The sequence below is a fragment of the Bubalus bubalis genome, chromosome 16, assembly GCF_019923935.1.
Source record: "Bubalus bubalis isolate 160015118507 breed Murrah chromosome 16, NDDB_SH_1, whole genome shotgun sequence".
NCBI classification, from domain to species: Eukaryota; Metazoa; Chordata; class Mammalia; order Artiodactyla; family Bovidae; genus Bubalus; species Bubalus bubalis.
The window spans coordinates 68,063,765-68,207,943 of record NC_059172.1 but is presented as its reverse complement, the minus strand read 5'-3'; the positions used below and the strand labels follow the sequence as shown (position 1 = coordinate 68,207,943).

The window sequence follows — 144,179 nt, the reverse complement described above, 5'->3', positions numbered from 1 at the left end:
CAATGGTGAAAAACTGAAAGCATTTCCTCTAAAATTAGGAACAAGACAAGGGTGCCCACTCTCACCACTATTATTCAACATAGTTTTGGAAGTGCTAGCCACAGTAATCAGAGAAGAAAAAGAAATAAAAGGAATCAAGATTGGAAAAGAAGAAATAAAACTTACACTATTTGGAGATGACATGATATGTCACGTGTATGTATGTGTGTTAGTTGCTCAGGCGTGTCTGACTCTTTACCACCCCAAGGACTATAGCCCACCAGACTACTCTGTCTATGGGATTCTCCAGGCAAGAATACTGGAATGGGTTGACATTCTCTTCTCCAGGGGATCTTTCAAACCCAGGTTCAAACCCAGGTCTCCTGCATTGTAGGCAGACTCTTTACCATCTGAGCCACCAGGGAAGCCCCTTGATACTATACATAGAAAACTCTAAAGATGCCACCAGAAAATTACTAGAGCTAATCAATGAATTTAGTAAACTTGCAGGATACAAAATGAATTTTATTTCTGTTTTTTTTTTTCGGGGGGGGGATACAAAATTAATACACAGAAATCCCTTGCATTTCTATATGTTCACAACAAAAAAATCAAAAAAGAGAAATTAAAGAAATAGTCCTATTCACCATTGCAGCAATAAATAAATAAATAAATAAAATGTCTAGGAAAAGACCTACTTGAGGATGCAAAAGACCTGTATACAGAAAACTATAAGACTAGTGAAAAAATCAAGGACAACACAAACAGATGGAGAGATATACCTTATTCTTGGGTTGAAAAAACTGATATTGTGAAAATGACTATACTTCCCAAAGCAAACTACCGATTCAGTGCATCCCTACCAAATTTCCAATGGCATTTTTCACAGAACTAGAACAAAAATTTTCACAATTCGTATACCTGGGTTCAATCCCTGGATTGGGAAGATTCCCTGGAGGAGTGCAGGGCAACCCACTCCAGTATTCTTGCATGGAGAATCTTGATGGACAGAGGAGCCTGGCGGGCTACCGTCCATGGTGTCACAACGAGTCAGACATGACTGAGTGACTAAGCACAGCACAGCATGGAAACACAAAAGTCCCCAAATAGCCAAAGCAATCTTGAGAAAGAAAAATGGAGTTGGAGGAATCAATTTTGCTGACTTAAGACTATACTACAAAGTTAGAGTCATCAAGACAGTATCATACTGACACAAAAAGAAATATAGACCAATGGAACAAGATAGAAAGCCCAGACATAAACCCACATAACTCTGGTCACCTAATTTATGACAAAAGATGCAAGACTATATAATGGATTAAAGACAACCTCTTCAATAAGTGATGCTGGGTAAACTGGACATGTAAGCTACATGTAAAAGAATGAAACACCATACACAAAAATTAACTCAAAATATATTAAAGACCTGAATCTAAGGCCAGATACTATAAAACTTTTACAGGTAAAAGTAATCAGAACACTTTTTGACATAAATTGCAGCAAGATTTTTTTGACCCACCTTCTACAGTAATGAAAATAAAAATAAATAAATGGGACCTAATTAAATTTAAAAGCTTTTGCACAGCAAAGTAAACTATAAACCAGATGAAAAGACAATCTTCAGAATGAGAGAAAAAAATTGCAAACAAAGCAACTGACAAAAGATTAATGTCCAACATATAAAAATACTTAAAGCAGCTCAGTATCAAAAAACAGACAACCCAATCAAAACATGGGAAGAAGACCTAGACATCTCTCCAAAGTCATACAGACGGCCAATAAGCACATGAAAAGATGTTCAACATCACTAATCATTAGAGAAATACAAATCAAAACTACAGTGAAGTCTCATTTATATCATACATCAGAATGGACATTTAAAAATTTACAAGGAATAAATGCTGGAGAGGTTGTGGAGAAAAGGGAAACTTCTTGCACAGTTGGTGGGAATGTTAATGGATACAACCACTATGGAAAACAGTATTATTGTTTATGCATTAAGTTGTGTCTGATTATTTTGTGACACTATAGATTGTAGCCCACAAAACTCCTCTGTCCATGGGATTTCCCAGGCAAGAATACTTCAGTGGGTTGCCATTTCCTTTCCAAGGGATCTTCCCAAACCAGGGATCAAACCTGCATCTCCTGCTTTGCAGGAGGATGCTTTCACCATTGAGCCACCTGGGAAACCCATGAAGAACAGTGAGAACTAAGACCCAGAATTTCCACTGCTAAGCATATACCCAGAGAAAATAATAATTCAGAAAGTCACATGGGGAACTTTTCCTGGTGGTCCAGTGGGTAAGAGTCTGCTTGCAATGCAGGGGATGGGGTTCATTCCCTGGTTGGGGAGCTAAGATCCCACATGCTACAGAGCAACTAAAGCGCACATGCAGCACATATGGAGCTGCTACGTGCTAGAGTTTGTGCACCATAACTAGAGAGTCTGTGCAAAACAGAAGATCCTTCATGGCACAGTGAAGATCTGACATGATGCAACTAAGACCTGATGTAGCCAAATAAACATATAAATAAATAAACACCAAAACACACACACACACACTAATGCTCATTGAGGCACTATATATAATAGCTAGGACAAGCAAGCAACCTAGATATCTATTCACAAAGGAATGTATAAAGAATATGTGGTACATATATACAATAGATTACTGCACAGCCATAAAAAGCAAAAAATTGGGTCTTTAGTAGAGACATGGATGGACATAGAGACTGTCAATCAGCTAAGTCAGAAAGAGCAAAACAAATAGCCAAAGCAATCTTGAGAAAGAAGAATGGAACTGGGGAAATCAATCTGCCTGACTTCAGGCTCTACTACAAAACTACAGTCATTAAGACAGTATGGCACTAGCACAAAGACAGAAATATAGATCAATGGAACAAAATAGAAAGCCCAGAGATAAATCCACACACCTATGGACACCTTATCTTTGACAAAGGAGACAAGAATATACAATGGAGAAAAGACAATCTCTTTAACAAGTGGTGCTGAGAAAACTGGTCAACCACTTGTAAAAGCATGAAACTAGAACACTTTCTAATACCATACACAAAAAATAAACTCAAAATGGATGAAAGATCTAAATGTAAGACCAAAATCTATAAAACTCCTAGAGGAAAACAGGCAAAACACATTCTGATGTAAATCATAGCAGGATCCTCTATGACCCACCTCCCAGAGTAATGGAAATAAAAGCAAAAATAAACAAATGGGACCTAAATAAACTTAAAAGCTTTTGAATAATTAAGGAAACTATAAGCAAGGTGAAAAGACAGCCTTCAGAATGGGAGAAAATAATAGCAAATAAAGCAACGGACAAAGAATTAACCTCAAAAATATACAAGCAACTCCTGCAGCTCAATTCCAGAAAAAAAAGCGACCCAATCAAAAAATGGACCAAAGGACTAAACAGACATTTCTCCAAGGAAGACATACAAGTGGCTAACAAACACATGAAAAGATGCTCAACATCACTCATTATCAGAGAAATGCAAATCAAAACCACAATGAGGTACCATCTCACGCCGGTCAGAATGGCTGCTATCAAAAAAGTTTATAAACAATAAATGCTAGAGAGGGTGTGGAGAAAAAGGAACCCTCTTACACTGTTGGTGGGAATACAAACTAGTACAGCCACTATGGAGAACAGTGTGGAGATTTCTTAACAAACTAGAACTAGAACTGCCATACAACCCAGCAATCCCACTGCTGGGCATACACACCGAGGAAACCAGAATTGAAAGAGACATGTGTCCCCAATGTTCATCACAGCACCGTTTACAATAGCTAGGACATGGAAGCAACCTAGATGTCCATCAGCAGATGAATGGATAGGAAAACTGTGGTACATATACACAATGGACTATTCAGTTCAGTTTAGTTCAGTCGCTCAGTTGTGTCCGACTCTTTGTGACCCCATGAAGAGCCGCACACCAGGCTTCCCTGTCCATTACCAGCTCCCAGAGTTCACTTAGACTCACGTCCATCGAGTCAGTGATGCCATCCAGCCATCTCATCCTCTGTCGTCCCCTTCTCCTCCTGCCCCCATCCCTCCCAGCATTAGAGTCTTTTCCATTGAGTCAACTTTTCGCATGAGGTGGCCAAAGTACTGGAGTTTCAGCTTCAGCATCATTCCTTCCAAAGAAATCCCAGGGCTGATCTCCTTCAGAATGGACTGGTTGGATCTCCTTGCAGTCCAAGGGACTCTCAAGAGTCTTCTCCAACACCACAGCTCAAAAGCATCAATTCTTCAGTGCTCAGCTTTCTTCACAGTCCAACTCTCACATCCATACATGACCACTGGAAAAACCACAGCCTTGACTAGATGGACCTTTGTTGTCAAAGTAATGTCTCTGCTTTTGAATATGCTATCATAACTTTTCTTCCAAGGAGTAAGCGTCTTTTAATTTCATGGCTGCAGTCACCATCTGCAGTGATTTTCGAGCCCCCAAAAATAAAGTCTGACACTGTTTCCACTGTTTCCCCATCTATTTCCCATGAAGTGATGGGACCAGATGCCATGATCTTCATTTTCTTAATGTTGAGTTTTAAGTCAAAAGTTTTAAGAGTTTTTCACTCTCCTCTTTCACCTTCATCAAGAGGCTTTTTAGTTCCTCTTAACTTTCTGCCATAAGGGTGGTGTCATCTGAATATCTGAGGTTGTTGATATTTCTCCCGGCAATCTTGATTCCAGCTTGTGTTTCTTCCAGTCCAGCGTTTCTCATGATGTACTCTGCATATAAGTTAAATAATCACGGTGACAATATACAGCCTTGACGTACTCTTTTCCTATTTGGAACCAGTCTATTCCATGTCCAGTTCTAACTGTTGCTTCCTGACCTGCATATAGTCTTCTCAAGAGGCAGGTCAGGTGGTCTGGTATTCCCATCTCTTTTAGAATTTTCCACAGTTTATTGCGATCCACACAGTCAAAGGCTTTGGCATAGTCAATAAAGCAGAAATATATGTTTTTTCTGGAACTCTCTTGATTTTTCAATGATCCAGAAGATGTTGGCAATTTGGTCTCTGGTTCCTCTGCCTTTTCTAAAACCAGCTTGAACAGCTGGAAGTTCACGGTTCACATATTGCTGAAGCCTGGCTTGGAGAATTTTGAGCATTACTTTTCTAGCATATGAGATGACTGTAATTGTGCGGTAGTTTGAGCATTCTTTGGCATTGGCTTTCTTTGGGATTAAAATAAAAACTGATCTTTTCCAGTCCTGTGGCCACTGCTGAGTTTTCCAATTTTGCTGGCATATTGAGTACAGCACTTTCACAGCATCATCTTTCAGGATTTGAAATAGCTCAACTGGAATTCCATCACCTCCATGAGCTTTGTTCATAGTGATGCTTTCTAAGGCCCACCTGACTTCACATACCAGGATGTCTGGCTCTAGGTGAGTGATCACACCATCGTGATTATCTGGGTCATGAAGATCTTTTTTGTACAGTTCTTCTGTGTATTCTTGCCACCCTTTCTTAATAGCTTCTGCTTCTGTTAGGTCCATACCATTTTCGTCCTTTATCGAGCCCATACTCAGCTATTAAAAAGAATGCATTTGAATCAGTTCTAATGAGGTGGTTGAAACTGGAGTCTATTACACAGAATGAATTAAGTCAGAAAAAAAAATACCAATACAGTATATTAATGCATATATATGGAATTTAGAAAGATGGTAACGATGACCCTGTATGAGAGACAGCATAAGAGACACAGATGTAAAGAACAGACTTTTGGACTCTGTGGAAGAAGGTGAGGGTAGGATGATTTGAGAGAATAGCATTGAAACATGTATGTTATCATATGTGAAATATATCACCAGTCCAGGTTTGATATATGAGACAGGATGCTCAGAGCTAGTGTACTGGGATGACCCTATGGGATGGGATGGGTGGTGGAGGTGGGAGGGGGTTCAGGATGGGGAACACATGTACTCCCATGGCTGATTTATGTGAATGTATGGCAAAAACCACCACAATAATGTAAAGTAATTAGCCTCTAATTAAAATAAATAAATTTTTAAAAAGAAAGAGAAAACCAAATATCATATATTAACACATATGTGTGGAATCTAGAAAAATGGTATAGGTGATCTCCTTCCAAAGCAGAAATAGAGACACAGACATAGAGAACAAATATGCTGTCACCAAAATGGAAAAGTAGGGATGGGATGATTTGGGAGATTGATATTGACATATATACACTGTTGATACTATGTACAACACAGGTAACTAATGAGAACCTACTGTATATCTTGGGGAACTCTACTCAATGTTCTGTGGTGATATAAATGAGAAGGAAATGCAAAAAAGGGGGATTATATGTATACATATCCAAAAAAGAGAGGATATACGTATACATATAGCAGCAAGATGTATTGTATGGACCGCAACCTGCCAGGCTCCTCTGTCCATGGAATTCACCAGGCAAGAATACTGGAGTGGGTTACCATTTCCTTCTCCAGCATGGCTGATTCACTTTGCTGTACAGTAGAAACCAACAGAACATTGTAAAGCAACTATACTCCAACAAAAATCATTTTTGGGAAAATGAAGAACAAAGAAATAAGTACAGAGCCCAGAGTTTGCTTGGCATTTGGGGATTTGCTAGACTGAGAGACAACTACTTTCAATTGACTAGATATACTGAGTTTCTCAACAAGTGGAACATTTACAAGGATGTGAAAGTTACCTACGTTTCAGTGTGTTGATATGCACCTTCCACCTTGAGTAGAAGTGACTCTATTTTGGGCCCAGAAATTTATCTCAACCAAATACTCCTGGATTTGATACAAACTAGAGTAGACCCAGAGCCTTAACACTATGCTTCTAGGAGAATTTCTTGAGCTGACATCCCAGATCAGTAATTATTGTCTGTATTCCTTCTGCCTAATGCCATGTCTTAAAGAGATGGGGATACCAGATCCCTTTACCTGCCTCTTGAGAAATCTGCATGCAGGTCAAGAAGCAACAGTTAGAACTGGACATGAAACAATGGAGTGGTTCCAAATTGGGAAAGAAGTACATCAAGGCTGTATATTGTCACTCTGCTTATTAACTTATATGCAGAATCAGTCAGTCAGTCAGTCAGTCAATCAGTTCAGTCGCTCAGTCGTGTCCGACTCTTTGCGACCCCATGAATCGCAGCACGCCAGGCCTCCCTGTCCATCACCAACTCCTGGAGTTTACTCAAACTCATGTCCATTGAATCAGTGATGCCATCCAGCCATTTCATCCTCTGTTGTCCCTTCTCCTCCTGCCCCCAATCCCTCCCAGCATCAGGGTCTTTTCCAATGAGTCAACTCTTTGCATGAGGTGGCCAAAGTATTGGAGTTTCAGCTTTAGCATCAGTCCTTCCAAAGAACACCCAGGACTGATCTCCTTTAGGATGGACTGGTTGGACCTCCTTGCAGTCCAAGAGACTCTCAAGAGTCTTCTCCAACACCATAGTTCAAAAGCAGCAATTCTTCAGCCCTCAGCTTTATTCACAGTCCATCTCTCACATTCATACATGACCACTGGAAAAACCACAGCCTTGACTAGATGGACCTTTGTTGGCAAAGTAACGTCTCTGCTTTTGAATATGCTATCTAGATTAGTCATAACTTTCCTTCCAAGGAGTAAGCGTCTTTTAATTTCATGGCTGCAATCAACATCTGTGGTGATTTTGGAGCCCCCCAAAATAAAGTCAGCCACTGTTTACACTGTTTCCCCATCTATTTCCCATGAAGTGATGGGACCAGATGCCATGATCTGCATTTTCTGAATGTTGAGCTTTAAGCCAACTTTTTCACTATGCAGAGTACATCATGTGAAATACCAGGCTGGATTAAGCACAAGCTGGAATAAAGATTGTCCAGAGAAATATAAATAACCTCAGATATGCAGATGACACCACCCTAATGGCAGAAAGAAAAGATGAACTAAAGAGCCTCTTGATGAAAGTGAAAGAGGAGAGTGAAAAAGCTGTCCTAAAACTCAACATTCAAAAAACAAAGATCATGGCATCTGGTCCCATCACCTCATGGCAAATAGATGGGGAAACAGTGACAAACTTTATTTTTCTTGGCTCCAAAATCTCTGCAGATGGTGAGTGCAGCCATGGAATTAAAAATTGCATGCTCCTTGGAATAAAAGCTATGACCAACCTAGACAGCATATTAAAAGCAGAGACATTACTTTGCCGACAAAGGTCCCTATATTCAAAGCTATTGTTTTTTCAGTAGTCATGTATGGATATGAGAGTTGGACCATAAAGAAAGCTGAGTGTTGAAGAATTGATGCCTTTGAACTGTGGTGTTGGAGAAGACTCCTGAGAGTCCCTTGGACAGCAAGGAGATCAAACCAGTCAATCCTAAAGGAAATCAGTCCTGAATATTCACTGGAAGGACTGGTGCTGAAGCTGAAGTTCCAATACTCTGGCCACCTGATGTAAAGAACTGACTCACTGGAAAAGACCCTGATGCTGGGAAAAGATTGAAAGCAGGAGAAGGGGATGACAAAGGATGAGATGGTTGGATGGCATCACCAACTTGATGAACCTGAGTTTGAGCAAGCTCCAGGAGTTGGTGATGGACAGGGAAGCCTGGCATGCTACAGTCCATGGGATTGCAAAGAGTTGGTCATGACTGAGTGACTAAACTGAACTGAACTTCATGTCTATTGAATCCAATTTTCAACTATTATATTTTTATACTCAATATTAAAAGGTAAAATTCAACTGAGTAAATTTGAAGATATAATTAAGTGATTCATGAAATTAGGCAGCTTCCTATCTAGCAACTAGAAGGGCACTAATATCTATAAGTGGTTGTACAAATGAAAGGTTTCATAGGAAGAAGGGTGGGGCAGGGGAGCTATTAGCAAAAGGAAAAAAAGGATTACTTTTAGGCCAGAACATTTCTTTTTGTCAGGAAGGAATTTGGCGATGGTTTTACCCTGCAGATGCCTCTTCTTCCTCTGAGGGATGGAAAGGACCCATGTAGTGGATTACTTCATTGATGCTGACCAAAAAAGCCCAAACAGGTTGGTTAACATTACATTCTGGTGCAGGTCGAAACTGCAAGTAGGCCAGGTATTAAATCTTGATTTAGTATGATGGGTTTTAGCACAAGATGTGCCATTTAGGGCTTGTGGTTTTTCTATTTAGCACTGGGATATCTACTTGGGTCTTCTTGGCTGTGTTCTGTCCCTGTTCCATATTGCCAATGTCATCTCCTATTTTTTGAGAATATTTATTAAGCTGATTTTAAAGCCTTACTCCAGGTGGGGGCAGTCCCAAGATGGCACAGGAATAGGACAGGGAGACCACTTTCTCCCCACAAATTCATCAAAAGATCATTTGAATGTGGAGCAACTTCCACAAAACAACTTCTGGATGCTGGCAGAGGACATCAGACACCCAGAAAGGCAGCTCAATCTCTTCAAAAGAAGGTAGGACAAAATATAAAAGATGAAAACAGAGACAAAGGAATTAGGGACAGAGATCCATCCTGGGAGGGAGTAGTGATAACGGAGGTGTTTCCACACAATAGGAAACCCCCTCACAGGAGTGTCTATGGGGAGCCTTGAAATCTCAGACGGCAACATAGCCAGAAGAAAAAAAAAAAAAAAAAAACACCCACCCAGAATATGTGCCTAACCACAACTACCAATGGAGAAGCAACTCAGATGCCCACATCTGCCAGCAGCAAGTGGGGGCTGGGCAGGGAGGTATGGACTGCTTCATCAGTCTTTTGGGTAAGGAACAGGCTTGAATGCCCTGAGGACAGTCTGAGGGGGCTAATCTGGCTGCCATTTAGGGCCCTCTATCCCTGGAAGCAGGGAGGCAGGTGTGCCACAGCCAGAGCTGGAAGTCAAAGGGCCACTGCAATCTCAGCCCCAGAGACTGCATTTCCCACCAAACTGTGAGCAGGCTGCCAGTTGTTAATTACATCTTCCTGGGATCCTGGTGGTTCCCATCAGACAAGAGTGTCACAGCCTGAGATCAGCTCTCCAGAGGAGACATATAGCACACCTGGGACGGTGCTCATGGTGCACCCGAGAAACCAAGAGGCTGGGACTGGGGAGGTGAATAAGATGCATAGCCCACCTGGGACAGTCCACTCGCCAAGCACCCAGTTGCCTCAGTGGCTTGGACCTGTGAAGGGCTCAAAACACACAGCCAATCTGGGTCTGTGCCCTCATGGAACACCCAAGAACCTGTGCAGTTTAGGCCTGGAAAGTGCTCAAAATGCAGGGCTCACTTGGGATAGTGTCTTCATGGAACACCCTGGAGCCTGAGCAGTGTGGACCCAGGAAGTACATGCAACCTTGAGCTGTGGCAAACCCAGTGTGGTCCATCCAATATAAGCACTCCCCACACATGCCAGTGGTATTTGTTTGCAGTGTCCCTCCCTTTCCACAAACAGCTGAACACATGACCATGGATAAATGGTCCCTTTCGCCCCATCATGTCAGGGTGGAAATTAGACACTGAAGAGACTTGCAAACAGAGGATGCCAAAATAAACAAAGAAGAGGGAACTGCCATGGAAGTGACAGGTGCAACAGTTTAAACCCTGCAGTAAATGCTGAGACTGTGCATTGACTTGCAACTATAGACTTTGAGAACAAGTACAAGCTAGAAAAATGGATAATCTGACACTGAACTGACCCCACATTGCCCACAAGAGCTCCAGAGAAATTCCTAGGTGTATATTTACTGTTATCACTTTTTAGTTTTTTAAAATTTTAGTTCTTTATTACTCCTTTATCTTTCATTTTTATAGCCTACTGTTAACTAAGGAAAAAAAACCTATATTTTAAAACAAATTCCATATATATTTTTAAATTTTTGTGATCAATTTTGTTTTATACTTTTTATATTGAATTTTTGAGCATCTAACCTGTATTCTAGGCTTTTAATCTTTGCTTTTTAATATTTGTTAGAAATTTTATACCTTCAGTATCCATCTAATCTTCAGTATCCACTTTCACTTAGGGATTTGATTATCGACTTGATTCATCTTTCCCATTTTGACTCTCTGTTTTTTCCCCCTGGTCACCTCTATCTTCCTCCTCCCTCTTCTCATCTCAATATAACTCTGTGAATCTCTCTGAGTGTTCCTGGTTGTGGAGAGTTGTTTCACCATTAACCTAGGGGTTTTATCTTCTGTGATGTATGGTTGGAGAAGTCTTGAAGCTACTGTAAGAGGGGGACTGAAACACAGATGCAGGAGGCTTAACTCCAGAACTTCAGAACATCAGAGACTTCTGACTCCAGGGAACATTAATAGACAAGAGCCTACCCAAAAGTATCCATACCTATACTGAAACCAAGCTCTACCCAAGAGACAGCTAGTTCCAGTGCAAGATACACCATGCTAATTCTCCAGAAAAATAAGAAGACAACACTGAATATTGAAAGATGGGCTGCCCACGGCCATACCAAGCCCAGCAGAAACCCCAAAACAACCTACTGGACACTTCATTGCACTCCAGAGAGAAGAGATACAGCTCCACCCACCAGAACACAGACACAAGTTCCCCCAACCAAGAAACATTGACAAGCCACGGGTCCAGCCCCACCCACAGGGAGAAGAATCCACAAATAAAAGGAATCACAACCTTCCAGCTTGAAGAAAAGGCACCCCAAACACAGCAAGCTGAACAAAATGAAAAGACAGAAATATCCAGCAGGTGAAGGAACATGATAAAAATCCACCAAACCAAACAAAACAGGAGGAGATAGGAAGTTTACCTGAAAAAGAATTCAAAATAATGATAGTAAAGATGATCCAAAACCTAGAAAACAAGATGTGCTGCTAAGTTGCTTCAGTCATGTCCAACTCTGTGTGACCCCAGATGGCAGCCCACCAGGCTCCCCCGTCCCTGGGATTCTCCAGGCAAGAACACAGGAGTGGGTTGCCAGTTCCTTCTCCAATGCATGAAAGTGAAAAGTGAAAGTGAAGTCGCTCAGTCTTGTCCAACTTTTCGTGACCCCATGGACTGCAGCCTACCAGGCTCCTCCATCCATGGGATTTTCTAGGCAAGAGTACTGGAGTGGGTTGCCATTGCCAAGATGTAGTTATAAATAAATAGATTAGAAACAAGGATTGAGAAGAGTAAGAACTGTTTAACAAGGACCTAGAATAAATAAAGAAGAGTCAATCAATAATGAACAATGCAATAACTAAGATTAAAAACACTCTGGAGAGAACCAACAGTAGAATAACTGAGACAGAAAAGAGGATAAGTGAGGTGGGAGATGGGATGGTGGAAATAAATGAAGCAAAGAGAAAAAATAAAAAAGATTAAAAAGAAATGAGGACAACCTCAGGGAATTCTGGGATAATATTAAATGCCCCAGCATTTGAATCATAGTTGTCCCAGAAGAAGAAGACAAAAAAAGAAAGAGTATAAGAAAGTACTTGAGGAGATAACAGTCAAAAACTTCCCTAAAATGGGGAAGGAAATACCCAACCAAGTCCAAGAAACCCAGAGAGTTCCAAACAGGATAAACCCAAGGCAAAACATCCCAAGACACATATTAATCAAACTAACAAAAATTAAACACAAGGAGAAAATATTAAAAGCAGCAAGAGAAAAGCAACAAATAACACACAAGGGGATCCCCATAAGGGTAACAGCTCATTTTTCACTAGAAACTCTTCAGGCCAGAAGGGAATGGCAGAATATACTTAAAGTGATGAAAGAGAAAAACCTACAACCAAGATTGCTCTACCCAGCAAGGATCTAATTCAGATATGAAGGAGAAATCAAAAGCTTTACAGAAAAGCAAGAGCTGAGAGAATTCAGCATCACCAAACCAGTTCTTCAACAAATGCTACAGGATCTTCTCTAGACAGGAAACAGAGAAAAGGTTTATAAAAACTAATCCAAAACAACAAAGTAAAAGGTAATGGGATTGTACTTATCAATAACTACCTTAAATGTAAATGGGTTAAATGCTCCAACCAAAGGACAAAGACTGGCCAATTGTATACATAACAAAACCCCTATATATGCTATCTACAAGAGACTTACCTCAAATCTAGGGACACATATAGACTGAAAGTGAGGGGCTGGAAAAAGATATTTCATGCAAACGAAGACCAGAAGAAACAGGAGTAGCAATAATCATATCAGATAAAATAGAATGAAATAAACACCATAATAAGAGACAAAGAGGGACACTACATAATGATCAAGGGATCAATCCAAGAAGATATAGTATTATAAATATATATGCACCCAACATAGGAGTGCCTCAATACATAAGGCATACTAACAAGTATGGAAGGGGAAATAAACAGTAACACAATAATAGAGGGGGACATTAATACACTACTCATGCCTATGGATGGAGAAGGCAATGGCACCCCACTCCAGTACTCTTGCCTGGCAAATCCCATGGATGGAGGGGCCTGGAAGGCTGCAGTCCATGGGGTCGTGAAGAGTCGGACATGACTGAGTGACTTCCCTTTCACTTTTCACTTTCATGCATTGGAGAAGGAAATGGCAACCCACTGCAGCGTTCTTGCTTGGAGAATCCCAGGGATGGGGGAGCCTGGTGGGCTGCCATCTATGGGGTCACACAGAGTCGGACACGACTGAAGTGACTTAGCAGCAGCAGCAGCATGCCTATGGATAGATCAACCAAAGAGAAAATTAGCAAGGAAACACAAGCTTTAAATGATACAATGGGCCAGTTAGACCTAGTTGATTTCTAAAGGGCATTTAACCCCAAAACAATGGATTTCACCTTTTCCTCAAGGGCACATTTCAAGCATCTTTTCTGATCACAATGCAGTAAGATTAGATATCAACTCTTGGAAAAAATCTATAAAAAACACAAACATCTGGAGATTAAACAACACACTTCTGAATAACCAATAGATCATGAAAGAAATCAAAAAAGAAATAAAAATATGCATAGAAACAAATGATAATGAAAACATGACAACCCAAAACCTATGGGATTCAGTAAAAGCAGTTCTAAGAGGGAGGTTCATAGCACAAGCCTACCTCAAGAAACAAGAGAAACATCAAATAGCCAACCTAATTTTACACTTAAAGCAACTAGAAAAAAGAGAACAAAACAACCCCCAAAGTTAGTAGAAGAAAATAAATGAAAAAGAAATGAAGGAAACTATAGAAAGATCAACAAAGCTAAAAGTTAGTTATTTGAGAAGATAGACAAAATAGACAAACCATTAGCCAGACCCATCAGTTTAAAAAAGCTAGAAGAATCAAATCAATAATTAGAAATGAAAATGGAGAAATCACAACAGACAACACAGAAATATACAAGATCATAAGAGACTACTATGAGCAATTATATGCCTATAGAAAGGACAACTTGAAAGAAATGGACAAATTCTTAGAAAAATGTAACCTTCCAAAAATGAACCAGGGAGAAATAGAAAATCTGAACAGATCAATCACAAGCACAGAAATCAAAGCCATAATAAAAAATCTTCCAACAAACAAAATTCCAGGACCAGATGGCTTCACATGTGAATTCTACAGAAATATTAGAGAAGAGCTAACACCTGTCCTACTCAAACTCTTCCAAAAAATTGCAGAGGAAGGAATACTCCCAGACTCATTCTATGAGGCCACCATCACCCTGATACCAAAACCAAACAAAGATGCCACACACAGAAAAAAAAAAAACTACAGACCAATATCACTGATGAACATAGATGCAAAAACCCTTAACAAAATTCTAGAAAACAGAATCCAACAACATATTAAAAAGACCATACATAATGACCAAGTGGGCTTTATTCCAGGGATGCAAGTTTTCTTCAATATTTGCAAATCAATCGATTTTATCAACCATATTAACAAATTGAAGATAAAAACCACAAGATTATCCCACAAGATGCAAAGAAAGCCTTTGACAGAATTCAACACCCACTTATGATAAAAATTCTCCAGAAAGCAGGCATAGAAGGAACATACTTCAACATAATAAAAGCCATATATGACAAACCCACAGCAAACATTATCCTCAATGGCAAAAAAATTGAAAGCATTTCCTCTAAAATCAGGAAAAAGGCAAGGATGTCCACTCTCACCACTACTATTCAACATAGTTTTGGAAGTCCTAGCCACAACAGTCAGAGAAGAAAAGAAATAAAAGGTATCCAGATTGGAAAAGAAGTAAAATTCTCACTGTTTGCAGATGACATGATTCTCTACATAGAAAACCCTAAATTAGATACCACCAGAAAATTACTAGAGCAAATCAATGACTATAATAAAGTTGCAAGATATAAAATTAATACACAGAAATCCCTTACATTCCTATACACTAACAATGAAAAAACAGAAAGAGAAATTAAGGAAAAAAATCCCATTCACCATTTCAATGAAAATAATAAAATACTTAGGAATAAATTTACCTAAAAAAAACAAAAGACCTATATATAGAAAACTATAAAACACTGATGAAAGAAATCAAAGATGATGCAAATAGATGGGGAAATATACCATGTTCGTGGATTGGAAGAATCAATATAGTGAAAATGAGTATACTACCTTAAGCAATCTATAAATTCAATGCAGTACCTAGCAAGCTACCCATGATATTTTTCACAAAACTAGAACAAATAATTTCACAATTTATATGGAAACACAAAAAAACCTTGAATAGCCAAAGCAATCTTGAGAAAGAAGAATGGAACTGGAGGAATCAACCTTCCTGACTTCAGACTATACTACAAAGCTACAGTCATCAAGGTACTGGCACAAAGTGTCAAGATACTGGCACATCAGGGTACTGGCACAAAGACAGAAGTATAGATTAGTGGAACAAAATATAAAGCCCAGAGATAAACCCACACACTATGGACACCTTATCTTTGACAAAGGAGGCAAAAATATACAATGGAGAAAAGGCAATCTCTTTAATAAGTAGTGCTGGGAAAACTGGTCAACCACATCTAAAAGAGTTAAACTAAAACACTTTCTAACACCATAAACAAAAATAAACTCAAAATGGATTAAAGAGCTAAGTGTAGACCATAAACTATAAAACTCTTAGAGGAAAACATAGGCAGAACACTCTCTAACAGAAATCACAGCAAGATCCTCTATGACTCACCTCCCAGAGTAATGGAAATAAAAACAAAATAAACAAATGGGACAAAATTAAACTTAAAAGCTTTTACACAATGAAGGAAACTATAAGCAAGGTGAAAAGGCAGCCTTCAGAATGGGAGAAAATAATAACAAACAAAACAACTGACAAAGAATAAATCTCCAAAATATACAAGCAGTTCATACAGCTCAATACCAGAGAAACAAACAACCCAATCAAAAAGGGGGCCAAAGAACTAAACAGACATTTCTCCAAAGAAGACATACAGATGGCTAATAAAAACATGAAAAGATGCTCAACATTATTCATTATTAGAGAAATGCAAATCAAAATCACAATGAAGTATCATCTCATGCCAGTCAGAATCACCACCACCAAAAGTCTACAGACAATAAATGCTGGAGAGGGTGTAGAAAAAGGGAACCCTCTTACACTGTTGGTGGGAATTCAAACTGATACAGCCACTATGGAGAACAGTGTGGAGATTCCTTAAAAAACTGGAAATAGAACTGCCATAAAACCCAGCAATCCCACTGCTGGGCATACACACTGAGGAAACCAGAAATGAAAGAGACACATGTACCCCAATGTTCATTGCAGCACTGTTTACAATAGCTAAGACATGAAAGCAACCCAGGTGTCCACTGGCAGATGAATGGATAAGGAAGTTGTGGTACATATACACAATGGAATATTATTCGGCTATAAAAGGGAATGCATTTGAGTTAGTTCTAATGAGGTGGATGAAACTGGAATCTATTATACAAAGTGAAGTAAGTCAGAAAGAGAAACACAAATACAATATATTAATGCATGTATATGGAATTTAGAAAGATGGTAATGATGACACTATATGCAAGACAGCAAAAGAGACACAGATGTAAAGACCAGACTTTTGGACTAAGTGGGAGAAGGTGAAGGTGGGATGACTTGAGAGAATAGCATTGAAACATGTATATTACTATATGTAAAATTGATGACCAGTACAAATTCAATGCATGAAGCAGGGCATTCAAAGCTGGTGCTCTGCAACAACCCAGAGGGATGGGGTGGGCTAAGTGTAAGGCCATAAACTATAAAACTCTTAGAGGAAAACATAGGCAGAACACTCTCTAACAGAAATCTCAGCAAGATCCCTGGGTAGGGGGGTCAGGATGCGGGACACATGTGCACCCATGGCTGATTCACATCAATGTATGGCAAAAATCATCACCATATTGTAAAGTAATTATCCTCCAATTTAAAAAATTAATTAATTTTTTTTGAAAAAAGCATACTCCATTTTCCTGGCTGTCCAGTGGTTACGACTCTGCACTTTTCATTTCTGTGGCCTGGGTTCAATCCCTTATCAGGGAACTAAGATCCCACAAACTGCATGGTACTACCAAAATTAAATAAATAAAGCCGTAGTCCATGTTTTACATCAATTCTGTTTCCTCTAGCAAAGGTCATTTTTTGGTCAGTGAATTTTAAGGTTCTTACTTCATTGTGAAAAAATTTGAAGATGAAGCGATAAGTAAGAAGTAGATTTATTTCAAGAGAAACACACTCCATAGACAGCATCTGGGCCATCTCAGAAGGCAAAAGAGAGGTTTGAGATATGCCATAGTTAAATTTTATGGACTGGGTAATTCCATAAGCTAATGAGTGGGAAGATTATTCCAATTATTTTGGGGAAAGGGCAAGGATTTCCAGGAACTGGGCCACCACCCACTTTTTGACCTTGCATGGTTGACCTCAGAACTGTCAAGCTAATGTATTACACTAAGCAAACAAAGAGGCTCAAGGTCTATTGGAAGTTGAGTTTTCTGCCATTTTGGAACCAGTTGGTTCTAACCAGGTTTTTTTCATGTCCTATGGCTCTGACATTCTTTTAAAGGTTATACAAGCTCTCTTCCCTTCTGTTTCAATTTCAGTGGTGTTCTTTCAAATGGACTGGACTCCCATTATCTAGATATTTTTACTTCTGAGTTCATTTTCCCTTGGTGATGTACCCAAAGTGAGGAGCTGTGGCTTGCTAGTACTATTCCTGGGGAGGTGGTGGAAGGAGCTAATTCACTCTTTGTACCTTCACCAGGTGACCCTGACATAATCTCTAGGTTGTTAGAGATGCTAATAAACTCCTCAAAAATCTCCCCTGGAAGATCTTTTTCTCTCTGCGTTGTAATTGTTCAGTCCTAAAGATGTGATATTGTGATATATAATAAGAAATACATATTCAGTCTTCATCCTTCTTTGCACAAGCTCTTAAAATTCTTGGAATTTCCTGAATGACAAGACTGATAAAAGAGAAAGGAATGTCTTCTGTTATTCATAACAAACCCCTTTATAGCCACACCTGAGTTTATCTTAATGACATGACTCTTGGAAGTTGGGAACTGGTTGTCTGAAGAACCAACCAGTGATCAGAAGGCTAGAACATTCAGCCCCATTCTTTGACCTATGGGAGAAGGGGGAGGGTATGGAAATTGAGTTCACTCACCAATTGCAAATGATTTAGTCACTCATTCCTACATAATGAAGCCTCCCCACATACTGTAACCAAAGTTCAGAGAGCTTTTGGGTTGGAGAACATGTGGAAGTGCTGAGGCCACCTTGAGTAGGCAATGAAATCACCATGCCTCTTCCTACAAAACCTTGCCTTATGCATCTCTTACATCTGACTGTTCCTGAGTTGTATCCTTGTATAATAAATCAGTAATCTAGAATGCAATCTGTTTTCCTGAGTTTTGTGAGCCATTCAAACAAATTATTGAACCTGAGTAGGCTGTTGCTGTTAAGGGAACCCTTGTTTCATAGCTGGTCATTCAAATGCACAAGTGACAATCTGGGGTTTATGACTGACATCTGGAGGAGCATGAGGGAAGTCTTGTGGGAAGTGAGCCCTTTAGCTTGTAGGATCTAATGCTAGTTCTAGGGTAGATAGGCTCATAAGTAAAGCATGAGTATAAATTAATAGAGTGGTATAGAAAAACTGTGGGGTTTTTTTTTTGTTTGTTTGTTCTTTTAGAAGGAGAGAGAGTAGGGAGAGAATAGGGAACACAGAGACTCAATACTCCGTCTGCATCATTGTTACCTGCTCCTCACCACAGCCAGTCACCCTGCTGACCCTTGAAGTCCTGAACTAGAGCTGCTACATGTCTGTTTTACATTATAAAAGAGCCTTCAATGATCCACTGCGCAATGGATCAAAATTTCTCTCCCTTGTCCTACTGGAGCATGCTCTTTTATCCCATGCTGAGCTTTCCTTCCCATTGTTGTTGTTGTTCAGTCTCTAAGTCATGTCCAACTCTTTGTGACCCCAGGGACTGTGGCACACCAGGCTTCCCTGTCCTTCACTATCTCCCAGAGTTTGCTCAAACTCCTGTCCATTGAGTCAGTGATGCCATCCAACAACCTCATCCATTGTCACGCCCTTCTCCTCTTGCCCTCAATATTTCCCAGGATCAGGGTCTTTTCCAAAGAGTCAACTCTTTGCATCAGGTGGCCAAAGTACTAGAACTTCAGCTTCAGCATCACTCCTTCCAGTGAATATTCAAAGTTGATTTCCTTTAGAATTGACTGGTTTGATCTCCTTGGTGTCTAAGGGTCTTCTTCAACACCTGGTATGGGAAGAAGTCTTTCTTCCCATACCAGATTGTAATCACCTTATATTTCCCCAAGGATTTTCTATGGGCTTCTCATGGATTTTGCTCCAGTCCTTCGAATTCTAGTGCTTTTCTCTCAGTTCTGTGATATGACTATGATTCAGTTATAAAAAGAGCCAACTGTCCTGTTAATCCACTATTATGTCTAAAGCCAAAAGTAGCTTCTGCTCCTTATTAGCACTAAAATCTCATTTGACCTTTTATTTTTGAAACTTTATATACAATAATTCTGTTTCTTCCATCTACTAGCCATTTGATAATGAGCAAGTTAAGTTCCTATAATCTCTGATTTTTTTGTCCCATCTCATGCAAGATAACATGCAAAATTTTCTGTGAAATGTCTTGTACAAAGTAAATAGAGAGTAATTTAAAAGCAGCATAGTATTAGCCCTTTTTGCTTAATGAACTATCCCAAATCTTGGGGGCTGAGGACAATCTGTTTTTAAAAAATCAACTGAATAAATTTTAAAGATCTCATTGGCCTTATTCAATGATTCATGATCAGGCAGCATCCACTTTAGCAGATGGAAAAGAACTGAGGAACTGTGCAAAATGAAAGACTTCTCTATTCAGAAGGAAGCAGGAACAAGGTAGGTATAGTAGGCAAAAATCATATTGGTTATGGTGATATCACTGCAGGGTTTTATCAGGCAGATTACCCAACTAGTGCTGATCAGGCAACTCCTGATTAAGATTCCATTTCTGGAAGAGTTGAAACTAAAAGTGAAGTCTCTGTTGGTGACACAGAGCTTAATATAAGTGATTCCACTTGGGGCCTGTTTGCTTGTTTTCAACAAACCATAATCTATTTAGCTCATGATTTTGTCGGTTGGTAATCTGGGCTGGACTCAGCTGAGTTCTTGGAATTGGCTACTGTCAGCTAGACCAAACGTGTATTGGGAATTAAAGTGCTAGGAATTAAAAAGATACTGCCAGATCCAACAGCTCTGCAGAACAGCACAAGCCTACCCTAGAAAACAGAGAGGCACATTTTTCTGGGCCAGCAAGTGGGAGAAAGAGAGAAAGAACAGAACACTGGGCTACATGTTTCTCATTGACCAACAGGCTACCTCCAGCGTATTCACTTGGCAGCAAGAAAGTCTCTACAGTGAGAGCAGAAGTATGTGTGGTCTAGACTTGGAACTGGCACAGTGTTTCTTCGGTTGCATGTGACCGACCAAAGCAAGTTATAAAATCAGTCCAAACTCAAGGGCTGGAAAAGTACACTCCACTTCTTGATGGGAAGAACCACAAAGTCACATCCAAGGCCTTGGACACAGAGAGAAAAGCAATCTGCATCCGTTTTTGCAATCCCCCACCATTGGTTCACACAATCTCTGGAGATTAATTGCCTGAGTTTGAAAGCTGGTTTTCACTTAATGGTTGTGTGGTCTTGGACATTACTTGACCTTTCAGTGCCTCAGTTTCCTCATTTATTAAATGAGGATAATTATAGCACATCGTTTTGCTAACAAAGGTCCATGTAATCAAAGCTATGGTTTTTCCAGTAGTTATGTACAGAAGTGAGAGTTGGACCATAAAGAAGACTGAACACCAAAGAATTGATGCTTTTGAATTGAGGTGCTGGAAAAGACTCTTAAGAGACCCTTAAACTGGAAGGAGATCAAGCCAGTCAATCCTAAAGTAAATCAACCCTGATTATTCATTGGATATTGGACAATCCTGAATATTCATTGATGCTGAAGCTGAAGCTCCAATACTTTGGCCACCCAATGCAAAAAAAGCCAACTCATTGCAAAAGACTCTGGTGCTGGGAAAGATTGAGGGCAGGAGGAGAAGGGGCAACAGAGGATGAGATTGTTGGATGGCATCACTTACTCAATGGACATGAGTTTGAGCAAACTCTGGGAAATGGTGAAGGATAGGGAAGCCTGGTGTGCTGCAGTCCATGGGTTGCAAAGAGTCAGACACAATTCAGTGACTGAACAAGAACAATAGCATATATCTCATAGGGATATTGTGAATTAAATTAGTTGATGCTTTTAAAGCAGAGCCTGCCACAGGCCTATACGTACTTTTCTTTTGTTTTGAAGTTGGTCTTCCCTTTGTCTCTCTCTACTGCCTTGCCTGTGCTCATCATGTTTCCTCTTGGACAAGAGATCAATCTCTATCATCCTGCTTCCCCTCGTCAAAATTTCACCCATCCCTCAGAAACTCTGCTAAAAAACATCACCCTCCCTTTTTCCTTTTAGGTGGCTTTACTTTTTGCCCCTTTATTCCAACATCGCTCTTTAATAGCGGTTGTCACATTCTGCCTTCTAGGGATTATATTTTTATTCATCCCCAAACAGTAATGAACTCCTCCAAGTTCCAGGCCCAGAATGAAGGGTGATGAACAAGATTTGAAAAGTCCCTGGGCTTATTGTACTACAGAAGAGGAGAGAATTGTATATATATTTATCTATTCTAGATTGTACCTCCTGAAGGTGGGAATGAAGTCACATTCATTTCTTCATCTTTCACAAACAGTGGTTACTCAAAAGCTGTTAATTGAATCAAAATATATTGAATTGAATTAAATTGAATCTAATGTTACCAAACTGACATTGTTTAGGTCACTAGTTAGCTCTCTTTTTTATTGCTTATGCCCAGGAAAAGAGCTAGATTGCCTTTAATCCTTCAATAATGTCCTTTTCCAAAACATCTCCACAAGCTTTCCCTATTCAGTCACTGAAATTAAGACAGACATTCTCTTCAAAAGGGTTAGCTGCCAGAGAAAAGGTCATGTATCTCTCCATAGAGTCTGTGTGAACAAGGACACTTATCTTCCCCTTGTGCTACTTCCCGTAAGATGACACTTGTGTCCACAAATCAGTATTATGATAGACCATGAAGTTAGGCAGAACTCTTACTCTGAAAATACCCCTGTGCCCTGAATCACAGAGTATTGTTATGGTACTAAGCTTGTATGAGTGGCTTGAGAAGTCACTGTGGTGGAAGATAAAAACAAAGTAAATCACAAAATATTATATAAATAAATCCATAATATTCTGATTTTTCCTATGACAGCTACTTTTTTAAATTAATATATTTATTTTGTTTGGAGGCTAATTACTTTACAATATTGTAGTGGTTTTTGCCAAACATCAACATGAATCTTAAAAATAGAAATTATCAAATTCTTTCAGAATATTTTTTCTCATTTTTCATGGGTTGGGCTGGGAGGGCCTTAAGCACACATATGGTTATGAATTTAATACCCCAAAATGGAGCCAGGTGTTGTTATTACTCATATTTTACAAAACAAAGCAAAAGAAACCCAAGGAAGGCTGGGATTCTGAAGGTGTGGGTTGATCTGTTACCTCCTCGCGGACAAAGCTGCTATGGGGAATAAAAATTCCTGGGAGAGTATGATCAAGGTCTCCAGTAGTTGGAATCTCAAACTAAAGCATCACCAAGACGCCCTGGGCTAGAGTGTTAGTTTTTGTCTAACTGCCATGGAGCAAGAATTAAGCTGGTTTCGGGGGTTGGGAAGGAGGCAAGACTGTAAATCCATCTGTTGCATCTGGTATAGGGGTGGGGAGAGAGTGAGAAAGAAATGGCAAGTAGATTATTCCTTCTACAGAAGGCAGATTTTCAGTTTGACCAATGGATGGTAAAAGAAATCTAAATGCAGTCTTACAAATCTTTAATAATCATAGAAGCTTTATGTCTGCAGAGTAACTCGGGGGAATGTGGAGCCTCCAAAGTAATACAGTCTTAATCAGATAAATACCCTCTCACCAGTTATTCTTATCAGGATGTCAGTAACAGGATTCAGTTGAACAAAGTCCCATAGGTCTCTTGTGTCTGTGTACCTCCAGTATTTATTTTCCGAAATTTTCATTTCAACATCGCCATCTAGTGTTCGGTTCTCTGATTTACCAGGTCTCACGTTATCCATTCAAGCACTGTTCAACTCCTGTTCACTTTCTCTGTGGTTTCCAACTCTTCCTGATCCTATGGACTGCAGCATGCCAGGCTTCCCTGTCCTTCACTATCTCCCGGAGTTTGATCAAGTTCATGTCCATTGAGCCGATGATGCCATCCAACCATCTCATCTTCTGTTGTCCCCTTCTCCTGCCCTGTCTTTCCCGGTGTCAGTGTCTTTTTCAATAAGTTGGCTCTTCACATCAGGTGGCTAAAGTATTAAACTTTAGCTTCAGCAGCAGTCCTTCCAATGAATACTCAGGGTTGATTTCCTTTAGGATTGACTAGTTTGATCTCCTTGCTGTCCAAGGGTCTCTCAAGAATCTTCTCCAATGTCACAGTTTGAAAGCATCAATTCTTTGGTGCTCAGCCTTCTTTATAGTGCAATTCTCATATCCATACATGACTACTGGAGAAATCCCAGCTTTGACTATATGGACCTTTGTCAGCAAAGTGATGTCTCTCCTTTTTAATAACCTGTCTAGGTTTACCATAGCTTTTCCTCCAAGGAACAAGCGTCTTTTAATTTCATGGCCACAGTCACCATCTGCAGTGATTTTGGAGCCCAAGAAAATAAATTCTGTCACTGTTTCTCCATTGTTTCCTCATCTATTTACCCTGAAGGGATGAGACCAGAAGCCATGATCTTAGTTTTGTGAATGTTGAGTTTTAGGCCAGTTTTTTCACTCCTCTTTCAACTTTATCATTGGCTCTTTAGTTCTGCTTTGCTTTCTGCCATAAGGGTGGTGTCATCTGCATATCTGAGGTTATTGATATTTCTCCCAGCAATCTTGATTTCAGCTTGAGCTTCATCCAGCCCAGCATTTTGCATGATGTACTCTGCACATAAGTTAAATAAGCAAGGTGACAATATACAACCTTGATGTACTCCTTCCCCAATTTGGAACCAGTTCATTGTTCCATGTCTAGTTCTAACTGTTGCTTCTTGACCTCCATACAGGTTTCTCAGAAGGCAAGTAAGGTGTTTGGCATTCCCGTCTCTTGAAGAATTTTCCACAGTTTGTTGTGATCCACACAGTCAAAGTCTTTAGTGTAGTCAATGAAGTGGAAGCAGATGTTTTTCTGGAATTTCCTTGCATTTCCTATGATCCAACGGATGTTGGTAATTTGATCTCTGGTTCCTCTGCCTTTTCTAAATCCAGCTTGAACATCTGGAAGTTCTTGGTTCGTATACTGTTGAAGCCTAGCTTGAAGGATTTTGAGCTTGACGCAGTTGTTTGGACACTCTTTGGCATTGCCCTTCTTTGGAATTGGAATGAAAACTGACCTTTTACAGTTCTCTGGCCACTGCTGAGTTTTCCAAATTTGCTGGTGTATTGAGTGCAGCACTTTCACAGTATCGTCTTTTAGGATTTGCATAGCTCAGCTAGAATTCCATCACCTCCTCTAGCTTTGTTTGTAGTAATGCTTCCTTAGGCCCACTTGACTTACACTCCAGGATGTCTGGCTCTAGCCATCATGGTTATCCAGGTTATTAAGACCTTTTTTGTACTTCTGTGTATTCTTGTCACCTCTTCTTAATCTCTTCTGCTTCACCTCTTAGGAAGATCAATATTCTCTACCTTAGAAAGATCTATGACATCTTGTTGAATGAAAAAAAAAAAAAGAAAAAGAAAATTTAAATTGTACTATATAACTATGTACTATGTAGTTCCATGGGCTTCCCAGGTGGATCAGTGGCAAAGAATCCACCTGCAATGCAGGAGACACAGGAAACTTGGGTTCAATCCCTGGAAGATCCCCTGGAGGAGGGCACGATCACTCTGTCCAGTATTCTTGCCTGGAGAATCCCATAGACTGAGAAGCTTGGTGGGCTACAGTCCAATGGGTTGCAAAGAGTCAGATACAACTGAACAACTATACATGCATGCATGCGTGTGTGCAAACTTTAATCACATCCACATACATAAAAATCTAGAAAAATATTCTTCAAATTACTGATGATATCTCTGGTTGGTAGGATGTGGGGCAACTTTTTGTGATTCCCTTATTCTTATCTTTACTTTATCCATTTTCATAACAGTAATGAATCATTTGTGTTAATAAAAGGAGAACTTATTTTAAAAGACCAAATGAGGGGACTTCCATGGCAGTCCAGTGATTAAGAATCCACCTTCCAATGCAAGGACTCAGGTTGGATCCCTGGTCAGCAAACTAAGATCCCACATGCCACAGGGCTACTGAGCCCACACTCTCTACAGCCCACGTGCTGCACCAAAGAGCCCACACTCCACAAAGATCCCACATGCTGCAACTGAGTCCTGACTCAGCCAAGTAAATAAAAGGAATATTCTTCTTTAAAAAAGAAAAAAAGACCAAATAAGCCCCCAGGATGAAAATCCACCCAAAAAAGATTATTTTCTAGAGTTAAATAAATTCAGCAGAAATTTATTGAGCATCAACTACATACAAAGCATGCTTTTGATATTAAAGTACACCTCTAAAATCAGATAATGTCCTTCTACATTTTAATAAGTATTTACTATGTGTTAGGCACGGAGAAGGCAATGGCACCCCACTCCAGTACACTTCCCTGGAAAATCCCATGGATGGAGGAGCCTGGTGGGCTGCAGTTCATGGGGTCGCTAGGAGTCGGACACAACTGAGCAACTTCACTTTCTCTTTTCACTTTCATGCATTGGAGAAGGAAATGGCAACCCACTCCAGTGTTCTTGCCTGGAGAATCCCAGGGATGGGGGAGCCTGGTGGGCTGCCATCTCTGGGGTCACACAGAGTCGGACACAACTGAAGCGACTTAGCATAGCATAGCATAGCATAGGCACCATACTGAGTCCTTTGCATTCTAAATCTTAATCTTGAAGATGATACTACTGAGGCAAGAATGCTGAGGCTCAGAGAAATTAAGTAACTTACCCAAAGTCACCAAGAATATATGAGATTCAAATCCAAGTGTTTCTCCAAAACCTGAATACTGAACTACTGCACAATTCCCTTCAAGTTTCTAAGGAATTCCCCCACATTATCCAAAAGGGAGGTTTTTGGTTTGTTTGTTGTTGTTGTTGTTTTTAATGCTTACTAAGTATCAGGCACCAGGCTTTGTTTCGTTTTGTTTTGTTTTTAATACTTACTAAATGTCAGGCACCATTATCTAATCTTCATGGGAATCTATGAAGTATATATTTCTTAGAGTACAACCACATTGTAAGTAAACAAAAGCCCATCTTTATATGATAACTCTACCTAAGGTCTCAGAGATAATGAAACATGACAAAGTGCTGAGCACTTGCTATATGCCAGGACTTGTTCTAAGAGCTTAAGCTGTGTTGACCAGTTTAACAATCCCCTGAGATAATAGCAAGATTATCCTTCTCATTTTGCAATTGAAGAAAAGGCTCAAAGAGGTTAAATAACTTGCCCAAGATTTAAGCCAGTAAATAAAAGAGCTAGGATACAAATATAGGTCTGACTAACTCCAAAGCCCAGACATTTCCTTCAATCTGATGCCCCTCTCCACTCAAGGTAGTGATCAACACGTATTTCATATAAATGATTTAAAAATGAGCTACCATCATCCCTATTTTACAGAAGAGGATCAGAGCTCAGAGACCTGAACAGAATAATTGTCCATGGTTACTCAGCTGGTCGATAAGAATAGAATCCAGGACCCCTGGCACTCAGCCCTCTTGTACACCTATTCCACTTGACCCCTGGATGAAAGTGTATGCTAATATACTAACTAGTTTTCTATTGCTGTGTAACAAACTGTCACAAACTTACTGACTTAAAACTACACAAGTTTACTGTTATATAGTTCTGGAGATGATAAAGCTGAAATGGTCCTCATTGAACTAAAATTAAGGTGTGGGCAGGGCTGTGTTCCTTTGTGGAGTCTCAAGTTTTCTTTGTCTTTTCCACTTTCTAGAGGCTATCCACTTTCCTTGTTTCATGGCATCCCTGTTATCTTAAAAGTCAGCCATGGCTGGTCAAGTCTTTTTCATAGTGCACCAATCTGATTCTGCTTTCATTGTCACATCTCCTTCTCTGCATCTCCTGCCTCCTTTCAATTATAAGGACCCTGTGATTACCTGGACCCTCCCAATAACCCAAAATATTCTCTCCATCTCAAGATCCTTAACTCAATCACATACACAAAGTTTCCTTTACTATGTAGGATCACATATTCTCAGGCTCCAAGGATCAGGACTTAGACATCTTTGGGTGGCCATATATCCACATACTGATCTTTAGGATTTTTACTTATTTAAAATTATAATTTTAAAAAAAAGTATGCCTATATTAGTTTTCATTAAATCAATAATGAGTCCTTGAAAGAGGTTGCTATTTGAAGTGTCAAGTTCTCCTCTCTCAAAGAGCAGACCCAAATTTCCTTATTTGCTTAGGAGACGTCTAACCTTCCAGGAGAACTCTAAGCTTGGAAGGTCCTATCGACTGTATGTTGTTTACCACCATACGAGGGCTCACAGTGAGCTGTCCATGTGTTGTGCAGCACTTCCTCACAACCCATTATAGTTTCCCATTCTGAAAAGTACCAAGAAAGGTGACAGCTAGAAGGTAGAAAGTAGAACCCTGGTGGGTCATATAGAATACGAGCAATGCAAGATGAGGTAGATTTGAATAAAAGGAATCAATGGTCCTAAAAAGTCTATTGGACACTGAAGTAACCAATACTCTCTTGCAAGATGTAGAATATTTCCATTATCCTAGAAAGTTCCTTCGTGGTCCTTCCAATAACCCTTGTGCTGCCTTGAGGCAGCCACCATTCTGCTTTCTGTTCCATTAATTAGCTTTTGAACTTCATACAAATGGAATCATGTAATACATACTCTTTTGTTACCAGCTTCTTCCATTCATATAATACTTTGTATTTGTGCTATTATTGGAGAAGGAAATGGCAACCCACTCCAGTGTTCTTGCCTGGAGAATCCCATGGATGGAGAAGCCTGGTAGGCTGCAGTCCATGGGGTCGCACAGAGTTGGACACGACTGAAGCGACTTAGCAGCAGCATTCATGCTATTATATTTATCAGTAGTGCTTTCCTTTGCATTGCTGAGTAGTAGTACATTTGCAATGAAAAGAAATGGACTACATTCAAAATATGAAGATTATGGCATCTGGTTCCATCACTTTATGGCAGATAGGTGGGGGAAAAGTGGAAAGAGTGTCAGATTTCATTTTCTTGGACTCCAAAGTCACTGCGGATGGTGACTGCAGCCATGAAATTCAAAGACAATTGCTCCTTGGAAGAAAAGTTATGACAAACCTAGAGAGGGTGTTAAAAAGCAGAGACATCACTTTGCCAACAAAGGTCCATGTAGTCAAAGCTATGGTTTTTCCAGTAGTCATGTGTGGATGTGAGAATTGGACCATAAAGACAGCTGAGCACTGAAGAACTGATGCTTTTAAACTGTGGTGCTGGATAAGACTTGGGAGTCCCTTGGACAGCAAGGAGATTAACCCAGTCAATCCTAAAGGAAATCAACCCTGAATATTCACTGGGAGGACTGTTGCTGAAGCTGAAGCTCCAATACTTTGGTCACCTGATGTGAAGAATCAACTCACTGGAAAAGACCCTGATGCTGGGAAAGATAGAGGGCAAGAGGAGAAGGGGGCAGCAGAGGATGAAGTGGTAGATGGCATCACTTACTCAATGGACATGAGTTTGAGCAAACTCCAAGAGATAGTGAAGGACAGGGAAGCCTGGCATGCTGCAGTCCATGGGGTTGAAAAGTGTCACACATGAATGAGCAACTGAACAACAGCAAAAGGGTACATTTGCAAATATACCAAAATTTATAAATTCTTTCTCTTAATGGATCAGTTGTTTCCAATGTTTTGCTATTATGATTAAAGCTGCAATAAACATTAATGGAAGGCCTTTGGACTCACAATCTCTACTATCTCTGAGGGCCCTAGGTAGTAGTAGCCCACCTTTCAGCATAGTAGGGCAGTATGTAAGTAATGGAGGAGACCTAGTACAATGCCTCAGTTGTACCTGAGGTTTAATACTTATAAGAAAACTTGAACTGGTCCTTAGCCTGATAGAATTTAGAGAAGTAACAGAACATAGCAGGACATTCTGAGTGGAGGAGTGCAGTTGCTTGTAAACGCTATACATTTGATAGGTGAATCATTTGTCTCATTGCTAAGAGGTATAGTAATATAAGAATACTTCCTATACCTGGTGATATTTTCTATTTGTCTGTCATTGAACAATGACGTGGAGATCATTGAAAATGGGTTTGGAGGGCTTTGGGCTCCTCCAAAAGCAAAAAGCAAACTGAGGGTCAATTGGTAAAATCATGGCATTTGGAGTAAATCATGAATACCAGTGACGACTTGACAAAAGAAAAGGTGTGCATAAAGTGCCACATTGCAAAGGATATTCTACCAGGACAATTTGTAGTAGAAATGCAGGATAAGCAGTATTTGATGCCCATTAGTTGAACAACAGACATAATATATGGCTCTAGTGTGGTCTCCAGAGGTCCCTGGGGACTCTGCTCAGTATCTTGACTAAGATCTAGTGACCTAGAGGAGAAAACCAGGACTTCTGAGTTGAATGCTGCTGAGGCAAGGAACTTCAAAATCAATACATTTATTTTCTCCTTGAAAAATTGGTATTGGAACTGTTGAGAAGAAAAGTGAGAAATGAACCAGAAAAATTACCTAGAGAAACCAAAGAACAACAAGATATAGTTGATGTGTTGGGAAGGCTTCCACTGCAAATCTGCTAATAATTTTACCCAATATTATGTATCTCCCTTGACTTGGATAGAAGATAACCCAGGCTCTCAACATTTAGAATTCTCCAACATATTTTTCCTAAATTAGACTAGACATGATGTTAAGCAGATATTTGAGGACTGCTCAGATTATGGGCTAGGAATGTCAGGTTGGGACAAATCAGTATCTCTCAATTTGGGAAGATAGGAAAGATGCTTTATCATACCGTTGATCCAGCATTGGAGTTTTTCTGGGCAGGATATGGGTGCCAGGAAATGGAAAGTGTGGATGAGAATGAAAGAAATCCAAGCAATCAATAACAGACTCTAGGGAGGATGAGGAGGATAAATAGTATTCAAAGGGCAAATTTTAAGTAATTAAAGAATAAGAGTTCTGGAGAACTTGAAAAACAAGTGCGCAGAATTCAAAGATGTAAATTGTGCTCTGAATATGGAAATTTAAGACAGAAAAATAGAGAACTTCTGAGTGACAACAAAACATAGATATAGGAGTAACTGTTAGACAGAAATTCCTTAACTTACCTTTAACAGTTGCTGGCATGAGGAGACAAATTGTGAGATTCAAATATAGGTAATTCATCCTCGTGGGCACAGATCATCCAAGTTGAGTGAGAAGATGTCAAATGAGTGTCAAAGTCTTTAATGAAACCTGGAGAGTGACTGGGAGGCAGGAGCTGGCTATACCAAGAGACTGAGGGCACAAAATTAAATATGAAATAAGAAGATAATAAGATAAAGTGTACAGTTGCATTGTTGGAAATAAACTATATTGCTGTGAGAAAATCACAAGCTAATTATTCCATTGACCTAGAAATTGAAATAATACTGTTGACAACAAACCTTATTGCTATGAGAAAAATTAGTTACTAATCACACCAGAGAAAATATTCCTGGTGGGTATTACACTTCTGAAGAAAAATAGATTTTTCAAACTTAATAGTTCTTTCTCAAATGTAAATTATCCTAAATTTAACATAATGGAGTGGCCTTCCAGATAACAAATTTGTGGAGGGTTATTCTTTCTCTTTTTCAGCCAGAAAAGTACCAGAAAACTGGCTAGCTTCATTGACAGCAGCTTCCCTTTGAGAAGGAATAGAAAAGCTTAGATTCATTGAAAATAGTAATTGCTTCAGAATGTGGTGTGAATGCATTGAAATCTCTTGAGGAATCGTCCTTAAAAGATGAGGTATCTTCATGGCAGTCAAAGTATTCCATTCCTTAGAAGGACTTGATCATCTGAATGGGAAAATGTTCTAAGGGTTAAAAGTGATTGGTGCCAATCCCTATTTATCTGCATCTGTTATCTTGTGAAATAATCAGAACTGTGATTTACAGATGGCTTGTAAAATAATTAAAACTGTGATTTACAGATGGCTTCTCCTCTGCTACAGGAGGATGATAATAGTACCTAACGTGGGTTTGTTGAAGGATTAGAGGAATTAATGTATGTAAAGTGCCTAGAACACTGATTGCATTCAGTAAGTGCTACATAAGGGGATCATATTAATGTATCCAGGCATTATGTTAAGTACATCTTTGTGCATTCTCATTCATGCTCCCCTAAACCTTTTTTTGTGATAGATATTATTATCCCCACTTCACAGAGGAGAAATATGAGACTTAAAGAGTTTTTCTTTTTACTTGCCTAAGAAAACACAGCTTGCCCTCCAAAAATTGGGACCCCTAGACAAGAAAGTAAGTCAGTAGTTCTGGGCAATAGACACTTCCCCCTGAACTTTTAAGTGCCTGAGCCTAGCTGACACCTTAAGAGGTGAAAGTGTTAGTTGCTCAGTCATGTTCAACTCTTTGCAACCCCATGGACTGTAGCCGACCAGGCTCCTCTGTCCATGGGATTCTCCAGGCAAGAATACTGGAGTGGTTTGCCATTCCCTTCTCCAGGGGATCTTTCTGACCCAGGGATCGAACCCAGGTCTCCTGCATTGGCAGGTGTGTTCTTAACTGGCTGAGCGACCAAGGAAGTCCCCTTAAGAGATAACTGTGTGTAAATTCAAAAGCTATAGGGGGACTTTTAAGATGGTGAAGGAGTAAGATGTGGAGATCATCTTTCTCCCCACAAATACATCAAAAATACATCTGCATGTGGAACAACACCTACAGAATACCTACTGAATGCTGGCGGAAAACCTCAAACTTCAAAAAGGCAAGCTAATCTTCACATAACAGAGTAAGGCAAAAGAAATAAGAAAAAAAAAAAAAAAAAAAAACAGACAAAGGAATCAGGATAGAATCTGCACCCTGTGGGCACCGGGGAGCTGCGAAGGAAGAAAAGTTTCTGCACACTTGGAAACTTCCTCAAGGGCAGGGATATGGGGAGCTTCAGAACCTCAGAAGGGAGTGTAGCAACAAGTGCACAGAAGGCAAAAAGGAGAGAATTCAGCACAGAGATCAGCACCAACAAGCACTTCCCAGCCTGAGATGTTTTTCCTCATGCCCACCTCAGTGAGAGGGAACTAGGTGCGGAGTGAGGCTCAGGATTTGAGGGTCAGACTCCAGGGAGAGGACTGGGGTTAATGGCTGTGAAGACAGTCTGAGGGGGCTAGTACAACACAACTGAAGGAGTCCAGGGGAAAGCCTGGGCCTTCCAGAGAGACGAGAGATCACTGTCCCAGAGACCTTCTAACTCCGTGTAACCAGATGTGGGACACACCTCAACTGCAGTCTCCAACCCCAGTGGTGGGCCACCAAGCTGTAGGCTGGAGCAGGTCACTGCCCACATCTTTCTAGGATCCTATACAGCCTGGCACTAAGACCAATCCCACTCAAAGGCTAGCAGACTCCAGTGCCACACACAACACACCAAACAAGTAGTAAAACAGGCCCACAATCCTATTCATTAGAAGACAGGGTGCCCAAAACCATACCAGCTCACAGTCACCCCCAAAACACACAACTAGATGCAGCATTGCCTTTCAGAGACACAAGATCCAGTTCCACCCTCCTGAACAGAGGCACCATCCCTGCACAAGGAAATCTTCACAAGGCATAGGTCCAATCTCATCTACTATGATCAGACTCCACAAGTAAGAGGAACTATGGCCTTGCAGCCTGTGGAACAGAGACAATAAACACAGTAAATTAAACAAAATGAAAAGACAGAGAAACATGCAGCAGATAAAGGAGAATGGTTAAAAAAAAAAAAAAAAAAAAAAAAAAAACACCAGAAGACCAAACAAATGAAGAACAAATAGGCAGTCTACCTGAAAAAGAATTCAGAGTAATGATAGTGAACATGATCCAAAGTCTTAGAAATTAAATGGAGGCACAGATAAATAGAATAGAGGCATGGATTGAGAAGATACAAGAAATGTTTAACAAGGACCTAGAAGAAATAAAGAACAAGATGAACTCACACACCTTATGGGCACCTTATCCTTGACAAAAGAGGCAAGAATATACAATGGATAAAAGAGAGCCTCTTCAATAAATGGTGCTAGGAAAATGTAGACAGCTATGTAAAAGAATGAACTCTTAAGAAGCTAGAACACTTCTTAACCATACATGAAAATAAACCAAAAGTGGATGAAAGACTTAAATGTAAGGCCAGAAATTACAAAGCTCTTAAGAGTTAAACATAGGCAATACACTCTTTGACATAAATCACATCAAGAGCCTCTTTAACCCACCTCCTAGAATAATGGAAATAAAAACAAAAATAAACAAAAGGGACCTAATGAAACCTAAAAGCTTTTTCACAAACAAGGGAACTATGAACAAGATGAAAAGACAACCCTGAGAATGGGAGAAGATAATTGCAAACGAAGCAACTGACAAAGGATTATTCTCCAAAATATATAACCAGCTCATAAAGCTCAGTATAAGGAAAACAAACAACCCAATCAAAAAATGGGCAGAAACCACAAGTACACAGTAGACCGTGCTTGCCACAACTAGAGAAAACCCACGTGTAGCAACAAAGACCCAGCACAACCAATAAACACATGAAAAGGTGCTCAACACTGCTCATTATTAAAGAAATACAGATTAAAACTACAATGAGGTATTACCTTGCACCAATAAAAATGGCTATCATCAGAAAACATACCAACAATAAGTGTTAGAGAGGGTGTGGAGAAAATGGAACCCTCCTGCACTCTTGGGGAATGCAAACTGATACGGCCACTATGGAGAACAGAATGGAGATTCCTTAAAAGCTAGGAATAAGACTAACATAAGACCCAGAAATTCCACTACTGGACATATACCATGAGAAAAACCGCAATTCAAAACCACCATGTACCCCAATGTTCACTGTAGCACTATATATAATAAATAGACATGGAGGCAATTTAGATGTCCATTGACAGATGTATGGATAAAGAAGATGTGGCACATATGTATAATGGAATATTAGCCTTTAAAAGGAAGAATTTGAGTCCTTTGTAATGAGGTAGATAAAGTTAGAGCCTATTCTACAGAGTGAAGTAAGTCAGAAAGAGAAAAACACATATTGTATATTAATGCATATATATGGAATCTAGAAAATACTACTGATGGATCTACTTGCAGGGAAGGAATGGAGACGCAGATGTAAGAACAAACTTATAGACACAGTGGGAGTACGAGTAGGACAAACTGAGAAAGTAGCATTGACATATATCCACTATAATATGTAAAATAGATAGCTAGCAGGAAGCTGCTATATAACACAAGGAACAGAATGAAAACCACAGTCAAACATAATGAAAAATCACAAACACAGAGAGGATCACAGTGAAATACTGTTGCTGAGCTGTGAAAGACACCAGGATTCCTGGTCTCCAGAGGAGAGAGATTCAATCCAGGGCCAGTGACAAGGCTTGATCACTCAGAGCTTTTGTGTAATAAAGTTTTATTAAAGTATAAAAGAGACAGAGAGAGCTTCTGACATAGACATCAGACGGGGGCAGAAACAGTGGTCCCCTGCTAGTCTTTAGCTGGAATATTATAGAGCTACTAGCAGTCTGCTACCTAGAGAAAGGAAATGTCTCAAAACTCAGAGACTGGCACCAGGCCCCTCACCCACAACATGCATTTTGAGATAACATTGGCACAAGGTGAGTTGCCCCGGCCATAAACTGATTGACATGAATCTTGAAGAAATGCAGTTTTCCAAGCAGACACAGTCTCATTAACATAGCTTAAGAGAACATTTGCTTGAATAAAACATACTGGTTTGTCAAGTCCTTCTGAGTCTTAGGTGGAACTGACTTGAAGAAACACAGAGTCTAGGTTAAATACATATTTCATTAACATAGCTTAAGAAAAGCATTTCCATAAGAAAAACACATTGGTTAGCTCAAGGTCTGAGAAAAGTTAAGTTCAGGGGGAGCCAAGTGTCAGCATGGCAACATAGAATTTTAAAAGAAACCTCCTTTTAAATTTGTATGCTGCTAAGTCACTTCAGTCGTGTCCGACTCTGTGTGACCCCATAGACGGCAGCCCACCAGGCTTCTCCGTCCCTGGGATTCTCCAGGCAAGAACACTGGAGTGGGTTGCCATTTCCTTGTCCAATGCATGAAAGTGAAAAGTGAAAGTGAAGTCCGCTCAGTCGTATCCAACTCTTCGCGACCCCATGGAATGCAGCCCACTAGGCTCCTCCATCCATTGGATCTTCCAGGCAAGAGCACTGGAGTGGGATGCCATCTCCTTTTCCATTAAATTTGTATAGAGAAGGGAAAAAAATCTGACACTTGTAAGTTTGTTTCCTACTGCCTCTTAAGAAAGATAAAAAATGTCTGACATTTGCAGCCTATTTTATCCCTTTGGGGCCTCTAAGCCTTCCTTCCTGCCTGTTACCGCCTCAACAGCCTTGTCTAACTCAATGAAATCATGAGGCATGCCATGTAGGGCTACCCAAGATGGACAGGACATGGTGAAGAGTTCTGACAAAATGTGGTCCATTGGAGAAGGGAATGGCAAACGACTTCAGTATTCTTGCCTTGAGAACCCCAAGAACAGTATGATAAGACAAGAAGATATAACACTGAAAGATGAACTCCCCAGGTCTGTAGGTGCCCAATATGCTACTGGAGAAGAGTGGAGAAATAACTCCAGAAAGAATAAAGCTTCTGCTGCTGCTGCTGCTGCTGCTGCTAAGTCGCTTCGGAGATGGGGCCAAAGAGAAAACAATGCCCAGTTGTGGATGAGACTGGTGATAGAAGTACAGTATGATGCTGTAGAGAACAATACTGCATAGGAACTGTCAGGCGGGTGTATGCTCCTCGGTTTTGTCTCGTCACAACAAAGATTTGGAATGACAGACATTAAAGCCCTTGGCGTGTCACAGCTCTCGGGTCTTGGACAAACCATGTTACAGATTTTAGACAAATCAGTGTTACAGCTCTATTTTATTTAGAAGATAGCAGGAGAATCCATCCTCAAAGCGTGAGGGCATGCCAACCCAAAGACGTGAAGAAAAGAGAGTGGAGGAGAGCTCCAGCACGCGGGAAAGAGAGAAAGAGAAAGAGTGCACATACATGGGGGAGAGAGAGAGAGCCCTTTGGCTCTTCTTTTTATATGTTTTCCCTCCCCCTGGGCCTGCCCTATGCAAATTGGGCTAGCCAGAAGTGCTGTTTGTTCTACCTGAAGTCCTCACTCCGGTCCTTGGACCCTCCTTTGACCTTCCTTTGTTCTATTTTCGCGGGCTTTTCCCTTTTAGCCACCGCCATTTTGGGCTCCTGTTTCCTATTGTAACTACCTAACATTCCCCCCTCAAGAGATGGGAGGCCAATTCTTTGAGAATAGGGGTGTCAAGGTCTTTCTGTCTACTTCCTGCTGAACTGGGACGGCGAGGGGTATTGGACCTCCACCTCTTGCTAGTCTCAGGCCTCAGAGTCCTCATAGCGTGTCCATCTAAGAGTGAGTGATATTTGCCATGGTCAGCTGTAGTTTTGTATCTTTGTTGAACTGGCACTGCATGCTGTAGCTTATTGACCTGAGCAGAGACAAAACAGGTTAGACAATTAACAGTACATGGAACAATCATAAGCAGTATGGTGTAATAAGGACTAGTAGGTGAATTAGCCAATTCTAAATTCCCATCGCCGGGATGGCTCAAGCCCCTTCTTGTTCAGGGATTAGAAGATCTATCTCCTGTCTGTTTTGGAGTACAATCTCTACCAAGCTGTGTTGACTGTTTAGAGCTATCCTGAGAAATCTTGTCCCCAGAAACCAGATTTTGGCAGTGTTCATTGGAATGGCACTCATTTGTAATCCTGAATAGGAATCTGAGATCTTCCAGGGGCTCACAGGTGTATTGAGTGTCCTCTTCTGTTTTCTTCCATGGCTTGACCAGGAGTCATGTCCTGGTATCTTGACTGCTGTGGGGGTAGAAAGTATTACAGAGTAGGGGCCTTTCCATGTGGGCTGGAGTTGAGCCTCTGGGGACCCATCTTTCCAGACTTTAATTAGGACTTGAGTTCCTGGAGCATATAGTAGTGACTCCTTAGAATCTTTCGGGTCCTGGTTCATACCCCACAAGCGTATATCCTGTTGGAATTGCCCAATGGCCATGGTATAAGACTGGAGTGTCTGAACCTCTGGATCTAGGAAGAGGTCATTGACATAAACAAAATGTCTCCCATATAGCATCTCATAAGGACTAAGACCAGCCTGTTCCTTAGGGGCAATACAGGTGTGGAGGAGGGCTATTGGTAAAACCTCCTTCCATCCTAGGGAGGTCTCCTGGGTTATCTTTTTTATCGCTGATTTTAAGAATTGGTTGGCTCTTTCTACTTTTCCTGAAGACTGAGGCCTCCAGGCACAATGGAGATAATAAGTAATGCCCAATGCTTTCGAGACTCCTTGGGTGACCTTAGAAGTAAATGATGTCCCATTGTCACTTTGTAATGACCTGGGCAGACCAAATCTTGGACTGATTTCATGGAGCAGTCTTTTACTACCTCCTCAGCCTTCTTGGTCCGGGTGGGAAAGCCTTCAATCCATCCTGTGAATGTATCTATCATGACTAATAGGTATTTATACCCTTGAGAAACTGGCATCTGGGTGAAGTCCATCTGCCAGTCCTCTCCTGGATAGGTCTCAACGTCATTGGACGGGCTGGGCCAACTGGGGTCTTTGAGTTCCTTGGGGGTTATTTAATTGGCAAGTGGGACAAGAGGAAACCACTTGCCTTGTAGTTGTTTGGAGGCCTGTTCCTCTGAAGGACCTTTCTAGTAATCTTTGGAAGGCTTTTCCCTCTAAATGAGTGGTGGCATGTAAGGAGTTAACCAACTTCCATTGGAGGTTCCCAGGCAGAAAAAGGAGCCGCTCCTTTTGGAACCACCCCATATGATCTTCTTGAAAGCCCTCACTCTTAGCTTTAAGAGTCTCACCTTCAGTATATGAAGGGGTTTCTGGCAAACTAGTCTGTGGAACTAGGGTGGCAACCCCTATTAGGTCATTGTTCTGTAATGTTGCTCTCTTAGCTACCTGATCAGCTGCTTGGTTCCCTCGTGCCACTTCTGTGCTCCCTTTTTGGTGTCCTTTACAGTGGGGACTGAAACCTCAGTGGGCAGATGCACTGCCTCCAAGAGTCTAAGAATTTGATCACCATATTTGATTGGGGACCCTCAGGTGGTCAAGTGGCCCCTTTCTTTCCAAATAGCCGCATGTGCATATAACACCAGAAAGGCATACTTGGAGTCAGTGTAAATGGCTATTCTTTTTCCTTTTCCCAGCTCTAAAGCTCGAGTCAGGGCTATGAGCTCAGCTAATTGGCCTAAAGTATCTGGTGGCAGAGGCTTAGCCTCTGTGGTCTCAAAACTGGAGACTACTGCATACCTGGCTCTTCTTTTTCCATCTAAGACAAAGCTGCTTCCATCAGTGTACCAGATTTCCTCGGGATTGGTCAGAGGATCTTCCAACAATCTCTCTCGGGGTTTTGTCCAGTGGTCCAAGGTTTCTAGACAAGAGTGAAAGGGGAGAGAGCCCTCGGAGGGTAGGCAGGAGGTTGGCTGGGTTAAGAACCTCACAAGGGGGTATAGTGAGGCCTGGATTTTTCATCAGCATTACTTGATATCTGATAATTCTTTGATCAGACATCCATAAGTGGCCTCTCCCATTTAGGAGTTGTTTTACTCGGTGTCTGGTAAAAATAGTTTGTTTGCCCCCAGAGGAGAGTTTTAAAGCATCTTCTATCATGATTGCAATAGCTTCAAGATTTCAAAGGCAGGGGGGCCAGCCTCGGGCGGTTGGATCGAGTCTCTTGTATAAGTAAGCTACAGGCTGGGGCTCAGATCCCAGCCTTTGAGTTAACACTCCCAAGGTTATTCCCTCTCTTTCATGGACATAAAGTTGAAATGCTTTTTCTGGGTCTGGCAACCTCAAGGCAGGTGCCTGAGTTAAGGCCTGTTTTAGTGTAGCCTCTGCCTCCTTTTGAGGAGTTCCCCACATCAGTGGGATTGAATCATCCCGTCCCTTTAAGGGCTGGGCAATTAGACCATAGTTGTGTATCTAGATTCTACAATACCCAGTTAGCTCCAGGAAAGCTCACAATTGTTTTTGAGTCGTGAGGGAGGGTAACTGGAGGATTCCTTGTACCCAATCAGAGGACAGCCTCCTGGACCCATGTGTAATCTGAACTCCCAGATAGGTGACCTTTGTCTCGATCATTTGTGCTTTAGCACGGGAGACTTTATATCCCCTTTCTGCCAAAAAAAAAAAAAAAAAATTAGAACCTGAATTGCATTTTGTTGTGCACTTTCTTCATCTGGAGAGCAGATTAGTAGGTCATCTATGTACTGTAATATTTTCCCATTAGGTCCCAGGTCCAGATCTAGGAGATCCCAACTAAGGGCCTGTCCAAACAAGTGGGGGCTATCTCTGAACCCCTGAGGTAATACTGTCCAACTCATCTGTTGGTGTTTTTCTCCTGGGGCCTCCCACTCAAAGGCAAAAAGATATTGGGATTCTTTAGCCAGTGGTATGCAAAAAAATGCATCCTTGAGATCCGAGACTGTAAGCCAGTTAGCACTGGGTGGGATTTCTCCCAAGATTACATAGGGATTGGGTACTGTGGGATGGAGGGGGACTACAGCTTCATTTATGATCTGGAGATCTTGAACCATTCACCAGGTTCCGTCCTTTTTCTTTACTGAGAGGATTGGGGTGTTACATGGCGAATTGGTGGGAACCAATAGCCCACAAGCAAGGAATTTATTTATTAAAAGCTGTAGCCCCTCCCAAGCCTCTCTTTTGAGGGGATATTGTTTCCAGTTGGGAAACCGAGTGGGATCTCAGAGGACAATGATGACCGGTTCAGCTTGGTGGGCTCGTCCAGGAATTCCCTGATCCCACATCTGGGGGTTAATTTTGTTCTCCCATAGCTTTTGGAGAAGGTATAATGGATTATTCGGTAGTAACCAGGAGCTGTAGGGCTCTAGAGGCTGAAAAGCTTCCCATCACAAGGGTGGTCCCCAATTTAGTGAGTATATCTCTTCCCAATAAGGGAGTAGGACACTCAGAAACCACCAGAAACTGGTGGGAAAATATTTGTCCATCCCAGCAACAAAGAAGTGCTCAGGTGAATCTTTTAGTAGTTGTTTTTCCTGTAGCACCCAAAATGGTACAGGTTTGGGAGGAGAAGGCTCCAGAGTAGGAGATCAAGACAGAGTAGGTAGCCCCTGTGTCAACCAAGAAATTCTCGGACCTACCTGCCACATCCAGTTGCACCCTTGGTTCCAGCCCCATGATGGTTATCTGTGACAGGCAGGCTGGTTGGAGTGGGCCACTTCAGTCCTCTTGAACCATCGTGAGGGAAGGCTTGGCACTTGACCTTCAGGCTCTTGGGCCCCGAGGGCAGAGTGCTGCCCAATGTCCCAGTTGATGGCATTTGTAGCAAGCCATTTTAGGAGACTTCTTACAGTTTGGACACTCTTTGGCTCAATGTCCCACCTATTTACAGATTAGGCATTTGCCTCGTGCCTTGTCCTTCAAGGACTCGGGGTTTGCCTTAGGGCTTCCCTGGAGGGTGGCCAGCATCTGGGCATGCCTTTTCTCTTTCCTTCTCTCCCTTTCCTGGGCCTTGGCCTCCTTCTCCTATTCTCTGTTATAAAAGGTATTGGTGGCTGTCTGGATCATCTCATCTAAAGAGGCAGCAGGGTCCTGCTCCTGTAGCTGTTGTAACTTAATTCTGATATCTGATGCACAATGGGACAGAAATTTGTCCTTTAAAATCACCTGTCCCTCGTAGGAGTCTAAATCCAGATTGGTAAAGTTTTGGAGGGCCTCTTTTAGCCTTTCCAGAAAGGGAATGAGGTTCTCGTTGGGCTCCTGAGTTATTGTTGAGACTAGGCACGTTCCCACAAGTAATAGGCTTCCTTCTGTTTCCATGGGTGGACTTCCTTAGGGGTGAGTCTTTCTGAAGCTTATCCTACCCAGTACTGTTGCAACCTGAGAGCCAGGCATCCCCAGGTCAGAGTGCAGATCCCCAGGCAGGCTGAGGTGTGACAGCCTCCTAGAGATCGAATTCCCAGGCTGGTTGAGGCATGATGGCCTCCCGAGAATTGGGTCCCTGGGCAGGTCAAGGCGTGACGACCTCCTGGGACCCCTGGGACTGGCGGATCCCCGAGCAGGTTGAGGCGTGACAACCTTTTGAGGACCAGATTCCTAAGCAGGTCAAGGCAGGTTGACCTCCTGGGACCCCCAGACTGGAGTTGGGCATCCCCAAGATCTCCAGCATGACCAGTGCTGGGTAGGATAAGGGGTTGGATATTATACAATATTTCCCTCCCAAGGCCAGCTATTTTCTGGTTGTCCCTCCAGAAGATTGTATAGGCAACATTGTGGGCCCAGATGGGGCTGAGGAAAGTAGCATGAAACAGGAGGGAAGGAGGCAGAGCACAACCTTTGAAAGAATGACATAGTACAAGGGCATAACTAAACCAATTAAAATCAATTGGGTCTAACATGACAAGTCAAATTCAAGTAAACTTTAATCCCTAATCTATAAGCCAAAAGACACACCCAGAGATGGCGGGACAGCTCTAAGGCACTGTCAAAAGAGGGAGGAGTGGGTGGTCCCCCAGTGGTTGGGATGATCCTCCCACTCTTTAGCATATGAATTCACCCCACTCGTAAAACCTAGATCAGATCAGATCAGTCGCTCAGTCCGACCCTTTGCGACCCCATGAATCGCAGCACGCCAGGCCTCCTTGTCCATCACCAACTCGCAGAGTTCACTCAGACTCACGTCCATCGAGTCAGCGATGCCATCCAGCCATCTCATCCTCTGTTGTCCCCTTCTCCTCCTGCCCCCAATCCCTCCCAGCATCAGAGTCTTTTCCAATGAGTCAACTCTTCGCATCAGGTGGCCAAAGTACTGGAGTTTCAGCTTCAGCATCATTCCTTCCAAAGCAATCCCAGGGCTGATCTCCTTCACAATGGACTGGTTGGATCTCCTTGCAGTCCATGGGACTCTCAAGAGTCTTCTCCAACACCACAGTTCAAAAGTATCAATTCTTCAGCGCTCAGCCTTCTTCACAGTCCAACTCTCACATCCATACATGACCACAGGAAAAACCATAGCCTTGACTAGACGAACCTTTGTTGGCAAAGTAATGTCTCTGCTTTTGAATATGCTATCTAGGTTGGTCATAACTTTCCTTCCAAGGAGTAACTGTCTTTTAATTTCATGGCTGCAGTCACCATCTGCAGTGATTTTGGAGCCCAGAAAAATAAAGTCTGACACTGTTTCCACTGTTTCCCCATCTATTTCCCATGAAGTGATGGGACCAGATGCCATGATCTTCGTTTTCTGAATGTTGAGCTTTAAGCCAACTTTTTCACTCTCCACTTTCACTTTCATCAAGAGGCTTTTGAGTTCCTCTTCACTTTCTGCCATAAGGGTGGTGTCATCTGCATATCTGAGGTTATTGATATTTCTCCCAGCAGTCTTGATTCCAGCTTGTGTTTCTTCCAGTCCAGCATTTCTCATGATGTACTCTGCATATAAGTTAAATAAACAGGGTGACAATATACAGATTTGACGTACTCCTTTTCCTATTTGGAACCAGTCTGTTGTTCCAGGCTACATTCCATGCCCTTGCTCTCGGCAATGACCCACACCCTGAAGAATGGCTTCTCTCTGAATCTTAACAAATCCACCTCTTAACTTATCGCTTTGTCTTTCAATGAATTTTTGCAATGAGACATCAGAGCCTGAGCTTCATTAGGCCCTAAAGTCAGGCATCCTGGGTTTGGCCGGGCTTGAGTCCTGGGAGAGAGCTGAAGGACAGAAGGAAAAAGCAGTGGGAAAAACGTGCCAAAGAATCCCTTTCATAGTCTGCCAGAAAATCTGCTAAATTCCTGACCTGTGCACACAGTTTTCATTGGCCTGATTCTTGGCACAGAGAAGAGGAAGGACAGAAGAACCCCCACCGGCTTGGGTAACAGCTACTGGGGCTCAGCAGATAGTGCCTTTGGGACTTACCAAAGAGTAGCCTCTCCAGAGTCCCTCAATTGTGCCCACTGCCGCCTGCCTTTTCGGGGGCCGGGGGAGGGGGGGGGGGGGGGGGGCGGGGGGTGTTGTTCAAGGAAACAGGAAACGAGAGATTGTAAAGGAATTAAGATTTTGTTAGGCATGTCCCTCCAGCCATAGGAGCGAGGACCTCATACCTTAACTGGAGCTCTCCTGGAATCTGAGACTGAGCTGCGTGAGCTTTCTGCTGAGTTCGTTTTAGTTTTTCGCTGTCCTGGTCTCCAGCACGATGGGCCTCTTGTCAGTTCCCTTGCGCTGGGTTTTCTTCGCATTCCGCTTCTACCACGGGAGCTTTCGCTGAGTTGGGCTCCTGCTGTGCTTGGCCTCCTTGCAGGGGCTGCACCGAGGTTGTTTCAGCCAGGTTAAATCCGAGTTATGGGATGTCAGGCAAGTGTATGCTCCTCTGTTCTGTCTCATGACAATTTGGATGAGATTTGGAGTGACGAACATTAAAGCCCTCGGCGTGTCACAGCTCCTGGGTCTTGGACAAACCATGTTATAGCTCTTAGACAAATCAGTGTTACAGCTTTATTTTATTTAGAAGATAGCAGGAGAATCCATCCTCGAAGCGTGAGGTCATGTCAACTCAAAGACGCAAAGAAAAAAGAGTGGAGGAGCTCGCCTGAGCCTGAGGGGGAGAGAGAGAGAGAGAGAGAGAGAGAGCGCGCGCGCGCACGAACACAGGGGAGAGAGAGAGAGAGAGCCCTTTGGCTCTTCTTTTTATATGTTTTTCCCTCCCCCTGGGCCTGCCCTATGCAAATTGGGCTAGCCAGGAGTGCTGTTTGTTCTACCTGAAGTCCTCACTCCAGTCCTCGGTCCTCGGAGCTTCCTTTGACCTTCCTTTGTTCTATTTTTGTAGGTTTTTCCCTTCCTTATCTTTTAGCTACCTCCATTTTGGACTCCTGTATCCTATTCTAACTACCTAACAGGAACCTGGAATGTTAGGTCCATGAATTAAAGTAAATTGGAAGTCGTCAAACAGGGAATGGCAAGAATGAACATTGACATTTTAGGAATCAGTGAACTAAAATGGACCAAAATGGGCAAATTTAACCCAGATGACTATTATATCTACTATTATGGGCAGGAATCCCATAGAAGAAATGGAGTAACTTTCACAGTGAACAAAAGAGTCCAAACTGCAGTACTTAGGTGCAATCTCAAAAATAACAGAATGACCTCTGTTCATTTCCAAGGCAAATCATTCAATATCACAGTAATCAAATCTATGCCCCAACCAATAATGTTGAAGAAGATGAAGTTGAATGGTTCTACGATGACCTACAAGAACTTCTAGAACTAATATCAAAAAAAGATATCCTTTTCATCATAGGGGACTGGAATGCAAGGAGGAAGTCAAGAGATAGCTGGACTAACAAACAGGCAAGTTTGCTCTTGGAGTACAAAATGAAGCAGAGCAAAGGCTAACAGAGTTTTGCCAAGAGGACACACTGGTCATAGCAAACACCCTCTTCCAACAACACAAGAGACAACTCTACACATAGACATCACCAGATGGTCAATACCGAAATCAGATTGATTATCTAAGAAAAGAACATCTTGCTAATAGGATTATGAGTTCTAGAGTAATTCATTAATAAAATAATTGTGGTATAACTGAGCCCCCATTTTACGGAGCAATATATATCTGTGACATTAATAATGACAAGTCACTTTGCACTTCCTTTATTAGTGGATCTTCCTCCTTCACTGTCAACAGCAGTAACAGGTGGATGTCTCAAGATGAAAAAGAAGGCAGTGCGATTATGAAACTTGAAACAGCCCAAGTGTGTGACAAGAGTGTGATTGCAAGACCAAGTAGGCAGAGCCAGCACCCTCAGGCGACAGTTCAGTTCAGTTGCTCAGTTGTGTCCGACTCTGCAACCCCATGGACTGCAGCACACCAGGCCTCCCTGTCCATTACCAACTCCCGGAGCTTGCTCAAACTCATATCCACCGAGTCGATGATACCATCCAAACAGCTCATCCTCTGTTGTCCCCTTCTTCTCCTGCCTTCAATCTTTCCCAGCATCAGGGCCTCTTCCAATGAGTCAGTTCTCCACATCAGGTGCCCAAAGTATTGGGGTTTCAGCTTCAGCATCGGTCCTTCCAATGAACATTCAGGACTGATTTACTTTAGGATTGAATGGTTGGATCTTCTTGCTGTCCAAGGGATTCTCAAGAGTCTTCTTCAACACCACAGTTCAAAAGCATCAATTTTTTGGCTCTCAGCTTTCTTTATGATTCTATGTTCACATCCATACATGACTACTGGTAAAGCCATAGCTTTGATTAGATGGACATTTGTCGGCAAAGTAATGTCTCTTCTTTTTAATATGCTGTCTAGGTTGGTTATAGCTTTTCCTCCAAGGAGCAAGCAACTTTTAATTTCATGGCTGCAGTCACCATCTGCAGGGATTTTGGAGCCCAAAAAATAGTCTTTCACTGTTTCCATTGTTTCCCCATCTATGGGACCAGATGCCATGATCTTAGTTTTCTGAATGATGAGTTTTAAACCAGCTTTTTCACTCTCCTCTTTCACTGGCATCACTGATGTCCCTCAGGGGACAGTGGACCCCAAACATTGCCACAGGGGCAGTGCCTCCTGTACTGAGCACTTGATGGGTGTTCTCTCACCCGAGACATATAAATGAAGTCACTTGCCAGAGACTCACTCAGCAATAGGAAGAGCCAGGACTGTATCTTGCTTTGCTCACAATCACTATGCCAGCTGCTTTGCAGTCCCAAGGCTACTGGTTTCCTCTGGAAGAGATCTCTGGCCAGGTTTGCCAATCTATTTTTGAACTCCAATTCACCGAGGGGTGTTTTGGTTTTGTGGTTTTGGTTTATGGATTTTTTAAATGTAGATGAAAAATTCCATCTCTCTCAGGATTTAATGTAACAGAATGTTAACTATTCTGGCTAGCACTACCAATAGTTCCATGGATAGCAAGCCTGTCTCTGGGAAGCAGCCAAAATGGGAAGCTCAGAACTTATTTTCAAATTCTCAAGGACAAAAACACTCTCTGGCAGGTTTGAATGATACCAAATCAAGTACTGTCAAATCTTGTTCTTGAGTGTCAATGCTTAAAGCTCACAATTCTCCACATATCTAAATAATAATTAATTATAATCAGGTTCAAGTCCTTCTTCCACTTCATCTTTGTGTGCTTCACACTTACTTCATTGTCCAAGTTTCACCTAAAGTCTGTCTCCTCCTTCCTAGCAGATGGAGTCCACAGGATTATCTCCCTTCTCAGAGTGCCTGTAGCACTTTCTCTTCTGTCTCACTAAGTTCAAAACACATGATTCATTCCCAGCTGCAGTATCCAGCATGTTGAAATAGCAAAATTAGTAACAAGGGAAGAAAATTTAAAAGATAAGCAAACTAAAAGGTATTGCTTTTAACTGTCAGAACTTGGTCCCCAAATAGGCCTTAGAATGTTCTTTAACCTTCCAAAAGGCTTTCTAAAAGGTTTTCTCCACCTGCTACATTAAAATTTAATGCAGATGATAAAGTGAAGGGGATAGAAACTATGATGTGCTTCAGTTAAACTTACTGAGCTCAGTGGTGGAATAGTCAGCTGGAGAAATGTCCATATTAGAAGGTTAAAGAATATTCTAAGAGCACAGGCCCATTTGGGAGTCAAATTGAGTTACCTTTCTTGAGCTCATCCTACTACTAAGAGGCCTGGGACTCTCATCTTCCCCAGATTCTTCTCCCTGCCCCTCTGGGGCATCCGTATGAATGTCCTCCCATTATCTAACCAGCCTTCTTCTAAAGGATTAGCCTGTAGTCACTGAAGTCCAGGAAATTTGAGAGTTCCCCACTTTTGATGAATAGATCTCCCAGACAGTGTTTTTAGGCCTAGCCTAGAGTCCTACTTCGAAGAGGACTCATGGGGTCATGAAGAGTCGGACACGACTGAGTAACTTCACTTTCACTTTCATGCATTGGAGAAGGAAATGGCAACCCACTCCAGTGTTCTTGCCCGGAGAATTCCAGGGACGGAGGAGCCTGGTGGGCTGCTGTCTATGGGGTCGCACAGAGTCGGACATGATTGAAGCTACTTAGCAGCAGCAGCAGCAGAGCCCTACTGAGGTTATTGATATTTCTCCTGGAAATCTTGATTCCAGCTTGTGCTTTATCCAGCCTGGCATTTCACATGATGTACTCTGCATATAAGTTAAATAAACAGGGTGACAATATACAGCCTTGACATACTCCTTTCCCAATTTGGAACCAGTCCATTGTTCCATGTCCGGTTCTAACTGTTGCTTCTGGACCTGCATACAGATTTCTCAGGAGGCAGGTTAGGTGGTCTGGTATTCTCAACTCTTTAAGAATCTTTAAGTTTGTTGTGATCCACATAGTCAAAGGATTTAGCATAGTCAATGAAGCAGAAGTAGATGTTTTTCTGGAATTCTCTTGCTTTTTCTATGATCCATTGGATGTTGGCAATTTGTCCTCTGCCTTTTCTAAATCCAGCTTGAACAACTAACCTCAGATATGCAGATGACAGCACCCTTATGGCAGAATGCAGAGAGGAACTAAAGAGCTTCTTGATGAAAGTGAAAGAGGAGAGTGAAAAAGCTGGCTTAACACTCAACATTCAAAAAACTAAGATCATGGCATCCAGTCCCATCACTTCATGGCAAATAGATGGGGAAACAGTGGAAACAGTGACAGACTTTATTTTCTTGGGCTCCAAATCACTGTAGATGGTGACTGCAGCCATGAAATTAAAAGACGCTTGCTCCTTGGAGGAAAAGCTATGACCAACCTAGACAATATGTTAAAAAGCAGAGACATTACTTTGCCAACAAAGGGCTGTCTAGTCATAGCTATGATTTTTCTGGTAGTCATGTATGGATGTGAGAGTTGGACTATAAAGAAAGCTGAGCACTGAAGAATTGATGCTTTTGAACTATGATGTTGGAGAAGACTCTTGAGAGTCCCTTGGACTGCAAGGAGATCAAATCAGTCAATCCTAAAGGAAATCAATCCTGAATATTCACTGGAAGGACTGACGCTGAAGCTGAAGCTCCAATACTTTAGTCAAGAACTGACTCATTGGAAAAGACCCTTATGCTGGGAATGATTGAAGGCAGGACGAAAAGGGGACAATAGAGGTTGAGCTGGTTAGATGGTGTCACTGACTCGATGGACATGGGTTTAAGCAAGCTCTGGGAGTTGGTGATGAACAGAGAAGCCTGGTGTACTGCAGTCCATGTGGTCACAAAGAGTCGGACACAACTGAGCAACTGAACTGATTGAACTGAGAGCTCTCTTGTGAGGAACCTGGCAGGCTACAGTCCATGCAGTCACAGAATCAGACATGACTGAGCAACTAGGCACACAGTGTCTTCCTGCACTGCTCTCCACAAGGAGATGTGGACTTGAACCATGTTTCTACATCATGTCCAGAGAGTTCTCAAGAGAGTACACTGTGCTCATCAGCCAAATTTGATTCCCAACTAAGTCAAATCCCCCTGCTCTGACATGTCTCACTTTAGTTATCAGATCAGAGGTCAAGCCCTGGCCCTCCCGCTCCTATTGAATGTTCTAAATTGATGGGAGACTAAATAAATGTTGCACACCAGTTGTGTCCAAGTAAAGTCACTGTATATAGGCATACCTTTGGGATATTATGAGTTTCAACCACTGCAATAGAGCAAATATCACAAAAAAGCAAGTCAGCACACCAGTCAGAATGGCCATCATCAAAAAGTCTACAAACAATAAATGCTGGAGAGGGTATGGAGAAAAGGGAACCCTTTTGCACTATTGGTGAGAATGAAAATTGAAATTGCCACTATGGACAACAGTATGGATATTACTTAAAAAACTAGGAATAAAACTATCATATGACCCAGCAATCCCACTACTAGGCATATACCCTCAGGAAACCATAATTGAAAAAGACACTTGTACCCCAATGTTCATTGCAGCACTATTTACAATTGCTAAGACAAGGAAGCAACCTAGATGTCCATCAACAGATGAATGGATAAAGAAATTGTACATATACACAATAGAATATTACTCATCTATAAAAAGGAACACATTTGAATCAGTGCTAATGAGGTGGATGAATCTAGAGCTTATTATACAAAGTGAAGTAAGTCATAAAGAGAAAGACAAATATCATAATTTAATGCATATATAAGCAATCTAGAAAGATAATACAGATGATCGTATTTGCAGGGCAGCAAAGCAGACATAAACATGAACAGACTCACAGACACAGCAGGGGAGGGAAAGGGTGGGATGACTTGAGAAAGTAACATCGAAACATATATATTACCATATGTAAAATAGATAGCCAGTGGGAACTTGCTGTGTGATGCAGGGAACCTAAAGCTGGTACTCTGTACTCTGTGACAACTTAGAGTAGTAGAATGAGAAGGAAGGTAGGAGGGCAGTTTAAGAGGAGGAGTAGATGTGTAAACCTATGGCTGATTTATGTTCATGTATGGCAGAAACAATCACAATATTTTAAAGTGCTGCTGCTGCTAAGTCGCTTCAGTCGTGTCCGACTCTGTGGGACCCCATGGACTGCAGCCTACCAGGCTTCTCCATCCATGGGATTCTCCAGGCAAGAACACTGGAGTGGGTTGCCATTTCCTTCTCCAATATTTTAAAATAATTATCCTCAAATTTAAAATATTTTTTAAAGTCACACATGATTTATTTTTTGGTTTCCTATCGCACATAAAATTTATGTGTATTCTATTAAGTGTGTAATTACTAAGTGCGCAATAGTATTATGTTTAAAAAAGCAATGTATATAGCTGAATTGTAAAACACTGCTTGAAAGTGCTAACCTTCATCCAAGCCTTCAACAAGTCTTAATCCTTTTGCAGATGGAGAGTCTTGCCTATTTAGCGCTGATGACGGCCAACTGATCAGGGTGGCGTTGGCTGAAAATTGGGGTAGCTGTGACAGTTTCTTAATATAAGGCAACAACAAGGTTTGCTGCATCAGCTGACTCTTAACTTTCATGAACAGTTTCTCTACAGCTTGCAATGCTGTTTGATAGCATTTTACTCACAGTAGATCTTGTTTTAAAAAGACCCTTAAAAAAAGAATCAGCCTGTCCTTTGAAGATTTGAAGCCAGGCAATGACTTCTCCTCTTTAGCTATGAAAGTCCTAGCAGACATCTTCTTCCAGTAGAAGGCTCTTTCATCTACACTGAAAATCTGTTTAGAGGAACCACAGTATTAATTTTGTGTGTGTGTGTGTGTGTTTAATTTTTATTTTTATTTTTTTTAATTTATTATTTTTTTGGGGGGCTGGTACTGTATTAATTTATTATTTTTTTAAAACTTTACATAATTGTATTAGTTTTGCCAAATATCAAAATGAATCCGCCACAGGTATACATGTGTTCCCCATCCTGAACCCTCCTCCCTCCTCCCTCCCCATACCATCCCTCTGGGTCGTCCCAGTGCACCAGCCTCAAGCATCCAGTATCATGCATTGAACCTGGACTGGCAACTCGTTTCAGACATGATATTTTACATGTTTCAATGCCATTCTCCCAAATCTTCCCACCCTCTCCCTCTCCCACAGAGTCCATAAGACTGTTCTATACATCAGTGTCTCTTTTGCTGTCTCGTACACAGGGTTATTGTTACCATCTTTCTAAATTCCATATATATGCGTTAGTATACTGTATTGGTGTTTTTCTTTCTGGCTTACTTCACTCTGTATAATAGGCTCCAGTTTCATCCACCTCATTAGAACTGATTCAAATGTATTCTTTTTACTGGCTGAGTAATACTCCATTGTGTATATGTACCACTGCTTTCTTATCCATTCATCTGCTGATGGACATCTAGCTTGCTTCCATGTCCTGGCTATTATAAGCAGTGCTGCCATGAACATTGGGGTACACGTGTCTCTTTCCCTTCTGGTTTCCTCAGTGTGTATGCCCAGCAGTGGGATTGCTGGATCATAAGGCGGTTCTATTTCCAGTTTTTTAAGGAATCTCCACACTGTTCTCCATAGTGGCTGTACTAGTTTGCATTCCCACCAACAGTGTAAGAGGGTTCCCTTTTCTCCACACCCTCTCCAGCATTTATTAGTTGTAGACTTTTGGATCGCAGCCATTCTGACTGGTGTGAAATGGTACCTCATAGTCGTTTTGATTTGCATTTCTCTGATAATGAGTGATGTTGAGCATCTTTTCATGTGTTTGTTAGCCATCTGGATGTCTTCTTTGGAGAAATGTCTATTTAGTTCTTTGGCCCATTTTTTGATTGGGTCATTTATTTTTCTGGAGTTGAGCTGTAGGAGTTGCTTGTATATTCTCGAGATTAGTTGTTTCTCAGTTGCTTCATTTGCTATTATCTTCTCCCATTCTGAAGGCTGTCTTTTCACCTTGCTAATAGTTTCCTTTGATGTGCAGAAGCTTTTAAGGTTAATTAGGTCCCATTTGTTTATTTTTGCTTTTATTTCCAATATTCTGGGAGGTGGGTCATAGAAGATCCTGCTGTGATGTATGTCGGAGAGTGTTTTGCCTATGTTCTCCTCTAGGAGTTTTATAGTTTCTGGTCTTACATTGAGATCTTTAATCCATTTTGAGTTTATTTTTGTGTATGGTGTTAGAAAGTGTTCTAGTTTCATTCTTTTACAAGTGGTTGACCAGATTTCCCAGCACCACTTGTTAAAGAGATTGTCTTTAATCCATTGTATATTCTTTCCTCCTTTGTCAAAGATAAGGTGTCCATATGTGCATGGATTTATCTCTGGGCTTACTATTTTGTTCCATTGATCTATATTTCTGTCTTTGTGCCAGTACCATACTGTCTTGATAACTGTGGCCTTGTAGTAGAGCCTGAAGTCAGGTAGGTTGATTCCTCCAGTTCCCTTCTTCTTTCTCAAGATCGCTTTGGCTATTCGAGGTTTTTTGTATTTCCATACAAATTGTGAAATTATTTGCTCTAGCTCTGTGAAGAATACTGTTGGTAGCTTGATAGGGATTGCATTGAATCTATAAATTGCTTTGGGTAGTATACTCATTTTCACTATATTGATTCTTCCAATCCATGAACATGGTATATTTCTCCATCTGTTAGTGTCCTCTCTGATTTCTTTCACCAGTGTTTTATAGTTTTCTATATATAGGTCTTTAGTTTCTTTAGGTAGATATATTCCTAAGTATTTTATTCTTTCCGTTGCAATGGTGAATGGAATTGTTTCCTTAATTTCTCTTTCTATTTTCTCATTATTAGTATATAGGAATGCAAGGGATTTCTGTGTGTTGATTTTATATCCTGCAACTTTACTATAGTCATTGATTAGTTCTAGTAATTTTCTGGTGGAGTCTTTAGGGTTTTCTATGTAGAGGATCATGTCATCTGCAAATAGTGAGAGCTTTACTTCTTCTTTTCCAATTTGGATTCCTTTTATTTCTTTTTCTGCTCTGATTGCTGTGGCCCAAACTTCCAAAACTATGTTGAATAGTAATGGTGAAAGTGGGCACCCTTGTCTTGTTCCTGACTTTAGAGGAAATGCTTTCAATTTTTCACCATTGAGGATAATGTTTGCTGTGGGTTTGTCATATATAGCTTTGATTATGTTGAGGTATGTTCCTTCTATTCCTGCTTTCTGGAGAGTTTTTATCATAAATGGATGTTGAATTTTGTCAAAGGCTTTCTCTGCATCTATTGAGATAATCATATGGTTTTTATTTTTCAATTTGTTAATGTGGTGTATTACATTGATTGATTTGCAGATATTGAAGAATCCTTGCATCCCTGGGATAAAGCCCACTTGGTCATGGTGTATGATCTTTTTAATGTGTTGTTGGATTCTGATTGCTAGAATTTTGTTAAGGATTTTTGCATCTATGTTCATCAGTGATATTGGCCTGTAGTTTTCTTTTTTTGTGGGATCTTTGTCAGGTTTTGGTATTAGGGTGATGGTGGCCTCATAGAATGAGTTTGGAAGTTTACCATCCTCTGTAATTTTCTGGAAGAGTTTGAGCAGGATAGGTGTTAGCTCTTCTCTAAATTTTTGGTAGAATTCAGCTGTGAAGCCGTCTGGGCCTGGGCTTTTGTTTGCTGGAAGATTTTTGATTACAGTTTCAATTTCCGTGCTTGTGATGGGTCTGTTAAGATTTTCTATTTCTTCCTGGTTGAGTTTTGGAAAGTTGTACTTTTCTAAGAATTTGTCCATTTCTTCCACGTTGTCCATTTTATTGGCATATAATTGCTGATAGTAGTCTCTTATGATCCTTTGTATTTCTGTGTTGTCTGTTGTGATCTCTCCATTTTCATTTCTAGTTTTATTGATTTGATTTTTCTCCCTTTGTTTCTTGATGAGTCTGGCTAATGGTTTGTCAATTTTATTTATCCTTTCAAAAAACCAGCTTTTGGTTTTGTTGATTTTTGCTATGATCTCTTTGGTTTCTTTTGCATTTATTTCTGCTCTAATATTAATTTTGTGTGTGTATGTTTTTAATTTTAATTTTTTTTAATTTTATTTAATTTTATTTTTTAACTTTACAATATTGTACTGGTTTTGCCATATATCAAAATGAATCTGCCACAGGTATACATGTGTTAATTATCTTAGTATTAATTATCTTAGCTAGATCCTGTGGATAACTGTGCAGCTCCTATATATATCAGCAGCTCCTATATATATCCTATATATATCAGCTCCTATATATATATACATATATATATCCTATATTACTGATTCATCTTGAACTTTCATGTTATGGGATGACTTCTTACCTTAAACCTCAGGAAGAACCCCTGCCAACTTCATACTTTTCTTCTGCAGCTTTCATAGGCTCCAAAAGAGTAGGACCTTGCCCTGGACTGGGCTTTGGTTTAAGGGAATGTTGTGACTAGTTTGATCTTCTATCCAGACCACCAAAATTTTCTGCATATCAGCAATAATGCTGTTTCACTTTTTTTTTTAATCACTCATGTGTTCACTGGTGTAGTACTTATAATTTCCTTCAAGAACTTTTCCTTCGCATTCACAACATAGCTAAATGGCACAAGAAGCCTAGTTTTTTTCCTGCTTTCAACATGCTTTCCTCCCTAGGCTTAATCATGTCTAGCTTTTGATTTAAAGTGAGAGACACGTGACTCTTCCTTTCACTTGAACACTTAGAAGCCACTGCAGAGTTATTAATAGACCAAATTTCAATATTGTGTCTCAGGGAATAGTGAGGCTGAGGGAGAGGGACAAGGGAGTGGCTGGTTAGTGAAACAATCAGAACACTCACAACATTTATCCAATTAAGTTTACTGTCTTATATGGACACAGTTTGTGGCTCCTGAAAAATTATAATATCAAAGATGGCTGATCACAGATCACCATGACAAATATATAATAATGAAAAAGTGTGAAATGTTGTGAGAATTACCAAAATGTGACACAGTCATGAAGTGAGCAAATGTTGTTGGAAAAAATGGTGCTGATAGATTTCCTCAATGCAGGGTTTCCACAAAACTTCAATTTGTAAAAACAGTGATATCAGCAAAACACAACAAAGCCAAACACAGTTAAATGAGGTGTGTCCATACACTTAATCCAACAGCTGGCTGAAGAAAATGAACTTTTACAGGAATGGCTCTAGATATGTGTCAGGGGTAAGGGTGTATTTCCTTAAACTGCTGCAATCAATCTTATCAACAACTGCAATTCCTGGAAAAATATTAATAAGATGGGGTAGGATGGGGAGACAGCGGGGCAGGGGAATTCGTAGGAGCTGGTGATGGTGATGATGGTGGTGGCAGTGGTGTGTGTCTGTGCCTTCACGTAAAGGTGCACTGGACTGTGAATTGTGTACGAAAATGGAAGTGTTAGTTGTTCAGTCAGGTCTGACTCTTTGCAACCCTATGGACTGCATAGCCTGCCAGGCTCCTCTGCCCATGGAATTCTCCAGGCAAGAATACTGGAGTGGTTTGCCATGCCCTTCTCCAGGGTATTTTCCTGACCCAGGGATCAAACCCAGGTCTCCTGCACTGCAGGCAGATTCTTTGCAGTCAGATGCAGTGGTCTGGTCTCCTGCACTGCAGGCAGATGCACTGAACTAGCAGGCTTTTATCAAGACCTAGGTGGACGGAGGAGCCTGGTAGGCTGCAGTCCATGAGGTCGCTAGAGTCGGACACGACTGAGTGACTTCACTTTCACTTTTCACTTTTATGCATTGGAGAAGGAAATGGCAACCCATTCCAGTGTTCTTGCCTGGAGAATCCCAGGGACAGGAAAACCTGGTGGGCTGCCATCTGTGGGGTCACACAGAGTCAGACACGACTGAAGTGACTTAGCAGCAGCAGCAGCAGGTGGGGATAAGGTCCACAAGGCCAAAGTCAGAATATGAATCTGAAAGAATGTGAAACACTCAGGCAAAAATGGAAAAGCACCATCAACAACAGAAAGAGAGCAACTTCTGAGGTCATGGAAAGTGGGACTCCAGGATCCTGTTACTAGCACTGCAAATCCTCTACATCTCCCTTGGTCTATAGAGTCCAGCCTCCTCACTGGGCAAGCTGTGAAGAATAGCTGATTGAATGATGATTATAGGGGTATGATCTGCATGCTTGTTATGGTAGTTGGAACAAATAATTATTCAAATGGCCTATGTTTTTTATCGGTATCATTTCTCTTCCCAATTTTCTTTTCTAAAGTGTCTGCACTTTAAAATTGCTAAAAGAGGGCAATATTTAAACCAAGAATAAAGTACATGAAGAAACTTTGGGACAAAAAATTCTACAGGTAAAATTTTGCTGCTGCTACTGCTGCTAAGTCACTTCAGTTGTGTCCGACTCTGTGCAACCCCACAGATGGCAGCCCACCAGGCTCCCCCGTCCCTGGGATTCTCCAGGCAAGAACACTGGAGTGGGTTGCCATTTCCTTCTCCAATGCATGAAAGTGAAAAGTGAAAGTGAAGTCACTCAGTTGTGTCCGACTCTTAGCAACCCCATGGACTGCAGCCTACCAGGCTCTTCTGCCCATGAGATATTCCAGGCAAGAGTACTGGAGTGGGTTGCCATTGCCTTCTCCAAAAATTTTGCTAAAGAGGCTTTATTCCTCTGATATACCACATATATATTGCAAGATTTTTCAAAACACTCTTTATAAAAATACTATTGAAGAACTGCATGTTTAGCATTACCCAATTTCCTCGTAAATCTCTTGCCTTTTAATAAGCTAAGTGGCTATCTGCTGAATTTCTGATTTATTGGTCTCTTTTGAGGGCTGAAGATGTGTCCAGATACTAAGTGATTAAATGTGGATGAAAATGGTACATCACCATAATAATGACAGAAAAAAGAATCGTGACTAGGCATACAGAAGACCTCACAGAAATGCATCTTGACAGCTTCTTAAAAGGGCAGGCTCCAGAGCCACATAGAAAACTACACCATCAAGCTAGTTTTTAAAGGAAAATCTTCCTGGTTCCTCCCATTTGAGGTGCATTCACATTCACTGGCTCAGCAGTTCCACAGGGACCACACACAGCCCGCTCAGAATTCACTGTTTCAAGTAGTAGGAATTTCAGTGAAACTGAAAGGAATCTTAGATTCTGTTTTCACTTTAGCCACCAAACTATGTGGCCCATAAAGGATATTTCAACTTTTCTGAGATGTGCATTCTTCAACCGTTAATTAAAGGCAATCCTTGCTGAGGACAGTCATCAAGATCCTCTCTTTTAAAACACTTTGATTTAGCACAACATGATGGCGGCGCTACAAAGTATTGTTTAATGTCACACGTCTTTTTTCTAATTGTTAAAGCGCCACCTGTTGGAAACTACTGATATTACATCTTAATACAACTTAATAACAACTGAAACAACTTATATCAGAAAGGTAAGAAATGTTAAGTGCTCATCCACAAACGGGGCTTCCCAGGTGGTTCAGTGGGTAAAGAATCTGCCTGCAGAAGAGCAGGAGACTCGGGTTTGAAACCTGGGTCGGGAAGATCCCCTGGAGAAGGTCATGGCAACCCACTCCAGTATTCTTGCCTGGAGAATGCTATAGACAGAGGAGCCTGGTGGGCTACAATCCATTGGGTTGCAAAGAGTCAGACATGACTGAAGTGACTGAGCACAGCACATCCAAAAAAGAGAATCTAAATTCAAAAGGCAAATAATGAAAATGGTACCAGCAAAGCACTCTCTTCAGACAGTGTTACCACAGTCCAACTGCACAATTTATTACCTCTATACAACACCAGATAAAGATCTAGAAGCTCTATTATACTATTCAGCAGGAATATTTTTTAATGACATGAATATCTACAAAAATATGGAAAAATCAATATTGCTTTAATAGACTGAGAATTTATAGGAGGTTCTTAGCTTAAGAATGTGTTGTATTTTAAAAGCTTGTGAGTAAGCCAGGTATTTGAAAACACATCTTCCAAGAAAGTGGCATTATGTAGGCTAGTTAAACCAACAGTCTTCACAACTTACTTAAACCAGGATGCACAGACTTGTGTGTGTGTGAAGTTGCTTTGGCCATGTCCAACTCTTTGCAACCCCATGGACTGTAGACCACCAGGCTCCTCTGTCCATGGAATTCTCCAGGCAAGAATACTGGAGTGGGTTGCCATGCCCTCCTCCAGGGGATCTTCCGAACCCAGGGATCGAACCCGTGTCTCCTGAGGCTCCTGTACTGCAGGCGATTCTTTACCGTTGAGCCACCAGAGAAGCCCCTGCTTATATGCACAGCCTTGCAGTATTATTATATAGTTTCTTAATGTCATTCATAGCATTGCTTCTTTGGCACCCTGAATTCTGAATTTTATTTTGAGATACCTAGACTGGAACTCCTCTGGCCCTTTCCAAAGGGAGCAAGCAAGGAGGAACACCAGGATTAAGGGCAATAGGTAAAAAAAGAGCACGGTAGGATAATTTATTCCCTACAGACATCAAGAGCCTCTTGATAAGGGTGAAAGAGGAGACTGAAAAACCTGGCTTAAAACTCAGTATTCAATAAACTAAGATCATGGCATCCAGACCCATCACTTCATGGCAAGTAGATGGGGGAAAAGTGAAAACAGTGGCAGATTTTATTTTCCTGGGCTCAAAAATCACTATGGATGGTGACTGCAGCCATGAAATTAAAAGACACTTGCTTCTTGGGAGAAAAGCTATGACAAATGTAGACAGCACATTAAAAAACAGAGATACCATTTTGCTGACAAAGGTCCATATAGTCAAAGCTATGGTTTTCCAGTAGTTGTGTACGGATATGAGAGTTGGACTATAAAGAAGGCTGAGTGCCGAAGAATTGATGTTTTCGAATTATGGGGCTGGAAAAGACTCTCGTCCCTTAGACTGCAAGGAGATCAAACCAGTCAATCCTAAAGGAAATCAACTCTGAATACTCATTGGAAAGACTGATGCTGAAGCTCCAATACTTTGGCCACCTGATATGAAGAGCTGACTCTTTGGAAAAGATGGGAAAGATTGAGGACAGGAGAAGATGATGTCAACCTCGAATGAGATGGGTGGGTGGTATCACCGACTCAGTGGACATGAGTTTGATCAAACTTTGGGAGATATGGAAAGACCGGGAAGCCTGGTGTGCTGCAGTCCACGGGATCACACAAAGAGTTGGACACGACTTAGCAACTGAACAACAGACATGTATCTGCATAAAAGGCCTTACTTTAGATCAGACTCTCCTTAAATGTTCTGAACTGGGACCAAAGACAAAGTTCACTAATCTCACTTCACTCAAGAAGAAGTGAGATGACCAAAGGACTAGAAAGATGATAAAAAGCTGTTGACATGGAAGAGCTCAACCTGTGGTGAAAAGGGACAAGTAAATGACAAGCACCTCAATTCATTAAGTGTTATAACGAAGATGCGAATAAGCAAGGGCCCCTGGGAACATAAAGGAGGGGGAGACCCAGCCTAGACAGCCTAAAAAAGGCTTCATAGTAGCACAGATTCATTTGAGCTCAGACTCAGAATACTGGATACTGAGTATCCAGTGGGATACTGTCACTTGAGATTCTCCATCTATCTGTTTTTGTTTACCTGCTCAGTCGTGTCCAAGTCTTTGCAACCCCATGGACTGTAGCCTGCCACGCTCCTCCATCCATGGCATTTTCCTGGTAAGAATACTGGAGTGGGTTGCCATTTCCTGCTCCAAGGGATCTTCCCAACCCAGGGAGGGAACCCAAGCCTCTTGTGTCTCCTGTGTAGCAGGTGGATTCTTTACCGCTTGAGCCATTGAGGCTAGTTCACCACTATCCCTATAGATACAGGTTTATTGTTAATCAAGGTATTTTAAGAAATAATCAGTGTATTAATCAAACTGGAAGTCTTCTCCAAAGAGTCAAACATTTTAACATAACCTTTTTCCACTCACTGACAGTTGTTAATGGTAAAGAGTGAAAACCAAACATCAGTTTTAACTGGCTGCAGGAAATGAAAGATTATTTCACTTAAAAAAGTTTTCTTAAAAAATTCATTAAGGCAATTCAAAAGTTTTAAATGTTTATCCCAGCAAATAACTTGGGAGCTTGCTCTGATTTCCCCTCTATTCTGACATAGCCCCAAATAGATAAGGCTGCCCCACCTTAAGAAGACAATATTCTAAAAAGTTGTATATGAGGAAATCTTGAATATATTGTCATTTAAAATCTACAAGGGGAATTGGGTAATCAAAGAAACCACACAATAAATATATTTCCATGAAATCAAAATCTTTTAATAATACGAATTTACCCTCAGTTTCATTATTATATTTTTCACCCCAAAAAGTTCACATACAGAGTTTTTACAAAGTAGTATTCTGGCAGTCGATATCATAATGACGCTGCATATTAACACTCTGTATTGAAGAGGTATCATAAAAATCGCATGGCACATTATTTGCTAAGAAGTAGCATAGTAACAATCGGGAAAAGGTTCCTAGGTTTACTGTACTCTGCTTGACGGCTTCTATGGTACTCACAGTTGTATCTCAGGATTTCTCAAGTGCTGCCCCACCCATTTTTCCCTTTCCTAAAAGGCCACAAGTCTTGTGGACAATAATTGGCTCAGCAAGACAAAACTCAAGATGCCTCCAAATGAGAAAACCTACTCCCAACCACCTGGGCTGCCCCTCCTCCTGACTACCTAGCCCATCCAGGACAGCCTGAGTCTGGCTCACACCCAAGTATCTGCCCAATCCTGCTTTCCCACCTGTGCTTCTAACAGCCCAGGACGCGCCCCATACCTTGTCTCCCTGACACTAACAGGTACTAGGCCTGAAACATACAGAAACATAATCCTAGCCTCGGCTTCTGCTCTATTTTGGCATTTCCACTTTTGATACATGACTTTAATATTCCTTTTAAAATCCAACTGGATCAAACCCAATGCTATGGAGTGTTCACTCTGATAAGTTTTCAAGTGTCCCAAAGCCGTAGGCTCTGCTTTATCCAGGTGACAGTTCCCAGCTTCCCAGGAAACCTCAGGGGGACGTGTATGCCTTCTTCTCCAGCTACAAGACTGCAGAGTGGGTCTCCTGCAGGTTCTCCTCAAGCTTCAGTCCCAGGTTGTCAATTCCAATGCTGGTGACTGGTGGTACACTGCTTTCAGCTGGCTCTGCCGTGCGCGTCGGGGTGGAGCAGTACAGGATGAACCCCACCATGATGACGATGAAGGACAGGATGTAGAGTCCTGAAAACTAGGAGGAGAGGATAGGCTATGGATAGTGCTCTCTCACATACACGTATCTTTGCTGCTGCCTTCTGTCCACTGAGTTTGGAGAGTTACCTTCTCATAATCTTTTTATCTGAAAGTTGTCCAAGGAGATACTAAGGACCAAAACTGTCCCAAGTTTGTGTACTGGTGAATGTGTGATCTCTGCCAACAGTACCCAGCCCATCAGTCAACTGGGTAAAAAATCTTAGATCTCTAGGAAACGACCTCTTGCCTTTCTCTGCAATAATACAGCTACATCCCACCTCACAACTAGTCCCACTTACTTAGTGGAGAGAATAAAAGGAAAGACCTAGATTTGGACCTTAGACACAACATATAACAATGGCATGAAACAATAAGAAAGCAGAATGGGTTGGAGAAGGAAAAGAGAAATAAAATGAGGGAGAAGAAAAAGTGAGAGACCTTCCCAGGGTAGAAAGAGAAACGAAATAGGTTTTGAAATGAGTATTACATAGATTGCTGGTCACCTCCAGCTGTGGGCTTCTACAGGTCATCATTGGTTTCAACATGTTAATGTTTCATAGATGCTCAATTACTTCTTAACCTTAAACTTTTAGAACCCTGGAATAGCCAGGGCCCTCCCCAAAGCTGGAAGGCCTCCAATGGATTCAGTGATGATGTAAAGCCAGTGATCATTTCAAGCAGAGCAGGAGCCAAACTAATTTCCTCCATGGGTTTCATTTTGGATCCAATCTCAGCACAGCACCCAGCACATAGCTAGTATTGAATAAATGTGGTTTTTTTTTGGGGGGGGGGGTTCAGGGTGGGGGAAGTGATTCAGAGAAGATTAAAGGATAGTTAAAGCTATTTAGAGTACCCTAAACTTTTGAAGTCGGTATCATAAAAGTCAATTGTGCTCTCCCATAGAATGTTCGTTTTTAACTGTGAGGAAACCTAAGTAACTTATTCAAAACATGTTCTGCTTGATTTGGAGGTTTTAAATGTTTATAAGAAAAAAAGTCTTGTTCCTCTTAAGAAGTATTAGTTGCCCGGTCATGTCCGACTCTTTGCAACCCCATGGACTGTAGACCACCAGGCTCCTCTGTCCACGGAATTCTCTAGGCAAGAATACTGGAGTGGGTAGCCATTCCTTTCTCCAGAGGATCTTCCTAATCCGGGGATCGAACTCAGGTCTCCCACATTGCAGGCAAATTCTTTACCATCTGAGCCTCCAGGTGATTAAATGGAGGCACCTTTATTAGAAGAGAGAGACTCTGAGGGAGTGAGATAATAAGTCTCCTGAATTAAAGGCTCTTACCTTTTTTAAATTCTACCCTTTGTGTCTGGACCTATACAGGAAGTTTCTGTGGCTACTCTGTTCGGTGAGTATTTACTAAAGATCAATCCGGGGGGATGGAGTCTGACACCAATAAACATAGAAATTTTTAACATCTTCTTCAACTGTTTCAAAATATCAGAGCCCAAGTTATCTTAGATGCTACACTTTTTTAAATTGGTGATATATTGAGCTATGATTCTTTACTTAAAATTTTCTTCTAAAATTCTAGGTATCTTCTTCATGTTCTGTATGATTTCCAACCTCTGTAATTTACTCTGAAGATCACAGAGAACCTCCTCTTTCCTTTACTTGACCAAAAAGAATAAAATCTGATCTGAGTTAAAAGTGAGCTGCTAGACATGCAGGGACAAAGAAACACAACGCAAAAGAACTGCAAATGAATTTATCGTTTGCATGTTCCATTTTGAAAACAATAGTGTAAATCATATGGGCAAAAAAATGACACACAAAAAGGCTTTTTCTCATTAAAGTTAATAGCAGTTAAAGAGCAAATATCTACATTTAGGGAGCTTATAATAGGTAGTGACAAGTGTATTTGCACTTTGAAGCTTTTATTTCTTTAAGCTTACTTCCTCCTTGGACTTATTTTACTTATGAGGGAAAGGTAAATGTTAAACTACTAATGCTATCTCAATATGTTTAGTTTTTAAAAAAAAAAAAAGCACAGGTGAGCCAGGCCACAAGTTATACTGCAGAGCTTTCAAGCTTTCTCTGGTAGCCATCACCTGGGCTTGAACTGCAGAATAAAATCACCCTGGTCCTCTAGAGGTAGCCATGTGAAATGCAATAACACCAGCACAGAACAGCTAACACACTTGAAAGGCTTGCTTTGTACCCCTTAATGATTGTTATCACAGGAAAGAACCTAAGGCTATCAAGATCACTGTTCTGATTCACTCTGACCTCTGTCACTTTTTAATGATGCCACCAAAGAGCTATAAATGCTTCTTCAGGCTTAGTTCGTGAATACCACAACCAGCAGGGTTTTTTGCAAAGACAACAGCTAGTTCCTATGACATAATCTTGAAAAGCAAAAATGGTTTATGCTTCTCAAGCAGAAATTTCTTGGAACACACTGAACTAGGCATTCTGAGTTCATGGTCAATTCCTGGGAATAGTGTCAATCAACACCATGTAATTTCCACCCAGATCTCAAACTTTATAAGGATAAAGAAATACAGTTGCTATACCCAGCTAAAAGTAACATTACCAAGCAACAGCTGACATTCTATTTGTTCAAATGATTGTAATAGCAGGCAGGTTAACAAGCTTTATACTACGGAAAGATAGATTTCTAAGGCAGTAAGAAATTCTTGCTAAGGAGACGAGAAGGTTTTATTTTGGGATCTAAAATTTTAAAGAAACCCACTGCTTCTTTTACACCAAACCAGTGTTCTTATTCGAACAAGATCTATTTGCTCACCTTATAGCCAAACAGAAAGAGTCCGAAGAAAAGACTGTAGAGGTCAGCTGTCAGGATGCCCAGGTTGACAGAAGTCGCACTGGTGACTTTGATCACCAGTGGCATGAAGCTATACAGGCAAAACATACAGAGGGCAAACGCTACAAATAGCAGGGCTGTGGGGGGAATGGAATATCCAGGGTTAAAGGAAGAAATCAAAAGATAAAGGACAAAGCTTGCCTGATGTAAAATTCCCTGATCCTTTAACATACTGTCCACAAAGTCCCTCGTTAACAGTAAGCATTACAAATGCGACATACAAAGTTCTCATGTGATGTAGATGAAGAACTTAAAAAACCCAACAGAGTGTTAGACGATCAAGGTCGTAGAATCTTGCTTATGGTGTAAGTTAACAGCTCTTTTCACTCCACGCTATCCACACCTGCCTGGAGAGGTGCCAATGATAAAAGGCATCATGGTTGGACACGATTTGTGTGGTTGAATTCAGAATAAAGTATTCTTAGGGCATCAAAGGCGGTTGTTAGGGTCTTAACTTTTGTTCATCCCGTAAGAGAGCTAGTCACGTGGGTGCTGACTACTAAGTATCTCTGCTTCACAATCGCTTCTCCAATCTCACTCCACACACACACAGTACACACACAGGAAATCTAAGTTATTTCCTTGAATGAAATCACCCAAGCATGGTAAATGAATTTCAATTCAGTGACACTCATGCACTACTTTTTTCCACCCATAAGGTTCAAATCTTCCCTGACTGTCCCACTATTGCTTTCTTCTGCTGTTTATCTGTGCAGATGCTTAAGACTATCCGATGAGAGAAGCAATGCAAGGTGGTAGTGACTACACACCACCAGATTATTTAAGTTAATACTTGACTGATTATATCAAGCAGGCAGTCTTTACAAGAAGTCTGAGGACACGAAATACAGATCTAGTAAAGCTAGTGTGACCAAAGGTCAGTCTGATTCAGAATTCCTAGTGAAGAAAGGTTATTCTTGAAGGTAAAGATTAAGGATTAACTTTTACAGGGGTTCATTTACAAGTTCTCAGAGAAAACCTGACATAAACCACTAGAGTTTTCTGTGTACTAAATTACTCTGTGATTTTATATAAAAATGCCTAAATAGTATTATTAAAATATTTCTTGGTGTGTGTCAGGGAAAAGACTAAACATAATTATTATATATATATATATACACATACCAATTTTCCAGTCCCAGTGAATGCTGGCAATATCCTTATATTCCACAATCAATCTGTGATTAAAACAAGAGGTCACAGAGACATCTTTATATAAATTTTCACTGTTTTATAAACAAGTAAGTTGCTTCAAGCTTTAAGTACTTCACTTTAAGTGCTTCAGCTTTTAAGGTGATGAATTATGTTGACTTTTGGTTTTCATAAAATATTTTTAAAAAACTATCTTTAATTAAATGACAAAGAATAAAACTCAAAGGAGTCCATAAACACATGTTTGACACCTCTAGAAGCACTGTTTAGTGGTAGTCAGCTATAGGAGGGAAACATGATATTATGAATAGGAAGTTAATATTTTCTAGGAATAACTGAAAAAGAAAGTCTTCACAGGTAATATAAAGTCTAATGATATAATAAGCAGGAATCTTAAGCATCAAACGTGTAAAAAAAAATGAGGCATAATTACTGACATTTCAACAATCTTCTAATAGATATTTAGCAAGTTACTGATTTTAAATATGAATTTAGGCCAAATAAACAATGAATGTTAGTAGCTGGAAACTAATCATCTATGACATATTTGCTGATTTTGTTTTTAAGGATATGTGTAGACTCTTACAGCTGTATGCCACTGATAATTGTTCCAAATAAGCCCACCATTCCTAAAAACTCCTTTCTGCTCAGCTTCTTCACGATGTATTCTTCACACACATTAGAAACAGCATAGAGGGAAGCTCCAAGAAGGACCAAGATGTCACCAATCAGTACATTATTACCTATAGAGAGATAAGCCATAAAAAGGGATACATTGTCACTAGGGAAAACTCTCCAGCTTGCTTCCAGAAGTTTATCTGGCTCATAATCATCTAAATAAGATTTTACAGAAGAAGAAACCCTGATTTTTAAAAGTTTAAAGACTCTTAGTCTTCTCATTTTCTGGCACAATTCTGCTTTCATTTTTCTTATTTTGGATCTTCAGGAGACTAACAGATTGGAAGATGGTGGTGTATACCATAATGTAAGGCCCCAGAAAATGATTCAATGACATGGGAAATTAATGGAATTTGTTAATGGGAATTCACAGATAACTACAGGGAAGCAAGGTGATTTTCTCAATCAAAGGAGACACTGAAGTCGCTTGCAGATTGGGGAAATTCATAGACCTTATTTGGATTTTATAATATGAACTATCTCAACCTTGACATAAAGAATATCAAAATGTTCTACAGAGTAACTGAAATAGAAGTCATTTAGTGAACACAACATCTCCTTTTTCATGGAAACAAAATCTACAGTAGGGTTTCTGGCTGTATGTATGTATGTATAATCTAAATATATGGGCCAAAAGAAGATTATTGCACATATATAAAGAAAGTTCTCTCTCAGGACACAAAACAAACTAGTGTGACAAAAAGTAAGGACTCTGGGCAGGTAGGAACATAGACTGCTTTGTTGAAGTGGTCATAGTAGCAGAAGCAACCAAATCTGAAAATAAAAATTTTAAGATAGGTAATCAGTACATGTTCTCTGCCGTTTACTTTATCTTTGCAAAATAAAAGTGAAGACATAAGCAAAATGTCTTCTGTGACTACAGCAGAAACAAGTAACACAGTCTCACCTGTATTGTCTTCCCTCCCTGCTAATATGTCTGCACCAACCATAGTTCCTACACCCAACAGACAGACAGCCACAGCAATGAAGTGGATCACTCTGTATCTTGCATAAAGAATAAACCACGAAAGAGCCATCAACACAGGAATCCCAAAGCAATCCAAAAGCTGCATGAAAGGAGAAATAAATACCTTAAAATATCTCTCATTAGTGAAAAGATGACTAATAACAGAAATCGGTGTTTATTGAGCATTTATTATTGCCAGCCCTGTACTAAATGCTTTATCTGGATGAACTCATTTAATCCTCACAAGAACTCTATGAAACTGGAACTTCAACCTCCATTTTATCCGTGAGGAAACCAAAGGCACAGGGGTTAAATGAGCTGCCCCAAATTACACAATTAAAAGTCTGGGATTCAGTTGATGAACCCAGGAATTCTGCCCAACAGCCTATGCAGTTTACTTCTATACTCTCACTTGTGTTTGTCCTTAAGTCCAGTAGACATGTACCAATTCAGTCAATAAATATTTAAGTACGTGATATGTAGGAGACACTAATGGAGGAGGTGGAATGTAGAGAACAAGAGAGGTACAAAGTGGAGTATTTAGAAACTAGACAGAGAAAAATAGCATAACCAATGTTTAATTGCAGTTGGGCTTAAGAACAACAGAAAGAGCAGGTTATTATGAGAAAGCAAACAGATACCGTTTCCCTGACAAAGTGTCCAACCCCACCATATAAGACAGATACTTGCTCACAGCAAATACTCTCGCTCATCTTCATCATATACTCCTCCACCACCTGTTGATCCTGGGTCCAGAAAATACTTGCTACACCCCTGATATTGCCAGTCTGAAAGGCAGGGGGATTAAGAGTGCCAAAATTATAGTAAATCCAAAATCTTTGCAAGATAAAGGAAAAAGATTTCATTCATTCGATTCTCAAAGGCACACATTTGTAAACTGCATTCAAGGATAAAATATATTCCTTTGACTAATAATGTTCCTGATGTTGCTATTCGATTGCTCATCCTGTTCTTATTTTAACCTTGTCCCTGATGTGCTCTGTTTCTATTTAGTCTTGGACAAGGCAGGCCCCTGAATCTCAGCAGCTTGTTTGATCCTGTCCACAGTTGTTTACTGATTGCCTTTCATTGCAATGTCAGGTATAGGAATGGGCACTTTGCCTTCTGTTATTTATTCCATCTATAGAACTCTAATCTCTTAAGTGCTTTATTGAGCCTGCCTGAATAACAAACCATTAAACGATGCAAATGATAATAGCTTGTCCTGGAAGATACCAAAAGAATCTAGCCATAGTGAAGTAATAAAATCGAAACTATATTTCTTAAACAAAAAAAGTAGACAAAAATCACTCTAAAAACTATCACAGAAGACTCTCTATCCTCAAATTGTGTCTTAAAATCAAACTTAAACCTCTTCTATTTTTACCATTTTTGGTGGGCAATGACTGGCCATATAAAGGAGGCACCTACATCTTGGTAAGAGCTCCCAAGGCCTCAGGCTCCAGCCCTGCCATTGACCAGCTATGTGATCTCCAGCTAGTCAACTCTTGAGTCAAAATCTGAAATCAAGAAGTCAGATCAAATGATCTCATGGTACCTGGCCACCCTAAAGTTCCATGACTTCTAATCTGGTATCTATTACAGTCAGTCATTTATCTAAACTGAATCTTATCAAAATGTATTCCTGGTGACAGATGCCTTCTGCTTGATGCTTTTAGTTCTAAGAGCCATCTATTTAATTTAACCTTTAAAAATTATTGGCTAGATTTCTAATTTAAAAAAATAGATATGCAACAAGCAACAAAGGTTTACTGTGTGGCATAGGGAACTATAGTCAATATCTTGTAATAACCTATAATGGAAAATAATTTCAAGAATAACGTGCATATAACTGAATCACACACACACAAAAATTCTACTTTTTGAAATTAAGTAATGTTTATCTTTTTGCCAGGTTCTCTAAATGTCCTATGAACATCTAATAACAACATATGAGATACAAAATTTTAAATATATTTGTGTAGGATATGATTAATACAAATTAATTAAATATAAACCTATTAAATTTAAATTATTAATGACATCATTCAAGATGCTCCTATTCTTATTTTTTCTGCACTTGATAAAATATTCTCAGAGAAATGTTAATATGTCTCACTATGATTATATATTTTTTTCCTTTATATTTCTTCTGATTTTTCCTTTATGTATCTTTGTTTCTTTGTTGATAAGGTATCTAATGGTTTATGATGTCTATCTTCTTTGTGAATTGTCCTTTTATCATTAAAAATATTCATCTTTGCCTTAAAAAAATTATTATATAGACACAGGAAGTAAGAACCTAGAATGAGGGGGAAGGATGGATATAAACATGAATCAGATTTTGTTAGTGATACAATGGAGTATACTCTATAGAGAAGAAAATGAAATTGAATTAGGCCTTTGAGAAGGGGCTTTGAAAAGGATGCATTCTAGAAATAATAGAGCAACATGAGAGAAGCTGGCCGTGGATAGAGAATGTGTAGATGTGGCAAGTAAAATGAGAAGTAACATGAGTAGAAAGCTAGGCCAGCAATGTGGCACACATCATGAACCACTGCATTAGTATTTACAATTACAGAATCCTTGAAGGAAGAGAATCCTTAAGAAAGAGGTTCAGATCAGATCAGTCGCTCAGTCATGTCCGAAAGACCATCCAGTTTAAACTTCCACCCTCTCAGGGGGAATTCCCTGGTGGTCCAGTGGTTAGGACTCTGTGCTTCCACTGCAGGGGCACTGGTTCCTTAGCTGGTTGGTAAACTAAGATCCTGCATGTTGTGTGTCCATAAAGAAACAAACAAGCAAACTTTCGCCCTTTCAGATTAACCAGACTAGAGGTTTACTCAAGGAGATAATCTGAAGAATTCCAATGGCAGGCACTCTTCACTGCTGGAAGGAGGTTTAGTTGTTAGATGCACTTGTTATAATATGGCTTCCTGGGACCATAAGTACTTAATTTTTGACAACCAAATGCTTAGGTTTTTCTAAGAGGCTAGGATGAAAGAAATTGTTTGAGATTAGTTTAAGGCATGAACTTTAGTCATAAAACCTCAGTGTAAGTATTTTGTTAAGCTCTGTTTAGACCTGTACCAATTCAAAACTTCTAATCATCATCTGTCACAGATCAAAATTTCTGGAAATTATAATCAAGCAATTAAATTGTGTGTGAGATCACAGGTAGATGTGACTAGAAAAATGCCATTTTCTGTATTTGTTGTTGTTTACTCACTAGGTTGTGTCTGACTCTGTGGCTCCATGGAACACAGCACGCCAGGCTTTCCTGTTCTTCACTATTTCCCGGAGTTTGCTCAAACTCATGTTCATTGAGTCGGTGATGCCATGCAACCATCTCATCCTCTGTCACCCCCTTCTCCTCCTGCACTCAATCTTTCCCAGCATCAGGGTCTTTTCCAATGAGTCAGCTCTTTTATATAGAGTACATTTTCTATATACTTACACTCTTATTATTCATTGCTAAAAGTACACTTAATACTATTTGTGATGAATGCATCTTCTAGGTAACTCCTGGTTTTAATTTCTATGAAATTCTGAGTTTTTCATGTGCCTCTTATGATGTCTGTCTTACAAAAGATTTCCTATCTTTCCCACCAGGCTCCTCTGTCCATGGGATTTTCCAGGCGAGAATACTGGAGTGGGTTGTCATTTCCTTCTACAGGGGATCTTCCCGACCCAGGGATGAAACCCGCGTCTTCTGCTTGACAGGCAGATTCTTTTTACCACTGAGCCACCTGGGAAGCCCAGAGGACAATGCTTAGCACAGTATTAAAAAGCATTCTGGTAATAATAGCATTTAATGCATATTCACATCAGAAAAATACTGAATTTTCATTAATCATTCATCTTTCTCTTTAAATCTTCAATTTTTCATGTTCCTTAAATTTGGAGATAAGACCATCTCTGTTTTATAGGAAAAAGTGAAGCAACAGGAATTCTCTGGTGGTCCAGTGGTAGAGACTCTGTGCTTTCACTGCTGAGAGCACAGGTCCAATCTCTCCTTGGTTGGGAACTAAGATTCTATAAGTTATACAGCACAGCCAAAAAAAAAGATGCATCCAAAGTCATAAATTCGGGGACCTCCCTGGTGGTCCATTGGCTAAGACTCTGCGATTCCAATGCAGGGAGCTCAGGTTTGATCCCTGATAAAGAAAGTAGATACCACATGCCGCAACCAATTTTTTTTTTAAGTCATAAATTCAGTAAACTGTGAAGTCTAAACCTGACATGGGAATCTACTTTACTCTCATCTCCATTTATAACACATTTTATTGTTAGCAATAAGGAGTCAGGGTTATGATACATCCCACAGTTTGCTAACGTTAAGACAACTCTTCTTTTTTTAGGGTGTATCACATAGCTTGCTGGATCTTGGTTCCCCGATCAGGGATCAAACTCAGCCACAGCAGTGAAAGCCCAGAATCCTAACCACTAAGGCCACCAGGGATCTCCCTAATGTTAAGACAACTTAATCAGTTGTCCTCAACTCCACCAAGTTGAAAAGTACTGCAATGTAGGAACATTTTTCTTTCAATCTAATGAGAATAACCTAGAAAAGGAATAGATATAAGTTTTACTTTTGGCTACCACCTTTACCCAAAATGTCTAATGCCCTCTTAGACAACAGACAACAAAAAGACAACAACCTATTAGTTGTCTTAGATATCTACTTTACTTGTAAGACTCCAACTTTTCTGGGACACAATAGTATATTCACTTTATATGCCATTTTTAAGCAACACACAAAATAGAACTCTTGCCAATATCACAGCATCGATTGCCAACTAAATATTGATATTTACTTGGTAGCAACTGTTCTATTCATCTATAGCATTAGCAGTTTGGGAACAGATTAACTTCTACATGTTTTCACTAATTTCAGGAAGCCTTTCTCATTAGCACACATGCTCCACTGGAAAACAGATAGCATCCACTGTTTTTAGTTTTTTTCTGAGTGAACAGGTTCTTGGGCAAATTAGCTGAGCACATATGAGTTCAGATTCCTCTCTTAAAGTTATAAAATCCAAACTGGTCAGAGGACTCCCTCTTACCTGGACACTGGTTAGAGTTGTGTACTGGTATGCTCTGACAATCAGGTAATTAGCTTCTACATCTGCTAGTCCAAGCAGGATGTACTTCCACCATTTCTTTTTCAAGATGCATAAAAGATTATCACTACCTGGTTAAAAGAAATCTAGATTAGGACATGTTACTTGAAAATTATTCCATGCATGTTAATCTAGAGATAGTGAAAGCTAGTGTTTGTGCTGGGCTGTGCTTGGTCACTCAGTTGTGTCTGACTCTGTGCGACCCTACAGACTGTAGCCCACCAGGCTTCTCTGTCCATGGGGATTCTCCAGACAAGAATACTGGAGTGGATTGCTATGCCCTCCTCCAGGGGATCTTCCTGACCCAGGGACTGAACCCAGGTCTCCTGCATTACAGGCACATACTTTACCACTATGTACATTGAACATGGTCCCTCCTAATGTCCATTACTCATAACTCAAACTCCTGCAACAGCTCAGCAGTCAGTCAGATTTTTTTCTAGTATGAGGCCCAAACTAAGGTGTCATCATAGACCAAGTGCTCAATGAAAACACCAAAGATAAAGGAAGTAAGAGTGGTTAAATTTGTTGAATTCCTTTTTCTTTCCTACTGCAACAGAAATATAACATCCAGATCATCCTAGGAAATGAAATGTGTTCTTATAAATTTATCAAACAGACCAAAACTCTGTTTGTGGTCATTCTTTAGGAAAAGATCTGCTTTCAACAGGAAATTAAGCCAGTGGTAAGTTTGGAAAAACAACTTAGTGGCATCTAAATTCTATTTATTCAAGTTAACTGTGAATCAATTCTTTGGAGAATCTAGCATCACAAGGAGATATAGAGTTGGCAGATATACAAGAAGGCTTTAAGAAATAAAGGTAGAGAGAATCATAGTCAAATTCTGTTATTATTGTCACTCAGTTGTGTCTGACTCTTCACATCGCCATGGACTGCAGTACTCCAGGCTTCCCTGTCCTTCACTATCTCCCAGAATTTGCTCAAACTCATATCCATTGAGTCCATGATGCCATCCAACTATCTCATCCTCTGTTCCCCGCTTCTCCTCCTACCCGCAATCTTGCCCAGCATCAGAGTCTTTTCCAGTTAGTCAGCTCTTTGCATCATGTCACCAAAGTACTGGAGCTTCAGCTTCAGCATCAGTCCTTCCAATGAATTATTCAGGGTTGATTTCCTTTAGGATTGATTGGTTGGATCTCCTTGCAGTCCAAGGGACTCTCAAGAGTCTTCTCCAATACCACAGTTCAAAAGCATCAATTCTTCAGTGCTCAGTTTTCTATATGGTCCAACTCTCACATCCATACATGACTACTGGAAAAAACCATAGCTTTGACTATACGAACCTTTGTCAGCAAAGTAATGTCTCTGCTTTTTCATATGCTGTCTAGGTTGGTCATAGTTTTTCTTCCAAGGAGCAAGTGTCTTTTAATTTCATGGCAACAGTCACCATCCTCAATAATTATCATTAAATCCCAACTAGCAGGAATAGCCTGAAAATACAGTCTTCCTAACATGAGATAGCATGGAAGGCATCTATTAATAATAACCATCCCTTGCGGGACTTCAATGACTTATTTATGTATCATTTTTTTAGTGGTAAAGAATCTGCTAGCAATGCAGGAGACAGGGGTTCAATCTCTGGGTCAGGAAGAACCCCTGGAGAAGGAAATGGCAAACCACTCCAGTATTCTTGCCTGAAAAATCCCATGGACAGAGGAGCCTGGTGGGCTAAAGTCCATGGGGTCGCAAAGTCAGACAACACTTAGCAACTAAACACAATAATAACCATCCCTTAGAGGGACTTCACTGATACATTTACAAATCATACTGACTTCCTAAAGGCCAGTTCTTACAGAGAGGAGCAAATTCTGGGGCTATTAACCACGACATACCAGTTCTATTTCCAGCTCCTACAGCTCTTGCCAAATTTGGGGCTTTCCCCTTAGGATATTTTCCCCTTCTCATAATTGGCTTCCACTTTCTTTCAAAAGTAAGTTCTTTATCCTGACATATAGGAATACCATTGATGTATTAATGTTCATATTAAAACCACCACACTTGTAATTTTATCATATGCTTTAAATGTGATTAAAATGGTAGTATTCCACCCTCCCAGTCTGGGTTACCCATTGTCTTTACACTCTTGAAATCAATCCTGTGATAAGATGTTAATGCCTTGTTTTGTTTCTCTCACATTTACAGGCAGTGGTGCTCTACTTAGCATTCTCCACTTAGCTGGAAATATATATTTTGGAAAGTGAGGTTCTTAACTTTTTAAGTGTTTTTAATACTGTCTTTTAAATTTATCAACCACAGTGGGAGGGAAAGGTGTAACTTATAATGGCATTTACATTCTTTTTTTTTGACAAATCCTATGTTACAGGTTGATGCTATTCATTTTAATAAACAATTTCAGAGAGCTATACATAAATCTCTAGTCACTAACTTCATAGAATTCAGAGGTCTCAGACCTTTCTAGTGACTTTTATGAAAACAGCAGTAGTTTCCTGTTCTTGGTTTTGGTTTGGGCTCATGTTTTATTTTTTGAATGTATACAGCCAAAAATTTTTATGAAGATGATTTGTTAAAAAGGTAATTTGACATACCTGATTGAAATGCCAGCATCACTGTATAAATTAGAAACAGCAAGCAATAGTTGATAAAGCTCTGAAGCATGGGGGTATTCACTTTATATCTTTCTGCCAAATACTGGCTGGTGATGGCTGTCCCACATATACACAAGGATAACATCTGACCTAAGGCAATTGTTTTCAAAATATTCCTGGAAAATAAAGGAGAAAATAAGAGTTACTGGTAAATAATTTATGTATTTCACATGCACACACACACTTTTTTAGGGCTAAACAAAAAGGAAAATGCTAATAATTTCAGGTGACTATTTATTTCATTTTATCACTTATTTCATATGCACAAAAAGTGTTGGATTTTCAGCGACTACAATTTTATTCTCTTTTATATTTCTAACTTCTCCCACAAAAATACATATTCCCCCAGTTCACTGATGATCTATTTAGAGATCATCTTGGTTACTTAGTAGCAGTGGCCACAGGACTGGAAAAGATCAGTTTTCATTCCAATCCTTAAGAAAGGCAATGCCAAAGAATGCTCAAACTACCGCACAATTGCACTCATCTCATATGCTAGTAAAGTAATGCTCAAAATTCTCCAAGCCAGGCTTCAGCAATACGTGAATCATGAACTTCCAGATGTTCAAGCTGGTTTTAGAAAAGGCAGAGGAACCAGAGACCAAATTGCCAACATCTGCTGGATCATCGAAAAAGCAAGAGACTTCCAGAAAAACATCTATCTCTGCTTTATTGACTATGCCAAAGCCTTTGACTGTGTGGATCACAATAAACTGTGGGAAATTCTGAAAGAGATGGGAATACCAGACCACCTGACCTGCCTCTGGAGAAACCTGTGTGCAGGTCAGGAAGCAAAGTTAGATCTGTACATGGAGCAACAGACAGGTTCTAAATAGGAAAAGGAGTACATCAAGGCTGTATCTTGTCACCCTGCTTATTTAACTTATATGCAGAGTACATCATGAGAAACGCTGGGCTGGAAGAAGCACAAGCTGGAATCAAGATTGCTGGGAGAAAGATCAATAACCTCAGATATGCAGATGATGCCACCCTTATGGCAGAAACTGAAGAAGAACTAAAGAGCCTCTTGATGAAAGTGAAAGAGGAGAGTGAAAAAGTTGGCTTAAAGCTCAACATTCAGAAAACTAAGGTCATGGCATCCGGTCTCATCATTTCATGGCAAATAGATGGGGAAACAGTGGAAACAGTGACAGACTTTATTTATATTTTGGGGCTCCAAAATCACTGCAGATGGTGACTGCAGCCATGAAATTAAAAGATGCTTGCTCCTTGGAAGTAAAGTTATGACCAACCTAGACAGCATATTAAAAAGCAGAGACAATACTTTGTCAACAAAGGTCTGTCTAGTAAAGGCTGTAGTTTTTCCAGTGGTTATGTATGGATGTGACAGTTGGACTATAAAGAAGGCTGAGGGCCAAAGAATTGATGCTTTTGAACTGTGGTGTTGGAGAAGACTCTTGAGAGTCCCTTGGACTGCAAGGAGATTCAACCAGTCCATCCTAAAGGAGATCAGTCCTGAATATTCATTGGAAGGACTGATGCTGAAACTGAAGCTCCAATACTTTGGCCACATGATGCAAAGAGCCGACCCACTGGAAAAGACCTTGATGCTAGGAAAGATTGAGGGCAGGAGGAGAAGGGGACGACAGAGGATGAGATGGTTGGATGGCATCACCGACTCAACAGACATGAGTTTGGGTAAACTCTGGGAGCTGGTGATGGACAGGGAGACCTGGCGTGCTGCAGTTCATGGCGTTGCAAAGAGTCAGACATGATTGAGCAACTGAACTGAACTGATTACTTAGCTATGTTATGCATTATTTGAATGGTGTGTGTGTTATTTTTTAAAACTCAACTTTAACTCTAGTTTTAAAGTTTTTCTGTTCATTAAATGTTTAACATTTTCTTATCCTTTCATTCTCCCAGAGACTTGGTTTCTTCAAGTAGAAGCAGAGACTTTCAGTGTTACCTACATGTTAGAATCACAGAGCTTTTAAAAATATTAATACCCCAGATTGCACCTCAGACCGATTATATTGTCACCTCGAGGGGTGGGTCCAGGGATCAGTGATGTTCAGAGCTCCCCAAGTAATCCCAAAAGCAGCCAAGACTGTGAATCACCACTTCAGAGACGCGTACTTTGTATCCAGAGTAGAATAAGATCTAGAGCCTACCCTTCTGCATTTTAAAAGAGAAGTACCTTAGCAACCAACTAAAAATTGCAGAAAGCAAACCACACAAACCACTTTTTTTTGTTACAGAAAGCAATCTTATAACAGTGGTACAAGTGAAAAAGGGCTGAGAGAGCACAGAGGTTAATTCTGAATGAGGAAGTTAGCAGGCAGAGGGAAAACTGAGAAAAGTTTTATGGAACAGATGATTTTTCAGCTAGATTTGGATGTATATAAGAGGTTTCTAGAGGAAGAAGTAGGGAGAAGGGAATCCAAGAAGTAACTGTAGGCCCAAATGTAGAGGCACAAACATGCAATGGTAGGTTCTGGAAGCAAGTGGTCTATGCCTAGGGCACAAGTGGAAAGAGCTGTGGGCAAGAAGCCTGGAAAAGTAACTGGAGGCCAGGCTGTAAATGGTAACTCTGGTGACCAAAAGGAGGACCAAAGTTTAGAAAATCAGTATAAAGATCCGTGGCTGAGCTAAAGCTACAGCTTTGTGAATGTTAAGTAGAGAATGATATGAAAGACTCACAGAGCCTAGTGATCCATTGTATCTCAGGTGAGTGAAGTGAAAGTTGCTCAGTTGTGTCCAACTCACTGTGACCCCATGGACTGTGCAGTCCATGGGATTCTCCAGGCCAGAACAGTAGAGTGGGTAGCCTTTCCCTTCTCCAGGGGATCTTCCCAACCCAGGGATTGAACCCAGGTCTCCTGCATTGCAGGCGGATTCTTTACTAGCTGAGCCAGAAGGGAAGCCCGAGAATACTGGAGTGGGTAGACTATCCCTTCTCCAGCATATCTTCCCAACCCAGGAATCAAATCAGGGTCTCCTGCATTGCAGGCAAATTCTTTACGAACTGAGCTATCAGGGAGGAGGTATTAAGAATGATGTCTGGGTTTCTAGACTAGACGACTGGATGGATATGAGGTTGCTGACCAAGTCAGGGAATATAGGATGAGATGTAGGTTTAGGAAAGGGAGAGTATGAGTTCAGTGTGAGAGCACTAGAAGTTGAGGTGGCTGGAATGTCTAAGAAAAAAAATATTAAGACATTTGTGACAGGCAGACTCTAAGATGGCCACAGTGAATCTCTGTTTCTGGATAGCTCTGTTCTGTGTAATCTCTTCCATTTGAACATGAGTTGGATCTTTAATTTGACTCTAACCATTAGAATTCAAATAAAATAATGGAATACCAGACTGTACAACACAGAGAATACACCCAATATTTTATGGTTACTACAAATGGAGTATAACCTTTAAAAAGTGTGAATCATTATATGGTACACCTGTAATTTATATACTATTGTACATCAACTATACTTCAATTAAAAAACAAAACAAAACAAAACAAAAAAAACCCAGGCTACCACTTCCATGAATACATTAGATGAGGTTATAACTTCCATCTTGCTAGCCAGCTCTACTGATTCTCTTCCTTACTGGTTCTAATCAAACAAGCTGCTATATAAAGAGGCCCACATGGCAAGGAACAAATGGTGGCCTCTGGTCAACAACCAGTAAGGAACTGAGACCCTGAGTCCACCAGTCTCCAAGGAAATAAATCTCACCACCATAAACACAAGCTTGGAAGCATTTTCTCCCCAGTCATGGCTTCAGATGAGACTCCATCCCTGGCCAACACCATGACTGCAGCCTTATGAGAGATCTGAAGCGGAGAGCAGAGCTAAGCCATGCCCAAATGCCTCATCCATCAAAACTATAAGATAACAAGTGTATTGTTTTAAGCCACTAAATTTGAGGCAATTTGTTATACAGTAGCAAGAGATAAAAAATACAAAGTTGAAACTCTGAACTTCAGAAAGACTGTATCTATATCTGTTTTGCTCTCCACTACATATCCAGTGTTAGCACTTTGCTGTCACTCAATAAATATTTGTCAAGTGAATGTAAATAGATAAAGAAATTACCAGATATGCCCAAACATATGGTCACCTCAAATATAAGACACTTTCCCACTTGTCCTATGAAGTGTAATAGTCGAAGAAAGACAACACATTACGAAAGTGCCATGATACAGAAACTAAGAGTACAAAAATATTTTAAGAAAGATGATATCAACAATACAACAGCCAAAACCTGCAGAGACAGAAAAAGGGTCATCATGGCTAAACAGACACAGTTGAAATGGCAAGCTGAAAGCTCCTAGATAGCTTGGAAAGAAAGCTTTTTGTTAGTGGTAGTAACTAAAGTCAGATTTCAGTGGGCTGAGTAAGTAGAATATCAGTAAATTAATGCACCAAAATTTCTTGCCAAGAGAATGCATTGGTCATAACAAACACTCTCTTCCAACAACACAAGAGATGACTCTACACAGGGGCATCACCAGATGGTCGATACTGAAATCAGATGAATTATATTCATTACAGCCAAAGACTGAGAAGCTCTATACAGTTAGCAAAAACAAGACTGGGAACTGACTGTGGCTCAGATCATGAACACCATACTGATTTCAATAAAATTCAGACTTGAAGAAAGTAGGGAAAATCACTAGGCCATTCAGGCATGACCTAAATCAAATCCCTTATGATTATACAGTGGAAGTGACAAATAGATTCAAGGGATTAGATCTGATAGAGTCTCCGAAAAACTATGGACAGAGGTTTGTAACATTGTACAGGAGCCGGTGATCAAAACCATCCCCAAGAAAAAGAAATGCAAAAAGGCAAAATGGTTGTCTGAGGAGGACTTACAAATAGCTGAGAAAAGAAGAGAAATGAAAGGCAAAGGAGAAAAGGAAAGATATACCCATCTAAATGCAGAGTTCCAAAGAATAGCAAGGAGAGATAAGAAAGCCTTCCTAAGTGATCAATGCAAAGAAATAGAGGAAAACAGTAGAATAGGAAAGACTAGAGATCTCTTCAAGAAAATTAGAGATACCAAGGGAACATTTCATGCAAAGATGGGCACAATAAAGGACAGAAATGGTATGAACCTAACAGAAGCAGAAGATATTAAAAAGAAGAGGCAAGAATACACAGAAGAACTGAACAAAAAAGGTCTTAATGACCCAGATAACCATGATGGTATGGTCACTCACCTATAGCCAGACATCCTGAAGTGTGAAATTAAGTGGTCCTTAGGAAGCATTACTACAAACAAAGTTAGTGGAGGGGATGGGATTCCTGCTAAAGTAATTCAAATTCTAAAAGATGATGCTGTGAAAGTGCTACACTCAATATGCCAACAAATTTGGAAAACTCAGCAGTAGCCACAGGACTGGAAAAGGTGAATTTTCATTCCAATTCCAAAGAAAGACAAGGCCAAAGAATGTTCAAACTACTGCACAATTACAGTCATTTCACATGCTAACAAGGTCATGATCAAAATACAAGCTAGGCTTCAACAGTATGTGAGCCGAGAACTTCCAGATGTTCAAGCTGGATTTAGAAAAGGCAGAGGAACCACAGATTAAATTGCCAACGTCTGTTGGATCACAGAAAAAGCAAGGGAATTCCAGATAAACACCTACTTCTACTTCATTGACTACACTAAAGCCTTTGACTGTGTGGATCACAACAAATTGTGGAAAATTCTTCAGGAGATGGGAATACCAGACCATATTGCCTGAGAAACCTGTATGAAGGTCAAGAAGCAACAGTTAAAACCAGACATGGAACAATGAACTGGTTCAGTATTGGGAAAGGAGTACATCAAGACTGTGTATTGTCACCCTGCTTATTTAATTGATATACAAAGTACATCATGTGAAATGCCAGCATGGATGAACCACAAACTGGAATTAAGATTGCCGGGAGAAATATCAATAACCTCAGATATGCAGATGGCACTACCCTAATGGCAGAAAGCAAAGAGCTTCTTGATGAAAGTGAAAGAAGAGAGTGAAAAAGCTGGCTTAAAACTCAACATTCAAAAAACAAAGATCATGACATCTGGTCCCATCACTTCATGGCAAATGGATGGGGAAAACAATGGAAACAGTGACAGACTTTATTTTCTTGGGCTCCAAAATCACTGCAGACAGTGACTGCAGCCATGAAACTAAGACACTTGCTCCTTGAAAGAAAAGCTATGACCAACCTAGACAGCGCATTAAAAAGCAGAGACATTACTTTGCCGACAAAGGTTCGTATAGTCAAAGCTATGGGTTTTCTGGTAACCACTAACAGATGTGAGAGTCAGAACATAAAGAAATCTGAGTGCAGAAGAACTTATGCTTTCAAACTGTTGTGCTGGAGAAGACTCTTGAGAGTCCCTTGGACAACAAGGAAATCAAACCAGTCAATCCTAAAGAAATTAACCCTGAATATTCATTGGAAAGATTGCTACTGAAACTTTGGCCACCTGATGCAAAGAGCTGACTCACTGGAAAAGGCCTTGATGCTGGGAAAGATTGAGGGTAGGAGTTGAAGGCCCAACAGAGGACGAAATGGTTGAATGGCATCATCAACTCAATGGACATGAGTTTGAGCAAACTCTGGGAGATAGTGAAGGACAGGGAAGCCTGGCATGCTGAAATGCATGGGGCTGTAAAGAGTCAGACATGACTGATCGATGGAACAACAATGCACCAAACATAAATAGCTCTATTTTTTTAAAAAGATGAAAAGGAGAATAGGAATGGGGAAAGAGTTTGAAGAATAAGCAGCAGTGTTGAGGACAAGTTTTCTGCTAGCTTGTTTTTTTAATTATTATCTTGTCTGTAGACCAAGGACACTTAAACAAGATTGGGAGATGGGCAGAAGGCAATATGGTGAAAACTTAAAAGGAGCTTAAAAAAAAATTAAAAGAGATGATAAAAATGTATAGTTCCTGGAAGTTTCAGGGACCAGGACTGAGAACACTGGAACTTTTATTTAAATGTTCTCTACATAAATACTTTTTTCCAGAGTTGCTCTTAGCAAAATAGAAAATACCAATACTATGGAAGACACAGAATATCTGCTCTAAGAGTTCATAGTTTGGGGTTTTTTGTTGTTGTTGTTGTTGTTTTGGAATATTTGTTTCAGTAATTTGCAATTAACCTCAAACAATCCCAACACAGGCAAAAAGAAAAAGGAGAAGCTTGCCGGGTGAGACAACCCTAATTATAGAGCATCTACCATGTGCCAGGCCATGAGAATACAAAAACTGGATAGGCACTTTCTGTGCCTCAAAGGCTCAGAGACCACTGGGGATAAGCAGGCATTTAAACTAGTAACTAGGGCACAGACAGACAAGCACAAAAATAGGCTAGTTACAAAAACTTCATGAATTCACTAGACAGGCACAGTAAGGAAAGATATCTCAAGCAGAAGGAATAGCAAGTACCAAGGCACAGGGCTCTAAAACAATATGGCACATTCAAGGATTTCAAGTGAGTTAGAACAGCTGTAGCTCAGAGTATAGGAGAGAAAAACAGTGGCAGCAGATGATGGAAAAGTCAATAAAAGTGAGATCAAGAAAAGATCTAAAGTTCTAAAGCTGGTATCTTATCTGCTGGTGGCAAGCTCATTGAAATCTTCTAAATAGAAGGGAAAAAATGACTAGCAAGGCATAAATTGGGCATGCCTGAGTCCCTATATGTCATAACACACAGCACCAAAACCTTACTCTTATTTCCTGCCATGGAAGCCAATTAAACAGGAAATATGTCAGAGACTGGTCTGTCTAATATAATACGCAGTTTTCTGAATCAGACATGTGGTAGATAACAATGTGGTTAATCAAGATCCCAAAGGCAAAAGGAAAAGGCACATTTAGAAAAGAGAACAACTCCATTTTGGACATGCTGGATTTTTTTTGTTTGTTTGTTTAAATTATGAGATAGTCAAGAAGAAATGTCCAGTAGACAGTTTGGAGTTAGGATAAAAAGACTGGATTGGAGAAATAAATTTGGGAATCATGATCCTAAAAGTGGTAATTGAAGTTGGGATATAAATGAGATCACTAAAACATATACCTAAAAATTGAAAAAAAAGAGGGTGAAAAAGAAACACCCAGGGAAAGAGCAACATTTAGTAGGCAGAGGAGGAAGAGAAATTAGAGATGCGGGTGAAAAGGCATGGCCAGAAAGATGCAGGGAGAGACCAAGCAAAAAATACTGGAAGCAAGAGTAAGTGGCATTTCAAGCAAAAGTGCTCTACAGTTTGAACTGCAGCAAATTTCTCCTGTTCTTTCTTTTTTACTCTCCACAAACCCAATCTCTATAGAGGAGTCAACATTCTGCATGTTAATCAGAACATGTAGAAGTTTTTGGGGTTTTTTTCCAACATTTATTTATTCATTTGGCTGCACTGGGTCTTGGAGGCAGCATCCTGGATCTTTTAGTCTTGGCATGCAAACTCTCAGCTGTGGCATGTGGGATCTAATTCCCTGACCAGGGATTGAACCTGGCCCCCTCCGTGCATTGGGAGTGTGGGAGCGTGGCATCTTAGCCACTGGATCAACAGGGCAGTCCCATCACAGTTTAATGTTTAAGTTTTGAAATTTCTTATAGAATATTAAAACATAACAAAGTACAAAGCATAATCAACATGTACTTGTGTATCTACCAGGCAGCTTAAGATGTAAAATACTGGTGACATCAACATTCCCCCTTGTGTTCTCCCCAATATCTTAGCTCTCCTGAGATAAGTACTTTCTAGAACTTGGAATTTAACATCTCATGCATTTCCATATATTTTCATATTTATGTAAGTATCCCTGTGCAATATAAACAATTGTTTTGACTTTTAAATTTTTATATAAACAGCATCACACTATATGTATACTTTTTGCAACTTGCTGTTTTGAACAACATTGTATCATTGATAATGATACATTAGTTCTAGTTTATTCCTTTCCACTCCTGTATAGTATTCCATTATGTGATTATATCACACTTCATGTACCCATTCTTTTATTGATTACTAGGTTGTATTCCAAATTTTTTTGCTTTTATAAACAATGCCTCTATAAATATTCATATGTATGTTTCCCAACATGCATATCTAAGAGTTTTTCTAGGTTTTATAAAATTTGTGCAAATGAGTTACTGATGTGTAATGTATAATCTCCTCAGCACTCAGGATGGCCTGATGGGTACCACCTAGACATCTTCTGAAAGCAGTGAACTCAGAGTACCCTACAAATATAATAAGTTTCTATTTGTGTCATGAAGTTTAAAGGAATCATTTGCTTTAGAGATATATTTAATAGAATAATTGGTTTTAGAACATGTCTTCAGCTTTACTTATTTTGCTAAAACTCTCTTCAAAGGGTTATATTATTCCATGAGGCCTATTCTGTTACTTTCAAATGGAAGAAAATGAGGCAAATTTCACCCTTCCAGAGGCAGAAATGGTATCAAGAACTGTTCAGATCCAAAGACATTTTACTAGGCTACTGTAGGAATTATTCACCCAGGTGAGCAAAAGGTTCAGGACTTGCTCCCATAGAGTAGTATTCTTTCCAGGGATGCTCTTCTGGTCACAGGCTGATGAAGCAAACTGGATCTGTGGGTTGCTACCTCTCTCTTTCACTCATTTCTTTCTGAAGGAGACAAGTTTGCATTGATTCTGGAAATTATGCTGTCCTATCCTAAGCAAAAGAAATTCATCACTTGGTCCCATATGATGAACTGGGAACCTACAAGTGTATAGGCCAAAGCCAAAGAATGAAAAAATGCATTCAGTTGGTGTCATTGTTCCCAGCCACACACTTTCCTCTGGAATATGTGAGGAAGGGTACCTGGCAAGGAAATGGTTCCAATTTTCTTGTATTTCATTGTTTAATGAACTCTTCTTTTCTTTAAATTTCTCTTTCTCTCTTCCATGGAACAAAGACTTGTGGACTTCGTTGTTAATCTCCATTTTTTTTTTAATGAGGAAACTGGCCAGAAGAGCTGAGTGTATTGCCTAAGAAAACACCGGAGCCAATTGTATGCAAGTTCTCTGACCATTAAGCATCTGCTGTGCCCACTGGAGAACATGGTCTTAAGATAGGAAATGAGGTCATCTCTCACAGCTGCTATCTTCTTACTCCTGAGCCTCTTCGTCCTCACTCACCTATCCCCACACCCCCTTTCCTACCCTCCTTCACTTCTCCATGATTTTATAACAGACCTTACATTAGAAGCCACCTTCTTCAAAGGATCTGTGCACTTCACTTTGCGGTCAGGAAAGAAAGGGTCTAGCCTGATTTCTCTGCTACCAAAGAAACTGATCTCTCTGCTACTGCTTCCCCATATGTCAGGAGGACATTGGATATCCAAAGTACTGGGCACTAAGAAGTTAATAAAGGAGCTGATAATTTTATTAGATTCAGAACATTTTTTTGCCCACCATAATAGGCTCAAAAGCAACTATAAATTTGAAACATGAGAATAAGAAATGTGGAACTAAGCCCTGTTCACGAATTGACAAAATTCCTCTAATAAGCCCAAATTTACATTCTTGTTGTTCAGTCACTCAGTCATGTTGACTCTTTACAACCCCATGGACTGCAACACACTAAGTTTCCCTCTCCTTCCCAATCTCTCAGAGCTTGCTCAAACTCACCTCTCAGAGCTTGCTCAAACTCATGTCCATTGAGTCAGTGATGCCATCCAATCATCTCATCCACTGTGGCCCCCTTCTCCTCCTGCCTTCTATCGTTCCCAGCATCAGGCACTTTTCCAATGAGTTGTCTCTTCACATCAGGTGACCATAGTATTGGAGCATCAGCTTCAGCATCAGTCCTTCCAATGAATTATTCAGGATTGATTTCCTTTAGGATTGATTGGTTTGATCTCCTTGCAGTCCAAGGGACTCTTAAGAGTCTTCTCCAACACCACAGTTCAAAAGCATCAATTCTTTGGTGCTCAGCATTCTTCATGGTCCACCTCTCACATCCGTACATGACTACTGAAAAAAACATAGTTTTGACTAGACACACCTTTGTTGACAAAGTAATGTCTCTGTTTTTTTAATATGCTGTCTGGGTTTGTCACAGCTTTTCTTCCAAGGAGGAAGTGTCTTAATTTCATAGCTGCCCTCACCATATGCGGGGGTTTTGGAGCCTAAGAAAATAAAGTCTGTCACTGTTTCCATTGTTTCCCCATCCATTTGCCATGAAGTGATGGGACCAGATGCCATGATCTTTGTTTTTTTGCATGTTGAGTTTTAAGTCAGCTTTTTCACTCTCCTCTTTCACTTTCATCAAGAGGCTCTTTGCTTTCTGCCATTAGGGTAGTGCCATCTGCATATCTGAGGTTATTGATATTTCTCCTGGCAATCTTAATTCCAGTTTGTGGTTCATCCATGCTGGTATTTCACATGATGTACTTTGTATATCAATTAAATAAGCAGGGTGACAATACACAGTCTTGATGTACTCCTTTCCCAATATTGAACCAGTTCATTGTTCCATGTCTGGTTTTAACTGTTGCTTCTTGACCTTCATACAGGTTTCTCAGGCAATACGGTCTGGTAGTCCCATCTCCTGAAGAATTTTCCACAATTTGTTGTGATCCACACAGTCAAAGGCTTTAATGTAGTCAATGAAGCAGAAGTAGATGTTTACCTGGAATTCCCTTGCTTTTTCTGTGATCCAACAGACGTTGGCAATTTAATCTGTGGTTCCTCTGCCTTTTCTAAATCCAGCATAAATATCTGGAAGTTCTCAGTTCATGTACTGTTGAAGTCTAGTTTGGAGGATTTTGAGCATGACCTTGCTAGCATGTGAGATGACTGCAATTGTGAGGTAGTGTGAGCATTCTTTGGCATTGTCTTTCATTGGGATTGGAATGAAAACTGACCTTTTCCAGCCCTATGGTTACTGCTGAGTTTTCCAAATTTGTTGGCATATTGAGCCAACAAAGGTCCGTCTAGTCAAGGCTATGGTTTTTCCTGTGGTCATGTATGGATGTGAGAGTTGGACTGTGAAGAAGGCTGAGCGCCGAAGAATTGATGCTTTTGAACTGTGGTGTTGGAGAAGACTCTCGAGAGTCCCTTGGACTGCAAGGAGATCCAGGCGTGCTGCGATTCATGGGGTCGCAAAGAGTCAGACACGACTGAGCGACTGAACTGAACTGAACTGAGTGCAGCACTTTCACAGCATCGTCTTTTAGGATTTTAAATAGCACAACTGAAATTCCATCACTTCCACTAGCTTTGTTCATAGTAATGCTTCCTAAGGCCCATTGATTTCACACTCCAGGATATCTGGCTCTAGGTGAGGGATTACACCATCATGGTTATCCGGGTCATTAAAATCTTTTTTGCATAGTTCTTCTATGTATTCTTGCCACCTCGTCTCAATATCTTCTGCTTCTGTTAGGTTTATACTGTTTCTTTATTGTCCTTTATTGTGTCTATTTTTGCATGAAATGTTCCCTTGGCATGTCTAATTTTCTTGAGGAGACCTCTAGTCTTTCCCATTCTATTGTTTTCCTCTATTTCTTAGAATTGTTCACTTAAGAAGGCTTTCTTATCTCTCCTTACTATTCTTTGGAACTCTGCATTCAGATGGGTATATCTTTCCTTTTCTCCTTTGCCTTTCTCTTCTCTTCTGTTTCAGTCCTATTTGTAAGTCCTCCTCAGACAACCATTTTGCCTTTTTGCCTTTCTTTTTCTTGGGGATGGTCTTGATCACTGCCTCCTGCACAGTGTTACAAACCTCTGTTCATAGCTCTTCAGGCACTCTGTGTATAAGATCTAATCCCTTGAACCTATTTGCCACTACCACTGTATAATCGTAAGGCATTTGATTTAGGTCATGCCTGAATGGCCTAGTGATTTTCCCTACTTTCTTCAATTTAAGTCTGACGTTTGCAATAAGGAGGACATTCAAGTGTTAGTCACTCGGTTGTGTCCGATTCTTATTCAACCCCATGGACTGTAGGCAGGCTCCTCTGTCCATGGGATTTCTCAGGCAAGCATACTGTAGTGGGTTGCCATTCCCTTCTCAAGGGGATCTTCTGGACCCAGAAATCATATTCCGGTCTCCTGCATTGCAGGCAGATTCTTTACCATCTAAGCCAACCAGGTGAGATCCATTTACATTCTAAAATAGCACACTTAAGAAAGTTATCCTCCCACTATCAAGTATACCTATCTTCTAAAAAAAAAAGAGAGAGTCATAAATTGAGTATGGAGATTAAAGTTACAGCAATGCACTTCTCTTGGCTCCAAATCATAATGACCTCATCTATAATGGAAGAGGAAGAGAGCAAGAACAAAAGTGAGAAAGAGAGACAGAAAGAGGAGCTGAAGGGGTTGGAGGCCGCACAAGGGAGAAAGAAGAGGAAACGACTCAGACATGTACAGAGAGATACCAAAGGCCTCAAAACAACTTTTGTTACTTATGGCTTCATATATAAGCATTTGAACTTCACAAAATCCTAGTTCATATGAATTCTGAGTTAAACACAGGGACTCTCTCTATACCGTAATAAAGCCTGTCCTCTTTAAGGGAAGTTGCCAGAAGCAACGTGCATCTAACCATGGGACATATCCTGTCACTGTTTTTCAAACGGAACTTCTACTGAAGTGGACTTCAATGACAGGATACGATCCAGCTCCAAGACGTGTTTTCCAAGGCAGCTTCATGCTGTGAGAGCTGGGCCACACAGCATGAAGCAGAACAAATAAGTCATGGTCATCAGGGGTAGGGGTGGGGAAACAGGTAGAAATGAAACTAACCACATTACTCATTCTGACCACATTACTCATTGGATATATTGTACAAATTTAAGGAATAAAGGAAGAAAAGATTGCAAGCCATTTTATTTCCTCCCTTCTTTCTTCTAGAAAACCTGAAGTATGTATTTTAATATCCCATCCATTCTAAAACTCATACTTATGCATATGCTTTCCAATGAAACTATAATTTCTCTTATTTATTTATTCAGTCAGTAAACTCTTTGATCAAGAACTTACTAAAGTTTCTTGGGTGCCTAATATGTGCTACTATTTGCTCATGTGTGTGTTAGTTGCTCAGTGGTGTCTGACTCTTTGCGACCCCATGGACTACAGGCCACCAGGCTCCCAAGTCCATGGAATTCTCCAGGTGAGACTACTGGAGTGGGTAGCCATTCCCTTCTCTGGGGGATCTTCCGGACCCAGGGATCAAACCCACGTTTCCTGCATTACAGGCTGATTCTTTACCTTCTGAGCCACCAGGGAAGCCCCTCAATATGTGTTATACACAAAGAATTTAGAACTTTAAAGGCCTATGTATTTCCTGGTCCCAGGCCTTCTTCTCTAAAGATGCTCTTGCTGTGTGCCTTGAAAATAATACCCACTTGCCTCTATCCTAGCACCCACCATGCTGCTTGTGGTTCTTCTTCCAAGACTCTAAGCTCCTGGAGGACAGGAACATTATAGAAACACAATGTTATGTCTCAGATCCATGCTGCTAGGTTGCACATTATCAGCTAAAGGCAGAATTTAGAATTAAAGCTTAAAGACTTCTATAGAGCCATCTTCTTGGGGAGATTTTCAAATCTATCATACCTGCCATCTGTAAATACCTGAGATAGAATAACAATTTGAGCACTTCTATAAAAAGTCCTATTACAAATCTGAAAAGAATAAATCCTCACATTTAGCACATAGAATATCCAGTGTACATTAGTACTTTAAATTAGACTGGAAGGAAGCTAAAAGATAAATGATAGATTTTCTTTACATTGTAGCAGCCTAGATGACCTGTTATATTCTTTCTATAGCCACATTTCTATGATTCAGAAATTTAGCCATCTAATTAATAATAAGCATAAGTAGCTAGCAGTTTTGAGGAACCAACATTCTGATGTAATAAAGGCATATTCAAAGTGGCCAAGCAAGCTAAATTTCAAAGAATAGAAAGGTTAGTGTGTGTGTGTGTGTGTGTGTGTGTATAATTACCCTAAATGGAAAACAAATAAGGAAAGGTAATTTTCTTTTTCCCCCACTGGATTATGTCTCACTCACAGGAGATGCTCAGTAATGTTTACTAAATTAATGAAAAAATGCCCAATTAACTGTTGAATTGCCATAATGTTAAAAAGCAAGGTAGACAAAGATTGTAGATAAGAAACCCTTTGAAGTGAACTCAAGGAATGTTACAGTAAAAGGAATAGGAGCTCAGTTAGATAAAACTGGGCTCTGGATTTAAATCTGAAACATGAAACAATAGAAAAATGGGTGCAAGCAAGTGAGAAACAGTGGGGTTTGCTATGTTTGGTTTTGTTTTGTTTTGTAAAAGGCTGGTAGAGATTGCATCCCAGATAGAGCTTTCAGGAAAGGAGTACTCCTCTGAACATAGTGGAAAAAACTTAAGACTTTCTCTTAGTATTATGAAGTTGAATAAGTTAGTCTCTCAAAACTTTCTTTTTTCTTTTTAATGGGTGTAAAACCACCTATATGGGTTTAAGGATTAATTGATGTAACTTACATAAAAGTATCTGCAACCTTAGACACTCAATGAATCTTCTTTCCCTCTTTCTTCTGGCTCACTCAGACTTCTGGAAACCTCCTGACCAGAGCTGAATAACAGAACTTTTTGTGATGATAGAAATGTTCTGTATAACCAACACCCAATATAGTAGCCTTCAGCCACATGTAGCAGTTAAACACTTGAAATATGGCTACTGTGGATGCAAATTTTAATGTTATGTAATTGTGATTTAAATTAAAATAGCCGTGCATGGCTAGAGGCTACCACACTGAAGTGTAGCCACAGACCAGCATTGTGCAACAGAAGCTACTAATAATGTAAATGTTTAAAAGTGGCTATTGAGCACTTGAAATGTGGCTAGTAGGGTGAATGAGGAACTGAATTTTTTACTTTATTTCATTGAAATTCATTTTAATTTAAATAGCCCCATGCAGCTGGTGGTAAAAAGCACAACTCTAGACCAGAGCTTCTCAAATCTTGAAGTGTTAGTCTCTTAGTCGTGTCCAACTCTTTGCCATCCTGTGGACTGTAGCCTGCCAAGCTCCTCTATCCATGGGGATTCTCCAGGCAAGAATACTGGAGTGGGTGGCAATTCCCTTCTCCAGGGGACGTTCCAGATATGGGGATCAAACCCTGATCTCCCGCATTGCAGGCAGACTCTTTACTGTCTGAGCCACCGGGGTAGCCTGGTATGAATCATCTGAGAATCTTGTTAAATTACATGCTCTGATTTAGTAGATTTGGAGAGAAGTCTGAGATTCTGCATTTCAAACACTCTCAGAGGATGCCTATGATGCTTGTCCCTGGACCACACTTTGAGTTGTAAGCCTCTACAGTTGTTGTTTAGTTGGTCATTCATATCCAACTCTTTGCTACCCCACAGACTGCAGCACTCCAGCCTTTCCTGTCCATCACCAAATCCTGGAGCTTGCTCAAACTCATGTCCATTGAGTTGGTGAAGCCATCCAACCGTCTCATCCTTTGTCATCCCCTTCTCCTCCTGCTTTCTATCTTTTCCAGCATCAGGATCTTTTCCAATGAGTCAGCTCGTCACATCAGGTGGCCAAAGTATTGGAGCTTCAGCTTTGGCATCAGCCCCTCCAATGAATATTCAGGATTGATTTCCTTTAAAATTGACTGGTTTGATTTCCTTGCAGTCCCAGGGATTCTCAGGAGTCTTCTCTGACACCACAGTTCAAAAGCATCAAATTTTCAGTGCTCAGCCTTCTTCATGGTCCAACTCTCACATCCATACATGACTACTGGGAAAACCATAGCTTTGACTAGACAGACCTTCATTGACAAAGTAATGTCTCTGCTTTTTAATACACTGTCTAGGTTTGTCAGAGCTTTTCTTCCAAGGAGCAAGAGTCTTTAAATTTCATGCCTACAGTCACCATCTGCAGTGATTTTGAAGCCCAAGAAAATTAAGTCTTTCATTGTTTCCATTGTTTCCCCATCTATTTGCCATGAAGTGATGGGACTGGAAGCCTAGATCTTAATTTTTTGAATGTAGAGTTTTAAGCCAGCTTTTTCATTCTCCTTTTTCACCTTCATCAAGAAGCTTTTTAGTTCCTCTTTGCTTTCTGCCATAAGGGTGGTGTCATCTGCATATCTGAGGTTAGTGCTACTTCTTCCAGCAATCTTGATTCCAGCTTGTGATTCATCCAGCCTGGCACTCTGCATGATGTATTCTGCATATGAAAGGTTGTTGCTGAACCACAAAAGACACCAGAGGAGAAGAATTGGCCTCCAAAGGCGAAGAATTCATTCTTGAGGAGAATGATCACATTCTTGAGGAGGCTTGATCACACAGAGCTTTTGTGTAAAAAAAGTTTTATTAAAGTATAAAAGAGACAGAGAAAGCTTCTGACATAGACATCAGAAGGGGGCAGAAAGAGTGCCCCCTTGTTAGTGTTAGCAATGGAGTTATATACTTTTTAATTACTTATTAAAATGAGTCAAAAGAACATCTGGAGGTTATAAAGACCCACTCCCATAATTTACATTTTAAGATTACAGGATTAGCCAGAGGTTTTTTTCCAGAAACTGTCCTCAAGCAGGATACATTATTGTTATATAATCCTAAGAAATGTAGAGGGAAAAAAAGTTTGTCCTTTCCTCCTCCTTGAGAATTCCAGACCCTTATCTCCTCCTCAAGAACCCCAGACCCCTCTGTCCTAGGGGACCACCAGACTTATCAACCTGCCTAGGAACTGACTCTCTCACATATAAGTTAAATAAACAGGGTGACAATATACAGTCTTGACGTACTCCTTTCCCAATTTGAACTACTCCGTTGTTCCAGTCCAAGGCTCTACATAGTGCTTACAATTCTGAGCTCTCTTAACTCTGAATCCATGGAACGAGTGGCAGCAATGCCTGGGCTATTTAGGAGCTGTTTTTGACACTTCAAAAAGCTTAACAGCACTTTGGACACTTTCTGGCAAGAATGCAAAAATGATACATTATTTATGGTGTGGAGAGGTACAATTTCTAGCCATTTTATTTCTAGGAAAATACCCCAAAGACAATCTGGGAAAAATACAAAAGGTGTATATACAGGCTATTCACTGCAGCAGTATTTATAAAGTCTAAAGAGAAAATCCTATATGTCTCCCAATAGTGTTGCAGGAAAGAAAGTGGGTCTGAGAGGATGGTCACATCCTAGGTCTCAGATGAGTGTCTGGAATGGCTGCCAAGCAAGGGTTCTTGGCTTCACACAGGAAAGAATTCAAGTGCTAACCACAGTAAAGTGAAAGAAGGTTTACTCAGGGCAAAACACCCCACAGAGTATGGGCCACCTCAGAAGATGAGAAGCACCAGGGTACGGGGTCGTCGGTTTTTATACGGGTGGGTAATCTCATAGGCTAATGAGTGGGAAGATTATTCCAACTATTTTGGGGAAGGGATGCGGATTTCCAGGAATTGGGCCACTGCCCACTTTTCACTCTTTTATGGTCCAGTCTCAGAACTGTCATGTCATTTAGCTGATCTATTACAATGGGTGTATACTGAGTCTTAAGGTCTAGTGGAAGTCAATCATCTGCCATCTTACACCTCGTTGGTTCTAACCAGTTTATGTCCTGTCCTCAATGGCTGTCATTCTTCTAAAGGTTATGTCCCACTGCCTTCCTACCTCAGGGAACTAGCTTAATAAATACAAAAGAGTACTATGTAGCTATAAAAAGCAAAGCAAATATCTCTATACACTCTATAAAATGACTGCTGAGATATACTAAAAAATAAGTGTGGAGGAAAATGGGCATGGAGTGCAAACATTTACCTATATATGTTAATATTTTTAAGTGAAAACAGGTAACTGCTTTTAAAGTTACCTGTAAGTCAGAAGAGAGAAAAAGTAAGAGATATATTATGTCTGAATATGCCTTGGTTTATAGATTTGTCTTAGGAAACATTTTACATAACTATAAAACAAAATTTTAATTTTAAAATAAGCTACGTATAAAATTAAAAACAAAATGTTAAATGAACTTAAAAGGATGTCTTAAGTTGATGGCAAAACCAAATAGGAATTATTTCAAATGACTTTAAAACATACTAATTTGTGACAACCTAGAATGGTGGGTTGGGGTGCGAAGTGGGAGGGAGTTTCAAGAGGGAGGGGAAAAATGTATACCTACGGCTGATTCATGCTGATGTATGACAGAAACCAACACAGCATTGTAAAGCAATTATCCTTCAATTAGAAATAAATAAAAAATACACTAATTTGATAGTAAATTCTTAACAGAATACACCATAGGAACAATAAGAACTGCAAAATGCCTTAAACACCTTAAGAGGTAGTGTAGATATTATTTTGAAACTGTATGCATATTGTAGAATAAAACAAGTAAGAAAGTATATTAATGTATTGCTTTCTGGTGCAGGAAAAAGACTGGAACCCCAGTCACACCAAATGGCAAAAAAACTTTAGTGAAGTCATGACAAAAAGGCCATCCAGGCATCAATAAGAGCAACTACACTGGATTGAAATACCTCTAGTATGTTTGAATCCGTGAAGCAGGGCTTTCCTGATGGTGCAGTGGTAAAGAATCTGCCTGCCAATGCAGGGACACGGGTTAGATCCCTGGTCTGGGAAAATTCCACATGCCACAGGGCAACTAAGCCCGTGAACTACAGTTACTGGGCCCGTGAGCTGCAACTCCTGAAGCCTGCACACCTGGAGCCTGTGCTCTGCAACAAGAGACTGCACAGCAGTGAGAAGCCTGTTGCACCACAACCAAGAGGAGGCCCTGCTCTCTGCAACTAGAGAAAGCCTGAGTGTGCAGCAGCAAAGACACAGCACAACCAAAGATAAATAAATAAAATTATTGTTATTAAGAAAAAAAAAGGAAAGTCATTCCTGGTTCTCTTTCTCTGGGAAACACCCAACCTATCTGCCTACAATTGGCTATCTTTGGTGGATGCTAGGGAACCAATCTGGGCTTCCCAGGTGGCTCAGTGGCTAAAGAATCCACCCGCAATGCAGGAAACTCAGGTTCAATCCCTGGGTCAGGAAGACCCCCTGAAGAAGGGCATCGCAACCCACTCTGGTATTCTTGCCTGGAGAATCCCATGGACAGAGGAGCCTGACGGGCTAGTCCATAGGGTCACAAAGAGCTGGACACAACTGAAGTGACTTAGCACACACGCATGCAGGGAACCAATCCATTATTTTGAAAACGTAAATAGAAGGAAAGAAGCAAACATTTATCCTGCCCTTCCTATACAAATTATACCTCAGAGTAATGAGTTGATGACAGGAAGTTCATCTTTGTAGAAATACATATATAATAAATAAACATGGAATGACAGAAAGAGAATATAATTTTACAACTCCTAATAAAATAATGAATCTAGGCAATAAAACTTTATAGCTCCTAAAATAACAGAAAGAAAAAAGACATGCAAACATTATGCACTTCCTGAAGACAGTATACAATATCTACAAAATTGTCTTGCCAAAATTGTAGGACCACAAAGTTTTTAATAGGGGTCCATGGATCAGGCCCATGAAAATATTCTGGGAAATACATGAACTTGGATGGATAAAAAATACATCCTGATCTTCAGTAACATTAAACTGAAGTTTAAATTCCTTCGATTGCAAGCATAGGTAACAAATTATAAAGGTATTACTATTAGCAGTGCCTATAACTTTGCTGCCAAAGATTTTACAGATATTTTCATATCATATGACAACTGTTGGCTGGAATTTCAAAACATCATTACTACTCCAAAATGATGGTAGTTAAAGACCCATTGTGAGATCTTTAATCTAATATATTTTTTTTAAAGAGAGCACATATATTAACATCATATTGTGTTTTTAATAATTTAATACCTATAGAGAATGGGTTTCCTCTATAATCTTATGTATTTTATTTTTTGCATTTAAAAACATTATTCTGAGAAGGAAATACTGTAAACCCACCAGAAAGATACAGTCAGCAAAACCCAGAGCATGGAAAACTCTCTAGCATATATGAACTGTTTCTTTAAAAATAAACTGCAAGAGACCAGATGTGCCTGGGTTGCCTTACTGGCCTTTCTTATAAGTTTTCAGAAAACAGAAGTGCAATAGTTGGAGTCCAAGCACTCTTGTGATGGTCTCCAGGTACCCTGTGAGAGGAAAGGGGAGGGTGCCCCTGGAATCATCTTCCTCTTCGAAGCCGCTCCCCTGGCCTTCTCCCTTATCCTCTGTCACAGACATTTCTAACTCTTCCCCTCCCCTGTGTCTTAAATCACTTCCCAGGAGATGAAGTGTATCCTTCCCTGGTTTGCCAGCTGGTCAGGTTCTGAATCTGAACCTTTCCAACAGGACCTGGTAGCTAAGACAGTACTGGGAAAATTATAGCCACTGCTTGAAAGTCTGGAGCGGCTCAGTGTGTCTGGAGCAAACCCACTACCTTGTATCTTTGAGTGCCAGTTGCATCTTCGGGATAAACAGTTCTGAGGATGGGCTGAGGAACAGCACAGTGAATTTGTCAGGCAGCTGGAGGTCAGCAAGCCGGGCTTCATGGCAAAATTTTACCAAGCTGTGGCTGCTATAGCTGCTGAAGAATGCTAGGCATTAAAAATCAAAGAAGATAACCAGAGCGAATAGAATCAAGGCCACAACCTTACCATGAGAACTTCAAACATGTCACTTAAAGATCTGGAGATGGTGTCCTGATCAGCTGACGGAACTCGCTGACCAGTACAAGCCTGGTGATTTCAACAGCCTATCAGCGGGATTCCTAGTGTAAATGTTTTCCATTTAAGCAAATCCAGATCAGCAGTCTGCCTCCTAACTTACTTCTTTCCAAGAGAAGTCAAACCCTCAAGAAGAAGGCAACTATAATCAAAAGGAATCTACACATTATAATTCAAGCCTATTATTAGCCTACAGGGGTATCAAACACAGCTCTTGAACTCCAGAAATGGAAGAATGGTGAAAAAAGGTCATGTTTTTATAATTTAGCTGGCTTCACATACCTGGTTTTACCACCACTACCAAATTCTAGCATAATTATCTGTCATCCAAACTACTAGCTTTTCTAGTTATGATTTAGTAAAAGTATGAAAAAAATCAGATTAGCTACTCCTTTCTCCACACTGATGCTTGTCTGAGTCTAAGTAACAATGACTTTTCTTCTAAAGTATATGAGACATCCTTGGAGCTGGCAGCAGATAGTCTTATTCTATAAGTTTGCTCTACAACAATAAACAATATGAAAACAAGTGACACTCTTTACAAGTTAAGGGCTTATTTTTTATATCAAAATAAAGAATGAATTTTAAGAACCAAATAAATAAATAAACTGCAAGAATAAAAGAGCCAAAAAAAGAAAAAGACAATAGAAAACAGCCAAGAGGAAGAGGAAACATATAGAAGGAAGAGATGTAGACATAACATCTTTAAAAATGCATGGTACTTATGTGCATCTTTATATAAACAAACTATTTTTAAAATTAAGTTATAATTGGGGAAACTTAAAAAGCCTCTTGATGAAAGTGAAAGAGGAGAGTGAAAAAGTTGGCTTAAAGCTCAACATTCAGAAAACGAAGATCATGGCATCTGGTCCCATCACTTCATGGGAAATAGATGGGGAAACAGTGGAAACACTGTCAGACTTTATTTTTTTGGGCTCCAAAATCACTGCAGATGGTGATTGTAGCCATGAAATTAAAAGACGCTTACTCCTAGGAAGGAAAGTTATGACAAACCTAGACAGCATGTTCAAAAGCAGAGACATTACTTTGCCACCAAAGGTCCGTCTAGTCAAAGCTATGGTTTTTCCAGTAGTCATGTATGGATGTGAGAGTTGGACTATAAAGAAAGCTGAGCACTGAAGAATTGATGCTTCTGAACTGTGGTGCTGGAGAAGACTCCTGAGAGTCCCTTGGACAGCAAGGAGATCCAACCAGTCCATCCTAAAGGAAATCAGTCCTGAATATTCACTGGAAGGACTGATGCTGAAGGTGAAACTCCAATACTTTGGCCACCTGATGCAAAGAACTGACTTATTGGAAAAGACCCTGATGCTGGGCAAGATAGAAGGCAGGAGAAGGGGACGACAGAGAACGAGATGGTTGGATGGCATCACCAACAAGACAGACATGAGTCTGAGCAAGCTCCAGAAGTTGGTGATGGACAGGGAAGCCTGGAGTGCTGCAGTCCATGGAGTCGCAAAGAGTCGGACACAGCTGAGCAACTGAACTGAACTGTAGGTTGCAGGCTCTTGCCAAATTATTACATTTCTCTAGTCCTGTACAGGAGCAAGGGTCCACTGAAAATCAATCCTAACTGCTTGGATACCAAGAGTAGAAGAAAAGACATCATGAAGTAAGAGGAGACTTTCTTTTGTCTTTGTCCTAGATTCACCAAACAACATCAGATCTTGTAGTTCCTAAGTAGATTTTTCAGTTGGGATGATTTCACTGTAACCAGCTGTCAAATTTAACAGTGACAATTCTTGTTATAAATTGTTGTGCTTAGTCACTCAGTCCTGTCCAACTCTTTGAGACCCTATGGACTATAGCCCACCAGGCTCCTCCATTCTTGAGACTCTCCAGGCAAGAATACTGGTGAGTGTGTAGATCCCTTCTCCAGGGGATCTTCTCAACCCAAGGATCAAACCCGCATCTCCTGCGTTGCAGGTGGATTCTTTACCATCTCAGCCACTAGGGAAGCCCCCATTATAAATTAATACATTTATTTTCAAGTATAAATGTAAATTTCAACAGCAAGAGCCCCACTTTATCTAGAGCCCAATCACACCCAAATGAATTGACCATGATGTTCCAGATATACAGAAGTAGAAAATCCCCCCAAGGAACAGGAATTCAGAAATTCAGCTATTGGCTTTTGTTTTTTTTTTTAATTTTTTTTTGAGGTAAGATTTTTTTTTATTTTAATTGGAGGCTAATTACTTTACAATATTGTACTGGTTTTGCCATATATCAACATGAATCCACCACGGGTGTACACATGTTCCCACTCCTGAACCCCTCTCCCACCTCCCTCCCCATCAGCTTTCTTATCTACAATTCTAGAAGGATGTTCATAAAATTTTGCCATAACCACAATCTATCATTTAATGAAGTAATGAAGCAAGTGTGTCCAAAAGTTGCCCCATAAATCATAGCACCTCTTATATTTTCTTCTATGTATTACTATTAAACAGAATAATAGAATAAGGCACTTCAAAATTAGCAAAACATTTTTCTCTACTTACCATCACCATATGTCATAGTGAACTTCTTACCCTGGAAGGGGAGGGGAAAGCTAACCAATTTTGTGGTACTCTATGACAATACAACGAGGTTTGGAGAAGAGCAAATTTAGGATGGGTGTAGGTCCAGCAAGGACCAGAATTACATCCAGTCTCTTTGGTTGTAACTCAAGATGTATTCAACCAAAATTAACTTCAACCTCTGAGCCTTAACAACTCTCTTCTAGTTCCTGAAACTCTCATTCCATTCTGACTCTGCAGAAACATGAAAGGGCCTAGAGCCAAAGGATACTAGTGAAAGGGGTAAGAAATCAACAACTAGATTGGTAGATGGATCAAATTATCTGATTGAACCTTAAAATTAACAGAGCATTTGAGTGGGGTCATAGGACTTTGGTTGTTTTCTTCTTTATCAAATTTGTACATAGCAAGTTTTCTAACAATGAGAAATCTATTTTTTAAAATCTATGTTCTTTCTTTAAAAACCTGAGAGTCTGAAGGGACCAGAAGAGCCCGTGCAGACTAACGTTAGAAGACTTCTTTGACTCTTCATTTTGAATCCTTGTGCTAAGGTGGACTCATCTGTCACCATCAAGTATTATTTTATTACATTCACGCTAAAGAACCCCATCAAAATACCTTACTTTATGTTTTTTATAGTGCATTGCAAGATACAAAAATTTCTCTCTACCTTGTTTGATTTTTGATCAATTTGACAGTGCTGTGGAGTTACAGATGAAGAAACTGAGGCTGAGAGCGATGAAATGGGTCACCTAACTGATGTTGGTTCAAAAGTAGCAGAATTAGGTACAAAATACAAGGCCCCAGCACAGATAAAGTGCTTCTGCTAGCCCACTATGTTCCCTCCTATGTGATTCTGTTAAAATAACTTAAAGTAGAGAATTCATCTCTTCTTATTTTTTCTCTAACCAAATATCTGATGAAAATGGATAGGGTGGCAAAAATACAAATTGGATAATGCTAATGCCATCTCTTTCTATAAATGCCTGACTTCTCATCTAATCATTGAATATGACTTCAAATTATATTTTCCCATATGTTTTATATTAGATAAAATATTCCATAATAACTATAGACTCAGTTTGCATAGAATTAAATCAGTTATTATAGAATTATAATTAGTTTACATATTTCTCAGAATTTTATTTGCAAATATATCCAAACACATGCCAAGCAATTTAATAAATACTGTGCACAGTACTGAAGTCTGCGAAATTTGGCAATACCTGCCAACTCTAATCATTGCAATATCATCCCACAGCCAATATGAGAAGGACACCAATATTAAGTCCTACAGAAAATTAGAGTTAAGCAAAAACAGAAAGATACACACACATACACCAACATCCTCACACAAACAGAGAAGCATGGATGGAGAAAATAGCCACTTGAGGTATTTTTCAGTAACTGCACCTATAATAGAAAGCTGCAGCTTGTTCGAGGGAGCTGATCTATCTCAGTTCAGTTCAGTTGCTCAGTCATGTCCGACTCTTTGCGACCCCATGGACTGCAGCATGCCAGGTTTCCCTGTCCTTCACCATCTCCTGAAGCTTGCTAAACTTATGTCCATTGAGTCAGTGGTGCCATTCAACCATAGCACCCTCTAAACCCCTTCTCCTCCTGCCTTTTATCTTTCCCAGCATCAGGGTCTTTCCCAATGAGTCAGTTTTCCATATCAGGTGGCCAAAGTACTGGAGTTTCAGTTTCAACATCAGTCCTTCCAATGAACATTCAGTACTGATTTCCTTTAGGACAGACTGGTTAGACCTCCTTGCAGTCCAAGGGACTCTCAAGAATCTTCTCCAACAACACGGTTCAAAAGCATCAATTTTTCAGCAATGATCTAATCAAGTTTATACCTGGGTCTTTTTTTCAGGAGTGGGCTAGGCTTTGCAGTAGTATACTACTCCTACCTAGAGACTGCTTAGTGAAAATAGTCCAACCTGGCAGGTAACTGCTACAACCCACGGTGGCCTCTATTACCATCTTCTTATTAGTACCCTTTTCAATTCAGCAAATTTTTTTTAGTTCCTGATACCATATCAGACTCTCGGAATACAGAAAAATAATAGAGAGCCTGCCTTCATGAAATTCACAATACAACAGTGAAGAAAAACAGTAAAGAAACAATTGAGTGAGTGAGTGATAGTCACTCAGTCGTGTCTGACTCTTTGTGACCCTTTGGACTGTAGCCTGCCAGGCTCCTCTGTCCATGGAATTCTCCAGGCAAGAATCACTCGAGTGGATTGCTATTTCCTAATCCTTCCTTCTCCCGCTCTAGGGCTTTTAGCTGTGTCTTTTGACTTAACACCCATTAAGAAGTGATCCCAATTTTCAGATAACAGAACAGGAGTTCCTATTCCCTTTCCTATTCCTATTCCCTGACTTCGTCAAGCTGCTCAGGTTAAGAGAAAGGGAATAGGAACTCCTGTTCTGCTACCTCAAAACTGGGATCACTTCTTAGTGGGTGTTAAGCCAAAAGCCCCAGCCAAAAGCCCAAGAGCAGGAGAAGGAAGGATTACTACTTGCAGCGAGTAAGAACAACAGGTATCTTTCCCAAAGCAGTGTCTCACCAACAACAAAGCTGGAGAAGCTTGAAGCTGAGGGTTCACAAAAATTCATGAAGGGACTTAAGCAGAGAAGAATTCAGCATAGAATTGGGACTAAGGTTGACAAAGTCCAAGCTTTAGTTGACTGAAATCTCCAGTGTCAGAAAAGGCCAACATCATCATTCCTTAGATTCCCGTAGATCTGGTGGTTGAGCATGTGGTCGAAGGAGGGGTCAGTTCCACAAAACAGACCAAGAACCCACATACTGGCTATCTTTACCACTGAAACATAACTGGGAGTCTTTATAACTGATTTATTCCTTAGCTATTGTTACTTTTCTTGCCTAAGAACACATTTGTTCTTTTGTCCTTAAGATCATTAAATACTGAGACCTGATCAAGGATTGTGGTCAGGCTTAGATCACAAAACAGCTTAGGTCTTGCTCTAATGTCAAGAAAACCATGTCTGGTTCTCTTTCTCCAGGGACCCTCTGCCTTATCTGCTTATAGGTACCAGCAGAAAATGGTATTATGAATTCTCCAGCATGCCTGGAGCCTAGAGATGCAGCTCATCCAAAGAAATTAGCAGCTACCAAATCTCTTTCAAACCTGTGGAACAACCTAAAAAGAGAACCAATTATTGGTTGATTATTTCAAACACAGACCATGTGCAAAGGTGAGGGTTAGATGAGTTGAGAAATGTTTTCTTGATATTTTATGAATTATTGCTTACATTTGTACCAGCGTCCAGATAGTCTCTGTGCTTTAAAGTTATTTTTTTTTAAACTGGAACCAATTTTAGACTCTATCACCAAATGTACTAGACAGAATAATGTCTCCCGAAACATCTCCATGCCCTAGTACCCTGCAACCTATGAATAGTTCACCTACATGGTACAATATTATGATATAAGAAATATATATTTTAGTCTTGGTTCCTGGCCAAATCCTAAAGTCCTTATAATTTCCTAAATGATAAGACTGAAAGGGGACTTCCCTGGTGGTCCAGTAGCAAAGACTCTGCATTCCCAACTTTTGAGGGCTGGGTTCCATCCCAGGTCAGGGAACTAGATCCCACATGCCCTCAACTAAAGCAAGATTTCACATGCCGCAAAAACAATAGAAGATCCAGCATGCTGCAACTAAGACCCGAGGCAGCCTAATTAATTAACTAATTTTTTTTAAAAGAGAGTTGTTGTTCAGTCGCTCAGTCATTTCCGACTCTTTGTGACCCTATGGACTGCAGCACACCAGGCTTCCCTGACCTTCACCATCTCCCAGAGCCTGCTCAAACTCACGTCCATTGAGTTGGTGATACCATCCAACCATCTCATCCTCTGTCGTCCCCTTCTTCTGCCTTTGATCTTTCCCAGCATCAGGGTCTTTTCTAATGAGTCGGCTTCTTGCATCAGGTGGCCAAAGTATTGGAGCTTCTGCTTCATTATCAGTCCCTACAATGAATACTCAGGATTGATTTCCTTTAGGATGAACTGGTTGGATCTCCTTGCAGTCCAAAGGACTCTCAAGAGTCTTCTCCAACACCACAGTTCAAAAGCATCAATTATTTGATGCTCAGCCTTCTTTATAGTCCAACTCTCACATCCACACATAACTACTGGAAAAACCATAGCTTTGACTATTGTCAGCAAAGTAATGTCTCTGCTTTTTAATATGCTGTCTAGGTTTGTCATAGCTTTTCGTCCAAGGTGCAAGCATCAAATTTTAATTTCATGGCTGCAGTCACCATCTACAGTGATTTTGGAGAGAGAGAAAGTGAAAGGACCACCTTTTTTTGTTTGTTGGTCTCCAGATCCTGAAATAGCTCCAGAGTAATAAAGAAGAAAGAATCATCTTTTGTTATTCGTAATAGGCCCTTTAAACCACGCCAGAGTTTATGTTAATAATATGACTTTAAGAAAGCCCCTAAGGGTAGAGGACTGGTTGCCAGGGGAACCAGCCAGTAATTAGACGGCTGGAACTTGCAGCTCCACTCCCAAGGAAGAGGAAAGAGGCTGGAGGTTGAGTTAATCACTAATGACCAATGAATTAATCACTTTGCTACATAATGGGGGCTTCCCTGGTGGCTAAGGCCTAAAGGATCTGTAGCAAATCAGGGAGACCCAGATTCAATCCCTGGGTTGGGAAGATCCCCTGAAGAGAGCAGCTATCCACTCCAGTATTCTTGCTTGGAGAATTCAATGGACTGAGAAGTCTGATGGACTACAGTCCATGGGGTCGCCAATGAAAACATTCATTAACCTTAGATTGATCAGCAGAAATACAAGGTGACAACCTGGGACTCATGACTTGTGTCTGAAATGGAAGGATGGGAGGTAGGGGCATGTTAGGGAAATTAAGTTTTGTTCAAGCTTAAGAAGCAGGAGAGCAGGCCTCTGATTGGCTTCTGACTTGCCTGGACATTGCCAGAATTCTGTGCCTGCCTGCAAGCAAAGCAAGTCAGGAGGCACTTTAGATAAAACCCATTCCAAACTAGGGATTGAACCCATGTTCTTGCTTGGCAGGAGCATTCTTTACCACTGAGCCACCTGAAAAGTGTCTGTGGAGTCTGCACTAACTCCAAACAGTATCATAACTAAATTGTAGTACACCCAATTTGTGTCTGAAGAGCTGGTAAATTTGTTGATGTGAGAAAACCACAACCACCACTCCCACATTTGTTGTCAGAAATACTGAGGTAGGAAAATACAGTTTTTTCCCTTGGGCAAAAGGGATTTTGCCGATGTAATTATGGTTAAGTACCTTGAGATGAGTCCTTAAAAGGAAGACCCTATTCCATCTGTGGTTGAGGGTGGTATGACTACATAAAAAGAGTCCAAAAGAAGCAAAGTTGCTGGTTTTGAAGATGGGGCCAAAACCAAGGAATGCAGGCATCCTCCAGAAAGTGAAAAGGCAAGGCTATCCACTCTCCCTAGCGCCTCCAGAGAAGAACACAACCCAGCTGATGTCTTGCTTTTTAGCCCAGTGAGACCTGTGTCAGATTTCTGCCCTAAGGAACCGTAAGATAATAAATCTGTTGTTTTCAGTCACTAAATTTGTAATAATCTGTTATAACAGCAATAGAAAACTAGGGCACCAAGTCAAGTTAGTTGCATATGACACTTAATATTTGAATCATAATGTTATTTAACTCTTTACATCCAACCCAATGAATGGCCTTAGAAACAAGATAATCATATCAAGTAAAAAGCGTACTAAGTAACTGCAAACAAAGTGGATCAGGAGCCATCCTGGATTAAAACACTTTAATCATTTGCTGGGAAAAAACTGAAACCATGCCATTAAACCAGAAACTAATGAACTAGTTTTATGTAAATGAACAAAAGTACAGCTGGAAATCCAGAGATTTCCTCTTACATATCATGTCCTGCATGACTCAAAGATAGTCAGGAATACAGGGGAAATATATTAATACTCACCCTCTATACAATAAAAGGGAGACAAGTGCCAATCACTGTACTGAGCTTTTACATATATTAACGGATTTTCATACAAATCTAAAATGTAGGTATTCTTTTGCCAAAGTTCAAAGTCCTTTAACCAAGTTTTGACAAATAAATAGTAACACTAGGAAAGTTAAAGTCGCTCAGTCATGTCCAACTCTTTGCAACCCCATGGACTGTAGCCCACCGGGCTCCCCTGTCCATGGACTTTTCCAAGTAAGAATACCAAAGTGGGTTGCCATTTCCTTCTCTGGGGGAACTTCTCGACCCAGGAATAAAGTTCGGGTCTCCTGCATTACAGGCAGAGTCTTTACTATATGAGCCACCAGGGAAGCCTTGCAGTAACACTAGATTAAAATTAAAATAAGATTCTAAGGCCTATGTTCTTTCCATTCTGCTATGCTAAGAAAATGAAATAATTGTGGGAAGAAAGATAGTAAGAAGGGTGCACAGTTCTAGAATAATTATCCCTCAATTCCTACAGTATTTGCCTTGTAACTCTCCTTCCCATTTTCTACATTATGTCTGTAGTGTTTTATATTCCTGTTTCATCTGTTTTACTAGATTATAAATGCATAAAGTGTGTCATGGGGATTGTTGTGCCTTCCCCTTACATTCATATAATATCCAGTACTGTTGCTATTATTGCTGCTACTATTGTTACCATTACTATTATTACTGTTTACAGTAACAATAATATCTGACACTTCTTGAGTGCACATTTCTTACCAAGCACTGTTCCAACAATTTCATAATTCTAATTCACGTAATCCTCCCAACAATCCTATAAGGTAGGTAATATTTTTTTTGCTATTTATATATAAACAAACTGAAGCACAAGACATTAAGCAACTTGCCCAATATTAGACAGCTAGTAAACAGTAGAACCTGGGGAGCAGCCCAAGCAATGTGGCCTATAATAATTGTTATACTGGAAGTACAGTAGCCTTCTCCCCTTTATCTAGGGAGGATACATTCCAAGAATCCCAGGGGAAGACTGAAAATGTATATAGTACTGAACCCTACACATGCTATGCATTTTCCTATACATACATACTCATGATAAAATTAATTTATACATAAAGGAAGAGATTAACAATAGTAACTAATAACAGAATAGAGCAATTATAACAATGTATTATAATAAAAGTTATGTGAATGTGAGCTGTCTCAGAATATTTTACAGTAGAGACTTAATGTGTTTTCCATCTGAATCTAAACTAAGCATTTATCACACACTATGGCTGTAACTTTTATTTTCCTTTGCTCTATTTGGGTTTGTCGAGTCAGTTGCAGCATGCAAGATCTTCACTGCAGCACAGGGACTCTAGTTGTGGGCTCAGCAGTTGCTACAAGTGGGCTCTCCAATTGTGGCGAACAGGTTCTGGCTCAGTGAGTGTGGCACGTGGGCTTAGTTGCTCTGCAGCATGTGGGATCTTAGTTCCCCAGTCAGGGATCAAACACACGTTCCCTGCATTGCAAGGCGGATTCGTAATCACTGGGCCGCCAGGGAAATCCCTGTGGCTGTAACTTTTGCAGTTTGAGGTGCAACAGCAAAACTAGCACACATTTCTTTTTCCTTCTTCACAGTTTCACAGATTCACAGAAGATTCGTTCTTGCCATACATCTTAGCAACTTCAGCAGACAAGCTTTTTCCCTCATTAAACAGAGAACTTTCACCATGTTAATTAAAGAAAATACCTTATGGCTTCCCTGTGCTGTATCCAAACTGCCAGCATCACTACTCTTGCATTTGTGGGCCATTTTTAAGTAATATAATGGTGACATGGACACAAAAATAGTCGATCTGATAATCAAGATGCCACAAGTGACTAATGGGCAGGAGAGCAGAACAAAGGGATGAATCAAATCCCAGGTGGATGCAGCAGACAGCACAGGATTTTACCACACTACTCAGAGCAGCACGCAATCTAGAACTTATGAACTATTTCTGGAATTTTCCATTTAATGTTTTCAGGCCTCAGTTGACCATGTGTAACTGAAACCAAGGACAACATTTATTAAGGACTCAAAATACCTTTCTTATTATCCTAACAAGATTGAGGAGACAATAAAAATAACTGTGTGTCAGGTGTCATACCAAGTGCTTATATATGTTGTTTCATTTAAATCTCATAAAAGCTTTTGTGAGAAAGGGATTACAAGTACAACTGAATAGGTAAGAAACTGAGTTTCAGCCGTTCTGAGTTTGTATTTTCCCATCCTACATATTACCTCTCTGATAATAACAAAAATGAAGTATACAATATTGAGATTATGATACCATGCAAGGAGATCAACTGATACAAATTACCCTGAATCTCTAACAATGAGCATTAACACATCCATTTGATTATATGTTCCACAATTATTTTAATAAGGGGGTGTTCTAATGAAATTAAGAAAGACAAAAAATCTATTTATAGTATCCTCTCTCTGCCCTCCAATTTTGATTGGCTGAAAAGAGAAAGTCTGAAACACATATTCAACTCACCTATTCTATCTGGACACAGGTCAGAGAAACGAGTCCTACGGCCCACAAGGGGGAGGTTAAAGTGAAAGTGTTATTCGCTCAGTTGTGTGCGACCCTTTGCGACCCCATGGACTGCAGTCCGCCAGGCTTCTCTGTCCCTGGGCTTCTCCAGGCAAGAACACTGGAGTGGGTTGCCACTGCCTTCTGCAAGAGATCTTCCCCACCCAGGGATCAAAGCCCGGTCTCCTGCATTGCGTTCGGATTCCTTACCTGCTGAGCCACCAGGGAAGCGAACAAGAAGGCGCTAGAGAAGCACTAACTGTGGGCAATATGTAGAGGATGTGGCCTCCCACCTCTTGGATTCTCCCTCTCCCCAGACTCCTGTGTGAGAATTCCAAAAAGGGCAACCGATGTGAAACACCCTCCAAGGTCAGGAACAGGAGCTCCAGGAGGGCTGACAAGCTGGGGACAGGGATGGGGGAAAGGTAAATTCAGAAGGATGGGATCAGTACTGGGTAATTAGCACACTGCAGTTTCAAGAGTCTAGATGGCTAGAGTTTAAAATCCTGTGACAGACGTAAAACCATATCTCTACCCAGCCCAGTCTGGAAAAGGCATGGAAGAAAACAGACTAACCCTGTTCTCCATCGGCAACCAAAAAGCCACCACCCATAAAATGTTAAATTCCTAATACTGCCTACCCATTGAGGCTGAGACTGAATAGGAAGTTTTGAAGAACTGTTTTTTTTAACCATTGGAAAATCTAAATATACATCCCTTATGAATTACCAAAACAAAAATATGGATTTCAAAATTTGAGGGTTTTGTTGTTTTCTGTTTTGTGTGTTTTTTAAATGGTAAGATGTAATCCTCAAATGAAGAAAATCAACTGGTCTGCAGTTAGAAGAATGAAATCAACAGCAACAGCAAAGCACAAATAAAGAGACAGGCAGAGAATCCCACTGTGGTTTGGGTTCCTGGCTCCATCTGCTTCTCTGCTCTCTGTGGTTTGGCACTTAAACCCTCCTTGAATTCTGCGAAGTCATAAATTTTCCTTTTTACCTACAACAGTGGTCAGCTGGATTTCTCGGCTAACAATAAAATTAATACACTATTCAAACACCAACCAGGCACCAAAAGAAAACAGGAATCTAAGTCTGAAAGTTCCTGAGGATTGGGTCTGGGAGGAGAAGGGAGGTGTAAAGGAGTGAGTCATGACAGTCTTCCAACATTCCTCAGACCTTAAACCAGAAAAACTCACTCTCCTCCTTAGTCTGCTTCATTTGCTCCTAATTTATGCCTGCCAGGTCTCAACCACTCTCAACCTTTTCAGCTGGAACTGCCAGTATCAGGCAAGGAGAAGTAAATGAGCATTAGTGGGGAACCTGATACAAGCTCCAATTTTTTAAGCTCTCAGGTGGCATCTTTAAAAATCTGTGTAAATTGCATTGTGTATGTGTGTGTGAAAGTCACTCAGTTGTGTCTTTGTGACACATGAACTATGCAGGCCATGGAATTCTCCAGGCCAGAATACTGGAGTGGGTAGCCTCTCCCTTCTCCAGGGGATCTTCTTAACCCAGGGATGGAACCCAGGTCTCCCACATTGCAGGCAGATTCTTTACCAGCTGAGCCATAAAAGAAGCCCATAGAGATGCCACTTGATATAAAAGTAATAGCAAAAGATGGGTATTTCACAGGTAATACGAGTATTTCTCAAAAGTGGAAACAAAGCCAATAAACATACACAGAGACCCAGCTTCATTATTGGTCAGGGATACATAAATTGAGATACTTTTTTACATTCACTTGATTGTAAAAATCTTAAAGTATGATAACATCAAATGCTAGGATATTTGTTTCACAGGATTTCTAATATTCAGCTGGTGGGAGTATAAGTTCATACAAACACTTTGGGAGAAGTTTGGCATTTACTTTATAAAGTTGAACAATCACATACCCTCTAATGCAGCAATTCCTCTCATAGGTGTGTGTGTGTGTGTGCATGTGTATGTATTAAGAAGCTCTTACAAGTGATCAATAGGAGACAGTAGAAGAATGTTCCTAAAACTCCTGTTCACTATTCCAAAACACACAGAAAAAAGCCCAAATGCCCCTCAACGGAATGAGAACATAAAATGTGGTATACTCACAGGAAAGAATATTATATGAAGCAAAAGGGAGTGTTTTGCAGCATCAGGCAACAATACGGATGAATCTTAGCAATGCAATATGGGGGGTATAAATAAATCCCAACAGATTATTCATAACGTACACTTTTTAAACAGTTTAAAAAATAATAATAATAAAGTATAAGTTTTAGAAATGTATACAGGTACAACACTATACCAAAATGAGAGCAAGGAAATGGTGAAAGAAGGATTTAGGATGGTGATTATCTTTGGTTGGGAAAGAAGGGATAGTGTGAAATGAAATATTTCCTGCCATATCAGCTAGCAAGAAATGTCATCACTATCTGCAATTCCAGCCCTCCAAATGTGAATTTCTGAGCCCTGCCAACAAATGGCACCACTCTCTACCCAAGGAACTTAGGGATGTTACAGTCATCAGCGATTACCGTCCTCCAATGTGAGCTGGTGAGGCGTAAGGGAATTCAAGAGAGAAAAGAATACTTTTGTAAAATTGCAGGATGCTGGCCCCAGATAGCTGAAATGCATATAAAATAAATGACTTCAATAATCCCAGACTCTTGCATCTTCCCATACATAGAAAGGTGCTAAATTCCTTGATACCTGGTTTTCCTTACTTAACAATAATCTTCGATGGTCAGACTGCCCGACCCCTTTGTTGCAAATTTGTACATTGCCTGACTCCGTCTCCTGCCTGCTCAGAGCAGTTTTTCAGGGCCTCTGAGATGCTGTCTCCCGGGCTAGGAGTCCTAAACATTTCCACCAAATGAAATATTCTCTACTTTCAGGATGTCACTAATTTTTAGTCAACAGTTTGAAAGAGGTAGATGAAAATTACCATCACAATTCCAGTTTTAGGGCTGATAGTAGGTATATAGGAACATATTGCATGCAAAAAAAATTAATTTAGTCATTCATGGGCCAACTATGAAAGCATGTCATGGGCCAGGGATTATAATTAATACACTTCCATGCAACTGGAATCTAAAAAATAAATGATGCTCCGGGAAAAGAATTATATTTATCCTGTGACTTTATATTCTCCCTGGCACCCCAAGGGGATATGAACAGCCCAAAGCAAAAAGTCTAGGGGGTAAAATTGTCCGGGCTTGATTTTTCTGTTTTGTGCCCAGCTCAGAGGAGGCAGGGTCACCACGGTGGTAGCAGCCCAGGCGCTGGGAACAGACTGACTTGGAGGAGATGAAACCTGGCTGCTTTCCTTACTGCTGTGTGACTAATCCCATTAGGGAATAAGATTTTTAACCTCTCAGTGCCTCAGCTTCCAAATGTGTCTAGGGGACTGGCAATGCCAGTATAACACTGCAGAGGATTATTGTAAGGATTACATGAGTTAATCCACATGATGTCCTGCAATAGTGAGGTTGCTCTAGGTATACTAAGTAAAGTTTACTCAACAAAGATTGGCTTTTAACATTATTTTATCTCTGACTTGACACCACAGTGAAAAGCTTAAGAAATATTCTCCTAATGGATATGTTAGGGGAAGCACACTTACTGAAACTGCCTACCCTGGCCAGGCACCATAGTAATAACCATTTGCATGAGTTATTTTACAACAAGAAGTCCTAGTAAGGAACATGGAACTAATAAGCCACCACCAACCAGTTCAGGAAAGGTCAAAAGGAGACACCATGTGTCAGACCACCTCCCAGAATCCTTCTCACGGGCATCCATCTTGGTTGACCAATGTGTGCCCCACCAGGAAGGACTCTGAGTCAGAATAGTTGGCCAAAGACAACCCAGAAATTAATCCCATCACCATAAAACCTGAGACTGCAAGTCACATGGCAGAGTAGTTCTCCTGGGTTCCCTTACCCTACTGCTCTCTGCACGGGCGCCCTTTCGCAATAAAATCTCTTGCTTTGTCAGCATGTATGTCTCCTTGGACAATTCATTTCTGAGTGTTAGACCACAGTTCTCTTGGACCCTGGAAGGGATTCCCCTTCCTGCAACAGATACATGTATACATAGGGCTGAGTAGCTTTGCTGTATACCTGAAACTATCACAACATTATTAGTCAGCTATACTACATCATAAAATAAAAACTCAAAAAATATTCCGTAGTACTCTTTTGCAGAGTACTACTCTGGGAAGCTCTAAATCATATAGCACAGTAATACTAGCTGCAAGCTCTCAGTTGGATTTGCTGGACTGCAGAAACTGAGTCAATACGTTCCTTAAATACTCTGATTTCCAAGAAATGACTAGAAAGAAGTCTGAGTTTCACAGGTGGTTTTTAATGGAATCTTTCTCTGTATCATTGGCATAAATGACCAAGTTTTCATGAAATATTACTTATCTGATGACTTTAATTAACACAGACTCCTGTAACCATGTAAAAAGAAGTCCCACAATCTGTAGACCTAAAGTTTGTATAATTTATTAAAATAAAAACCATTTAAATCTTTATACTATTTATAAAGATTTATAAATAGGGCCTATTTATACTTTGACTATGAGCAATTCTAAGAAATGAGTTATCTAGTTTCTACAGCATTAATAGGTTAGAAGTCATAATCTAGAAAGATGTAGACGTTTAGATATGCTCCATAATACAGAAAAAAAACATGTGTGACAACTATGAGAAAGAAGTCCGAAAAAAATAAGACAAAATATTAACTCAAATGGCCTCTTAGCGTATTATGATTACTCAGCAGAATAATTTTAATTATCATAATCATCATAATGATGATCCTGAATCATTAAGAAAAAGTACTATGTTGAATGCACTTTGTTTATTAAAAGGCAAGTAGTCTCATTTCTATTTTAAATATACCATGAAGACTTCTAAATGATGGATTTTTTTCCTTGGTAAAATCTCCAGAATTAGTTGCAAATGGACTCACTAAGTATTTCAGTGGGTTGTCCTAACCTAGACAGTTGTTTGATACAAACCAATTAAATGGTGAAGAACTGTTGCCCAAAATTATGACAACAGAAGTCAGTAATCCATTACATAAACAGTGCCACTTTGATTGGGTTTAAAAGTAAGTCTTAATATTTTTTAAAAAGTGAGTTGCCTGTAAAATTCACCTGCATGAAATACTTCATTTTCTCTGATGTTCCTCAGTAAATAAAAATATAAGGAAGCTTTATAACTTTTTAATAAACCTACCAAAACTAATGTACACAAGCAGTTGCCTTGAGAGGCAATTTGCTTCTTCCATAGCTGTAGCTCATGAAAACTACTTTTTTGTTACAGTATGGTAATGTAATGAGTTAGGAAACAGGTACAGAAGAGCATAGAGGAAGGGCACCCAACAGAGAGACAGCAAGGAGCCAAGGAAGAAGACTGCCTAACTTAGTGCTGTCTGCAAAGAGCCTTTAAGCAGCCATGAGGTCAGAGAGGAAAGCATTCAAGGAGGGAGGTACGAGTATAAAGACATGGACTATGACGTGTGGCAGCAAGGCACTCAGAGGCATGCCAATGTTGCTGGGCCACCACATGAGAGATGGACGTCCTGGGAAATGAGCCTGGAGAGGGAAGTGGACCAATGATAGACAGCCTTACAGTTCATGTCAAGAACTTTGAGCTCTCAAAAAAAGGAAAAATTCTGCATGATTCCATTTATAAAAGGGATCTAGAATAGTCAAATTTGTAGAGACAGAATGCAGAATAGTGGTTACCAAAGGCTGTGAGGAGAAAGGGATGTGGAGTTAGGGTATAACAGGTTCAGGGTTTCCGTTTGGAATAATTAACAAGTTCTGGAAATGGAGAGTGGTGATGGATGCACAACATTGTGAATATATGTAATGTCACTGAATTAGACATTTAAAATGGTTAAAACAGTAAACTTTACATTATATATATATATATACTTTATCATAATAAAAACCTCTAAAAATATAATAATTGTGTTCAGGTAAGGAGAAGACAAAGAAGGGAAGAAGGGAGAGGCGGAGGAAAGAAAAGGAGGGAACAGCGGCCAGAAGCAGTACCAACAGCCACAGCTTGAGCTCCATTCAGTAACCAGCGGCTCTCAGCCTTGTTTTAACTGCAGAACCCTGTCTTCAAACACCTTGCACAAAAGCCCAACTGTAAAACAGGCAAAGCCACGGACAAGTGGGGGCCAAAGGCCAGCCCAGGAGCCCACCAGCTTCTATTTCCCATCTTGCCCCCATAATGGACCCAGAGGAAAACTTCAGTGCCCCCACCAAGAGCTTCCCCAAATTGCAAACCACTGTGCAGGTAATGGGAGGAAGCCAAAAGGTTTCACCCTCAACATGATGCAGTGAGATTTCTGAAACAGTGCTGCAAACGTTTAGTTTAGAATCAAGTGATTCTACAGTCCATGGGGCTGCGAAGAGTCGGACACCACTTGGCAACTAAACAACAACAACATGAATCAAATGAAACTATCTCAACTTTGCCTCTCCCTGAGGCAGGAGACAGTTGGGCCACAGTTAGGTATTTACAACTGGCCCCCTGTTTACATTTCTTAGAGCAAGAGAAAGATGGGCTTCATGCCAGACACTTAAAACCAGCCTCCTGTTTGCTAAGTAGGACACATGTCTGACTCTTTGCAACCCTATGGACTGTAACCCACCAGGCTCCTCTGTCCATGAAATTCTCCAGGCAAGAATACTAGAGTAAGCCCTTCCCTTCTCCAGGGGATCTTCCTGACCCAGGGATCAAACCCAAGTCTCTTGCATCGCCTACAATGGCAGAAGGATTCTTTACCACTGCGCTGCTACTGCTAAGTCACTTCAGTCTTGTCCGACTCTGTGCGACCCCATAGACGGCAGCCCACCAGGATCCCCCATCCCTGGGATTCTCCAGGCAAGAACACTGCTCCAATGTTGCCATTCCCTTCTCCAATGCATCAAAGTGAAAAGTGAAAGTGAAGTCCCTCAGTCGTGCCGGACTCTTCACGGACCCCATGGACCACAGCCTACCAGGCTCCTCCGTCCATGGGATTTTCCAGGCAAGAGTACTGGAGTGGGGTACCATCGCCTTCTCCCACTGCGCTACCCAGGTTCAATTCCTGGGCAGGGAATTAAGATGTGAGGCCCCTGCTCACAGCTGCCTCTGTGAGATCATCAACAGCAATCTGCCCTTAGGCAAATTACTTACCTGCTATCAAAGCGAAGTGAAGTCGCTCAGTCGTGTTCAAATCTTGGCGATCACATGGACTGTAGCCTCCCAGGCTCCTCCGTCCATGGGATTTTCCAGGCAAGAGTACTGGAGTGGGTTGCCATTTCCTTCTCCAGGGGATCTTCCCGACCCAAGGATCGAACATGGGTCTCCCGCATTGTAGGCAGACGCTTTACCATCTGAGCCACCAGGGAAGTCCAACCTGCTATCAAAGGGACTAAAAAAACTTTTTATAAGGGCTGATGAAATGTTAGTTAGAAGCCTATCCCTTCTCCAGCGGATCTTCCCGACCCAGGAATCGAACCTGGGTCTCCCGCATTGTAGGCAGACGCTTTACCATCTGAGCCACCAGGGAAGTCCAACCTGCTATCAAAGGGACTAAAAAAACTTTTTATAAGGGCTGATGAAATGTTAGTTAGAAGCCTATCCCTTCTCCAGCGGATCTTCCCGACCCAGGAATCCAACCAGGGTCTCCTGAATTGCTGACGGATTCTTTACCAAATGAGCTATTAGAGAAGCCTGAAGGATACCTTATTGGGGGTAAAATTCTCATTTGATGGCAGTTACTGGTACCTTTCAGTGTTACTTGGCATTACTCTGGACATGCGCGTGGCTCAGACGGTAAAGCGTCTGTCTATAATGAGGGAGACCCGGGTTCGATATCCGGGTTGGAAAGATCCCCTGGAGAAGGAAATGGCAATCCACTCCAGGACTATTGCCTGGAAGAGCCCATGGACAAAGGAACCTGGTAGGCTACAGTCCATGGGGTCGCAAAGAGTCAGACACGACTGAACGACTTTACTCACTTCACTGGTTCCTCTGTAATGAGATGATTTAGGGTAGATGAAGGCATGAATGGAAGCTGTGACAAATGTGCCAGTAATGATAAAGGTCTAAACTTAAGTAGTGACAATAGGGATTAGAGCGGGAGGTAGATGCCAGATACTTTCTGGAAGCGCTGTTGAGAAGAGAAATAAGCACTGGCAGCCATCTCATATTCCTCCAAATGAACCTGAAGAAAGGAGCAGAGATAAGCAGGAATAACCTTTGGGTTATTCCTAGAACTGTTGGGGGGGGGGGGGGGAGGGGGGGCGGGGGGGGAGGGAGAGGAATATACCCTCGGGCAGAGAACAGCCAGAGGCCACGTGGAAGGCTTTTAAAATCCACCCTTACCTCCTCCCTACACTGCATTACTGCCCATCCCTGTAACAACTTCCTGCAGTGCTGAGAAGTTAAAAAGGTTCAGGCTTTCTAGCTAGGAACCATTCCTCCACCCAGCTCCCTCCAGCTCCTAAGGTAATGAGCTACTTCACCTCTTGAAGTCTAGCAGAAGAGATGAGTTTTAACACTGAGAGTTTAAAATACTAAATATAAGGAGTACTGGATATTGGGTAAAATGCATTTTTCTGATTGCTGGGTTAGACAAAGAGAAACTGCAAATCAGAATTTATGTTTGGACAGTTGCCAGAGGTAGGACTGAAAATCTAAATGAACAAAAGAACTCTGCCAAAAGCTCCAGCCCAAGACCCTCAGAATAAAGATCAATAAAGGGAAGATTATAGGGAGTATGGTAGAGTGGAAAGGAAGTCTCAAGAACTCTAGTCATCCCTTATTCATTCACTCATTTGTGGGACTGTGGAGGGGAAAAAAAGATCTGACTTCCTGCTGTTAAGGACTTTGTCCATCAGGAATGTAAAATGCACACAAATAGCTATCACACAGGGAAGAAAATAAAAATCAATAAGGGAGGCACACAAAAATAGTGTGTTTAGAGAGAGAAGAAATCTCATGTCTAGGAAGCTATGAGATATTCCTCGTATTAATAAAATGGAACAGACTAAAAATATTAGAGCATTAGGGGAAAAAATATTGCTCATCTTTCCTGTGTCTTGCTAAACTAATCTGCTGTATCGTCTGTCTTGTCTTGGGGTTGCTGTTATCTCCTAAAGCAACACCACGCCTTCCTATTACCCAAGAATTGGGGGCTGATGATGAATGAAACTAACCCATGAATAGTACCATGAACCAAGCTGTCTGCCACTCCTGTGGTGCAATATCACAACAAAATAGGTACTGTTATTATCCCCATTCTACAAGTGAGAAAACTGGGGCACAGAGGCGTTAAATGACTCATCCACAATCAGTCAGCTAGTAAGTGGCACAAACAGAATTTGAGTCTGTACTCTTAGACATTACTCTAGACATGTATTCTTAGATACTGCCTCCCAGCTGAGAACGTCTGTCTAAATTATCAGGCATACTGTATATTGCTGGATAACACAAGGTGATTTTTGGCCACCTTTCCCCTTTAAACATATACAGCTGTTTAAAACTATTCTTATTTACATGACAAAAATATATACACCATTATTGATCTAGTTTTGAAAATGGTATGACTTTTCAAGACATAGTTTTCACAACCTTTTATGAAAAATTCGATTTGTTAATCTGAAAAAGGGCGGGGGGGTGGGGGGGAATGCCTGTGTCATAATGAGCCAGTGGCCAGGAGCACTTCAGGTCAGCTGAGACTGGGGTGGACAGGCGTCATTCCTTACAGGTTGTTGCATGGTCTTGCGAAGTTGCTTTAGCTTTCTTTGTTTCTCCATCGGCAAAGTAGGGATAACAACAGTGCCATCTCATAAAGTGTAAGGATTAAATAATATTATCCATAAAAATTCCTAAGCACAGTACTTGACTGTGAATGCTCCATGAATGCTGGCTTTCATTATTTAGATCCTGAGTTATCTCTATTTCCAGGATACAAATCGTCCACCGACCACAAAAATGTTTTCCCCGACCCAGAGTCTCTCCCAATCCCTTAAACACACTTCTATTTTCCACAGAGCATGGTGACAACAGAAGCAGCTTCTCTGAGGACCCTGGACCCAAAGGTGGCTGCGTCGCCTCTCATCTCAGCCCAAGGAAGGAGCTGGCTCTCGACTACCTCTAGGCGGTACCAGAAAACTCAACCCCGATTTTTCACTTGGGTGAACTCAACTGAGTGGATTGGGCTCCGCAGCAGTGGAATGTGGACATAGGCTCCAGGGAGAGGAGTTTACCCACCTACCAAGCCCAAGGGTGGGGACCTCTCCTTCACAGCATCCCTGGGGTCTCCGTCCCCTGCAGGCTGGGAGGCCACCGAGGTCAGACACAACGATGCCCAGAGAATTTCCCATGAAATCTTAAGAAACACATCCCCACGATTTCTAAGAGGGAGCCCAGGGAGGGACACCAAGAGCTTCATAAAGCCAGTAAGGAGTAAAACCCCTGCGGCACGTGTTGAGCCGCCTGAACCAGCTTCCTCAACGCACGCGGCCGCCAAGCCCGAGCCGGGGTGCTCCCTGCGGCGCCCGCAGCCCAGCCGGCCGCGGGGCACTGCCCTCCACTCACCAGGTGAAGAGTTTGCCCTTGATCAAGAGCAGCAGGCTGGCCGAGCCCGGCGCGTGCGGCTGCCGGCCGCTAGGTCCCGCCGGCGAGGCGGCCTCCATGGGAGCCCCGCGGTCTCCGGCGCCCGGAACCCCTAGAAGTGCAGGGTCCCGGAAGAAGGGAGGCGGCGCTTGTGCGGCCGGTGGGGGCTTGGCTGGGCCAGTGGGTCCGCGCTCTCGCTCTCGCCGGCGTCCCTCTCTCACCTCTGCTGGGCGGACTCGTTCTGCGGCAAATCATTAACTGTCAAGGCCCTGGGGCCAGACGATCCATCAGCAGATGACAGTCTGGCACCTCCGAGAGCAAGCAGCAGCAGGAGAAAGGGCGCTTTTTTTTTTTTCCCGCCTTGGCAGTGGAGCTTCACTGCTGGGCGACACCCAGTATGCATTTCAAGTTCTTATGGTCCTTTATTTAAAATCAGCAAATGAGGTGAATCGAGGTTATGCCAGTGTACTAACCTAAGAAGCGATAATTTAGCTACTGCCGCCAAAAGCTTGACTCTCTATGTACCAATCACAAACAGAAATAGGGAGTCAGAACCATAGAGAAGGAAAGAGTGGCTTGCTTTCTTTGCCAGACAAACGGGGAATCCAGAAGGTTAGCGTTTCTAGAACAATGCCCCTGTCCCTGGTGAATAGGTAAAAGTTATATAGTCTGGCAGGGGGCTGTGATAAGGCTCAAGGCAGTAAAACTCCTGCTTTCTTCAGCAAAGTTTTAAAAGGGTGGGGTTACTGACAAGATTAAGGTGTGTGTAGAGTCCAAGTTTACCCTTGGAGTACAAAATGAAAGGGCAAAGGTTAACAAAGTTTTGCCAAGAGAACTGGTCATAGCAAACACCCTCTTCCAACAACAGGAGACAACTCTACATATGATCATCACCAGATGGTCAATACCGAAATCAGACTAATTATATCTTTGCAGCTGAACATGGAGAAACTCCATACAGTCAGCAAAAACAAGACCGGGAGCTGACTGTGGCTCAGATCATGAACCCTTTATTACAAAATTCAGACTTAAATTGAAGAAAGTAGGGAAAACCACTAGGTCATTCAGGTATGATCTAAATCAAATTCCTTACCATTATACAGTGGAAGTGACAAAAAGATTCAAGGGATTAAATGTAATAGACAGTCAGTTCAGTTGCTCAGTTGTGTGCTACTCTTTGCGAGCCCATGGACTACAGCACACCAGGCTTCCCTGTCCAACTCCTGGAGCTCGCTAAAACTCAGGTCCATTGAGATGGTGATGCAATCCAACCATCTCATCCCATGTTGACCCCTTCTCCTCCCAACTTCAATCTTTCCCAGCATCAGCGTCTTTTCCGATAAGTCAGTTCTTCGCATCAGGTGACCAAAGTAGTGGACTTTCAGTTCCAGCATCAGTAATTCCAATGAATATTCAGGACTGATCTCCTTTAGGATGGACTGGTTGGATCTCCTTGCAGTCCAAGGGACTCTCAAGAGTCTTCTTCAATACCACGGTTCAAAAGCATCAATTATTTAATGCTCAGCTTTCTTTATAGTCCAACTCTCACATCCATACATGACTACTGGAAAAACCATAGCTTTGACTAGAAGGATCTTTGTTGCAAAGTAATATCTCTGCTTTTTAATATGCTGTTCAGGTTGGTCATAGTTTTTCTTCCAAGGAGCAAGCATCTTTTAATTTCATGGCTGCAGTCACCATCTACAGTGATTTTGGATACTAAGAAAATAAAGTCTTTCACTGTTTCCATTGTTTCCCCGTCTATTTGCCATGAAATGATGGGACCAGATGCCATGACCTTAGTTTTCTGAATGTTGAGTTTTAAGCCAACTTTCACTCTCCTCTTTAAATTTCATCAAGAGGTTCTTTAATTCTTCTTGGCTTTCTGCCATAAGGGTGGTATCATATGAATATCTGAGGTTATTGATATTTCTCCCAGCAATCTTGATTCCACCTTGTGCTTCATCCAGCCCAGCATTTTGCATTATGTACTCTGCATATAAGTTAAATAAGCCGGGTGTCAATCAGTCTTGATGTGCTCCTTTCCCAATTTGAAACCGGTCTATTGTTCCATTTCAGGTCTGTTGCTTCTTGACCTGCATACAGATTTCTCAGAAGGCAGGTCAGGTAGTCTGGTATTTCCATCTCTTGAAGAATTTTCCAGTTTGTTCTGATCCAGAGTCAAAGTCTTTGGCATAGTCAATAAAGTAGAAGCAGATGTTTTTCTGGAATTCTCTTGCTTTTTCTAAGATCCAACAGATGTTGGCAATTTGATCTCTGGTTCCTCTACCTTTTCTAAATCCAGCTTGAACATCTGAAAGTTCACAGTTCATGTACTGTTAAAGCCTGACTTGGAGAATGTTGAGCATTACTTTACTAGCTTGTGAGATGCATGCAATTGTGTGATAGTTTGAACATTCTTTGACATTGCCTTTCTTTGGGATTGGAATGAAAATTGACCTTTTCCAGTCCTGTGGCCACTGCTGAGTTTTCCAAATTTGCTGTCATACTGAGTGCAGCACTTTGACAGCATCATATTTTAGGATTTGAAATAGCTCAACTGGAATTCCATCACCTCCACTAGCTTTGCTCATAATGATGCGTCCTAAAGCCCCCTTGACTTCACACTCCAGGACGCATGGCTCTAGGTGAGTGATCACCCCATCGTGATTATCTGGGTCATGAAGATCTTTTTTGTATAGTTCTTCTATGTATTCTTGCCACTTCTTAATATTTTCTGCTTCTGTTAGGTCCATACCATTTCTGTCCTTTATTGAGCCCATCTTTGCATGAAATGTTCCCTTGGTATCTCTAATTTTTTTTGAAGAGATTTCTAGTCCTTCCCATTCTATTGTTTTCCTCTATTTCTTTGCACTGATCATTGAGGAAGGCTTTCCTATCTCTCCTTGCTATTCTTTGAAACTCTGCTTTCAAATTGGTATATCTTTCCTTTTCTCCTTTGCCTTTAGCTTCTCTTCTTCTCTCAGCAATTTGTAAGGCCTCCTCAGACAACCATTTTGCCTTTTTGCATTTCTTTTTCTTGGGGATGGTCTTGATCACTGCCTCTTGTACAGTGTCACAAACCTCAGTCCATAGTTCTTCAGGCACGCTGTCTATCAGATCTAATTCCTTGAATCTATTTGTCACTTCCTCTGTATAATCATAAGGGATTTGATTTAGGTCATACCTGAATGGTCTAGTGGTTTTCCCTACTTTCTTCAATTTCAGTCTAAATTTGGTAATAAGGAATTCATGGTCTGAGCCATAGTCAGCTTCCGGTCTTATTTTTGCTGACTGTATATAGCTTATCCATCATTGGCTGCAAAGAATATAATCAATCTGATTTCAGTATTGACCACTCTGATAGACAGGGTGACTGAAGAACTATGGATGGAAGTTTGTAACATTGTACAATAGGTGGTGATCAAAACCATCCCCAAGAAAAAGAAAGGCAAAATGGTTTTCTGAGGAGGCCCTACAAATAGCTAAGAAAAGAAGAGAAGCTAAAGGCAAAAGAGAAAAGGAAAGATGTACACATCTGTTTACAGAGTTCCAAAGAATAGCAAAGGGAGATAAGAAAGCCTTCTTAAGTGATCAATGAAAAGAAATAGAGGAAGAAAATAGAATGGGAAAGACTAGAGATCTCTTCAAGAACATTATAAATAACAAGGGAAATTTCCTGCAAAGATGGGTACAAAAGAGGCCAGAAACTGTGTAGGCCTAACAGAAAGAGAAGGTATTAATAAGAGATGGTAAGAAAACACAGAAGAACTATACAAAGGAGATCTTAATGACCCAGATAACCATGATGGTGTGATCACTCACCTAGAGCCAGATGTCCTGGAATGTGAAATCAAGTGGGCCTTAGGAAGCATCACTACAAACAAAGCTAGAGGAAGTGATGGAATTCCACCTGAGCTATTTCAGATCTTAAAAGTTGATGCTGTGTAAGTGCTGCACTCAATATGCCAGCAAATTTGGAAAACTCAACAGTGGCCACAAGACTAGAAAATGTGTTTTCATTTCAATTCCAAACAAAGGAAGGCAATGCCAAAGAATGTTCAAACTATCATAAAATTGTGCTCATTTCACATGCTTTCAAAGTAATGCTCAAAATTCTCCGTGCAAGCCTTCAACAGTAGCTGAACCAAGAACTTTGACTATGTGGATCACAACAAACTGTGGAAAATTCTTAAAGAGATGAGAATACCAGACCACCTAACCTGCCTCCTGAGAAATCTGTATGCAGGTCCAGAAGCAACAGTTAGAACCAGACATGGAACAATGGACTGGTTCCAGATTGGGAAAGGAGTACACCAAGGCTATATATTGTCATCCTGCTTAATTAACTTATATGCAGGGTACATCATGTGAAATGCCAGGCTGGATGAAGCACAAGTTGGAATCAAGATTTCTGGGAGAAATATCAATAACCTCAGATATGCAGAAGACACCACCCTTATGGCAGAAAGTTAATAGGAAATAAAGAGCTTCTTGATAACGGTGAAGGAGGAGAGTGAAAAATCTGTCTTAAAACTCTACATTCAAAAAACTGAGATCATGGCATCCAGTCCCATCACTTCATGGCAAAAAGACGGGGAACTAATGTATACAGTGACAGACTTTATTTTCTTGGGCTCCAAAATCACTGCAGATGGTGATTACAGCCATGAAATTAAAAGATGCTTGCTCCTTGGAAGAAAAGCTATGACAAACCTGGACAGCATATTAAGAAGCACATACATCACTTTGCCAACAGAGGTCCATCTAGTGAAAGCTATGGTTTTTCCAGTGGTCATGTATGGATGTGAGAATTGGATCATAAAGAAGACTGATCACTGAGGAATTGATGCTTTTGAACTGTGGTTTTGGTGAAGACTCTTGAGAGTCCTTTGGACTCTAAAGGGATCCAACCAGTCCATCCTAAGGGAAAACAGTCCTGAATATTCATTGGAAGGACTGATGCTAAATCTGAAGTTCCAATACTTTGTCACCTGATGCAAAGAGCTGATATTATAAAAGACCCTGATGTTCAGAAAGATTGAAGGCAGGAGGAGAAAGGGACAACAGAGAATGAGATGGTTGGATGGTATCACCGACTCAATGGACATGAGGTTGAGCAAGCTCTGGGAGATGGTGAAGGACAGGGTAGCTGGCATGCTGCAGACCGTGGGATCATAAAGAATCAGACTGAGCAACTGAACGACACCAACTGACAAAATTAAGTTGTGTGCAGAGTCTCAGGTGGTCCCTCTCCTAATATAGGATGAGCCTCTCTGGTCCCTTTAATCTTGTCTCAAGTGGTTTCAAGGCTGCTCCTTCCTTGATAAGCAACTGTATGAATCTGCTGTTTGAAACTCAGGGAAGGTCTTGGAAGCTGCAGTCTTGCATACAAGAAATGAGAGAACAAAAGGCCTCCATGGCCGGGAGCCCCACAGGGCGCTGCTCAGCATCACTACAGCCTCTAGTGCTTGACCTCTGCTAACTTGAAAGGACCAGCTAACCCTTCCCCTGACCTAGTCTTCCTCCCTTTGACTAACATAAAAGATATTTACCATCTAAAAGAACTGAAAATGCTTTATTCTGTGTCTCCTTTCTACTGAAAACACAGGTAAAATCTTGTGTCCTATCCTTAAAAGGATCCTGGAAGCATGTTGTTGACTTGAAAAATAATCACAACCTAAAAGCTGAGAGTTATGTTTTATTAGGTGGAAACTTTTAGGACTTCAAGCCTGGGAGACAGCGTCTCAAATGACCCTGAGAGAACTGCCCTGAGAGGCACAGGAAGGAACCAGATTATACAGAAGTTTTACAGCACAGGGGAGGTAGTCTGAACATCAAAAGATTATTGTTATTTAAAGAAAACCAGATTATCCCAAGTCAAGGGATTTAAGGCTTCTCTGTGTATAAAAGTAGTACTAGTGTTAGTCACTCAGTTATGCCCGACTCATTGCGATCCCATGGACTGTGGCCCACCAGGCTCTTCTGTCCATGGGATTCTCGGCAAGAATGCTGGAGTGAATTGCTATTCCCTTCTCTGGAGGATCTTTCTGACCCAGGGATCAAACCCTGGTCGATCGTAGGCATTGTAGGCAGATTCTTTACTGTCTGAGCTAGAGGGAAGGTCGTCTCTATGTATGGGAAGATACAAGAGTCTGGGCTCATTGAAATTATTGTTTTCATATGTATCTCAGCTATCTGGGGACAGTAACCTGTGTTTTTTCACATCCTGAGCTTCCTTGGTGTCAGTGTAGGGAGTGGCTGCAGTCTGATGGCTGCTAGATCACAGGTGGTCTCCTTCCTCTGCCTTTAGGGCCCACCAGCTCATATTGGAGGGATGCTGGTTCTAAGATGTTTACTTACTGATATGGCAGGAAATAGGTGTGTCTCCTTCCTTACAAGTATGTTCATTTTGCCTTTCAACATTCAGAATTGTCTCTGAGGTGCCAGAGAAGAGTGCCAACCCCTGGCACTCAGCTACGGTGCCCTGGGCCTGGGTCATGGCTTCCCATGCTTCTGCAGGCCCTTGGGAGTAGGAACTGGGGTCATAAAGTTCCTGATTCATTGAAATGAGGATGTTGGTGGGTCTTGCAGCCTCCTGCTTCTGGAAAGGAGATAAGAAAGACAAGAGAAAGAGTTGGGGCCACTTTTCCCTGATTACGTCCTTCCTGGGGCAAGGTTCTGGTGGCCAAAGTGGGGAACAGGCCATGAGAAGATTCTAAGAAAGAAAATAGATTTCAAAAAATGAAATGTAGCTTGAGGAATTCCAAGTTTAGCAGCTACAGAAACCCCAAATTTGAATGAAATGATTTTTTTTAACTGTTTAAGAAGAGAGGTAATATGATAATGGAAGTGTTGCCAAAAGCTCGCCTCTCTGTATCTGCATGTGTGTGCTCAGTTGTATCTGACTTTTTGCAACCCCTTGGACTGTAGTCTACCAGGCTCCTCTGTCCCTGGGATTTCCCAGGCAAGAATACTGGAGTGGGTTGCCATTTTCTTTTCCAGGAGATCTTCTGCATTAGCAGGCAAATTCTTTACCACTGAGCCACCTGGAAAGCCCTTCTCTGTACACTGGTCCAAAATCAAATCCCAGAGACAGAGTTTTGGGTGTAGTAGAAAATTCAGTTCAGTTCAGTTCAGTTCAGTCACTCAATCATGTCCAACTCTTTACAACCCTATGGACTGCAGCACGCTAGGCTTCCCTGTCCATCACCAACTCCTAGAGTCTACTTAAACTCATGTCCATCGAGTCAGTGATGCCATCCAACCATCTCATCCTCTGTTATGCCCTTCTCCTCCTGCCTTCAATCTTTCCTAGCATCAGGATCTTTTTCAATAAATCAGTTCTTCGTATCAGGTGGCCAAAGTATTGGAGGTTCAGCTTCAGCATCAGGCCTTCCAGTGAATATTCAGGATTAATTTCCTTTAGGATTGGCTGGTTTGATCTCCTTACAATCTAAGAGACTCTCACGAGTGTTCTCCAACACCAAAGTTCAAAAATGTCAATTCTTCAGTGCTCAGTCTTCTTTACTATCCAACTCCTACATCCATACATGAATACTGGAAAAACTATAGCTTTGACTAGACAGACTTTTGCTGGCAAAGTAATGTATGTGCTTTTTAATATGTTGTCCAGGTTTGTCATAGCTTTTCTTCCAAGGAGCAAGCATCTTTTAATTTCATGGCTGTAATCACCATCTGCAGTGATTTTGGAGCTCAAGAAAATAAAGTCTCTCGCTGTTTCCATTGTTTCTCCATCTATTTTCTATGAATTAATGGGACAAAATGTCATGATCTTAGTTTTTTGCATGTTGAGTTTTAAGTCAGCTTTTTCACTCTCCTCTTTCACTTTCATCGAGGGGCTCTTTGTAGTAGAAAAAGAAAATTTTATTGCTTTCCAGGCAAAGGGAGACACATCAGGCTCCTGTCTCAAAAAACTGTGTGTCTCAACCCCAAGAATTTTGATGAGGGATTTTATAACAGGGAGTCAAAGGTGAGGGTCCCTGACAAGATTGGTGTGTGAGGCATCTCAGGTTGTTGGCTCCTAATCTTGATGAACTGCTCTGGTCCCTTTAATCTTGCCTCAGGTGCTTTCTTGGCTGCTTCTCCCTTAATTACCAACTGTTCCATTCCACCCTTTGGAACTCAGGAAAGGTCATAATGGCTGCAGTCTTTCTTACAAGAAATGGGGCACAGAAAGTTCTCCATGCCTAGGAGCCCCACATGGCCCTTCTCTGTTTCACAAGCACAAGTTGGAGTAATAACTTTGAAGATCAAGGAATCTCCAAGCCAAGGAGTAAAGGCAGCCACTAGAAGTTTAGAGCCATGAGAAGTAAATAACTCTGTCAATTGAAGCCTTAACTATAGCCCAGTAAAACTGATTTCAGACTTCTGACCTCCAGAACTTAAAGAGATTAGATTTGTGAAAGACTTTATTTTCTTGGGCTCCAAAATCACTGCAGATGGTGACTGTAGCCATGAAATTAAAAGATGCTTCCTGGTGAGGCAAGGTGAAGGCCCACTCGTGAGGAGCACTGGCTGAGATGCAGGCAACAGCAGCCGCGGGGCCTGACGAGGAGACCATGGGCGCCTCAACCTCCTGGGGCCTGCCCGCCCGCGTCCCAGCTCCGCACCGCGAGCCACAGGAGGCTCCAGGCCCGAACCAACTGCCCATCGAGATGCTCCGGAAGGTGCTGAGCTACCTGCCTCCAAGCACGCTGCTCCGGCACTGCCGCCCGGTGTGCCGGCGCTGGCGAGACGTGGTGGACGGCTGGGACCTGTGGCGGAGCATCCTGCCTTGGAAACACCCCGACCTGTGGCCCGTCATCCGCACCTGCCTGCCCCCTGCTGACAGCCCCGGGCCCTGCATCCTGGGCCGCTTCTGCGAGCGCAGACCCATAGGACGCAAGCTCACCGCGAACCCCCCGGGCAAAGACCTCTGGAACTGTATGGTGCTGAGTGGTAGCGATAGCTCAGAGGAAGAGGAAGACTTGGGGGCCAGGCTGAAGACTTCTGGGGAGACGAGCTACAGTCCTGCCTACAGGTGTTGGTACAAAGGAGAAATTTTGGACCTGAAGGAGGAGGGTCTGTGGCGGGAACTCCTGGATAGTGGAAAGATTTGGATTTCTGTCTGTCGCCGCTGGACAGAACAACAAGGCAGTGACCGGATGTATCAGCTAGTCGTCAAGCTTCTAGATGCCAACTATGCCATCTTGCATTATTTCTTCCATAAACGTTTTCCCGTCAGGCCGCGGACAGGCAGTTTCTCCTTTCGGATCATGCATGCGTTCACCAACATCAAGAAGGGCGTCCGCTTTGTGTTGTTTGACCACAGTGTCGAGGGCTATGATTCGTGGCCTGAGCAGTGTGGAGTCTGCAGGCCCCAATCCAGTGTCATCGTACGGATCCGTCCCTAGGCTGTCCCTGTAAGACCACCTGACTGTGCCTTCCAGGAGCTGGGGCCATTGGCCAGACCACCTCAATAATCAAAAGCTTGTAGCTCCTGGCATCCTGGGATCTCTCCTGGGTCCAATCAAGGGTCCTACTTGGCCCTGTCTTTAAGTTCTATGAGAAACTACAAGAAGAACATTCTTACATCAGGGTTACTGACTGAACGCAACCTCTGTTCTACAGAGTGGAGACACACGGGTGAAAACAAGGAAGTGGTAAGAGGGCTCCTCACCCGCCGCCCCCCAATGCCAGGCCCCTCTGGTTCGGCCCCCATGCCCTCTGCCCTTGTCTTCTGTTTCTGCTGCAGAGGCTTCATTGGTCACTTCCAAGAAACCCTCTCCTCGTGTCTGAACCAGAAACTCATCCCTCTGGCTAATTCCAGTCTCTAACCTCCTGTGATTTCAAGACTGTGACCAGGACTCAGAGCTGAAAGTTAAACTAGCTCAAAAAATTGTTTAGAAGCAGAGCGTTCTGCCCACCCTGTGAACAATGAATTTGGTCCCCAGAGCCCAACCCTATTCTGGATTCTATGGTGGACAAAATTATTTTGTTACTTTGAAATTCTTTTTGAATATGGAGATAATAAATCAAGAATGTATCTTCCAATCATAGTTAATAAATATAATATTTGCCTAAAGTAACTCAGCTTTTTTCAATAGAAAAATAAATAAATAAAAGATGCTTCCTCCTTGGAAGAAAAGTTATGACCAACCTAGACAGCATATTAAAAAGCAGAGACATTACTTTGCCAACAAAGATCTGTCATGTTTGGCTCAATATTTTACCCCCACAGGAAAATGGGGACCAGGAAACATAGTCAACCACTGATGAGGATTCCAAGTTTATGGATAAAGTTATATGTATTTTCTAAACATAAACTCTTCCTCAGAAAGTAGCACTAGTGAAATGGAGCAGGACCATATGGTACTTGCCCCCCGACGATGTCCTCTGCCTGCCTTTTGCCTGTGGAAAACTTTAATCAAAGAATAAGTTTAATCAGAGAAGTGAGAAATGCTGAGACAAAGGAAAACAGTCTAAGGAGACTAAATAATAATAATGTAATCATTAAGCTGGTGGTTCAGAGGTTAAAGTGTCTGCCTGCAATGCGGGAGGACTGGGTTCAATCCCTGGGTCGGGAAGATCCCCTGGAGAAGGAAATGGCAACCCACTCCAGTATTCTTGCCTGGAGAATCCCATGGATGGAGGAGCCTGGTGGGCTACAGTCCATGGGGTCGAAAAGAGTCGGACACGACTGAATGACTTCACTTTCACTTTCATTAAGCATAGTCAAGGACCTTTAGTTCTTTCTCAAGGTCTGTAGATAATATTCTGAAACATATCCTGTGAGCTGTCTTATAGATACTAAAACCCCAGGTGGAAAAGTTAACGACATGATGACCAGACTGTACCCAGGACATGAACTGTCACAATTCTGAGAACTGACTGCAAAGAAGTGCGAACAAGTGCCTTCCAGAACTGAAGATTATCTGTACCTAAAACCACCAAGATGATGCTGGTCAGACCACTGATGGCCAATTTGAAGATGACTGTTAGAGAGGACTGTGCTGTTTCTGCCTTAGACATCCCCCCACCCCCACCCACTCTGTCTATAAATGCTATCACCTACTGCTTGTCAAGGGGGAAGTCGGCCTTTGAACAGATGTCTACCACCCTCCTTGCACAGTTGCCGGCAACTGAAATAAACCAAACTTTCCTTTACACCAAACTGGCCTTTTGAGCAGTGAGCAGCCAGACCCCTCACACCCTCCTTTTGGTAACATTAATAGTATTGCTCTAGCTTTGCTCCAAAATGAGCGCAGCCTCTTACTAAGGATTATTAATCAGTCTACATTATTTTGGCATCAGGATTAAAATACATTGAGTGGATCTGTGGACACTAATCCACAGGTTTTTGTCAAGGGAAATTTACTGAAATATTTTGTTTAGGGAGACTACTCTGGTGGTCCTGTGTCTTAAGACTCCTCACTCCCTATCCATGGGGCCCAGATACCATTCCTGTCAGGGAACAAGATCCCACATGCCACAGCTAAGAGCTTGCATGCCACAGCTAAGACCTGCCACAACCAAATAAATAAATAAATAAAAAGTGTAAAATAAATATTTTTAAAATGTGTTCAGGTGTTGGAGATTTTGCACATAATAACCTTACTTCTGGGGCTTCCCTAGTGGCTCAGCTAGTACTCTAGCTGCAATGCAGGAGACCTGGGTTTGATCCCTGGGTCAGGGAGATCCCCTGGAGAAAGGAATGGCTACCCACTCCAGTATTTTTGCTTGGAGAATTCTGTGGATAGAGGAGCCTGGAGGGGTGGCAAAGAATCAGAAACGACTAAGTGAGTAACTTTCACTTTCACTTTTCAATCTTCTTAGAAGCACCAAAAAAGAGCTACCACTTATTGAGCACCTACTGTGTGCCAGATACTTAATGTAATTTTCAATCCTGTTTCAGTTATCTGTTGTTATGTACCAAATCACCCCAAATCTTACTGGTTTCAAACAACAATCATTTTATTATCTCTTGTGGTTTCTGTGGATCAGAAATTTAATGAGGTCTGGACCAGGCAGTTCTGGCTCAAAATCTTTCTTGCCATTACAATCAGAAAGTAGCTGAAGCTGGAAGGCAAGGGGGTGAGGGTGTGGGAGTGTTATGGCGACAGCATCCAGGGGCTGACAAGCATCTCTCTGCATTTAGTTCCATGTGGTCTCTTGCTGCTATGCTTAGTTGCTCAGTCATGTCCAACTCTTTGAGACCCAATGTACTGTAGCCCACCAAGTTCCTCTGTCTATGGGGATTCTCCCGGCAAAAATACTAGAATGGGTTGCCATGCTGTCCTCCAGGGGATCTTTCTGACCCAGGGATGGAACCCAGGTCTTCCTTATTGCAGATGGATTCTTTACCATCTGAGCTCTGTGGTTTCTTATTGTGTGCTAATTTGGGCTTCCTCACAAACTGATGACTTTAGAGTAATTGGTCTGCTTACACAGCTTACACAGCAGCTGGTTGCCCTCCAAGCAAGTGTCTAAAGATAAAAAAGCCAAAGTATTGTTTATGTGATCCAACCAAAGACTACCATGCTGCTGCTGCTAAGTTGCTTCAGTCGTATCCGACTCTGTGCGACTCCATAGATGGCAGCCCACCAGGCTTCCCCATCCCTGGGATTCTCCAGGCAAGAACACTGGAGTGGGTTGCCATTTCCTTCTCCAATGCATGAAAGTGGAAAGTGAAAGTGAAGTCGCGCAGTCGTGTCCGACTCTTAGCAACCCCATGAACTGCAGCCTACCAGGCTCCTCCATCCATAGGATTTTCCAGGCAAGAGTACTGGAATGGGGTGCCATTGCCTTCTCCATGAATATACATGTAATTAAACAAGCTGAATTTATTACTCCCTGAAGTGAGGGAAAACAAACCCACGGGAGAATTATCAGATATCTTGGTAAGAGGATGTTAGAAAGGACCTGTTAGGATCTGGGCTTACCAGTGGGAAAGAACCCACCTGCCAATGCAGGAGATATAATAGACTCTGGGGTTGGGAAGATCCCCTGGAAGAGGGCATGGCAATCCACTCCAGTATTCTTGCCCAGAAAATCTCATGGACAGAGGAGTCTGGCAAGCTACAGTCCATAGGGTTGCAAAGAATTGGACATGACTGAGCGACTTAGCATGCATGCATGTATGAGTGGTTTGAGGGAGGGTCTGAGGAAGCAGGAATTGATTTGCACTAGATTGAATGCTGTGAGATTGGATGCAATGCTGATTGGTACCTCATAAACTAGACTAGGGTGAGGATAAAACTACAATTGACAGTGAAATAGCAGTCACTCATTTTGACTAAAGGGGGAGAGTTGGTATTTTGGGGGTGTCACAGTGAGAGACCTTTTTTGTTTGTTTAGATAAAATTATGAAGTAGCCTTGTTTTGTCTCATTTTATCATGGGCTCAAGGTAGTCTTGTCTTAGAGCGGTACTCTGAGATTGTTTATGTTCAATAAGAGAAAAATATGACCTAGCAATAAGTGCCAGGCCAGCTTCCAAATGTTAAAAACTGCTTATTTTCTTTCTCAGCATCTTCTTTCAAGACCTAAACTTGGAAGTCACATAGCATCACCCTCACCATAATTGTGAACACTTCCAGATACAAGGGGAGTGAATAGAGACCATGTTACAACCTGAATGGTTTGCGTCTCTACAAAATTCATATGTTGAAATTTAAATCTCAGTGTTATCATATTTGAAAGTCCGACCTTTGAGAGGTAGGTAATTAGGTAATAAGACTGAAAACCAGAGAGCTAGCTTGCTTTTTTTCTTCTACGTGAGGACACAGTGAGAAGTTAGCAGTTGCAGCTAGCAATCTGCAACCAAGAGGGCTCTCACCAGAACCCAACCATGCTGGCACCCAGATCTTGGACTTGCAGCTTCCAGAACTGTAAGAAATAAATGTCTGTTGTTTAAGGCATTCAATATATGGTAATTTTAAAAGGCAGCTCAAATAAGAAAATCCCCAGCTTTTTTTTTTTTTTTTTAATCTTCTGGCCACATCACAAGGCATATGGGATCTTATTCCTCACCCAGGGATTAAACCTGTGCCCACTGTATTGGAACTGCAGAATCTAAAACACTAGGCCATCAGGGAAGTCTTAAGAAAATCCCCACCTCTTGATAGGAGAAGTGTCAAAGTCACATGAAAGTGAGTGTATGGAATGGGAGCTATTGTTGCAGATATATTTGGAAAATATAGTCTGCCACAAATGCTTTACAAATTCCAAAAGCATTTCCAAATGCTTTCCTTATTTACACTGATTAACTTATTAGCGCTGTTTTTTTTGAGGTGAGTAACTCAAAGCTCAGAAAAATTAAGTAACCTGCCCAAGATTTTCAGAATAAAAATTGACTGACTCACCAGGCTGCCTCTGTGAATTAACTGACAAGTATGCTGGGCCTCCTTCCCACTACCTTTTATCCCGTTTATAAAAATAAGTGTAAATAAACATACTTTTAACTCTCAACAAACACAACATATTGTATAATAAAAACCATTATGAATATTTGTGTCATATTATGATTGTCATGAATAAAAAACGTTTAAGATTGTAGTTCTAAGTGTTTATGATTTTATGATATGTTCTTTTGTAAGGCATTTTTGAATATTAAAAATACCATAATAGTAATAAACTTCAACATTTTTATTGACAAGAATCAAGAAGAAGAAGAATTCTAAAGCAGATATCAACATTTAAGATTCACGTAAACTGGAAACAGTATTTAAGATAAACTAGTCATTTCTAACATTCTAGTTGAATGGTTCTATGGGGCAGGAGGGCTGAGAGGAGCTACTCCACATTCAAAGTCAGGAGTGGCAGCTGTGAGGAGATACCCCTTGTCCAAGGTAAGGAGCAGCGGCTGTGCTTTGCTAGAGCAGCCCTGAAGAGATACCCCAAGTCCAAGGTAAGAGAAACCCAAGTAAGACAGTAGGTGTTGCGAGAGGCATCAGAGGGCAGACACACAAATCATGATCACAGAAAACTAGTCAATCTAATCACACAGACCACAGCCTTGTCTAACTCAATGAAACTAAGCCATGCCATGTGGGGCCACCCAAGACGGGCGGGTCATGGTGGAGATGTCTGCCCGAATGTGGTCCACTGGAGAAGAGAATGGCAAACCACTTCAGTTTTCTTGCCTTGAGAACCCCATGAACAGTATGAAAAGGAGAAAAGACAGGACAGTGAAAGAGGAACTCCCCAAGTCAATAGGTGCCCAATATGCTACTGGAGATCAGTGGAGAAATAACTCCAGAAAGAATGAAGGGATGCAGCCAAAGAAAAAACAATACCCAGTTGTGGATGTGACTGGTTATAGAAGCAAGGTCCAATGCTGTAAAGAACAATATCGCATAGGAACCTGGAATGTCAGGTCCATGAATCAAGGCAAATTGGAAGTGGTCAAACAGGAGATGGCAAGAGTGAACATCGACATTCTAGGAATCAGTGAACTAAAATGGACTGGAATGGGTGAATTTAACTCAGATGACCATTATATCTACTACTGTGGGCAGGAATCCCCTAGAAAAAATGAATAGCCATCATGGTCAACAAGAGAGTCTGAAATGCAGTACTTGGATGCAATCTCAAAAATGACAGACTGATTCTGTTCGTTTCCAAGGCAAACCATTCAATATCACAGTAATCCAAGTCTATGCCCCAACCAGTAACGCTGAAGAAGCTGAAGTTGAATGGTTCTATGAAGACCTACAAGACCTTTTAGAACTGACACCCAAAAAAGATGCCCTTTTCATTATAGGGGACTGTAATGCAAAAGTAGGAAGTCAAGAAACACCTGGAGTAACAGGCAAATTTGGCCTTGGACGACGGAATGAAGCAGGGAAAAGGCTAATAGAGTTTTGTCAAGAGAATGCACTTGTCATAGCAAACACCCTCTTCCAACAACACAAGAGAAGACTCTACACATGGACATCACCAGATGGTCAACACTGAAATCAGATTGATTATATTCTTTGCCGCCCAAGATGGAAAATCTCTATACAGTCAGCAAAAACAACACCAGGAGCTGACTGTGGCTCAGAACATGAACTCCTTATTGCCAAATTCAGACTTAAATTGAAGAAAGTAGGGAAAACCACTAGATTGTTCAGGTATGACCTAAATCAAATCCCTTATGATTATACAGTGGAAGTGAGAAATAGATCTAAGGGACTAGATCTGATATATAGAGTGCCTGATGAACTATGGACAGAGGTTCATCATATTGTACAGGAGACACGGATCAAGACCTGTCTTTTGTACAATGTGAAGACAAATAGGCCTTAGAAAGCATCACTATGAACAAAGCTAGTGGAGGTGATGGAATTCCAGTTGAGCTATTTCAAATCCTGAAAGATGATGCTGTGAAAGTACTGCACTCAATACGCCAGCAAATTTGGAAAACTCAGCAGTGGCCACAGGACTGGAAAAAGGTCAGTTTTCATTCCAATCCCAAAGAAAGAAAATGTCAAAGAATGCCCAAACTACTACACAATTGCACTCATCTCACACGTTAGTGAAGTATTTCTCAAAATTCTCCAAGCCAGGCTTCAGCAATACGTGAACCGTGAACTTCCTGATGTTCAAGCTGGTTTTAGAAAAGGCAGAGGAACCAGAGATTAAATTGCCAACATCCACTGGATCATCGAAAAAGCAAGAGAGTTCCAGAAAAACATCAATTTCTGCCTTATTAACTATGCCAAAGCCTTTGACTGTGTGGATCACAATAAACTGGAAAATTCTGAAAGAGATGGGAATACCAGAGCACCTGACCTGCCTCTTGAGAAATCTATATGCAGGTCAGGAAGCAACAGTTAGAACTGGACATGGAACAACAGACTGGTTCCAAATAGGAAAAGGAGTGTGTCAAGGCTATATATTGTCACCTTGCTTATTTAACTTCTATGCAGAGTACATCATGAGAAACACTGGGCTGGAAGAAGCACAAGCTGGAATCAAGATTGCCAGGAGAAATATCAATAACCTCAGATATGCAGATGACACCGCCCTTATGGCAGAAAGTGAAGAGGAACTAAAAAGCCTCTTGATGAAAGTGAAAGAGGAGAGTGAAAAAGTTGGCTTAAAGCTCAATATTCACAAAAAGAAGATCATGGCATCTAGTCCCACCACTTCATGGGAAATAGATGGGGAAACAGTGGAAACAGAGTCAGACTTTCTTTTGGGGGGCTCCAAAATCACTGCAGATGGTGATTGCAGCCATGAAATTAAAAGATGCTTACTCCCTGGAAGGAAAGTTATGACCAACCTAGCTAGCATATTCAAAGCAGAGACATTTGCCGACAAAGATCGTCTAGTCAAGGCTATGGTTTTTCAGTAGTCATGTATGGAAGTGAGAGTTGGACTGTGAAGAAAGCTGAGCACCAAAGAATTGATGCTTTTGAACTGTGGTGTTGGAGAAGACTCTTGAGAGCCCCTTGGACTGCAAGGAGATCCAACCAGTCCGTTCTAAAGGGTATCAGTCCTGGATGTTCTTTGGAAGGACTGATGCTAAAGCTGAAACTCCAATACTTTGGCCACCTCATGTGAAGAGTTGACTTATTGGAAAAGACTCTGATGCTGGGAGGGATTTAGGGCAGGAGGAGAAGGGGATGACAGATGAGATGGCGGGATAGCATCACCAACTTGATGGACATGAGCTTGGGTGAACTCTGGGAGTTGGTGATGGACAGGGAGGCCTGGCGTGCTGCAATTCATGGGGTCGCAAAGAGTCAGATACGACTGAGCCACTGAACTGAACTGAACTGATGATGACCTATAAGACCTTTTAGAACTATACCAAAAAAAATGTCCTTTTCATCACAGGGGACTGAAATGCAAAAAGAGGAAGTCAACAGATATCTGGAGTAACAGGCAAATTTGGCCTTTGAGTACAATGACAAAGGCTAATAGAGTTTTGCCAAGAGAACAAACTGGTCACAGCAAACCCCCTCTTCCAGCAACACAAGAGAAGACTCTATACATGGATGTCACCAGATGGTCAATAGCAAAATCAGATTGATTATATTCTTTACAGTCAAAGATGGAGAAGCTCTACACAGTCCTCAAAAACAAGACCAGGAGCTGACTGTGGCTCAGATCAAGAACTCCTTATTGCAAAATTCAGACTTAAATTTAAGAAAGTAGGAAAAACCACTGGACCATTCAGGTATGACCTAAATCAAATCCTTTACAATTATACAGTAGAAGTGACAAATAGATTCAAGGGATTAGATCTGATAGACAGACTACCTGAAGAATTATGGAGAAAGGTTCGTAACATTGTACAGGAAGCAGTGATCATGACAATCCCCAAGAAAAAGAAGTGCAAAAGGCAATATGGTCGTCTGAGGAGGCTTTACAAATAGCTGAGAAAAAAAGAGAAGCTAAAGGCAAAGGAGAAAAGGAAAGATATACCCATCTGAATGCAGAGTTCTAAAGAATAACAAGGAGAGATAAGAAAGCCTTCCTAAGTGATCAAAGCAAAGAAATAGAGGAAAAGAATAGAATGGGAAAGACTAGAGATCTCTTCAAGAAAATTAGAGATACCAAGGGAACATTTCATGCAAAGATGGGCACAAAAACAGACAGAAATGGTATGGACCAATAGAAGCAGAAGATGTTAAGAAAAGGTGGCAAGATTACAAGGAAAAACTATACCAAAAAAAGATCATAAGGACCCAGATAACCCCAATGGTGTGATCACTCACCTGGAACCAAACATCCTGGAGTCTGAAGTCAAGTGGGAAGCATCACTACGAACACAGCTAGTGGAGAATATGGAATTTCAGCTGAGCTATTTCAAATCCTAAAAGATGATGCTGCAAAAGCGCTGCACTCAATATGCCAGCAAATTTGGAAAATTCAGCAAAGGTCACAGGACTTGAAAATTTTAATTTTCATTCCAGTTCCAAAGAAAGACAATGTCAACGAATGTTCAAACTACCACAAAATTGCACCCATCTCACATGCTGGCAAAGTATTGCTCAAAATCTACAAGCTAGGCTTCAACAGTATGTGAACCAAGAACTTCCAGATGTTAATGCTGGATTTAGAAAAGGCAGAGAAACCAGAGATCAAATTGCCAACATCTCTTGGATCATAGAAAAAGCAAGAGAGCTCCAGAAAAACATCTACTTCTGCTTCATTGACTATGCTAAACTTTTGACTGTGTTGATCATAACAAACTGTGGAAAATTCTGCAAGAGATGGGAATACCAGACCACCTGATCTGCCTCCTGAAAAATCTGTATGCAGGTCAAGAAGCAACAGTTAAGATCGAACATGGAACAATGGACTTGTTCCAAATTGTGAAAGGAGTACATCAATGTTGTATATTGTCACCCTGCTTATTTAACTTATATGCAGAGTACATCATACAAATTGCTGGGCTGGATGAAGCACAAGCCAGAATCAAGATTGCCAGGAGAAATATCAATAACCTCAGATATGCAGATGACACCACCCTTACGGCAGAAAGCAAAGAGGAACTGAGGAGCCTCTTGGTGAAAGTGAAAGAGGAGAGTGAAAAAATCTGGCTTAAAACTCTACATTCAAAAAACGAAGATCATGGCAGCCCCTGGTCCCATCAATTCATGGCAAATAGATGGGGAAACAATGAGAAACTTTATTTTCTTGGCTCCAAAATCACTACAGATGCTGACTGCAGCCATGAAATTAAGATGCTTGCTCCTTGGAAGAAAAGCTATGATCAACCTAGACAGCATATTAAAAAGCAGAGATATTACTTTGCCTACAAAGGTCCATCTAGTCAAAGCTATGATTTTTCCAGTAGTCATGTATGGATGTGAGAGTTGGACCATAAGGAAAGCTGAGCACTGAAGAATTGATGCTTTTGAACTGTGGTGTTGGAGAAGACTCTTTAGAGTCCCTAAGACTGAAAAGAGATCCAACCAGTCTATCTAAAGGAAATCAATCCTGACTATTCATTGGAAGGACTGATGCTGAAACAGAAGCTCCAGTACTTTGGCCACCTAATGCAAAGAACTCACTCACTGGAAAAGATCCTGATGCTGGCAAGATTGAAGGCAGGAGGAGAAGGTGACAATAGAGGGTGAGATGATTTTATGGCATCACCGACTCGATGGACATGAGTCTGATCAAATTTGGGAGTTGATGATGGGCAGGGAGGCCTGGCATGCTGCAGTCCGTGGGGTTGCAAAGAGTCAGACAAGCTGAGCAACTGAACTGAACAGAAGTGAGTCATTTATTTAAAAAATTGAAGTGCAGTGGATTTACTGTATTCTGTTAGTTTCAGGTGTACAGCTAAGCGATTTGGTTGTTTTTCAGATTATATTCCATTATAGGTTATAACAAGGTATTAAATATCATTCCCTGTGCTATACAATAAATCCTTGATGCTTATCTATTTTATATATAAAACCTCCATATTGTTTTTCATAGTGCCTGCACCAATTTATGTTCCCTGAACAGAGTAGGATGATATTCTTTTCTCCACATCTTCTCCAGCATTTATTGTAGACTTATTGATGATAGACATTCTAACCCATGTGAGGTAATATCTCATTGTGATTTTGATTGTATTTCTCTAATAATTACTGACATTGAGCATCATTTCATGTGTATGTTGGCTATCTGTATGTCTTTGGAAAATTTTCTACTTAGGCCTCTTGCTCACTTTTTGATTGGGTTGTTTGGTGGGTTTTTTTTTTTTTTTCTTCTATATTGATTATGAGCTGTTTGCATTTTTTTTATATTAACTTCTTGTCATTCACATAATTTGCAAATATTTTCTCCCATTGTAGGTTATTTTTCTTTTGTTGATTTCTTTTGCTATTAAAAAGTTTTTAAGTTTGATTAAGTCCCTTTTATTTTTGCTTTAATTTGTTTTGCTTTGGGAGTTTATCTAAGAAAATATTGCTAGAATTATGTCAAGAAATGTTTTGCCTATGTTCTCTTCTAAAAGTTTTATGGGGTAATGTCTTATATTTAGGGCTTTAAACTATTTTCTGCTTATTTTTGTATATGTAATAAGGGAGAGTTTTTATTTCATTGATTTATATGTAGCTGTCCAGTTTTCTCAATACCACTATGGAATACACTTTTTTCCATTGTGTATTCTTGCCTCCTTTGTCATAGATTAATTGACCATGAGTGCATGGGTTTATTTCTGTCTCTATGTTCTGTTCCATTGATCTGCTGCTGCTAAGTCGCTTCAGTCGTGTCCCACTCTATGCGACCCCTGAGACGGCAGCACACCAGGCTCCACCGTCCCTGGGATTCTCCAGGCAAGAACACTGGAGTGGGTTGCTATTTCCTTCTCCAATGCATGAAAGTGAAAAGTGAAAGTGAAGTCGCTCAGTCGTGTCCAACTCTTGGCAACCCCATGGACTGCAGCCTACCAGGCTCTTCCGTCCATGGGATTTTCCAGGCAAGAGTACTGGAGTGGGGTGCCATTGCCTTCTCCATTGATCTATAGGTCTATTTTTTGTGTGTGTCAGTATCATGCTGTTTTGATTCATGGAGTTTTGTAATATAGTCCAAAGTCTGGACCTGTTGTGCCTCCAATTCTGTTCTTTTTCCTCAGGTCTGCTTTGACAATTCTGGTCCTTTTGTGACTCTATATAAATTTCAGCATTATTTGTTCTCTTTCTGTGAAAAATATCCTAGGTGTTTTGATAGGGATTGCATTAAATATGCAGATTGCTTTGTGTAGTATGGCCATTTTAATAATATTAATTCTTGCAATCCAAGAGCATGGGATATCTTCCCATTCCTTTGAATTATATTCAATTACCATTATCAGTGTTTTATAGTTTTCACTGTATAGGTCTTTCACCTTTTTGGTTAAGTTTATTCCTAGATTTTTTGTTTCATTTTGTTTTGCTTTCTTGGCATAATGTTAAATTGGATTTTTTTTTTTTTTTACTTTTTCTTTCTGATATTTTGTTATTAGTGTAAACAATGCAACAGAGACTTCTGTATATTAATCAAGTAACTGCTATCTTGTTGAATTCATTTATTAGTTCTAATACTTATTGTGTGGAGACTTTAGGGTTCTCTATATAAAGTACCATGTCATCTTCAAACAGTGACATTTTTACCTCTTCCCTTGCAATCTGTATACCTCCTATTTCTGTTTCTTATCTGATTGCTGTGGCTAAGACTTCCAATATTATATTGAATAGAGATGATTAAGTGGGCATCCTTGTCTTGTTCCTAAATTTAGCAAGAAGGCTTTCAACTTTTCACTGTTGAGTATTATGTTGGCTACAGGTTTGCCATAAATGGCTTTTACTGAATTGAGAGATATTCCCTCTATAGCCACACTTTAGTGAGAGTTTTTTATCATGAATGGATGTTGAATTTTGTCCAATTTTTTTTTGCAACATTTGAGATAATCTTGTGGTTTATATCTTGTCTTTTGTTAATGTGGGGTAGCACATTGATAGATTTGCTTATACCAAACCATTCATGTGTCCCTGAAATTAATCCAAATTGATCATGGTATGTGAGCTTTTTACATACTGTTGGATTTGATTCGCTAATATTTTGTTAAGGATTTTTCCATCTCTATTAATCAAGGATATTACCCTGTAAATTTTGTTTTTTGTATTGTTTTTGTCCAGTTTTGGTATCAGGGCAATAGTAGTTTCACTTAATGACATGGTTTCTCCTCTTCAATTTTTTGGAATAGTCAAAGAAGGATATATAAGTTTATCATTTTACATTTGATACAGTTCCACAGTGAAGCTGTTAAGTCCTGGACTTTTGTTTGCAGGGAGTTTTTATTAATAAATTACAGACTCTATTTCACTGCTAGTGATCAGTCTGTTCAAATTATCTATTAATATTTCTTGACTCAATTTTGGCAGGCTGCCAGTTTCTAGAAATTTGTCCATTTTTTCTAGGTAATCCTATCTGTTGACATATAACTATTCATAGAATTGTCTCATTCTTTTGTGTATTACTGTGGCATCAGTTGTTTTTTTTTTTCCTCTTTAATTTTTGTTGTTGTTGTTGTTGTTTTTTCTTTGGAGGGGGTCCCCTCTTTTTTATTCTTGGTGAACCTGGCTAAAGGTTTGTTGATTTTATTTATCTTTTCAATAACCAGTTCTTGTTTTTATTGACCTTTTCTATTGTTTTTTTCATTTCTGTGTTATTTATTTTCTCTCTGATCTTTATTATTTCCTTCCTTCTGCTGACTGGGTTTTGTTTGTTCTTTTTCTAATTCCTTTAGGTGGCAAGTTAGGTTGTTTATTTGAGATTTTTTTGTGTGTCTTCAGGAAGGCCTGTCTCTATGAACTTCCTTCTTAAAATTGCTTTAGCTGAATCCCATAGATTTTGTTAAGTTGTGTTTTCATTTACATTTTCTTGAGAGGTTTTCTGATTTCTTCTTTGATTTCATCATTAATGTTTACTGTCCATGGTTTGGTCTGATCCCATTTTTCTTTCTGTGTTTAATTTCTAGCTTTATACCAATGCAGTCAGAAGAAAAAAAAAAATGCTTGAAATAATTTCTATCCTTTAAAATTTTTTTTGTGAACTAGTATGTGCTCTATCCTAGAGAATGTTCCTTGCATACTTGAAAAGAATCTGTATTCTGATTTTTTGGATATAGTATCATATAGATATAAATTCAGTGCAACTGGTCATTAGGATCTCTTTTGCCTTATGATCTTTCCATTGGTGTCAGTAAGGTGTTAAAATTTACTATTATTGTATTATGATCAATTTCTTCCTATATGCCTATTAGTATTTGTTTTATATAGTTAGGTGCTTCTATATTGGATGCATATATGTCAATGAGTGTAATATCCCCTTCTTGTATTGATCCCTTTATCATTAGATAATGCCCTTCCTTGCCTTTTTTTTTATGGCCTTTGTTTTAAAGTCTATTTTGTCTGATGTGAGTATTTGCTACAGCCACTCTCTTGTCATTTTCATTTGCATGAAATATCTTTTTCCATCCTCCCCACTTTCAGTTCGTCTTTCACCCTGATATGAATCTCTTATAGGCAGATGTTTTGCTGAAAATTTTGCTTTCGTTTTAGGTTTGAGGGAATTGTTAACAAAAGAAACCACTAATTACACACAAATAAAACTTTTCAATGTTTAATAGGGGATTATTTGACTTAATTTCAATATACAGCCATTAAAGAAACAAAAGAAGTTAACAGTATATACATCACCAAATTGGGCCGACAACCTACATCCAGAACTGAACAGTGCTAGGAAGCCCTGAATGGCAGCAATCTGGAGTCCCAGTTGGGAAAGGGTCCTAGGCAGTGTGTCCATTCCACTTCAAATCTCAGCTTTGGGGGCTCCTGCTTATAATCCCAGGCTGCAAACTGATATTATCATCAGATTGCATGCAAAAATGCAACTCTGTTTTTCTTTTATTTTAGTTTGTTTTTTTAACTTTAACAATGTTGTTTCACCTTGTGAGTCATAAGACTTCTTAGAACTCAGGACCTAACTAGGCCTCCAGGGGCTCAAGAAAATTAAACGATTTTATCTAAAGTGCCACTTGATTTGCTAGTAACAGTTGGTGTGTTTTGTAAGTAGGCACATGGTCTGGGCAGTGTTCAGGCAGATCAGAAGCAGCTGAAAGGTCTGCTCTCCTGCTTCTGAAACCTGAAGAAGACTACTTCCTGAACAGGACTATTACTTTCCTTGACAGCAGCATATCATAGGTTCTTGTTTTATTATATAATCTGTCACTCTTTGTCTTTTTATTGGAGAATTTAGTCCATTGACATTTAAAGCAATTATTGATAGGTATGTACTTATTGCCATTTAAATCTTTATTTTCCAAATGTCTTTGTAGTTCTCCTTTTTCATCTCTTCTTGTTATTACTTTTCCTTTTGTGTTTTGATAATTTTCTTTGCCGTATGCTTGAGTTCTTTCCTTTTTGCTTTTTTTGGAATCTATTGTATGTTTTTAATTTGTGCTTACCATGGAGTTCGAGTATGTTGACCCATAACTGTATTACTTTTTTAAACTGATACTCATTCAAGTTTAAATATAGTCTAAATTAATTAAAAAAATATATATATATAGTCTAAATGACTTATGTTTTTATACTCCCTTCTCCTATATTTTTTGATTTTGATATCCTATTTTAAAACTTTGTGCCCATCATTTTACTATTAATTGGAGAAGGAAATGGCAACCCACTCCAGTGTTCTTGCCTGGAGAATCCCACGGACAGGGGAGCCTGCAGTCTAGGGGGTTGCACAGAGTTGGACACAACTGAAGTGACTTAGCAGCAGCAGCGTAGTTAAAAATCACTTTTTACAATTTTTAAAATTGCTTTTTAATCTATTTTCTGGCTCATTAAAGTGATAGTCAATCTATTGACAGGTGTCAGCCAAAAAATATAGTCACAACCTGAAAGTTGAGAGTTAGTTTATTTGGTGAGAATGTTTAGGACTCTGAGCCCAGGAAACAGCACCTCAGTAGCTCTGAGAAAACTGCTCCAAGGAGGCCAGAGGGAAAATCAGGCTATATACTAGTTTGCAACAAAGGTGTGTCCAGTATTTTTGGTGTGAGGGCTGGTTTTGATATGGATGCTGTGCAGAGTATGTGACTGTTATCTCCTTGATAGGCTGTATGGTCTGTGTTAGATGATTTAAATCCTGTGCAGGAATGAGGCAGGGCTTCCTCTCTGATTTACTGTTATTGCAACCTATTGTGGCAAGGTTTGCCCCCAGTTTTTGGAGTTTTTGCCCCCTGAGACACAGATTCTATCAGTCTCCATTGTGTTTGAGTGCAAGACCTGCCACAAAGGATGTGATTACTAAAGCAAGTGAAGTCCATGTTATCACAGAGGACCCATCTGCCTCTTGTGTACATACT

General features: G+C 40.6%; 2 protein-coding genes and 1 pseudogene across 3 annotated transcripts; 2 read left to right on the top strand and 1 right to left on the bottom strand.

The window, feature by feature from the left end:
- Positions 1 to 60,567: 60,567 nt before the first annotated feature.
- SLC35F2 (solute carrier family 35 member F2) lies at positions 60,568 to 118,940 on the bottom strand. Of its 2 annotated transcripts, XM_025266948.3 has the most exons (8): positions 118,318 to 118,930; positions 74,883 to 75,058; positions 72,259 to 72,386; positions 67,133 to 67,292; positions 66,134 to 66,290; positions 65,521 to 65,573; positions 64,318 to 64,472; positions 60,568 to 61,556 (listed from the first exon to the last, which is right to left on the bottom strand). In XM_025266948.3, exons 1-8 carry the CDS (start codon positions 118,413 to 118,415, stop codon positions 61,371 to 61,373), a joined length of 1,113 nt encoding a protein of 370 aa, XP_025122733.1. In that variant the 5' UTR covers positions 118,416 to 118,930; the 3' UTR covers positions 60,568 to 61,370. The 2 variants fall into 2 exon arrangements, with proteins under 2 accessions (XP_025122733.1, XP_045018937.1); XM_045163002.1 differs by lacking the exon at positions 64,318 to 64,472 and having other exon boundaries at positions 118,318 to 118,940.
- LOC123329843 lies at positions 95,943 to 96,511 on the top strand (annotated as a pseudogene).
- A 7,938-nt stretch (positions 118,941 to 126,878) lies between the features above and the next one.
- Positions 126,879 to 127,751, top strand: LOC102402343 (F-box only protein 27-like). Its single transcript, XM_044929033.2, has one exon. It carries the CDS (start codon positions 126,879 to 126,881, stop codon positions 127,749 to 127,751), a length of 873 nt encoding a protein of 290 aa, XP_044784968.2.
- The last annotated feature ends 16,428 nt before the right edge of the window (positions 127,752 to 144,179 follow it).

Coding starts and splice junctions, on each gene's coding strand:
- SLC35F2 (XM_025266948.3), bottom strand. CDS start 118,415: ATGGAGGCCGCCTCGCCGGCGGGACCTAGCGGCCGGCAGCCGCACGCG. Junction 75,059..118,317: donor AAGGGCAAACTCTTCACCTG/GTGAGTGGAGGG, acceptor TTTATTTTCCAG/GAATATTTTGAAAACAATTG. Junction 72,387..74,882: donor GATGCTGGCATTTCAATCAG/GTATGTCAAATT, acceptor TCTTTTAACCAG/GTAGTGATAATCTTTTATGC.
- LOC102402343 (XM_044929033.2), top strand. CDS start 126,879: ATGCAGGCAACAGCAGCCGCGGGGCCTGACGAGGAGACCATGGGCGCC.